Below are 144,179 nucleotides of genomic sequence, written 5' to 3'. Positions count from 1 at the left end.
CCCCTCCATTATGGAATCACCGATATCTCCCCTCCGTTATGGAATCACCATTTTTCCTCTTCCTTTATGGAATCACCAATATTTCTCCTCGATTATGGAATCACCGATATCTCTCCTGCGATTTGGAATCACCGATATCTCCCCTCCATTATGGAATCATCGATATCTCTCCTCCGTTATGGAATCACCGATATCTCCCCGGCATTATGAAATCATCAATATTTCTCCTCCATTATGGAATCACCGATAACTCCCCTCCGTTATGGAATCACCGATATCTCCTCTCCAATATGGAATCACCATTATTTGTCCTCCATTATGGAATCACCGTCATTTCTCCTCTATCATGAAATCACCGTTATCTCCTCATCATAATGGAATCACCGATATCTCCCCTCCGTTATGGAATCACCGATATCTCCCCTCCGTTATGGAATCACCGATATCTCCCCGGCCTTATGGAATCACCAATATTTCACCTCCATTATGGAATCACCGATATCTCCCCTCCGTAAGGAATCACCGATATCTCCTCTCCAATATGGAATCACCATTATTTGTCCTCCATTATGGAATCGCCGATATTTTCCCTCTATCATGGAATCCCCGTTATCTCCTCATCATAATGGAATCACCGATACTTCCCCTCCATTACGGAATCACCGATATCTCCCCGGCAGTATGGAATCACCGATACCTCAGCTCCATTATGGAATCAACAATATTTCTCCTCTATTATAGAATCACCGGTATCTCCCCTCCATTATGGAATCACTGATACCTCAGCTCCATGATTGAATCACTGTTATTTCTCCTCCATTATGGAATCACCAATATCTCTCCTGCATTATGGAATCACCGATATCTCCCCTCCGTTATGGAATCACCGATATCTCCCCGGCATCATGGTATCACCGATACCTCGGTTCCATTATGGAATCACCAATATTTCTCCTCTATTATGGAATCACCGATATCTCCCCGACCTTATGGAATCACCAATATTTCACCTCCATTATGGAATCACCGATATCTCCCCTCCATTATGGAATCACCATTATTTCTCCTGCATTATGGAATCACCGACATCTCTCCTCCATTATATAATCACCGATATCTCCCCTGTATTATGGAATCACCAATATTTCTCCTCCATTATGGAATCACCGATATCTCCCCTCCAATATGGAATCACCATTATTTCTCATTCATCATGGAATCACCATTTTTCCTCTTCCATTATGGAATCACCATTATTTCTCCTCCATTATGGAATCACCGATATCTCCCCTTCATTATGGAATCAGTGATACCTCAGCTCCATGTTGGAATCACCATTATTTCTCCTCCATTATGGAATCAACAATATCTCTCCTCCATTATGGAATCACCGATATTTCTCCTCCATTATGGAATCACCTATATCCCCCCTCGCTTATGGAATCACCGATATCTCCTCTTCCATTATGGAATCACCAATATTTCTCCTCCATTATGGAATCACCGATATCTCCCCTCCGTTATGGAATCACCGATATCTCCTCTCCAATATGTAATCACCATTATTTCTCCTCCATTATGGAATCACCGACATCTCTCCTCCATTATGGAATCACCCATATCTCCCCTCCATTATGGAATCACCAATATTTCTCCTCCATTATGGAATCACCTATATCCCCCCTCGCTTATGGAATCACCGATATCTCCTCTTCCATTATGGAATCACCAATATTTCTCCTCCATTATGGAATCACCGATATCTCCCCTCCGTTATGGAATCACCGATATCTCCTCTCCAATATGTAATCACCATTATTTCTCCTCCATTATGGAATCACCGACATCTCTCCTCCATTATGGAATCACCCATATCTCCCCTCCATTATGGAATCACCAATATTTCTCCTCCATTATGGAATCACCGATATCTCCCCTCCATTATGGAATCACGAATATTTCTCCTTCATTATGGAATCACCGTTATTTCTCCTCCATTATGGAATCACCGATATCTCCCCTCCATTATGGAATCACTGATACCTCAGCTCCATTATGGAATCTCCAATATTTCTCCTCCTTTATGGAATCACCGATATCTCTCCTGCGATTTGGAATCACAGATACCTCCCTTCCATTATGGAATCACCGATACCTCCCCTCCGTTATTGAATCACCGATATCTCCTCTCAAATATGGAATCACCATTATTTCTCCTCCATTATGGAATCACCGACATCTCTCCTCCATTATATAATCACCGATATCTCCCCTGTATTATGGAATCACCAATATTTCTCCTCCATTATGGAATCACCGATATCTCCCCTCCATTATGGAATCACCGATATCTCCCCTCCATTATGGAATCACCATTATTTCTCCTCCATTATGGAATCACCGACATCTCTCCTCCATTATATAATCACCGATATCTCCCCTGTATTATGGAATCACCAATATTTCTCCTCCATTATGGAATCACCGATATCTCCCCTCCAATATGGAATCACCATTATTTCTCATTCATCATGGAATCACCATTTTTCCTCTTCCAATATGGAATCACCATTATTTCTCCTCCATTATGGAATCACCGATATCTCCCCTTCATTATGGAATCAGTGATACCTCAGCTCCATGTTGGAATCACCATTATTTCTCCTCCATTATGGAATCACCAATATCTCTCCTCCATTATGGAATCACCGATATTTCTCCTCCATTATGGAATCACCTATATCCCCCCTCCGTTATGGAATCACCGATATCTCCTCTCCAATATGGAATCACCATTGTTTCTCATTCATCATGGAATCACCATTTTTCCTCTTCCATTATGGAATCACCAATATTTCTCCTCCATTATGGAATCACCGATATCTCCCCTCCGTTATGGAATCACCGATATCTCCTCTCCAATATGTAATCACCATTATTTCTCCTCCATTATGGAATCACCCATATCTCCCCTCCATTATGGAATCACTAATATTTCTCCTCCATTATGGAATCACCGATATCTCCCCTCCATTATGGAATCACCAATATTTCTCCTTCATTATGGAATCACCATTATTTCTCCTCCATTATGGAATCACCGATATCTCCCCTCCATTATGGAATCACCAATATTTCTCCTTCATTATGGAATCTCCAATATTTCTCCTCCATTATGGAATCACCGATATCTCCCCTCCATTACGGAATCACCGATATCTCCCCGGCAGTATGGAATCACCGATACCTCAGCTCCATTATGGAATCAACAATATTTCTCCTCTATTATAAAATCACCGATATCTCCTTTCCGTTATGGAATCACCAATATCTCCTCTCCAATATGGAATCACAATTATTTGTCCTCCATTATGGAATCACCGATATTTCTCCTTCCATTATGGAATCACCGATATCTCCCCTCCATAATGGAATCACCGATATCTCCCCGGCATTATAGAATCACCGATACCTCGGTTCCATTATGGAATCACTAATATTTCTCCTCCATTATGGAATCACCTATATCCCCCCTCCGTTATGGAATCACCGATATCTCCTCTCCAATATGGAATCACCATTATTTTGCCTCCATTATGGAATCACCGTCATTTCTCCTCTATCATGAAATCACCGTTATCTCCTCATCATAATGGAATCACCGATATCTCCCCTCCGTTACGGAATCACCGATATCTTCCCTCCGTTATGGAATCACCGATATCTCCCCGTCAGTATGGAGTCACTGATACCTCAGCTCCATTATGGTATCAACAATATTTCTCCTCCATTACGGAATCACCGATATCTCCTCTCCAATATGCAATCATCATTATTTCTCCTCCATTACGGAATCACCGACATCTCTCCTCCATTATGGAATCACCGATATCTCTCCTCCATTATGGAATCACCAATATTTCTCCTCCATTATGGAATCACCGATATCTCCCCTCCATTATGGAATCTTTGATACCTCAGCTCCATGATGGAATCACCATTATTTCTCCTCCATTATGAAATCACCAATATCTCTCCTCCATTATGGAATCACCGATATCTCCCCTCCATTATGGAATCACTGATATCTCAGCTCCATGATGGAATCTTCATTATTTCTCCTCCATTATGGAATCACCAATATCTCTCCTCCATTATGGAATTACCAATATTTCTCCTCCCTTATGGAATCACCGATATCTCCCCTCCATTATGGAATCACCAATATTATTCCTCCATTATGGAATCACTGATACCTCAGCTCCATTATGGAATCACCAATATTTCTCCTCCATTATGGAATCACCAATATTTCTCCTCCATTATGGAATCACCAATATTTCTCCTCCATTATGGAATCACCGATATCACCCCTCCGTTATGGAATCACCGATATCTCCTCTCCAATATGGAATCACAATTATTTGACCTTCATTATGGAATCTCCAATATTTCTCCTGTATTATGGAATCACCGATATCTCTCCTGCGATTTGGAATCACCGATATCTCTCCTGCGATTTGGAATCACCGATATCTCCCCTCCGTTATGGAATCACCGATATCTCCCCGGCCTTTTGGAATCACCAATATTTCTCCTCCATTATGGAATCACCGGTATCTCCCCTCCGTTATGGAATCACCGATATCTCCCCGGCAGTATGGAATCACCGATACCTCAGCTCGATTATGGAATCACCAATATTTCTCCTCCATTATGGAATCACCGATATCTCCCCTCCATTATGGAATCACCAATATTTCTCCTCCATTATGGAATCACCGATATCTCCCCTTCATTATGGAATCACTGATACCTCAGCTCCATGTTGGAATCACCATTATTTCTCCTCTATTATGGAATCACCGATATCTCCCCTCGATTATCGAATCACTGATACCCCAGCTCCATGATGGAATCACCATTATTTATCCTCCATTATGGAATCACCGATATCTCTCCTGCGATTTGGAATCACCGATATCTTCCCTCCGTTATGGAATCACCAGTATCTTCCCGGCAGTATGGAATCACCGATACCTCAGCTCCATTATGGAATCACCAATATTTCTCCTCCATTATGGAATCACCGATATCTCCCCTCCGTTATGGAATCACCGATATCTCCTCTCCAATATGGAATCACCATTATTTCTCCTCCATTATGGAATCACCGACATCTCTCCTCCATTAAGGAATCACCAATATCTCCCATCCATTATGGAATTACCAATATTTCTCCTCCATTATGGAATCACTGATATCTCCCCTCCATTATGGAATCACCAATATTTCTCCTCCATTATGGATTCACCGATATCTCCCCTTCATTATGGAATCACTGATACCTCAGCTCCATGTTGGAATCACCATTATTTCTCCTCCATTATGGAATCACTGATATCTCCCCTCCATTATAGAATCACCAATATTTCTCCTATATTATGGAATCACCGATATCTCCCCTCCATTATGGAATCACCAATATTTCTCCTCCATTATGGAATCACCGATATCTCCCCTCCGTTATGGAATCACCATTATTTCTCATTCATCATGGAATCACCATTTTTCCTCTTCCATTATGGAATCACCAATATTTCTCCTCGATTATGGAATCGCCGATATCTCTCCTGCGATTTGGAATCACCGATATCTCCCCTCCATTATGGAATCATCGATATCTCCCCGGCATTATAGAATCACCGATACCTCGGTTCCATTATGGAATCACTAATATTTCTCCTCCATTATGGAATCACTAATATTTCTCCTCCATTATGGAATCACCTATATCCCCTCTCCGTTATGGAATCACCGATATCTCCTCGCCAATATGGAATCACCATTATTTGTCCTCCATTATGGAATAACCGTCATTTCTCCTCTATCATGAAATCACCGTTATCTCCTCATCATAATGGAATCACCGATATCTCCCCTCCATTACGGAATCACCGATACCTTCCCTCCGTTATGGAATCACCGATATCTCCCCGTCAGTATGGAGTCACCGATACCTCAGCTCCATTATGGAATCAACAATATTTCTCCTCCATTATGGAATCACCGATATCTCCTCTCCAATATGCAATCACCATTATTTCTCCTCCATTATGGAATCACCGACATCTCTCCTCCATTATGGAATCACCGATATCTCCCCTCCATTATGGAATCTTTGATACCTCAGCTCCATGATGGAATCACCATTATTTCTCCTCCATTATGGAATCACCAATATCTCTCCTCCATTATGGAATCACCAATATCTCTCCTCCATTATGGAATCACCGATATCTCCCCTCCATTATGGAATTACCAATATTTCTCCTCCCTTATGGAATCACCGATATCTCCCCTCCATTATGGAATCACCAATATTATTCCTCCATTATGGAATCACCGATATCTCCCCACCATTATGGAATCACTGATACCTCAGCTCCATTATGGAATCACCAATATTTCTCCTCCATTATGGAATCACCAATATTTCTCCTCCATTATGGAATCACCAATATTTCTCCTCCATTATGGAATCACCGATATCACCCCTCCGTTATGGAATCACCGATATCTCCTCTCCAATATGGAATCACAATTATTTGTCCTCCATTATGGAATCACCGATATTTCTCCTCCATTATGTAATCACTGATACCTCAGCTCCATTGTGGAATCACCGATATCTCTCCTGCGATTTGGAATCACCGATATCTCTCCTGCGATTTGGAATCACCGATATCTCCCCTCCGTTATGGAATCACCGATATCTCCCCGGCCTTATGGAATCACCAATATTTCTCCTCCATTATGGAATCACCGATATCTGCCCTCCGTTATGGAATCACCGATATCTTCCCTCCGTTATGGAATCACCGATATCTCCCCGGCAGTATGGAATCACCGATACCTCAGCTCCATTATGGAATCACCAATATTTCTCCTCCATTATGGAATCACCGATATCTCCCCTCCATTATGGAATCACCAATATTTCTCCTCCATTATGGAATCACCATTATTTCTCCTCTATTATGGAATCACCGATATCTCCCCTCGATTATGGAATCACTGATACCTCAGCTCCATGATGGAATCACCATTATTTCTCCTCCATTATGGAATCACCGATATCTCTCCTGCGATTTGGAATCACCGATATCTTCCCTCCGTTATGGAATCACCGGTATCTCCCCGGCAGTATGGAATCACCGATACCTCAGCTCCATTATGGAATCACCAATATTTCTCCTCCATTATGGAAGCACCGATATCTCCCCTCCGTTATGGAATCACCGATATCTCCTCTCCAATATGGAATCACCATTATTTCTCCTCCATTATGGAATCACCGACATCTCTCCTCCATTAAGGAATCACCGATATCTCCCATCCATTATGGAATTACCAATATTTCTCCTCCATTGTGGAATCACCGATATCTCCCCTCCATTATGGAATCACCAATATTTCTCCTCCATTATGGATTCACCGATATCTCCCCTTCATTATGGAATCACTGATACCTCAGCTCCATGTTGGAATCACCATTATTTCTCCTCCCTTATGGAATCACTGATATCTCCCCTCCATTAGAGAAACACCAATATTTCTCCTCCATTATGGAATCACCGTTATCTCCCCTCCATTATGGAATCACCGATATCTCCCCTCCGTTATGGAATCACCATTTTTCCTCTTCCTTTATGGAATCACCAATATTTCTCCTCGATTATGGAATCACCGATATCTCTCCTGCGATTTGGAATCACCGATATCTCCCCTCCATTATGGAATCATCGATATCTCTCCTCCGTTATGGAATCACCGATATCTCCCCGGCATTATGGAATCATCAATATTTCTCCTCCATTATGGAATCACCGATAACTCCCCTCCGTTATGGAATCACCGATATCTCCTCTCCAATATGGAATCACCGTCATTTCTCCTCTATCATGAAATCACCGTTATCTCCTCATCATAATGGAATCACCGATATCTCCCCTCCGTTATGGAATCACCGATATCTCCCCTCCGTTATGGAATCACCGATATCTCCCCTCCGTTATGGAATCACCGATATCTCCCCGGCCTTATGGAATCACCAATATTTCACCTCCATTATGGAATCACCGATATCTCCCCTCCGTAAGGAATCACCGATATCTCCTCTCCAATATGGAATCACCATTATTTGTCCTCCATTATGGAATCGCCGATATTTTCCCTCTATCATGGAATCCCCGTTATCTCCTCATCATAATGGAATCACCGATACTTCCCCTCCATTACGGAATCACCGATATCTCCCCGGCAGTATGGAATCACCGATACCTCAGCTCCATTATGGAATCACCAATATTTCTCCTCCATTATGGAATCACCGATATCTCCCCTCCGTTATGGAATCACCGATATCTCCCCTCCATTACGGAATCACCAATATCTCCCATCCATTATGGAATTACCAATATTTCTCCTCCATTATGGAATCACCGAAATCTCCCCTCCATTATGGAATCACCAATATTTCTCCTCCATTATGGAATCACCGATATCTCCCCTCCGTTAAGGAATCACCATTATTTCTCATTCATCATGGAATCACCATTTTTCCTCTTCCATTATGGAATCACCAATATTTCTCCTCGATTATGGAATCACCGATATCTCTCCTGCGATTTGGAATCACCGATATCTCCCCTCCATTATGGAATCATCGATATCTCCCCGGCATTATAGAATCACCGATACCTCGGTTCCATTATGGAATCACTAATATTTCTCCTCCATTATGGAATCACTAATATTTCTCCTCCATTATGGAATCACCTATATCCCCTCTCCGTTATGGAATCACCGATATCTCCTCGCCAATATGGAATCACCATTATTTGTCCTCCATTATGGAATAACCGTCATTTCTCCTCTATTATGAAATCACCGTTATCTCCTCATCATAATGGAATCACCGATATCTCCCCTCCATTACGGAATCACCGATACCTTCCCTCCGTTATGGAATCACCGATATCTCCCCGTCAGTATGGAGTCACCGATACCTCAGCTCCATTATGGAATCAACAATATTTCTCCTCCATTATGGAATCACCGATATCTCCTCTCCAATATGCAATCACCATTATTTCTCCTCCATTATGGAATCACCGACATCTCTCCTCAATTATGGAATCACCGATATCTCTCCTCCATTATGGAATCACCAATATTTCTCCTCCATTATGGAATCACCGATATCTCCCCTCCATTATGGAATCTTTGATACCTCAGCTCCATGATGGAATCACCATTATTTCTCCTCCATTATGGAATCACCAATATCTCTCCTCCATTATGGAATCACCAATATCTCTCCTCCATTATGGAATCACCGATATCTCCCCTCCATTATGGAATCACTGATACCTCAGCTCCATTATGGAATCACCAATATTTCTCCTCCATTATGGAATCACCAATATTTCTCCTCCATTATGGAATCACCAATATTTCTCCTCTATTATGGAATCACCGATATCTCCCCGACCTTATGGAATCACCAATATTTCACCTCCATTATGGAATCACCGATATCTCCCCTCCATTATGGAATCACCATTATTTCTCCTGCATTATGGAATCACCGACATCTCTCCTCCATTATATAATCACCGATATCTCCCCTGTATTATGGAATCACCAATATTTCTCCTCCATTATGGAATCACCAATATCTCTCCTCCATTATGGAATCACCAATATTATTCCTCCATTATGGAATCACCGATATCTCCCCACCATTATGGAATCACTGATACCTCAGCTCCATTATGGAATCACCAATATTTCTCCTCCATTATGGAATCACCAATATTTCTCCTCTATTATGGAATCACCGATATCTCCCCGACCTTATGGAATCACCAATATTTCACCTCCATTATGGAATCACCGATATCTCCCCTCCATTATGGAATCACCATTATTTCTCCTGCATTATGGAATCACCGACATCTCTCCTCCATTATATAATCACCGATATCTCCCCTGTATTATGGAATCACCAATATTTCTCCTCCATTATGGAATCACCGATATCTCCCCTCCAATATGGAATCACCATTATTTCTCATTCATCATGGAATCAACATTTTTCCTCTTCCATTATGGAATCACCATTATTTCTCCTCCATTATGGAATCACCGATATCTCCCCTTCATTATGGAATCAGTGATACCTCAGCTCCATGTTGGAATCACCATTATTTCTCCTCCATTATGGAATCAACAATATCTCTCCTCCATTATGGAATCACCGATATTTCTCCTCCATTATGGAATCACCTATATCCCCCCTCGCTTATGGAATCACCGATATCTCCTCTTCCATTATGGAATCACCAATATTTCTCCTCCATTATGGAATCACCGATATCTCCCCTCCGTTATGGAATCACCGATATCTCCTCTCCAATATGTAATCACCATTATTTCTCCTCCATTATGGAATCACCGACATCTCTCCTCCATTATGGAATCACCCATATCTCCCCTCCATTATGGAATCACCAATATTTCTCCTCCATTATGGAATCACCGATATCTCCCCTCCATTATGGAATCACCAATACTTCTCCTTCATTATGGAATCACCGTTATTTCTCCTCCATTATGGAATCACCGATATCTCCCCTCCATTATGGAATCACCAATATTTCTCCTTCATTATGGAATCTCCAATATTTCTCCTCCATTATGGAATCACAGATATCTCCCCTCCATTACGGAATCACCGATATCTCCCCGGCAGTATGGAATCACCGATACCTCAGCTCCATTATGGAATCAACAATATTTCTCCTCTATTATAAAATCACCGATATCTCCTTTCCGTTATGGAATCACCGATATCTCCACTCCATTACGGAATCATCGACATCTCTCCTCCATTATGGAATCACCGATATCTCCCTTCCATTATGGAATCACGAATATTTCTCCTCCATTATCGAATCACCGATATCTCCCCTCCATTATGGAATCACTGATACCTCAGCTCCATGATGGAATCACCATTATTTCTCCTCCATTATCGAATCACCGATATCACCCCTCCGTTATGGAATCACCGATATCTCCTCTTCAATATGGAATCATCGATATCTCCCCTCCGTTAAGGAATCACCGATATCTCCCCGGCATTATGGAATCACCGATACCTCGGTTCCATTATGGAATCACCTATATCCCCCCTCCGTTATGGAATCACCGATATCTCCTCTCCAATATGGAATCATCATTATTTCTCATTCATCGTGGAATCACCATTTTTCCTCTTCCATTATGGAATCACCAATATTTCTCCTCTATTATGGAATCACCGATATCTCCCCTCTATTATGGAATCACCGATATTTCTCCTCCATTATGGAATCACTGACACCTCAGCTCCATTATGGAATCACCGATATCTCTCCTGCGATTTGGAATCACCGATATCTCCCCTCCATTATGGAATCACTGATACCTCAGCTCCATGATGGAATCACCGTTATTTCTCCTCCATTATGGAATCACCAATATCTCTCCTGCATTATGGAATCACCGATATCTCCCCTCCATTATGGAATCACTGATACCTCAGCTCCATGATGGAATCTTCATTATTTCTCCTCCATTATGAAATTACCAATATTTCTCCTCCATTATGGAATCACCGATATCTCCCCTCCATTATGGAATCACTGATGCCTCAGCTCCATTATGGAATCACCAATATTTCTCCTCCATTATGGAATCACCGATATCACCCCTCCGTTATGGAATCACCGATATCTCCTCTCCAATATGGAATCACAATTATTTGTCCTCCATTATGGAAAAACCGTATTTCTCCTCCATTATGGAATCACTGATACCTCAGCTCCATTATGGAATCTCCAATATTTCTCCTCCATTATGGAATCACCGATATCTCTCCTGCGTTTTGGAATCACCGATATCTCCCCTCCATTATGGAATCATCGATATCTCCCCTCCGTTATGGAATCACCGATATCTCCCCGGCCTTATGGAATCACCAATATTTCTCCTCCATTATGGAATCACCGATATCTCCTCTCCAATATGGAATCACCATTATTTGTCCTCCATTATGGAATCGCCGATATTTTCCCTCTATCATGGAATCACCGTTATCTCCTCATCATAATGGAATCACCGATATCTCCCCTCCATTACGGAATCACCGATATCTCCCCGGCAGTATGGAATCACCGATACCTCAGCTCCATTATGGAATCAACAATATTTCTCCTCTATTATAAAATCACCGATATCTCCTTTCCGTTATGGAATCACCGATATCTCCACTCCATTATGGAATAACCGATATCTCCCCGGCAGTATGGAATCACCGATACCTCAGCTCCATTATGGAATCACCAATATTTCTCTTCCATTATGGAATCACCGATATCTCCCCTTCGTTATGGAATCACCGATATCTCCTCTCCAATATGGAATCAACATTATTTCTCCTCCATTATGGAATCACCGACATCTCTCCTCCATTATAGAATCACCGACATCTCTCCTCCATTATGGAATCACCTATATCCCCCCTCCGTTATGGAATCACCGATATCTCCTCTCCAATATGGAATCACCATTATTTCTCATTCATCGTGGAATCACCATTTTTCCTCTTCCATTATGGAATCACCAATATTTCTCCTCTATTATGGAATCACCGATATCTCCCCTCCATTATGGAATCATCGATATTTCTCCTCCATTATGGAATCACTGACACCTCAGCTCCATTATGGAATCTCAAATATTTCTCCTCCATTATGGAATCACCGATATCTCCCCTCCGTTATGGAATCACCGATATCTCCCCGGCCTTATGGAATCACCAATATTTCACCTCCATTATGGAATCACCGATATCTCCCCTCCGTAATGGAATCACCGATATCTCCTCTCCAATATGGAATCACCATTATTTGTCCTCCATTATGGAATCGCCGATATTTTCCCTCTATCATGGAATCCCCGTTATCTCCTCATCATAATGGAATCACCGATATTTCCCCTCCATTACGGAATCACCGATATCTCCCCGAAAGTATGGAATCACCGATACCTCAGCTCCATTATGGAATCAACAATATTTCTCCTCTATTATAGAATCACCGATATCTCCCCTCCATTTTGGAATCACTGATACCTCAGCTCCATGATTGAATCACCGTTATTTCTCCTCCATTATGGAATCACCAATATCTCTCCTGCATTATGGAATCACCGATATCTCCCCTCCATTATTGAATCATCGATATCTCCCCTCCGTTATGGAATCACCGATATCTCCCCGGCATCATGGTATCACCGATACCTCGGTTCCATTATGGAATCACCGATACCTCGGTTCCATTATGGAATCACCAATATTTCTCCTCCATTATGGAATCACCTATATCCCCCCTCCCGTTATGGAATCACCGATATCTCCTCTCCAATATGGAATCACCCTTTATTTGTCCTCCATTATGGAATCACTGATACCTCAGCTCCATTATGGAATCTCCAATATTTCTCCTCCTTTATGGAATCACCGATATCTCTCCTGCGATTTGGAATCACCGATACCTCCCTTCCATTATGGAATCACCGATACCTCCCCTCCGTTATTGAATCACCGATATCTCCTCTCAAATATGGAATCACCATTATTTCTCCTCCATTATGGAATCACCGACATCTCTCCTCCATTATATAATCACCGATATCTCCCCTGTATTATGGAATCACCAATATTTCTCCTCCATTATGGAATCACCGATATCTCCCCTCCATTATGGAATCACCGATATCTCCCCTCCATTATGGAATCACCATTATTTCTCCTCCATTATGGAATCACCGACATCTCTCCTCCATTATATAATCACCGATATCTCCCCTGTATTATGGAATCAATAATATTTCTCCTCCATTATGGAATCACCGATATCTCCCCTCCAATATGGAATCACCATTATTTCTCATTCATCATGGAATCACCATTTTTCCTCTTCCAATATGGAATCACCATTATTTCTCCTCCATTATGGAATCACCGATATCTCCCCTTCATTATGGAATCAGTGATACCTCAGCTCCATGTTGGAATCACCATTATTTCTCCTCCATTATGGAATCACCAATATCTCTCCTCCATTATGGAATCACCGATATTTCTCCTCCATTATGGAATCACCTATATCCCCCCTCCGTTATGGAATCACCGATATCTCCTCTCCAATATGGAATCACCATTGTTTCTCATTCATCATGGAATCACCATTTTTCCTCTTCCATTATGGAATCACCAATATTTCTCCTCCATTATGGAATCACCGATATCTCCCCTCCGTTATGGAATCACCGATATCTCCTCTCCAATATGTAATCACCATTATTTCTCCTCCATTATGGAATCACCCATATCTCCCCTCCATTATGGAATCACTAATATTTCTCCTCCATTATGGAATCACCGATATCTCCCCTCCATTATGGAATCACCAATATTTCTCCTTCATTATGGAATCACCATTATTTCTCCTCCATTATGGAATCACCGATATCTCCCCTCCATTATGGAATCACCAATATTTCTCCTTCATTATGGAATCTCCAATATTTCTCCTCCATTATGGAATCACCGATATCTCCCCTCCATTACGGAATCACCGATATCTCCCCGGCAGTATGGAATCACCGATACCTCAGCTCCATTATGGAATCAACAATATTTCTCCTCTATTATAAAATCACCGATATCTCCTTTCCGTTATGGAATCACCGATATCTCCACTCCATTACGGAATCACCGACATCTCTCCTCTATTATGGAATCACCGATATCTCCCTTCCATTATGGAATCACGAATATTTCTCCTCCATTATCGAATCACCGATATCTCCCCTCCATTATGGAATCACTGATACCTCAGCTCCATGATGGAATCACCATTATTTCTCCTCCATTATCGAACCACCGATATCACCCCTCCGTTATGGAATCACCGATATCTCCCCTCCGTTAAGGAATCACCGATATCTCCCCGGCATTATGGAATCACCAATATTTCTCCTCCATTATTGAATCACCGATATCTCCCCTCCGTTATGGAATCACCGATATCTCCTCTCCGATATGGAATCACCATTATTTGTCCTCCATTATGGAATCACCGATATTTCTCCTCCATTACGGAATCACTGATACCTCAGCTCCATTATGGAATCACCGATATCACTCCTGCGTTTTGGAATCACCGATATCTCCCCTTCATTATGGAATCAGTGATACCTCAGCTCCATGTTGGAATCACCATTATTTCTCCTCCATTATGGAATCACCAATATCTCTCCTCCATTATGGAATCACCGATATTTCTCCTCCATTATGGAATCACCTATATCCCCCCTCCGTTATGGAATCACCGATATCTCCTCTCCAATATGGAATCACCATTGTTTCTCATTCATCATGGAATCACCATTTTTCCTCTTCCATTATGGAATCACCAATATTTCTCCTCCATTATGGAATCACCGATATCTCCCCTCCGTTATGGAATCACCGATATCTCCTCTCCAATATGTAATCACCATTATTTCTCCTCCATTATGGAATCACCCATATCTCCCCTCCATTATGGAATCACTAATATTTCTCCTCCATTATGGAATCACCGATATCTCCCCTCCATTATGGAATCACCAATATTTCTCCTTCATTATGGAATCACCATTATTTCTCCTCCATTATGGAATCACCGATATCTCCCCTCCATTATGGAATCACCAATATTTCTCCTTCATTATGGAATCTCCAATATTTCTCCTCCATTATGGAATCACCGATATCTCCCCTCCATTACGGAATCACCGATATCTCCCCGGCAGTATGGAATCACCGATACCTCAGCTCCATTATGGAATCAACAATATTTCTCCTCTATTATAAAATCACCGATATCTCCTTTCCGTTATGGAATCACCGATATCTCCACTCCATTACGGAATCACCGACATCTCTCCTCTATTATGGAATCACCGATATCTCCCTTCCATTATGGAATCACGAATATTTCTCCTCCATTATCGAATCACCGATATCTCCCCTCCATTATGGAATCACTGATACCTCAGCTCCATGATGGAATCACCATTATTTCTCCTCCATTATCGAACCACCGATATCACCCCTCCGTTATGGAATCACCGATATCTCCCCTCCGTTAAGGAATCACCGATATCTCCCCGGCATTATGGAATCACCGATACCTCGGTTCCATTATGGAATCACCTATATCCCCCCTCCGTTATGGAATCACCGATATCTCCTCTCCAATATGGAATCACCATTATTTCTCATTCATCGTGGAATCACCATTTTTCCTCTTCCATTATGGAATCACCAATATTTCTCCTCTATTATGGAATCACCGATATCTCCCCTCCATTATGGAATCACCGATATTTCTCCTCCATTATGGAATCACTGACACCTCAGCTCCATTATGGAATCACCGATATTTCTCCTCCATTATGGAATCACTGACACCTCAGCTCCATTATGGAATCACCGATATCTCTCCTGCGATTTGGAATCACCGATATCTCCTCTCCAATATGGAATCACAATTATTTGTCCTCCATTATGGAATCACCGATATTTCTCATTATGGAATCAAAGATATCTACCCTCCATTATGGAATCACCGATATCTCCCCTCCGTTATGGAATCACCGATATCTCCCCGGCATTATGGAATCACCGATATTTCTCCTCGATTATGGAATCACTGATACCTCAGCTCCATTATTGAATCTCCAATATTTCTCCTCCATTATGGAATGAAAGATATCTCCCCTCCATTATGGAATCACTGATATCTCCCCTCCGTTATGGAATCACCGATATCTCCCCGGCATTATGGAATCACCAATATTTCTCCTCCATTATGGAATCACCAATATTTCTCCTCCATTATGGAATCACCAATATTTCTCCTCCATTATGGAATCACCGATATCACCCCTCCGTTATGGAATCACCGATATCTCCTCTCCAATATGGAATCACAATTATTTGACCTTCATTATGGAATCTCCAATATTTCTCCTGTATTATGGAATCACCGATATCTCTCCTGCGATTTGGAATCACCGATATCTCTCCTGCGATTTGGAATCACCGATATCTCCCCTCCGTTATGGAATCACCGATATCTCCCCGGCCTTTTGGAATCACCAATATTTCTCCTCCATTATGGAATCACCGGTATCTCCCCTCCGTTATGGAATCACCGATATCTCCCCGGCAGTATGGAATCACCGATACCTCAGCTCCATTATGGAATCACCAATATTTCTCCTCCATTATGGAATCACCGATATCTCCCCTCCATTATGGAATCACCAATATTTCTCCTCCATTATGGAATCACCGATATCTCCCCTTCATTATGGAATCACTGATACCTCAGCTCCATGTTGGAATCACCATTATTTCTCCTCTATTATGGAATCACCGATATCTCCCCTCGATTATCGAATCACTGATACCCCAGCTCCATGATGGAATCACCATTATTTATCCTCCATTATGGAATCACCGATATCTCTCCTGCGATTTGGAATCACCGATATCTTCCCTCCGTTATGGAATCACCAGTATCTTCCCGGCAGTATGGAATCACCGATACCTCAGCTCCATTATGGAATCACCAATATTTCTCCTCCATTATGGAATCACCGATATCTCCCCTCCGTTATGGAATCACCGATATCTCCTCTCCAATATGGAATCACCATTATTTCTCCTCCATTATGGAATCACCGACATCTCTCCTCCATTAAGGAATCACCAATATCTCCCATCCATTATGGAATTACCAATATTTCTCCTCCATTATGGAATCACTGATATCTCCCCTCCATTATGGAATCACCAATATTTCTCCTCCATTATGGATTCACCGATATCTCCCCTTCATTATGGAATCACTGATACCTCAGCTCCATGTTGGAATCACCATTATTTCTCCTCCATTATGGAATCACTGATATCTCCCCTCCATTATAGAATCACCAATATTTCTCCTATATTATGGAATCACCGATATCTCCCCTCCATTATGGAATCACCAATATTTCTCCTCCATTATGGAATCACCGATATCTCCCCTCCGTTATGGAATCACCATTATTTCTCATTCATCATGGAATCACCATTTTTCCTCTTCCATTATGGAATCACCAATATTTCTCCTCGATTATGGAATCGCCGATATCTCTCCTGCGATTTGGAATCACCGATATCTCCCCTCCATTATGGAATCATCGATATCTCCCCGGCATTATAGAATCACCGATACCTCGGTTCCATTATGGAATCACTAATATTTCTCCTCCATTATGGAATCACTAATATTTCTCCTCCATTATGGAATCACCTATATCCCCTCTCCGTTATGGAATCACCGATATCTCCTCGCCAATATGGAATCACCATTATTTGTCCTCCATTATGGAATAACCGTCATTTCTCCTCTATCATGAAATCACCGTTATCTCCTCATCATAATGGAATCACCGATATCTCCCCTCCATTACGGAATCACCGATACCTTCCCTCCGTTATGGAATCACCGATATCTCCCCGTCAGTATGGAGTCACCGATACCTCAGCTCCATTATGGAATCAACAATATTTCTCCTCCATTATGGAATCACCGATATCTCCTCTCCAATATGCAATCACCATTATTTCTCCTCCATTATGGAATCACCGACATCTCTCCTCCATTATGGAATCACCGATATCTCCCCTCCATTATGGAATCTTTGATACCTCAGCTCCATGATGGAATCACCATTATTTCTCCTCCATTATGGAATCACCAATATCTCTCCTCCATTATGGAATCACCAATATCTCTCCTCCATTATGGAATCACCGATATCTCCCCTCCATTATGGAATTACCAATATTTCTCCTCCCTTATGGAATCACCGATATCTCCCCTCCATTATGGAATCACCAATATTATTCCTCCATTATGGAATCACCGATATCTCCCCACCATTATGGAATCACTGATACCTCAGCTCCATTATGGAATCACCAATATTTCTCCTCCATTATGGAATCACCAATATTTCTCCTCCATTATGGAATCACCAATATTTCTCCTCCATTATGGAATCACCGATATCACCCCTCCGTTATGGAATCACCGATATCTCCTCTCCAATATGGAATCACAATTATTTGTCCTCCATTATGGAATCACCGATATTTCTCCTCCATTATGTAATCACTGATACCTCAGCTCCATTGTGGAATCACCGATATCTCTCCTGCGATTTGGAATCACCGATATCTCTCCTGCGATTTGGAATCACCGATATCTCCCCTCCGTTATGGAATCACCGATATCTCCCCGGCCTTATGGAATCACCAATATTTCTCCTCCATTATGGAATCACCGATATCTGCCCTCCGTTATGGAATCACCGATATCTTCCCTCCGTTATGGAATCACCGATATCTCCCCGGCAGTATGGAATCACCGATACCTCAGCTCCATTATGGAATCACCAATATTTCTCCTCCATTATGGAATCACCGATATCTCCCCTCCATTATGGAATCACCAATATTTCTCCTCCATTATGGAATCACCATTATTTCTCCTCTATTATGGAATCACCGATATCTCCCCTCGATTATGGAATCACTGATACCTCAGCTCCATGATGGAATCACCATTATTTCTCCTCCATTATGGAATCACCGATATCTCTCCTGCGATTTGGAATCACCGATATCTTCCCTCCGTTATGGAATCACCGGTATCTCCCCGGCAGTATGGAATCACCGATACCTCAGCTCCATTATGGAATCACCAATATTTCTCCTCCATTATGGAAGCACCGATATCTCCCCTCCGTTATGGAATCACCGATATCTCCTCTCCAATATGGAATCACCATTATTTCTCCTCCATTATGGAATCACCGACATCTCTCCTCCATTAAGGAATCACCGATATCTCCCATCCATTATGGAATTACCAATATTTCTCCTCCATTGTGGAATCACCGATATCTCCCCTCCATTATGGAATCACCAATATTTCTCCTCCATTATGGATTCACCGATATCTCCCCTTCATTATGGAATCACTGATACCTCAGCTCCATGTTGGAATCACCATTATTTCTCCTCCCTTATGGAATCACTGATATCTCCCCTCCATTATAGAAACACCAATATTTCTCCTCCATTATGGAATCACCGATATCTTCCCTCCATTATAGAATCACCAATATTTCTCCTCCATTATGGAATCACCGTTATCTCCCCTCCATTATGGAATCACCGATATCTCCCCTCCGTTATGGAATCACCATTTTTCCTCTTCCTTTATGGAATCACCAATATTTCTCCTCGATTATGGAATCACCGATATCTCTCCTGCGATTTGGAATCACCGATATCTCCCCTCCATTATGGAATCATCGATATTTCTCCTCCATTATGGAATCACCGATAACTCCCCTCCGTTATGGAATCACCGATATCTCCTCTCCAATATGGAATCACCATTATTTGTCCTCCATTATGGAATCACCGTCATTTCTCCTCTATCATGAAATCACCGTTATCTCCTCATCATAATGGAATCACCGATATCTCCCCTCCGTTATGGAATCACCGATATCTCCCCTCCGTAAGGAATCACCGATATCTCCTCTCCAATATGGAATCACCATTATTTGTCCTCCATTATGGAATCGCCGATATTTTCCCTCTATCATGGAATCCCCGTTATCTCCTCATCATAATGGAATCACCGATACTTCCCCTCCATTACGGAATCACCGATATCTCCCCGGCAGTATGGAATCACCGATACCTCAGCTCCATTATGGAATCACCAATATTTCTCCTCCATTATGGAATCACCGATATCTCCCCTCCGTTATGGAATCACCGATATCTCCCCTCCATTACGGAATCACCAATATCTCCCATCCATTATGGAATTACCAATATTTCTCCTCCATTATGGAATCACCGAAATCTCCCCTCCATTATGGAATCACCAATATTTCTCCTCCATTATGGATTCACCGATATCTCCCCTTCATTATGGAATCACTGATACCTCAGCTCCATGTTGGAATCACCATTATTTCTCCTCCATTATGGAATCACTGATATCTCCCCTCCATTATAGAATCACCAATATTTCTCCTATATTATGGAATCACCGATATCTCCCCTCCATTATGGAATCACCAATATTTCTCCTCCATTATGGAATCACCGATATCTCCCCTCCGTTAAGGAATCACCATTATTTCTCATTCATCATGGAATCACCATTTTTCCTCTTCCATTATGGAATCACCAATATTTCTCCTCGATTATGGAATCACCGATATCTCTCCTGCGATTTGGAATCACCGATATCTCCCCTCCATTATGGAATCATCGATATCTCCCCGGCATTATAGAATCACCGATACCTCGGTTCCATTATGGAATCACTAATATTTCTCCTCCATTATGGAATCACTAATATTTCTCCTCCATTATGGAATCACCTATATCCCCTCTCCGTTATGGAATCACCGATATCTCCTCGCCAATATGGAATCACCATTATTTGTCCTCCATTATGGAATAACCGTCATTTCTCCTCTATCATGAAATCACCGTTATCTCCTCATCATAATGGAATCACCGATATCTCCCCTCCATTACGGAATCACCGATACCTTCCCTCCGTTATGGAATCACCGATATCTCCCCGTCAGTATGGAGTCACCGATACCTCAGCTCCATTATGGAATCAACAATATTTCTCCTCCATTATGGAATCACCGATATCTCCTCTCCAATATGCAATCACCATTATTTCTCCTCCATTATGGAATCACCGACATCTCTCCTCAATTATGGAATCACCGATATCTCTCCTCCATTATGGAATCACCAATATTTCTCCTCCATTATGGAATCACCGATATCTCCCCTCCATTATGGAATCTTTGATACCTCAGCTCCATGATGGAATCACCATTATTTCTCCTCCATTATGGAATCACCAATATCTCTCCTCCATTATGGAATCACCAATATCTCTCCTCCATTATGGAATCACCGATATCTCCCCTCCATTATGGAATTACCAATATTTCTCCTCCCTTATGGAATCACCGATATCTCCCCTCCATTATGGAATCACCAATATTATTCCTCCATTATGGAATCACCGATATCTCCCCACCATTATGGAATCACTGATACCTCAGCTCCATTATGGAATCACCAATATTTCTCCTCCATTATGGAATCACCAATATTTCTCCTCCATTATGGAATCACCAATATTTCTCCTCTATTATGGAATCACCGATATCTCCCCGACCTTATGGAATCACCAATATTTCACCTCCATTATGGAATCACCGATATCTCCCCTCCATTATGGAATCACCATTATTTCTCCTGCATTATGGAATCACCGACATCTCTCCTCCATTATATAATCACCGATATCTCCCCTGTATTATGGAATCACCAATATTTCTCCTCCATTATGGAATCACCGATATCTCCCCTCCAATATGGAATCACCATTATTTCTCATTCATCATGGAATCACCATTTTTCCTCTTCCATTATGGAATCACCATTATTTCTCCTCCATTATGGAATCACCGATATCTCCCCTTCATTATGGAATCAGTGATACCTCAGCTCCATGTTGGAATCACCATTATTTCTCCTCCATTATGGAATCAACAATATCTCTCCTCCATTATGGAATCACCGATATTTCTCCTCCATTATGGAATCACCTATATCCCCCCCTCGATTATGGAATCACCGATATCTCCTCTTCCATTATGGAATCACCAATATTTCTCCTCCATTATGGAATCACCGATATCTCCCCTCCGTTATGGAATCACCGATATCTCCTCTCCAATATGTAATCACCATTATTTCTCCTCCATTATGGAATCACCGACATCTCTCCTCCATTATGGAATCACCCATATCTCCCCTCCATTATGGAATCACCAATATTTCTCCTCCATTATGGAATCACCGATATCTCCCCTCCATTATGGAATCACCAATACTTCTCCTTCATTATGGAATCACCGTTATTTCTCCTCCATTATGGAATCACCGATATCTCCCCTCCATTATGGAATCACCAATATTTCTCCTTCATTATGGAATCTCCAATATTTCTCCTCCATTATGGAATCACAGATATCTCCCCTCCATTACGGAATCACCGATATCTCCCCGGCAGTATGGAATCACCGATACCTCAGCTCCATTATGGAATCAACAATATTTCTCCTCTATTATAAAATCACCGATATCTCCTTTCCGTTATGGAATCACCGATATCTCCACTCCATTACGGAATCATCGACATCTCTCCTCCATTATGGAATCACCGATATCTCCCTTCCATTATGGAATCACGAATATTTCTCCTCCATTATCGAATCACCGATATCTCCCCTCCATTATGGAATCACTGATACCTCAGCTCCATGATGGAATCACCATTATTTCTCCTCCATTATCGAATCACCGATATCACCCCTCCGTTATGGAATCACCGATATCTCCTCTTCAATATGGAATCATCGATATCTCCCCTCCGTTAAGGAATCACCGATATCTCCCCGGCATTATGGAATCACCGATACCTCGGTTCCATTATGGAATCACCTATATCCCCCCTCCGTTATGGAATCACCGATATCTCCTCTCCAATATGGAATCATCATTATTTCTCATTCATCGTGGAATCACCATTTTTCCTCTTCCATTATGGAATCACCAATATTTCTCCTCTATTATGGAATCACCGATATCTCCCCTCTATTATGGAATCACCGATATTTCTCCTCCATTATGGAATCACTGACACCTCAGCTCCATTATGGAATCACCGATATCTCTCCTGCGATTTGGAATCACCGATATCTCCCCTCCATTATGGAATCACTGATACCTCAGCTCCATGATGGAATCACCGTTATTTCTCCTCCATTATGGAATCACCAATATCTCTCCTGCATTATGGAATCACCGATATCTCCCCTCCATTATGGAATCACTGATACCTCAGCTCCATGATGGAATCTTCATTATTTCTCCTCCATTATGAAATTACCAATATTTCTCCTCCATTATGGAATCACCGATATCTCCCCTCCATTATGGAATCACTGATGCCTCAGCTCCATTATGGAATCACCAATATTTCTCCTCCATTATGGAATCACCGATATCACCCCTCCGTTATGGAATCACCGATATCTCCTCTCCAATATGGAATCACAATTATTTGTCCTCCATTATGGAAAAACCGTATTTCTCCTCCATTATGGAATCACTGATACCTCAGCTCCATTATGGAATCTCCAATATTTCTCCTCCATTATGGAATCACCGATATCTCTCCTGCGTTTTGGAATCACCGATATCTCCCCTCCATTATGGAATCATCGATATCTCCCCTCCGTTATGGAATCACCGATATCTCCCCGGCCTTATGGAATCACCAATATTTCTCCTCCATTATGGAATCACCGATATCTCCTCTCCAATATGGAATCACCATTATTTGTCCTCCATTATGGAATCGCCGATATTTTCCCTCTATCATGGAATCACCGTTATCTCCTCATCATAATGGAATCACCGATATCTCCCCTCCATTACGGAATCACCGATATCTCCCCGGCAGTATGGAATCACCGATACCTCAGCTCCATTATGGAATCAACAATATTTCTCCTCTATTATAAAATCACCGATATCTCCTTTCCGTTATGGAATCACCGATATCTCCACTCCATTATGGAATAACCGATATCTCCCCGGCAGTATGGAATCACCGATACCTCAGCTCCATTATGGAATCACCAATATTTCTCTTCCATTATGGAATCACCGATATCTCCCCTTCGTTATGGAATCACCGATATCTCCTCTCCAATATGGAATCAACATTATTTCTCCTCCATTATGGAATCACCGACATCTCTCCTCCATTATAGAATCACCGACATCTCTCCTCCATTATGGAATCACCTATATCCCCCCTCCGTTATGGAATCACCGATATCTCCTCTCCAATATGGAATCACCATTATTTCTCATTCATCGTGGAATCACCATTTTTCCTCTTCCATTATGGAATCACCAATATTTCTCCTCTATTATGGAATCACCGATATCTCCCCTCCATTATGGAATCATCGATATTTCTCCTCCATTATGGAATCACTGACACCTCAGCTCCATTATGGAATCTCAAATATTTCTCCTCCATTATGGAATCACCGATATCTCCCCTCCGTTATGGAATCACCGATATCTCCCCGGCCTTATGGAATCACCAATATTTCACCTCCATTATGGAATCACCGATATCTCCCCTCCGTAATGGAATCACCGATATCTCCTCTCCAATATGGAATCACCATTATTTGTCCTCCATTATGGAATCGCCGATATTTTCCCTCTATCATGGAATCCCCGTTATCTCCTCATCATAATGGAATCACCGATATTTCCCCTCCATTACGGAATCACCGATATCTCCCCGAAAGTATGGAATCACCGATACCTCAGCTCCATTATGGAATCAACAATATTTCTCCTCTATTATAGAATCACCGATATCTCCCCTCCATTTTGGAATCACTGATACCTCAGCTCCATGATTGAATCACCGTTATTTCTCCTCCATTATGGAATCACCAATATCTCTCCTGCATTATGGAATCACCGATATCTCCCCTCCATTATTGAATCATCGATATCTCCCCTCCGTTATGGAATCACCGATATCTCCCCGGCATCATGGTATCACCGATACCTCGGTTCCATTATGGAATCACCGATACCTCGGTTCCATTATGGAATCACCAATATTTCTCCTCCATTATGGAATCACCTATATCCCCCCTCCCGTTATGGAATCACCGATATCTCCTCTCCAATATGGAATCACCCTTTATTTGTCCTCCATTATGGAATCACTGATACCTCAGCTCCATTATGGAATCTCCAATATTTCTCCTCCTTTATGGAATCACCGATATCTCTCCTGCGATTTGGAATCACCGATACCTCCCTTCCATTATGGAATCACCGATACCTCCCCTCCGTTATTGAATCACCGATATCTCCTCTCAAATATGGAATCACCATTATTTCTCCTCCATTATGGAATCACCGACATCTCTCCTCCATTATATAATCACCGATATCTCCCCTGTATTATGGAATCACCAATATTTCTCCTCCATTATGGAATCACCGATATCTCCCCTCCATTATGGAATCACCGATATCTCCCCTCCATTATGGAATCACCATTATTTCTCCTCCATTATGGAATCACCGACATCTCTCCTCCATTATATAATCACCGATATCTCCCCTGTATTATGGAATCAATAATATTTCTCCTCCATTATGGAATCACCGATATCTCCCCTCCAATATGGAATCACCATTATTTCTCATTCATCATGGAATCACCATTTTTCCTCTTCCAATATGGAATCACCATTATTTCTCCTCCATTATGGAATCACCGATATCTCCCCTTCATTATGGAATCAGTGATTTCTCAGCTCCATGTTGGAATCACCATTATTTCTCCTCCATTATGGAATCACCAATATCTCTCCTCCATTATGGAATCACCGATATTTCTCCTCCATTATGGAATCACCTATATCCCCCCTCCGTTATGGAATCACCGATATCTCCTCTCCAATATGGAATCACCATTGTTTCTCATTCATCATGGAATCACCATTTTTCCTCTTCCATTATGGAATCACCAATATTTCTCCTCCATTATGGAATCACCGATATCTCCCCTCCGTTATGGAATCACCGATATCTCCTCTCCAATATGTAATCACCATTATTTCTCCTCCATTATGGAATCACCCATATCTCCCCTCCATTATGGAATCACTAATATTTCTCCTCCATTATGGAATCACCGATATCTCCCCTCCATTATGGAATCACCAATATTTCTCCTTCATTATGGAATCACCATTATTTCTCCTCCATTATGGAATCACCGATATCTCCCCTCCATTATGGAATCACCAATATTTCTCCTTCATTATGGAATCTCCAATATTTCTCCTCCATTATGGAATCACCGATATCTCCCCTCCATTACGGAATCACCGATATCTCCCCGGCAGTATGGAATCACCGATACCTCAGCTCCATTATGGAATCAACAATATTTCTCCTCTATTATAAAATCACCGATATCTCCTTTCCGTTATGGAATCACCGATATCTCCACTCCATTACGGAATCACCGACATCTCTCCTCTATTATGGAATCACCGATATCTCCCTTCCATTATGGAATCACGAATATTTCTCCTCCATTATCGAATCACCGATATCTCCCCTCCATTATGGAATCACTGATACCTCAGCTCCATGATGGAATCACCATTATTTCTCCTCCATTATCGAACCACCGATATCACCCCTCCGTTATGGAATCACCGATATCTCCCCTCCGTTAAGGAATCACCGATATCTCCCCGGCATTATGGAATCACCAATATTTCTCCTCCATTATGGAATCACCGATATCTCCCCTCCGTTATGGAATCACCGATATCTCCTCTCCGATATGGAATCACCATTATTTGTCCTCCATTATGGAATCACCGATATTTCTCCTCCATTACGGAATCACTGATACCTCAGCTCCATTATGGAATCACCGATATCACTCCTGCGTTTTGGAATCACCGATATCTCCCCTTCATTATGGAATCAGTGATACCTCAGCTCCATGTTGGAATCACCATTATTTCTCCTCCATTATGGAATCACCAATATCTCTCCTCCATTATGGAATCACCGATATTTCTCCTCCATTATGGAATCACCTATATCCCCCCTCCGTTATGGAATCACCGATATCTCCTCTCCAATATGGAATCACCATTGTTTCTCATTCATCATGGAATCACCATTTTTCCTCTTCCATTATGGAATCACCAATATTTCTCCTCCATTATGGAATCACCGATATCTCCCCTCCGTTATGGAATCACCGATATCTCCTCTCCAATATGTAATCACCATTATTTCTCCTCCATTATGGAATCACCCATATCTCCCCTGAATCACCCATATCTCCCCTCCATTATGGAATCACTAATATTTCTCCTCCATTATGGAATCACCGATATCTCCCCTCCATTATGGAATCACCAATATTTCTCCTTCATTATGGAATCACCATTATTTCTCCTCCATTATGGAATCACCGATATCTCCCCTCCATTATGGAATCACCAATATTTCTCCTTCATTATGGAATCTCCAATATTTCTCCTCCATTATGGAATCACCGATATCTCCCCTCCATTACGGAATCACCGATATCTCCCCGGCAGTATGGAATCACCGATACCTCAGCTCCATTATGGAATCAACAATATTTCTCCTCTATTATAAAATCACCGATATCTCCTTTCCGTTATGGAATCACCGATATCTCCACTCCATTACGGAATCACCGACATCTCTCCTCTATTATGGAATCACCGATATCTCCCTTCCATTATGGAATCACGAATATTTCTCCTCCATTATCGAATCACCGATATCTCCCCTCCATTATGGAATCACTGATACCTCAGCTCCATGATAGAATCACCATTATTTCTCCTCCATTATCGAACCACCGATATCACCCCTCCGTTATGGAATCACCGATATCTCCCCTCCGTTAAGGAATCACCGATATCTCCCCGGCATTATGGAATCACCGATACCTCGGTTCCATTATGGAATCACCTATATCCCCCCTCCGTTATGGAATCACCGATATCTCCTCTCCAATATGGAATCACCATTATTTCTCATTCATCGTGGAATCACCATTTTTCCTCTTCCATTATGGAATCACCAATATTTCTCCTCTATTATGGAATCACCGATATCTCCCCTCCATTATGGAATCACCGATATTTCTCCTCCATTATGGAATCACTGACACCTCAGCTCCATTATGGAATCACCGATATTTCTCCTCCATTATGGAATCACTGACACCTCAGCTCCATTATGGAATCACCGATATCTCTCCTGCGATTTGGAATCACCGATATCTCCTCTCCAATATGGAATCACAATTATTTGTCCTCCATTATGGAATCACCGATATTTCTCATTATGGAATCAAAGATATCTACCCTCCATTATGGAATCACCGATATCTCCCCTCCGTTATGGAATCACCGATATCTCCCCGGCATTATGGAATCACCGATATTTCTCCTCGATTATGGAATCACTGATACCTCAGCTCCATTATTGAATCTCCAATATTTCTCCTCCATTATGGAATGAAAGATATCTCCCCTCCATTATGGAATCACTGATATCTCCCCTCCGTTATGGAATCACCGATATCTCCCCGGCATTATGGAATCACCAATATTTCTCCTCCATTATGGAATCACCGATATCTCCCCTCCGTTATGGAATCACCGATATCTCCTCTCCGATATGGAATCACCATTATTTGTCCTCCATTATGGAATCACCGATATTTCTCCTCCATTACGGAATCACTGATACCTCAGCTCCATTATGGAATCACCGATATCACTCCTGCGTTTTGGAATCACCGATATCTCCCCTTCATTATGGAATCAGTGATACCTCAGCTCCATGTTGGAATCACCATTATTTCTCCTCCATTATGGAATCACCAATATCTCTCCTTCATTATGGAATCACCGATATTTCTCCTCCATTATGGAATCACCTATATCCCCCCTCCGTTATGGAATCACCGATATCTCCTCTCCAATATGGAATCACCATTGTTTCTCATTCATCATGGAATCACCATTTTTCCTCTTCCATTATGGAATCACCAATATTTCTCCTCCATTATGGAATCACCGATATCTCCCCTCCGTTATGGAATCACCGATATCTCCTCTCCAATATGTAATCACCATTATTTCTCCTCCATTATGGAATCACCCATATCTCCCCTCCATTATGGAATCACTAATATTTCTCCTCCATTATGGAATCACCGATATCTCCCCTCCATTATGGAATCACCAATATTTCTCCTTCATTATGGAATCACCATTATTTCTCCTCCATTATGGAATCACCGATATCTCCCCTCCATTATGGAATCACCAATATTTCTCCTTCATTATGGAATCTCCAATATTTCTCCTCCATTATGGAATCACCGATATCTCCCCTCCATTACGGAATCACCGATATCTCCCCGGCAGTATGGAATCACCGATACCTCAGCTCCATTATGGAATCAACAATATTTCTCCTCTATTATAAAATCACCGATATCTCCTTTCCGTTATGGAATCACCGATATCTCCACTCCATTATGGAATCACCGATATTTCTCCTCCATTATGGAATCACTGACACCTCAGCTCCATTATGGAATCACCGATATTTCTCCTCCATTATGGAATCACTGACACCTCAGCTCCATTATGGAATCACCGATATCTCTCCTGCGATTTGGAATCACCGATATCTCCTCTCCAATATGGAATCACAATTATTTGTCCTCCATTATGGAATCACCGATATTTCTCATTATGGAATCAAAGATATCTACCCTCCATTATGGAATCACCGATATCTCCCCGGCATTATGGAATCACCGATATTTCTCCTCGATTATGGAATCACTGATACCTCAGCTCCATTATTGAATCTCCAATATTTCTCCTCCATTATGGAATGAAAGATATCTCCCCTCCATTATGGAATCACTGATATCTCCCCTCCGTTATGGAATCACCGATATCTCCCCGGCATTATGGAATCACCAATATTTCTCCTCCATTATGGAATCACCGATATCTCCCCTCCGTTATGGAATCACCGATATCTCCTCTCCGATATGGAATCACCATTATTTGTCCTCCATTATGGAATCACCGATATTTCTCCTCCATTACGGAATCACTGATACCTCAGCTCCATTATGGAATCACCGATATCACTCCTGCGTTTTGGAATCACCGATATCTCCTCTCCATTATAGAATCATCGATATCTTTCCTCCGTTATGGAATCACCGATATCTCCCCGGCATTATGGATTCACCGATATTTCCTCTCGAATATAGAATCACCATTATTTCTCCTTCATCATGGAATTAACATTTTTTCTCTTCCATTATGGAATCACCAATATTTCTCCTCCATTATGGAATCATCGATATCTCCCTTCCGTTATTGAATCACCGATATCTCCTCTCCAATATGGAATCACCATTATTTGTCCTCCATTATGGAGTCACCGATATTTCACCTCCATTATGGAATCACCGATATCTCCCGTCCATTATGGAATTACCAATATTTCTCCTTCCATTATGGAATCACCGATATCTCCCCTCCATTATGGAATCACCAATATTATTCCTCCATTATAGAATCACCGATATCTCCTCACCATTATGGAATCACTGATACCTCAGCTCCATTATCGAATCACCAATATTTCTCCTCCATTATGGAATCACCGATATCACCCCTTCGTTATGGAATCACCAATATCTCCTCTCCAATACGGAATCACAATTATTTGTCCTCCATTATGGAATCACCGATATTTCTCCTTCCATTATGGAATCACCGATATCTCCCCTCCATAATGGAATCACCGATATCTCCCCGGCATTATAGAATCACTTCGGTTCCATTATGGAATCACTAATATTTCTCCTCCATTATGGAATCACCTATATCCCCCCTCCGTTATGGAATCACCGATATCTCCTCTCCAATATGGAATCACCATTATTTGTCCTCCATTATGGAATCACCGTCATTTCTCCTCTATCATGAAATCACCGTTATCTCCTCATCATAATGGAATCACCGATATCTCCCCTCCGTTACGGAATCACCGATATCTTCCCTCCGTTATGGAATCACCGATATCTCCCCGTCAGTATGGAGTCACTGATACCTCAGCTCCATTATGGTATCAACAATATTTCTCCTCCATTACGGAATCACCGATATCTCCTCCCCAATATGCAATCACCATTATTTCTCCTCCATTATGGAATCACCGACATCTCTCCTCCATTATGGAATCACCGATATCTCTCCTCCATTATGGAATCACCAATATTTCTCCTCCATTATGAAATCACCGATATCTCCCTTCCATTATGGAATCACCAATATTTCTCCTCCATTATGGAATCACCGATATCTCCCCTCCATTATGGAATCTTTGATACCTCAGCTCCATGATGGAATCACCATTATTTCTCCTCCATTATGAAATCACCAATATCTCTCCTCCATTATGGAATCACCGATATCTCCCCTCCATTATGGAATCACTGATACCTCAGCTCCATGATGGAATCTTCATTATTTCTCCTCCATTATGGAATCACCAATATCTCTCCTCCATTATGGAATTACCAATATTTCTCCTCCCTTATGGAATCACCGATATCTCCCCTCCATTATGGAATCACCAATATTATTCCTCCATTATGGAATCACTGATACCTCAGCTCCATTATGGAATCACCAATATTTCTCCTCCATTATGGAATCACCAATATTTCTCCTCCATTATGGAATCACCGATATCACCCCTCCGTTATGGAATCACCGATATCTCCTCTCCGATATGGAATCACAATTATTTGACCTTCATTATGGAATCTCCAATATTTCTCCTGTATTATGGAATCACCGATATCTCTCCTGCGATTTGGAATCACCGATATCTCTCCTGCGATTTGGAATCACCGATATCTCCCCTCCGTTATGGAATCACCGATATCTCCCCGGCCTTATGGAATCACCAATATTTCTCCTCCATTATGGAATCACCGATATCTCCCCTCCGTTATGGAATCACCGATATCTCCCCGGCAGTATGGAATCACCGATACCTCAGCTCCATTATGGAATCACCAATATTTCTCCTCCATTATGGAATCACCGATATCTCCCCTCCATTATGGAATCACCAATATTTCTCCTCCATTATGGAATCACCGATATCTCCCCTTCATTATGGAATCACTGATACCTCAGCTCCATGTTGGAATCACCATTATTTCTCCTCTATTATGGAATCACCGATATCTCCCCTCGATTATGGAATCACTGATACCTCAGCTCCATGAGGGAATCACCATTATTTATCCTCCATTATGGAATCACCGATATCTCTCCTGCGATTTGGAATCACCGATATCTTCCCTCCGTTATGGAATCACCAGTATCTTCCCGGCAGTATGGAATCACCGATACCTCAGCTCCATTATGGAATCACCAATATTTCTCCTCCATTATGGAATCACCGATATCTCCCCTCCGTTATGGAATCACCGATATCTCCTCTCCAATATGGAATCACCATTATTTCTCCTCCATTATGGAATCACCGACATCTCTCCTCCATTAAGGAATCACCAATATCTCCCATCCATTATGGAATTACCAATATTTCTCCTCCATTATGGAATCACCGATATCTCCCCTCCATTATGGAATCACCAATATTTCTCCTCCATTATGGATTCACCGATATCTCCCCTTCATTATGGAATCACTGATACCTCAGCTCCATGTTGGAATCACCATTATTTCTCCTTCATTATGGAATCACTGATATCTCCCCTCCATTATAGAATCACCAATATTTCTCCTATATTATGGAATCACCGATATCTCCCCTCCATTATGGAATCACCAATATTTCTCCTCCATTATGGAATCACCGATATCTCCCCTCCGTTATGGAATCACCATTATTTCTCATTCATCATGGAATCACCATTTTTCCTCTTCCATTATGGAATCACCAATATTTCTCCTCGATTATGGAATCACCGATATCTCTCCTGCGATTTGGAATCACCGATATCTCCACTCCATTATGGAATCATCGATATCTCCCCGGCATTATAGAATCACCGATACCTCGGTTCCATTATGGAATCACTAATATTTCTCCTCCATTATGGAATCACCTATATCCCCTCTCCGTTATGGAATCACCGATATCTCCTCTCCAATATGGAATCACCATTATTTGCCCTCCATTATGGAATCACCGTCATTTCTCCTCTATCATGAAATCACCGTTATCTCCTCATCATAATGGAATCACCGATATCTCCCCTCCATTACGGAATCACCGATACCTTCCCTCCGTTATGGAATCACCGATATCTCCCCGTCAGTATGGAGTCACCGATACCTCAGCTCCATTATGGAATCAACAATATTTCTCCTCCATTATGGAATCACCGATATCTCCCCTCCATTATGGAATCTTTGATACCTCAGCTCCATGATGGAATCACCATTATTTCTCCTCCATTATGAAATCACCAATATCTCTCCTCCATTATGGAATCACCGATATCTCCCCTCCATTATGGAATCACTGATACCTCAGCTCCATGATGGAATCTTCATTATTTCTCCTCCATTATGGAATCACCAATATCTCTCCTCCATTATGGAATTACCAATATTTCTCCTCCCTTATGGAATCACCGATATCTCCCCTCCATTATGGAATCACCAATATTATTCCTCCATTATGGAATCACTGATACCTCAGCTCCATTATGGAATCACCAATATTTCTCCTCCATTATGGAATCACCAATATTTCTCCTCCATTATGGAATCACCGATATCACCCCTCCGTTATGGAATCACCGATATCTCCTCTCCGATATGGAATCACAATTATTTGACCTTCATTATGGAATCTCCAATATTTCTCCAGTATTATGGAATCACCGATATCTCTCCTGCGATTTGGAATCACCGATATCTCTCCTGCGATTTGGAATCACCGATATCTCCCCTCCGTTATGGAATCACCGATATCTCCCCGGCCTTATGGAATCACCAATATTTCTCCTCCATTATGGAATCACCGATATCTCCCCGGCAGTATGGAATCACCGATACCTCAGCTCCATTATGGAATCACCAATATTTCTCCTCCATTATGGAATCACCGATATCTCCCCTCCATTATGGAATCACCAATATTTCTCCTCCATTATGGAATCACCGATATCTCCCCTTCATTATGGAATCACTGATACCTCAGCTCCATGTTGGAATCACCATTATTTCTCCTCTATTATGGAATCACCGATATCTCCCCTCGATTATGGAATCACTGATACCTCAGCTCCATGAGGGAATCACCATTATTTATCCTCCATTATGGAATCACCGATATCTCTCCTGCGATTTGGAATCACCGATATCTTCCCTCCGTTATGGAATCACCAGTATCTTCCCGGCAGTATGGAATCACCGATACCTCAGCTCCATTATGGAATCACCAATATTTCTCCTCCATTATGGAATCACCGATATCTCCCCTCCGTTATGGAATCACCGATATCTCCTCTCCAATATGGAATCACCATTATTTCTCCTCCATTATGGAATCACCGACATCTCTCCTCCATTAAGGAATCACCAATATCTCCCATCCATTATGGAATTACCAATATTTCTCCTCCATTATGGAATCACCGATATCTCCCCTCCATTATGGAATCACCAATATTTCTCCTCCATTATGGATTCACCGATATCTCCCCTTCATTATGGAATCACTGATACCTCAGCTCCATGTTGGAATCACCATTATTTCTCCTCCATTATGGAATCACTGATATCTCCCCTCCATTATAGAATCACCAATATTTCTCCTATATTATGGAATCACCGATATCTCCCCTCCATTATGGAATCACCAATATTTCTCCTCCATTATGGAATCACCGATATCTCCCCTCCGTTATGGAATCACCATTATTTCTCATTCATCATGGAATCACCATTTTTCCTCTTCCATTATGGAATCACCAATATTTCTCCTCGATTATGGAATCACCGATATCTCTCCTGCGATTTGGAATCACCGATATCTCCACTCCATTATGGAATCATCGATATCTCCCCGGCATTATAGAATCACCGATACCTCGGTTCCATTATGGAATCACTAATATTTCTCCTCCATTATGGAATCACCTATATCCCCTCTCCGTTATGGAATCACCGATATCTCCTCTCCAATATGGAATCACCATTATTTGCCCTCCATTATGGAATCACCGTCATTTCTCCTCTATCATGAAATCACCGTTATCTCCTCATCATAATGGAATCACCGATATCTCCCCTCCATTACGGAATCACCGATACCTTCCCTCCGTTATGGAATCACCGATATCTCCCCGTCAGTATGGAGTCACCGATACCTCAGCTCCATTATGGAATCAACAATATTTCTCCTCAATTATGGAATCACCGATATCTCCTCTCCAATATGCAATCACCATTATTTCTCCTCCATTATGGAATCACCGACATCTCTCCTCCATTATGGAATCACCGATATCTCTCCTCCATTATGGAATCACCAATATTTCTCCTCCATTATGAAATCACCGATATCTCCCTTCCATTATGGAATCACCGATATCTCCCCTCCATTATGGAATCTTTGGTACCTCAGCTCCATGATGGAATCACCATTATTTCTCCTCCATTATGGAATCACCAATATCTCTCCTCCATTATGGAATCACCGATATCTCCCCTCCATTATGGAATCACTTATACCTCAGCTCCATGATGGAATCTTCATTATTTCTCCTCCATTAAGGAATCACCAATATCTCTCCTCCATTATGGAATCACCGATATCTCCCCTCCATTATGGAATTACCAATATTTCTCCTCCCTTATGGAATCACCGATATCTCCCCTCCATTATGGAATCACCAATATTATTCCTCCATTATGGAATCACCGATATCTCCCCACCATTATGGAATCACTGATACCTCAGCTTCATTATGGAATCACCAATATTTCTCCTCCATTATGGAATCACCAATATTTCTCCTCCATTATGGAATCACCGATATCACCCCTCCGTTATGGAATCACCGATATCTCCTCTCCAATATGGAATCACAATTATTTGTCCTCCATTAAGGAATCACCGATATTTCTCCTCCATTATGTAATCACTGATACCTCAGCTCCATTGTGGAATCACCGATATCTCTCCTGCGATTTGGAATCACCGATATCTCTCCTGCGATTTGGAATCACCGATATCTCCCCTCCGTTATGGAATCACCGATATCTCCCCGGCCTTATGGAATCACCAATATTTCTCCTCCATTATGGAATCACCGATATCTGCCCTCCGTTATGGAATCACCGATATCTTCCCTCCGTTATGGAATCACCGATATCTCCCCGGCAGTATGGAATCACCGATACCTCAGCTCCATTATGGAATCACCAATATTTCTCCTCCATTATGGAATCACCGATATCTCCCCTCCATTATGGAATCACCAATATTTCTCCTCCATTATGGAATCACCATTATTTCTCCTCTATTATGGAATCACCGATATCTCCCCTCGATTATGGAATCACTGATACCTCAGCTCCATGATGGAATCACCATTATTTCTCCTCCATTATGGAATCACCGATATCTCTCCTGCGATTCGGAATCACCGATATCTTCCCTCCGTTATGGAATCACCGGTATCTCCCCGGCAGTATGGAATCACCGATACCTCAGCTCCATTATGGAATCACCAATATTTCTCCTCCATTATGGAAGCACCGATATCTCCCCTCCGTTATGGAATCACCGATATCTCCTCTCCAATATGGAATCACCATTATTTCTCCTCCATTATGGAATCACCGACATCTCTCCTCCATTAAGGAATCACCGATATCTCCCATCCATTATGGAATTACCAATATTTCTCCTCCATTGTGGAATCACCGATATCTCCCCTCCATTATGGAATCACCAATATTTCTCCTCCATTATGGATTCACCGATATCTCCCCTTCATTATGAAATCACTGATACCTCAGCTCCATGTTGGAATCACCATTATTTCTCCTCCATTATGGAATCACTGATATCTCCCCTCCATTATAGAATCACCAATATTTCTCCTCCATTATGGAATCACCGATATCTCCCCTCCATTATAGAATCACCAATATTTCTCCTCCATTATGGAATCACCGATATCTCCCCTCCATTATGGAATCACCGATATCTCCCCTCCGTTATGGAATCACCATTTTTCCTCTTCCTTTATGGAATCACCAATATTTCTCCTCGATTATGGAATCACCGATATCTCTCCTGCGATTTGGAATCACCGATATCTCCCCGGCATTATGGAATCATCAATATTTCTCCTCCATTATGGAATCACCGATAACTCCCCTCCGTTATGGAATCACCGATATCTCCTCTCCAATATGGAATCACCATTATTTGTCCTCCATTATGGAATCACCGTCATTTCTCCTCTATCATGAAATCACCGTTATCTCCTCATCATAATGGAATCACCGATATCTCCCCTCCATTACGGAATCACCGATATCTTCCCTACGTTATGGAATCACCGATATCTCCCCGTCAGTATGGAATCACCGATACCTCAGCTCCATTATGGAATCAACAATATTTCTCCTCCATTATGGAATCACCGATATCTTCCCTCCGTTATGGAATCACCGATATCTCCTCTCCAATATGCAATCACCATTATTTCTCCTCCATTATGGAATCACCGACATCTCTCCTCCATTATGGAATCACCGATATCTCTCCTCCGTTATGGAATCACCAATATTTCTCCTCCATTATGGAATCACCGATATCTCCCCTCCATTATGGAATCACCATTATTTCTCCTCCATTATGAAATCACCAATATCTCTCCTCCATTATGGAATCACCGATATCTCCCCTCCATTATGGAATCACTGATACCTCAGCTCCATGATGGAATCTTCATTATTTCTCCTTCATTATGGAATCACCAATATCTCTCCTCCATTATGGAATTACCAATATTTCTCCTCCCTTATGGAATCACCGATATCTCCCCTCCATTATGGAATCACCAATATTATTCCTCCATTATGGAATCACTGATACCTCAGCTCCATTATGGAATCACCAATATTTCTCCTCCATTATGGAATCACCAATATTTCTCCTCCATTATGGAATCACCAATATTTCTCCTCCATTATGGAATCACCGATATCACCCCTCCGTTATGGAATCACCGATATCTCCTCTCCAATATGGAATCACAATTATTTGACCTTCATTATGGAATCTCCAATATTTCTCCTGTATTATGGAATCACCGATATCTCCCCTCCGTTATGGAATCACCGATATCTCCCCGGCCTTATGGAATCACCGATATCTCCCCGGCCTTATGGAATCACCAATATTTCTCCTCCATTATGGAATCACCGATATCTCCCCTCCGTTATGGAATCACCGATATCTCCCCGGCAGTATGGAATCACCGATACCTCAGCTCCATTATGGAATCACCAATATTTCTCCTCCATTATGGAATCACCGATATCTCCCCTCCATTATGGAATCACCAATATTTCTCCTCCATTATGGAATCACCGATATCTCCCCTTCATTATGGAATCACTGATACCTCAGCTCCATGTTGGAATCACCATTATTTCTCCTCTATTATGGAATCACCGATATCTCCCCTCGATTATGGAATCACTGATACCTCAGCTCCATGATGGAATCACCATTATTTATCCTCCATTATGGAATCACCGATATCTCTCCTGCGATTTGGAATCACCGATATCTTCCCTCCGTTATGGAATCACCAGTATCTTCCCGGCAGTATGGAATCACCGATACCTCAGCTCCATTATGGAATCACCAATATTTCTCCTCCATTATGGAATCACCGATATCTCCCCTCCGTTATGGAATCACCGATATCTCCTCTCCAATATGGAATCACCATTATTTCTCCTCCATTATGGAATCACCGACATCTCTCCTCCATTAAGGAATCACCAATATCTCCCATCCATTATGGAATTACCAATATTTCTCCTCCATTATGGAATCACCGATATCTCCCCTCCATTATGGAATCACCAATATTTCTCCTCCATTATGGATTCACCGATATCTCCCCTTCATTATGGAATCACTGATACCTCAGCTCCATGTTGGAATCACCATTATTTCTCCTCCATTATGGAATCACTGATATCTCCCCTCCATTATAGAATCACCAATATTTCTCCTATATTATGGAATCACCGATATCTCCCCTCCATTATGGAATCACCAATATTTCTCCTCCATTATGGAATCACCGATATCTCCCCTCCGTTATGGAATCACCATTATTTCTCATTCATCATGGAATCACCATTTTTCCTCTTTCATTATGGAATCACCAATATTTCTCCTCGATTATGGAATCACCGATATCTCTCCTGCGATTTGGAATCACCGATATCTCCCCTCCATTATGGAATCATCGATATCTCCCCGTCATTATAGAATCACCGATACCTCGGTTCCATTATGGAATCACTAATATTTCTCCTCCATTATGGAATCACCTATATCCCCTCTCCGTTATGGAATCACCGATATCTCCTCTCCAATATGGAATCACCATTATTTGTCCTCCATTATGGAATCACCGTCATTTCTCCTCTATCATGAAATCACCGTTATCTCCTCATCATAATGGAATCACCGATATCTCCCCTCCATTACGGAATCACCGATACCTTCCCTCTGTTATGGAATCACCGATATCTCCCCGTCAGTATGGAGTCACCGATACCTCAGCTCCATTATGGAATCAACAATATTTCTCCTCCATTATGGAATCACCGATATCTCCTCTCCAATATGCAATCACCATTATTTCTCCTCCATTATGGAATCACCGACATCTCTCCTCCATTATGGAATCACCAATATTTCTCCTCCATTATGAAATCACCGATATCTCCCTTCCATTATGGAATCACCGATATCTCCCTTCCATTATGGAATCACCGATATCTCAATTCCATTATGGAATCACCGATATCTCCCCTCCATTATGGAATCTTTGATACCTCAGCTCCATGATGGAATCACCATTATTTCTCCTCCATTATGGAATCGCCAATATCTCTCCTCCATTATGGAATCACCGATATCTCCCCTCCATTATGGAATCACTGATACCTCAGCTCCATGATGGAATCTTCATTATTTCTCCTCCATTATGGAATCACCAATATCTCTCCTCCATTATGGAATCACCGATATCTCCCCTCCATTATGGAATTACCAATATTTCTCCTCCCTTATGGAATCACCGATATCTCCCCTCCATTATGGAATCACCAATATTATTCCTCCATTATGGAATCACCGATATCTCCCCACCATTATGGAATCACTGATACCTCAGCTCCATTATGGAATCACCAATATTTCTCCTCCATTATGGAATCACCAATATTTCTCCTCCATTATGGAATCACCAATATTTCTCCTCCATTATGGAATCACCGATATCACCCCTCCGTTATGGAATCACCGATATCTCCTCTCCAATATGGAATCACAATTATTTGTCCTCCATTATGGAATCACCGATATTTCTCCTCCATTATGTAATCACTGATACCTCAGCTCCATTGTGGAATCACCGATATCTCTCCTGCGATTTGGAATCACCGATATCTCTCCTGCGATTTGGAATCACCGATATCTCCCCTCCGTTATGGAATCACCGATATCTCCCCGGCCTTATGGAATCACCAATATTTCTCCTCCATTATGGAATCACCGATATCTGCCCTCCGTTATGGAATCACCGATATCTTCCCTCCGTTATGGAATCACCGATATCTCCCCAGCAGTATGGAATCACCGATACCTCAGCTCCATTATGGAATCACCAATATTTCTCCTCCATTATGGAATCACCGATATCTCCCCTCCATTATGGAATCACCAATATTTCTCATCCATTATGGAATCACCATTATTTCTCCTCTATTATGGAATCACCGATATCTCCCGTCGATTATGGAATCACTGATACCTCAGCTCCATGATGGAATCACCATTATTTCTCCTCCATTATGGAATCACCGATATCTCTCCTGCGATTTGGAATCACCGATATCTTTCCTCCGTTATGGAATCACCGGTATCTCCCCGGCAGTATGGAATCACCGATACCTCAGCTCCATTATGGAATCACCAATATTTCTCCTCCATTATGGAAGCACCGATATCTCCCCTCCGTTATGGAATCACCGATATCTCCTCTCCAATATGGAATCACCATTATTTCTCCTCCATTATGGAATCACCGACATCTCTCCTCCATTAAGGAATCACCGATATCTCCCATCCATTATGGAATTACCAATATTTCTCCTCCATTGTGGAATCACCGATATCTCCCCTCCATTATGGAATCACCAATATTTCTCCTCCTTTATGGATTCACCGATATCTCCCCTTCATTATGGAATCACTGATACCTCAGCTCCATGTTGGAATCACCATTATTTCTCCTCCATTATGGAATCACTGATATCTCCCCTCCATTATAGAATCACCAATATTTCTCCTCCATTATGGAATCACCGATATCTCCTCTCCATTATAGAATCACCAATATTTCTCCTCCATTATGGAATCACCGATATCTCACCTCCATTATGGAATCACCGATATCTCCCCTCCGTTATGGAATCGCCATTTTTCCTCTTCCTTTATGGAATCACCAATATTTCTCCTCGATTATGGAATCACCGATATCTCCCCGTCAGTATGGAATCACCGATACCTCAGCTCCATTATGGAATCACCAATATTTCTCCTCCATTATGGAAGCACCGATATCTCCCCTCCGTTATGGAATCACCGATATCTCCTCTCCAATATGGAATCACCATTATTTCTCCTCCATTATGGAATCACCGACATCTCTCCTCCATTAAGGAATCACCGATATCTCCCATCCATTATGGAATTACCAATATTTCTCCTCCATTATGGATTCACCGATATCTTCCCTCCGTTATGGAATCACCGATATCTCCTCTCCAATATGCAATCACCATTATTTCTCCTCCATTATGGAATCACCGACATCTCTCCTCCATTATGGAATCACCGATACCTCAGCTCCATTATGGAATCACCAATATTTCTCCTGCATTATGGAAGCACCGATATCTCCCCTCCGTTATGGAATCACCGATATCTCCTCTCCAATATGGAATCACCATTATTTCTCCTCCATTATGGAATCACCGACATCTCTCCTCCATTAAGGAATCACCGATATCTCCCATCCATTATGGAATTACCAATATTTCTCCTCCATTGTGGAATCACCGATATCTCCCCTCCATTATGGAATCACCAATATTTCTCCTCCTTTAGGGATTCACCGATATCTCCCCTTCATTATGGAATCACTGATACCTCAGCTCCATGTTGGAATCACCATTATTTCTCCTCCATTTTGGAATCACTGATATCTCCCCTCCATTATAGAATCACCAATATTTCTCCTCCATTATGGAATCACCGATATCTCCCCTCCATTATAGAATCACCAATATTTCTCCTCCATTATGGAATCACCGATATCTCACCTCCATTATGGAATCACCGATATCTCCCCTCCGTTATGGAATCACCATTTTTCCTCTTCCTTTATGGAATCACCAATATTTCTCCTCGATTATGGAATCACCGATATCTCTCCTGCGATTTGGAATCACCGATATCTCCCCTCCATTATGGAATCATCGATATCTCTCCTCCGTTATGGAATCACCGATATCTCCCCGGCATTATGGAATCATCAATATTTCTCCTCCATTATGGAATCACCGATAACTCCCCTCCGTTATGGAATCACCGATATCTCCTCTCCAATATGGAATCACCATTATTTGTCCTCCATTATGGAATCACCGTCATTTCTCCTCTATCATGAAATCACCGTTATCTCCTCATCATAATGGAATCACCGATATCTCCCCTCCATTACGGAATCACCGATATCTTCCCTACGTTATGGAATCACCGATATCTCCCCGTCAGTATGGAATCACCGATACCTCAGCTCCATTATGGAATCAACAATATTTCTCCTCCATTATGGAATCACCGATATCTTCCCTCCGTTATGGAATCACCGATATCTCCTCTCCAATATGCAATCACCATTATTTCTCCTCCATTATGGAATCACCGACATCTCTCCTCCATTATGGAATCACCGATATCTCTCCTCCGTTATGGAATCACCAATATTTCTCCTCCATTATGGAATCACCGATATCTCCCCTCCATTATGGAATCACCAATATTTCTCCACCATTATGGAATCACCGATATCACCCCTCCGTTATGGAATCACCGATATCTCCTCTCCAATATGGAATCACAATTATTTGACCTTCATTATGGAATCTCCAATATTTCTCCTGTATTATGGAATCACCGATATCTCTCCTGCGATTTGGAATCACCGATATCTCTCCTGCGATTTGGAATCACCGATATCTCCCCGGCCTTATGGAATCACCAATATTTCTCCTCCATTATGGAATCACCGATATCTCCCCTCCGTTATGGAATCACCGATATTTCTCCTCCATTATGGAATCACCGATATCTCCCCTCCATTATGGAATCACCAATATTTCTCCTCCATTATGGAATCACCGATATCACCCCTCCGTTATGGAATCACCGATATCTCCTCTCCAATATGGAATCACAATTATTTGACCTTCATTATGGAATCTCCAATATTTCTCCTGTATTATGGAATCACCGATATCTCTCCTGCGATTTGGAATCACCGATATCTCTCCTGCGATTTGGAATCACCGATATCTCCCCTCCGTTATGGAATCACCGATATCTCCCCGGCCTTATGGAATCACCAATATTTCTCCTCCATTATGGAATCACCGATATCTCCCCTCCGTTATGGAATCACCGATATCTCCCCGGCAGTATGGAATCACCGATACCTCAGCTCCATTATGGAATCACCAATATTTCTCCTCCATTATGGAATCACCGATATCTCCCCTCCATTATGGAATCACCAATATTTCTCCTCCATTATGGAATCACCGATATCTCCCCTTCATTATGGAATCACTGATACCTCAGCTCCATGTTGGAATCACCATTATTTCTCCTCTATTATGGAATCACCGATATCTCCCCTCGATTATGGAATCACTGATACCTCAGCTCCATGATGGAATCACCATTATTTATCCTCCATTATGGAATCACCGATATCTCTCCTGCGATTTGGAATCACCGATATCTTCCCTCCGTTATGGAATCACCAGTATCTTCCCGGCAGTATGGAATCACCGATACCTCAGCTCCATTATGGAATCACCAATATTTCTCCTCCATTATGGAATCACCGATATCTCCCCTCCGTTATGGAATCACCGATATCTCCTCTCCAATATGGAATCACCATTATTTCTCCTCCATTATGGAATCACCGACATCTCTCCTCCATTAAGGAATCACCAATATCTCCCATCCATTATGGAATTACCAATATTTCTCCTCCATTATGGAATCACCGATATCTCCCCTCCATTATGGAATCACCAATATTTCTCCTCCATTATGGATTCACCGATATCTCCCCTTCATTATGGAATCACTGATACCTCAGCTCCATGTTGGAATCACCATTATTTCTCCTCCATTATGGAATCACTGATATCTCCCCTCCATTATATGATCACCAATATTTCTCCTATATTATGGAATCACCGATATCTCCCCTCCATTATGGAATCACCAATATTTCTCCTCCATTATGGAATCACCGATATCTCCCCTCCGTTATGGAATCACCATTATTTCTCATTCATCATGGAATCACCATTTTTCCTCTTTCATTATGGAATCACCAATATTTCTCCTCGATTATGGAATCACCGATATCTCTCCTGCGATTTGGAATCACCGATATCTCCCCTCCATTATGGAATCATCGATATCTCTCCTCCGTTATGGAATCACCGATATCTCCCCGGCATTATGGAATCATCAATATTTCTCCTCCATTATGGAATCACCGATAACTCCCCTCCGTTATGGAATCACCGATATCTCCTCTCCAATATGGAATCACCATTATTTGTCCTCCATTATGGAATCACTGATATCTCCCCTCCATTATAGAATCACCAATATTTCTCCTCCATTATGGAATCACCGATATCTCCCCTCCATTATAGAATCACCAATATTTCTCCTCCATTATGGAATCACCGATATCTCCCCTCCATTATGGAATCACCGATATCTCCCCTCCGTTATGGAATCACCATTTTTCCTCTTCCTTTATGGAATCACCAATATTTCTCCTCGATTATGGAATCACCGATATCTCTCCTGCGATTTGGAATCACCGATATCTCCCCTCCATTATGGAATCATCGATATCTCTCCTCCGTTATGGAATCACCGATATCTCCCCGGCATTATGGAATCATCAATATTTCTCCTCCATTATGGAATCACCGATAACTCCCCTCCGTTATGGAATCACCGATATCTCCTCTCCAATATGGAATCACCATTATTTGTCCTCCATTATGGAATCACCGTCATTTCTCCTCTATCATGAAATCACCGTTATCTCCTCATCATAATGGAATCATCGATATCTCCCCTCCATTACGGAATCACCGATATCTTCCCTACGTTATGGAATCACCGATATCTCCCCGTCAGTATGGAATCACCGATACCTCAGCTCCATTATGGAATCAACAATATTTCTCCTCCATTAAGGAATCACCAATATCTCCCATCCATTATGGAATTACCAATATTTCTCCTCCATTATGGAATCACCGATATCTCCCCTCCATTATGGAATCACCAATATTTCTCCTCCATTATGGATTCACCGATATCTCCCCTTCATTATGGAATCACTGATACCTCAGCTCCATGTTGGAATCACCATTATTTCTCCTCCATTATGGAATCACTGATATCTCCCCTCCATTATATGATCACCAATATTTCTCCTATATTATGGAATCACCGATATCTCCCCTCCATTATGGAATCACCAATATTTCTCCTCCATTATGGAATCACCGATATCTCCCCTCCGTTATGGAATCACCATTATTTCTCATTCATCATGGAATCACCATTTTTCCTCTTTCATTATGGAATCACCAATATTTCTCCTCGATTATGGAATCACCGATATCTCTCCTGCGATTTGGAATCACCGATATCTCCCCTCCATTATGGAATCATCGATATCTCTCCTCCGTTATGGAATCACCGATATCTCCCCGGCATTATGGAATCATCAATATTTCTCCTCCATTATGGAATCACCGATAACTCCCCTCCGTTATGGAATCACCGATATCTCCTCTCCAATATGGAATCACCATTATTTGTCCTCCATTATGGAATCACTGATATCTCCCCTCCATTATAGAATCACCAATATTTCTCCTCCATTATGGAATCACCGATATCTCCCCTCCATTATAGAATCACCAATATTTCTCCTCCATTATGGAATCACCGATATCTCCCCTCCATTATGGAATCACCGATATCTCCCCTCCGTTATGGAATCACCATTTTTCCTCTTCCTTTATGGAATCACCAATATTTCTCCTCGATTATGGAATCACCGATATCTCTCCTGCGATTTGGAATCACCGATATCTCCCCTCCATTATGGAATCATCGATATCTCTCCTCCGTTATGGAATCACCGATATCTCCCCGGCATTATGGAATCATCAATATTTCTCCTCCATTATGGAATCACCGATAACTCCCCTCCGTTATGGAATCACCGATATCTCCTCTCCAATATGGAATCACCATTATTTGTCCTCCATTATGGAATCACCGTCATTTCTCCTCTATCATGAAATCACCGTTATCTCCTCATCATAATGGAATCATCGATATCTCCCCTCCATTACGGAATCACCGATATCTTCCCTACGTTATGGAATCACCGATATCTCCCCGTCAGTATGGAATCACCGATACCTCAGCTCCATTATGGAATCAACAATATTTCTCCTCCATTATGGAATCACCGATATCTTCCCTCCGTTATGGAATCACCGATATCTCCTCTCCAATATGCAATCACCATTATTTCTCCTCCATTATGGAATCACCGACATCTCTCCTCCATTATGGAATCACCGATATCTCTCCTCCGTTATGGAATCACCAATATTTCTCCTCCATTATGGAATCACCGATATCTCCCCTCCATTATGGAATCACCATTATTTCTCCTCCATTATGAAATCACCAATATCTCTCCTCCATTATGGAATCACCGATATCTCCCCTCCATTATGGAATCACTGATACCTCAGCTCCATGATGGAATCTTCATTATTTCTCCTCCATTATGGAATCACCAATATCTCTCCTCCATTATGGAATTACCAATATTTCTCCTCCCTTATGGAATCACCGATATCTCCCCTCCATTATGGAATCACCAATATTATTCCTCCATTATGGAATCACTGATACCTCAGCTCCATTATGGAATCACCAATATTTCTCCTCCATTATGGAATCACCAATATTTCTCCTCCATTATGGAATCACCAATATTTCTCCTCCATTATGGAATCACCGATATCACCCCTCCGTTATGGAATCACCGATATCTCCTCTCCAATATGGAATCACAATTATTTGACCTTCATTATGGAATCTCCAATATTTCTCCTGTATTATGGAATCACCGATATCTCTCCTGCGATTTGGAATCACCGATATCTCTCCTGCGATTTGGAATCACCGATATCTCCCCTCCGTTATGGAATCACCGATATCTCCCCGGCCTTATGGAATCACCGATATCTCCCCGGCCTTATGGAATCACCAATATTTCTCCTCCATTATGGAATCACCAATATCTCCCCTCCGTTATGGAATCACCGATATCTCCCCGGCAGTATGGAATCACCGATACCTCAGCTCCATTATGGAATCACCAATATTTCTCCTCCATTATGGAATCACCGATATCTCCCCTCCATTATGGAATCACCAATATTTCTCCTCCATTATGGAATCACCGATATCTCCCCTTCATTATGGAATCACTGATACCTCAGCTCCATGTTGGAATCACCATTATTTCTCCTCTATTATGGAATCACCTATATCTCCCCTCGATTATGGAATCACTGATACCTCAGCTCCATGATGGAATCACCATTATTTATCCTCCATTATGGAATCACCGATATCTCTCCTGCGATTTGGAATCACCGATATCTTCCCTCCGTTATGGAATCACCAGTATCTTCCCGGCAGTATGGAATCACCGATACCTCAGCTCCATTATGGAATCACCAATATTTCTCCTCCATTATGGAATCACCGATATCTCCCCTCCGTTATGGAATCACCGATATCTCCTCTCCAATATGGAATCACCATTATTTCTCCTCCATTATGGAATCACCGACATCTCTCCTCCATTAAGGAATCACCAATATCTCCCATCCATTATGGAATTACCAATATTTCTCCTCCATTATGGAATCACCGATATCTCCCCTCCATTATGGAATCACCAATATTTCTCCTCCATTATGGATTCACCGATATCTCCATTTCATTATGGAATCACCAATATTTCTCCTCCATTATGGAATCACCGATATCTCCCCTCCGTTATGGAATCACCATTATTTCTCATTCATCATGGAATCACCATTTTTCCTCTTTCATTATGGAATCACCAATATTTCTCCTCGATTATGGAATCACCGATATCTCTCCTGCGATTTGGAATCACCGATATCTCCCCTCCATTATGGAATCATCGATATCTCCCCGTCATTATAGAATCACCGATACCTCGGTTCCATTATGGAATCACTAATATTTCACCTCCATTATGGAATCACCTATATCCCCTCTCCGTTATGGAATCACCGATATCTCCTCTCCAATATGGAATCACCATTATTTGTCCTCCATTATGGAATCACCGTCATTTCTCCTCTATCATGAAATCACCGTTATCTCCTCATCATAATGGAATCACCGATATCTCCCCTCCATTACGGAATCACCGATACCTTCCCTCCGTTATGGAATCACCGATATCTCCCCGTCAGTATGGAGTCACCGATACCTCAGCTCCATTATGGAATCAACAATATTTCTCCTCCATTATGGAATCACCGATATCTCCTCTCCAATATGCAATCACCATTATTTCTCCTCCATTATGGAATCACCGACATCTCTCCTCCATTATGGAATCACCGATATCTCTCCTCCATTATGGAATCACCAATATTTCTCCTCCATTATGAAATCACCGATATCTCCCTTCCATTATGGAATCACCGATATCTGCCTTCCATTATGGAATCACCGATATCTCCCCTCCATTATGGAATCTTTGATACCTCAGCTCCATGATGGAATCACCATTATTTCTCCTCCATTATGGAATCGCCAATATCTCTCCTCCATTATGGAATCACCGATATCTCCCCTCCATTATGGAATCACTGATACCTCAGCTCCATGATGGAATCTTCATTATTTCTCATCCATTATGGAATCACCAATATCTCTCCTCCATTATGGAATCACCGATATCTCCCCTCCATTATGGAATTACCAATATTTCTCCTCCCTTATGGAATCACCGATATCTCCCCTCCATTATGGAATCACCAATATTATTCCTCCATTATGGAATCACCGATATCTCCCCACCATTATGGAATCACTGATACCTCAGCTCCATTATGGAATCACCAATATTTCTCCTCCATTATGGAATCACCAATATTTCTCCTCCATTATGGAATCACCAATATTTCTCCTCCATTATGGAATCACCAATATTTCTCCTCCATTATGGAATCACCGATATCACCCCTCCGTTATGGAATCACCGATATCTCCTCTCCAATATGGAATCACAATTATTTGTCCTCCATTATGGAATCACCGATATTTCTCCTCCATTATGTAATCACTGATACCTGCGCTCCATTGTGGAATCACTGATACCTCAGCTCCATTGTGGAATCACCGATATCTCTCCTGCGATTTGGAATCACCGATATCTCCCCTCCGTTATGGAATCACCGATATCTCCTCTCCAATATGGAATCACCATTATTTCTCCTCCATTATGGAATCACCGACATCTCTCCTCCATTAAGGAATCACCAATATTTCTCCTCCATTATGGATTCACCGATATCTCCCCTTCATTATGGAATCACTGATACCTCAGCTCCATGTTGGAATCACCATTATTTCTCCTCCATTATGGAATCACTGATATCTCCCCTCCATTATATGATCACCAATATTTCTCCTATATTATGGAATCACCGATATCTCCCCTCCATTATGGAATCACCAATATTTCTCCTCCATTATGGAATCACCGATATCTCCCCTCCGTTATGGAATCACCATTATTTCTCATTCATCATGGAATCACCATTTTTCCTCTTTCATTATGGAATCACCAATATTTCTCCTCGATTATGGAATCACCGATATCTCTCCTGCGATTTGGAATCACCGATATCTCCCCTCCATTATGGAATCATCGATATCTCCCCGTCATTATAGAATCACCGATACCTCGGTTCCATTATGGAATCACTAATATTTCTCCTCCATTATGGAATCACCTATATCCCCTCTCCGTTATGGAATCACCGATATCTCCTCTCCAATATGGAATCACCATTATTTGTCCTCCATTATGGAATCACCGTCATTTCTCCTCTATCATGAAATCACCGTTATCTCCTCATCATAATGGAATCACCGATATCTCCCCTCCATTACGGAATCACCGATACCTTCCCTCCGTTATGGAATCACCGATATCTCCCCGTCAGTATGGAGTCACCGATACCTCAGCTCCATTATGGAATCAACAATATTTCTCCTCCATTATGGAATCACCGATATCTCCTCTCCAATATGCAATCACCATTATTTCTCCTCCATTATGGAATCACCGACATCTCTCCTCCATTATGGAATCACCGATATCTCTCCTCCATTATGGAATCACCAATATTTCTCCTCCATTATGAAATCACCGATATCTCCCTTCCATTATGGAATCACCGATATCTCCCTTCCATTATGGAATCACCGATATCTCCCCTCCATTATGGAATCTTTGATGCCTCAGCTCCATGATGGAATCACCATTATTTCTCCTCCATTATGGAATCGCCAATATCTCTCCTCCATTATGGAATCACCGATATCTCCCCTCCATTATGGAATCACTGATATCTCCCCTCCATTATGGAATTACCAATATTTCTCCTCCCTTATGGAATCACCAATATTTCTCCTCCCTTATGGAATCACCGATATCTCCCCTCCATTATGGAATCACCAATATTATTCCTCCATTATGGAATCACCGATATCTCCCCACCATTATGGAATCACTGATACCTCAGCTCCATTATGGAATCACCAATATTTCTCCTCCATTATGGAATCACCAATATTTCTCCTCCATTATGGAATCACCAATATTTCTCCAAAATTATGGAATGACCAATATTTCTCCTCCATTATGGAATCACCAATATTTCTCCTCCATTATGGAATCACCGATATCTCCTCTCCAATATGGAATCACAATTATTTGTCCTCCATTATGGAATCACCGATATTTCTCCTCCATTATGTAATCACTGATACCTCAGCTCCATTGTGGAATCACCGATATCTCTCCTGCGATTTGGAATCACCGATATCTCTCCTGCGATTTGGAATCACCGATATCTCCCCTCCGTTATGGAATCACCGATATCTCCCCGGCCTTATGGAATCACCAATATTTCTCCTCCATTATGGAATCACCGATATCTGCCCTCCGTTATGGAATCACCGATATCTTCCCTCCGTTATGGAATCACCGATATCTCCCCAGCAGTATCGAATCACCGATACCTCAGCTCCATTATGGAATCACCAATATTTCTCCTCCATTATGGAATCACCGATATCTCCCCTCCATTATGGAATCACCAATATTTCTCATCCATTATGGAATCACCATTATTTCTCCTCTATTATGGAATCACCGATATCTCCCGTCGATTATGGAATCACTGATACCTCAGCTCCATGATAGAATCACCATTATTTCTCCTCCATTATGGAATCACCGATATCTCTCCTGCGATTTGGAATCACCGATATCTTTCCTCCGTTATGGAATCACCGGTATCTCCCCGGCAGTATGGAATCACCGATACCTCAGCTCCATTATGGAATCACCAATATTTCTCCTCCATTATGGAAGCACCGATATCTCCCCTCCGTTATGGAATCACCGATATCTCCTCTCCAATATGGAATCACCATTATTTCTCCTCCATTATGGAATCACCGACATCTCTCCTCCATTAAGAAATCACCGATATCTCCCATCCATTATGGAATTACCAATATTTCTCCTCCATTGTGGAATCACCGATATCTCCCCTCCATTATGGAATCACCAATATTTCTCCTCCATTATGGATTCACCGATATCTCCCCTTCATTATGGAATCACTGATACCTCAGCTCCATGTTGGAATCACCATTATTTCTCCTCCATTATGGAATCACTGATATCTCCCCTCCATTATAGAATCACCAATATTTCTCCTCCATTATGGAATCACCGATATCTCCCCTCCATTATAGAATCACCAATATTTCTCCTCCATTATGGAATCACCGATATCTCACCTCCATTATGGAATCACCGATATCTCCCCTCCGTTATGGAATCACCATTTTTCCTCTTCCTTTATGGAATCACCAATATTTCTCCTCGATTATGGAATCACCGATATCTCTCCTGCGATTTGGAATCACCGATATCTCCCCTCCATTATGGAATCATCGATATCTCTCCTCCGTTATGGAATCACCGATATCTCCCCGGCATTATGGAATCATCAATATTTCTCCTCCATTATGGAATCACCGATAACTCCCCTCCGTTATGGAATCACCGATATCTCCTCTCCAATATGGAATCACCATTATTTGTCCTCCATTATGGAATCACCGTCATTTCTCCTCTATCATGAAATCACCGTTATCTCCTCATCATAATGGAATCACCGATATCTCCCCTCCATTACGGAATCACCGATATCTTCCCTACGTTATGGAATCACCGATATCTCCCCGTCAGTATGGAATCACCGATACCTCAGCTCCATTATGGAATCAACAATATTTCTCCTCCATTATGGAATCACCGATATCTTCCCTCCGTTATGGAATCACCGATATCTCCTCTCGTATATGCAATCACCATTATTTCTCCTCCATTATGGAATCACCGACATCTCTCCTCCATTATGGAATCACCGATATCTCTCCTCCGTTATGGAATCACCAATATTTCTCCTCCATTATGGAATCACCGATATCTCCCCTCCATTATGGAATCACCAATATTTCTCCTCCATTATGGAATCACCGATATCTCCCCTCCATTATGGAATCTTTGATACCTCAGCTCCATGATGGAATCACCATTATTTCTCCTCCATTATGGAATCACCATTATTTCTCCTCCATTATGGAATCACCATTATTTGTCCTCCATTATGGAATCACCGTCATTTCTCCTCTATCATGAAATCACCGTTATCTCCTCATCATAATGGAATCACCGATATCTCCCCTCCATTACGGAATCACCGATATCTTCCCTCCGTTATGGAATCACCGATATCTCCCCGTCAGTATGGAGTCACCGATACCTCAGCTCCATTATGGAATCAACAATATTTCTCCTCCATTATGGAATCACCGATATCTCCTCTCCAATATGCAATCACCATTATTTCTCCTCCATTATGCAATCACCATTATTTCTCCTCTATCATTAAATCACCGTTATCTCCTCATCATAATGGAATCACCGATATCTCCCTTCCATTACGGAATCACCGATATCTTCCCTCCGTTATGGAATCACCGATATCTCCCCGTCAGTATGGAGTCACCGATACCTCAGCTCCATTATGGAATCAACAATATTTCTCCTCCATTATGGAATCACCGATATCTCCTCTCCAATATGCAATCACCATTATTTCTCCTCCATTATGGAATCACCGACATCTCTCCTCCATTATGGAATCACCGATACCTCAGCTCCATGATGGAATCACCATTATTTCTCCTCCATTATGGAATCACCAATATCTCTCCTCCATTATGGAATCACCGATATCTCCCCTCCATTATGGAATCACTGATACCTCAGCTCCATGATGGAATCTTCATTATTTCTCCTCCATTATGGAATCACCAATATCTCTCCTCCATTATGGAATCACCGATATCTCCCCTCCATTACGGAATCACCGATACCTTCCCTCCGTTATGGAATCACCGATATCTCCCCGTCAGTATGGAGTCACCGATACCTCAGCTCCATTATGGAATCAACAATATTTCTCCTCCATTATGGAATCACCGATATCTCCTCTCCAATATGCAATCACCATTATTTCTCCTCCATTATGGAATCACCGACATCTCTCCTCCATTATGGAATCACCGATATCTCTCCTCCATTATGGAATCACCAATATTTCTCCTCCATTTTGAAATCACCGATATCTCCCTTCCATTATGGAATCACCGATATCTCCCCTCCATTATGGAATCTTTGATACCTCAGCTCCATGATGGAATCACCATTATTTCTCCTCCATTATGGAATCACCAATATCTCTCCTCCATTATGGAATCACCGATATCTCCCCTCCATTATGGAATCACTGATACCTCAGCTCCATGATAGAATCACCAATATCTCTCCTCCATTATGGAATTACCAATATTTCTCCTCCCTTATGGAATCACCGATATCTCCCCTCCATTATGGAATCACCATTATTTCTCCTCCATTATGGAATCACCTACATCTCTCCTCCATTATGGAATCACCGATATCTCTCCTCCATTATGGAATCACCAATATTTCTCCTCCATTTTGAAATCACCGATATCTCCCTTCCATTATGGAATCACCGATATCTCCCCTCCATTATGGAATCTTTGATACCTCAGCTCCATGATGGAATCACCATTATTTCTCCTCCATTATGGAATCACCGATATCTCCTCTCCAATATGCAATCACCATTATTTCTCCTCCATTATGGAATCACCGACATCTCTCCTCCATTATGGAATCACCGATATCTCTCCTCCATTATGGAATCACCAATATTTCTCCTCCATTTTGAAATCACCGATATCTCCCTTCCATTATGGAATCACCGATATCTCCCCTCCATTATGGAATCTTTGATACCTCAGCTCCATGATGGAATCACCATTATTTCTCCTCCATTATGGAATCACCAATATCTCTCCTCCATTATGGAATCACCGATATCTCCCCTCCATTATGGAATCACTGATACCTCAGCTCCATGATAGAATCACCAATATCTCTCCTCCATTATGGAATTACCAATATTTCTCCTCCCTTATGGAATCACCGATATCTCCCCTCCATTATGGAATCACCAATATTATTCCTCCATTATGGAATCACCGATATCTCCCCTCCATTATGGAATTACCAATATTTCTCCTCCCTTATGGAATCACCGATATCTCCCCTCCATTATGGAATCACCAATATTATTCCTCCATTATGGAATCACCGATATCTCCCCACCATTATGGAATCACTGATACCTCAGCTCCATTATGGAATCACCAATATTTCTCCTCCATTATGGAATCACCAATATTTCTCCTCCATTATGGAATCACCAATATTTCTCCTCCATTATGGAATCACCAATATTTCTCCTCCATTATGGAATCACCGATATCACCCCTCCGTTATGGAATCACCGATATCTCCTCTCCAATATGGAATCACAATTATTTGTCCTCCATTATGGAATCACCGATATTTCTCCTCCATTATGTAATCACTGATACCTCAGCTCCATTGTGGAATCACCGATATCTCTCCTGCGATTTGGAATCACCGATATCTCTCCTGCGATTTGGAATCACCGATATCTCCCCTCCGTTATGGAATCACCGATATCTCCCCGGCCTTATGGAATCACCAATATTTCTCCTCCATTATGGAATCACCGATATCTGCCCTCCGTTATGGAATCACCGATATCTTCCCTCCGTTATGGAATCACCGATATCTCCCCAGCAGTATGGAATCACCGATACCTCAGCTCCATTATGGAATCACCAATATTTCTCCTCCATTATGGAATCACCGATATCTCCCCTCCATTATGGAATCACCAATATTTCTCATCCATTATGGAATCACCATTATTTCTCCTCTATTATGGAATCACCGATATCTCCCGTCGATTATGGAATCACTGATACCTCAGCTCCATGATGGAATCACCATTATTTCTCCTCCATTATGGAATCACCGATATCTCTCCTGCGATTTGGAATCACCGATATCTTTCCTCCGTTTTGGAATCACCGGTATCTCCCCGGCAGTATGGAATCACCGATACCTCAGCTCCATTATGGAATCACCAATATTTCTCCTCCATTATGGAAGCACCGATATCTCCCCTCCGTTATATGATCACCAATATTTCTCCTATATTATGGAATCACCGATATCTCCCCTCCATTATGGAATCACCAATATTTCTCCTCCATTATGGAATCACCGATATCTCCCCTCCGTTATGGAATCACCATTATTTCTCATTCATCATGGAATCACCATTTTTCCTCTTTCATTATGGAATCACCAATATTTCTCCTCGATTATGGAATCACCGATATCTCTCCTGCGATTTGGAATCACCGATATCTCCCCTCCATTATGGAATCATCGATATCTCCCCGTCATTATAGAATCACCGATACCTCGGTTCCATTATGGAATCACTAATATTTCTCCTCCATTATGGAATCACCTATATCCCCTCTCCGTTATGGAATCACCGATATCTCCTCTCCAATATGGAATCACCATTATTTGTCCTCCATTATGGAATCACCGTCATTTCTCCTCTATCATGAAATCACCGTTATCTCCTCATCATAATGGAATCACCGATATCTCCCCTCCATTACGGAATCACCGATACCTTCCCTCCGTTATGGAATCACCGATATCTCCCCGTCAGTATGGAGTCACCGATACCTCAGCTCCATTATGGAATCAACAATATTTCTCCTCCATTATGGAATCACCGATATCTCCTCTCCAATATGCAATCACCATTATTTCTCCTCCATTATGGAATCACCGATATCTCCTCTCCAATATGCAATCACCATTATTTCTCCTCCATTATGGAATCACCGACATCTCTCCTCCATTATGGAATCACCGATATCTCTCCTCCATTATGGAATCACCAATATTTCTCCTCCATTATGAAATCACCGATATCTCCCTTCCATTATGGAATCACCGATATCTCCCTTCCATTATGGAATCACCGATATCTCCCCTCCATTATGGAATCTTTGATGCCTCAGCTCCATGATGGAATCACCATTATTTCTCCTCCATTATGGAATCGCCAATATCTCTCCTCCATTATGGAATCACCGATATCTCCCCTCCATTATGGAATCACTGATATCTCCCCTCCATTATGGAATTACCAATATTTCTCCTCCCTTATGGAATCACCAATATTTCTCCTCCCTTATGGAATCACCGATATCTCCCCTCCATTATGGAATCACCAATATTATTCCTCCATTATGGAATCACCGATATCTCCCCACCATTATGGAATCACTGATACCTCAGCTCCATTATGGAATCACCAATATTTCTCCTCCATTATGGAATCACCAATATTTCTCCTCCATTATGGAATCACCAATATTTCTCCAAAATTATGGAATGACCAATATTTCTCCTCCATTATGGAATCACCAATATTTCTCCTCCATTATGGAATCACCGATATCTCCTCTCCAATATGGAATCACAATTATTTGTCCTCCATTATGGAATCACCGATATTTCTCCTCCATTATGTAATCACTGATACCTCAGCTCCATTGTGGAATCACCGATATCTCTCCTGCGATTTGGAATCACCGATATCTCTCCTGCGATTTGGAATCACCGATATCTCCCCTCCGTTATGGAATCACCGATATCTCCCCGGCCTTATGGAATCACCAATATTTCTCCTCCATTATGGAATCACCGATATCTGCCCTCCGTTATGGAATCACCGATATCTTCCCTCCGTTATGGAATCACCGATATCTCCCCAGCAGTATCGAATCACCGATACCTCAGCTCCATTATGGAATCACCAATATTTCTCCTCCATTATGGAATCACCGATATCTCCCCTCCATTATGGAATCACCAATATTTCTCATCCATTATGGAATCACCATTATTTCTCCTCTATTATGGAATCACCGATATCTCCCGTCGATTATGGAATCACTGATACCTCAGCTCCATGATAGAATCACCATTATTTCTCCTCCATTATGGAATCACCGATATCTCTCCTGCGATTTGGAATCACCGATATCTTTCCTCCGTTATGGAATCACCGGTATCTCCCCGGCAGTATGGAATCACCGATACCTCAGCTCCATTATGGAATCACCAATATTTCTCCTCCATTATGGAAGCACCGATATCTCCCCTCCGTTATGGAATCACCGATATCTCCTCTCCAATATGGAATCACCATTATTTCTCCTCCATTATGGAATCACCGACATCTCTCCTCCATTAAGAAATCACCGATATCTCCCATCCATTATGGAATTACCAATATTTCTCCTCCATTATGGATTCACCGATATCTCCCCTTCATTATGGAATCACTGATACCTCAGCTCCGTGTTGGAATCACCATTATTTCTCCTCCATTATGGAATCACTGATATCTCCCCTCCATTATAGAATCACCAATATTTCTCCTCCATTATGGAATCACCGATATCTCCCCTCCATTATAGAATCACCAATATTTCTCCTCCATTATGGAATCACCGATATCTCACCTCCATTATGGAATCACCGATATCTCCCCTCCGTTATGGAATCACCATTTTTCCTCTTCCTTTATGGAATCACCAATATTTCTCCTCGATTATGGAATCACCGATATCTCTCCTGCGATTTGGAATCACCGATATCTCCCCTCCATTATGGAATCATCGATATCTCTCCTCCGTTATGGAATCACCGATATCTCCCCGGCATTATGGAATCATCAATATTTCTCCTCCATTATGGAATCACCGATAACTCCCCTCCGTTATGGAATCACCGATATCTCCTCTCCAATATGGAATCACCATTATTTGTCCTCCATTATGGAATCACCGTCATTTCTCCTCTATCATGAAATCACCGTTATCTCCTCATCATAATGGAATCACCGATATCTCCCCTCCATTACGGAATCACCGATATCTTCCCTACGTTATGGAATCACCGATATCTCCCCGTCAGTATGGAATCACCGATACCTCAGCTCCATTATGGAATCAACAATATTTCTCCTCCATTATGGAATCACCGATATCTTCCCTCCGTTATGGAATCACCGATATCTCCTCTCGTATATGCAATCACCATTATTTCTCCTCCATTATGGAATCACCGACATCTCTCCTCCATTATGGAATCACCGATATCTCTCCTCCGTTATGGAATCACCAATATTTCTCCTCCATTATGGAATCACCGATATCTCCCCTCCATTATGGAATCACCAATATTTCTCCTCCATTATGGAATCACCGATATCTCCCCTCCATTATGGAATCTTTGATACCTCAGCTCCATGATGGAATCACCATTATTTCTCCTCCATTATGGAATCACCATTATTTCTCCTCCATTATGGAATCACCATTATTTGTCCTCCATTATGGAATCACCGTCATTTCTCCTCTATCATGAAATCACCGTTATCTCCTCATCATAATGGAATCACCGATATCTCCCCTCCATTACGGAATCACCGATATCTTCCCTCCGTTATGGAATCACCGATATCTCCCCGTCAGTATGGAGTCACCGATACCTCAGCTCCATTATGGAATCAACAATATTTCTCCTCCATTATGGAATCACCGATATCTCCTCTCCAATATGCAATCACCATTATTTCTCCTCCATTATGCAATCACCATTATTTCTCCTCTATCATTAAATCACCGTTATCTCCTCATCATAATGGAATCACCGATATCTCCCTTCCATTACGGAATCACCGATATCTTCCCTCCGTTATGGAATCACCGATATCTCCCCGTCAGTATGGAGTCACCGATACCTCAGCTCCATTATGGAATCAACAATATTTCTCCTCCATTATGGAATCACCGATATCTCCTCTCCAATATGCAATCACCATTATTTCTCCTCCATTATGGAATCACCGACATCTCTCCTCCATTATGGAATCACCGATACCTCAGCTCCATGATGGAATCACCATTATTTCTCCTCCATTATGGAATCACCAATATCTCTCCTCCATTATGGAATCACCGATATCTCCCCTCCATTATGGAATCACTGATACCTCAGCTCCATGATGGAATCTTCATTATTTCTCCTCCATTATGGAATCACCAATATCTCTCCTCCATTATGGAATCACCGATATCTCCCCTCCATTACGGAATCACCGATACCTTCCCTCCGTTATGGAATCACCGATATCTCCCCGTCAGTATGGAGTCACCGATACCTCAGCTCCATTATGGAATCAACAATATTTCTCCTCCATTATGGAATCACCGATATCTCCTCTCCAATATGCAATCACCATTATTTCTCCTCCATTATGGAATCACCGACATCTCTCCTCCATTATGGAATCACCGATATCTCTCCTCCATTATGGAATCACCAATATTTCTCCTCCATTTTGAAATCACCGATATCTCCCTTCCATTATGGAATCACCGATATCTCCCCTCCATTATGGAATCTTTGATACCTCAGCTCCATGATGGAATCACCATTATTTCTCCTCCATTATGGAATCACCAATATCTCTCCTCCATTATGGAATCACCGATATCTCCCCTCCATTATGGAATCACTGATACCTCAGCTCCATGATAGAATCACCAATATCTCTCCTCCATTATGGAATTACCAATATTTCTCCTCCCTTATGGAATCACCGATATCTCCCCTCCATTATGGAATCACCATTATTTCTCCTCCATTATGGAATCACCTACATCTCTCCTCCATTATGGAATCACCGATATCTCTCCTCCATTATGGAATCACCAATATTTCTCCTCCATTTTGAAATCACCGATATCTCCCTTCCATTATGGAATCACCGATATCTCCCCTCCATTATGGAATCTTTGATACCTCAGCTCCATGATGGAATCACCATTATTTCTCCTCCATTATGGAATCACCGATATCTCCTCTCCAATATGCAATCACCATTATTTCTCCTCCATTATGGAATCACCGACATCTCTCCTCCATTATGGAATCACCGATATCTCTCCTCCATTATGGAATCACCAATATTTCTCCTCCATTTTGAAATCACCGATATCTCCCTTCCATTATGGAATCACCGATATCTCCCCTCCATTATGGAATCTTTGATACCTCAGCTCCATGATGGAATCACCATTATTTCTCCTCCATTATGGAATCACCAATATCTCTCCTCCATTATGGAATCACCGATATCTCCCCTCCATTATGGAATCACTGATACCTCAGCTCCATGATAGAATCACCAATATCTCTCCTCCATTATGGAATTACCAATATTTCTCCTCCCTTATGGAATCACCGATATCTCCCCTCCATTATGGAATCACCAATATTATTCCTCCATTATGGAATCACCGATATCTCCCCTCCATTATGGAATTACCAATATTTCTCCTCCCTTATGGAATCACCGATATCTCCCCTCCATTATGGAATCACCAATATTATTCCTCCATTATGGAATCACCGATATCTCCCCACCATTATGGAATCACTGATACCTCAGCTCCATTATGGAATCACCAATATTTCTCCTCCATTATGGAATCACCAATATTTCTCCTCCATTATGGAATCACCAATATTTCTCCTCCATTATGGAATCACCAATATTTCTCCTCCATTATGGAATCACCGATATCACCCCTCCGTTATGGAATCACCGATATCTCCTCTCCAATATGGAATCACAATTATTTGTCCTCCATTATGGAATCACCGATATTTCTCCTCCATTATGTAATCACTGATACCTCAGCTCCATTGTGGAATCACCGATATCTCTCCTGCGATTTGGAATCACCGATATCTCTCCTGCGATTTGGAATCACCGATATCTCCCCTCCGTTATGGAATCACCGATATCTCCCCGGCCTTATGGAATCACCAATATTTCTCCTCCATTATGGAATCACCGATATCTGCCCTCCGTTATGGAATCACCGATATCTTCCCTCCGTTATGGAATCACCGATATCTCCCCAGCAGTATGGAATCACCGATACCTCAGCTCCATTATGGAATCACCAATATTTCTCCTCCATTATGGAATCACCGATATCTCCCCTCCATTATGGAATCACCAATATTTCTCATCCATTATGGAATCACCATTATTTCTCCTCTATTATGGAATCACCGATATCTCCCGTCGATTATGGAATCACTGATACCTCAGCTCCATGATGGAATCACCATTATTTCTCCTCCATTATGGAATCACCGATATCTCTCCTGCGATTTGGAATCACCGATATCTTTCCTCCGTTTTGGAATCACCGGTATCTCCCCGGCAGTATGGAATCACCGATACCTCAGCTCCATTATGGAATCACCAATATTTCTCCTCCATTATGGAAGCACCGATATCTCCCCTCCGTTATGGAATCACCGATATCTCCTCTCCAATATGGAATCACCATTATTTCTCCTCCATTATGGAATCACCGACATCTCTCCTCCATTAAGGAATCACCGATATCTCCCATCCATTATGGAATTACCAATATTTCTCCTCCATTGTGGAATCACCGATATCTCCCCTCCATTATGGAATCACCAATATTTCTCCTCCATTATGGATTCACCGATATCTCCCCTTCATTATGGAATCACTGATACCTCAGCTCCATGTTGGAATCACCATTATTTCTCCTCCATTGTGGAATCACTGATATCTCCCCTCCATTATAGAATCACCAATATTTCTCCTCCATTATGGAATCACCGATATCTCCCCTCCATTATAGAATCACCAATATTTCTCCTCCATTATGGAATCACCGATATCTCACCTCCATTATGGAATCACCGATATCTCCCCTCCGTTATGGAATCACCATTTTTCCTCTTCCTTTATGGAATCACCAATATTTCTCCTCGATTATGAAATCACCGATATCTCTCCTGCGATTTGGAATCACCGATATCTCCCCTCCATTATGGAATCATCGATATCTCTCCTCCGTTATGGAATCACCGATATCTCCCCGGCATTATGGAATCATCAATATTTCTCCTCCATTATGGAATCACCGATAACTCCCCTCCGTTATGGAATCACCGATATCTCCTCTCCAATATGGAATCACCATTATTTGTCCTCCATTATGGAATCACCGTCATTTCTCCTCTATCATGAAATCACCGTTATCTCCTCATCATAATGGAATCACCGATATCTCCCCTCCATTACGGAATCACCGATATCTTCCCTCCGTTATGGAATCACCGATATCTCCCCGTCAGTATGGAGTCACCGATACCTCAGCTCCATTATGGAATCAACAATATTTCTCCTCCATTATGGAATCACCGATATCTTCCCTCCGTTATGGAATCACCGATATCTCCTCTCCAATATGCAATCACCATTATTTCTCCTCCATTATGGAATCACCGACATCTCTCCTCCATTATGGAATCACCGATATCTCTCCTCCGTTATGGAATCACCAATATTTCTCCTCCATTATGGAATCACCGATATCTCCCCTCCATTATGGAATCACCAATATTTCTCCTCCATTATGGAATCACCGATATCTCCCCTCCATTATGGAATCTTTGATACCTCAGCTCCATGATGGAATCACCATTATTTCTCCTCCATTATGGAATCACCATTATTTGTCCTCCATTATGGAATCACCGTCATTTCTCCTCTATCATGAAATCACCGTTATCTCCTCATCATAATGGAATCACCGATATCTCCCCTCCATTACGGAATCACCGATATCTTCCCTCCGTTATGGAATCACCGATATCTCCCCGTCAGTATGGAGTCACCGATACCTCAGCTCCATTATGGAATCAACAATATTTCTCCTCCATTATGGAATCACCGATATCTCCTCTCCAATATGCAATCACCATTATTTCTCCTCCATTATGCAATCACCATTATTTCTCCTCTATCATGAAATCACCGTTATCTCCTCATCATAATGGAATCACCGATATCTCCCTTCCATTACGGAATCACCGATATCTTCCCTCCGTTATGGAATCACCGATATCTCCCCGTCAGTATGGAGTCACCGATACCTCAGCTCCATTATGGAATCAACAATATTTCTCCTCCATTATGGAATCACCGATATCTCCTCTCCAATATGCAATCACCATTATTTCTCCTCCATTATGGAATCACCGACATCTCTCCTCCATTATGGAATCACCGATACCTCAGCTCCATGATGGAATCACCATTATTTCTCCTCCATTATGGAATCACCAATATCTCTCCTCCATTATGGAATCACCGATATCTCCCCTCCATTATGGAATCACTGATACCTCAGCTCCATGATGGAATCTTCATTATTTCTCCTCCATTATGGAATCACCAATATCTCTCCTCCATTATGGAATCACCGATATCTCCCCTCCATTACGGAATCACCGATACCTTCCCTCCGTTATGGAATCACCGATATCTCCCCGTCAGTATGGAGTCACCGATACCTCAGCTCCATTATGGAATCAACAATATTTCTCCTCCATTATGGAATCACCGATATCTCCTCTCCAATATGCAATCACCATTATTTCTCCTCCATTATGGAATCACCGACATCTCTCCTCCATTATGGAATCACCGATATCTCTCCTCCATTATGGAATCACCAATATTTCTCCTCCATTTTGAAATCACCGTTATCTCCCTTCCATTATGGAATCACCGATATCTCCCCTCCATTATGGAATCTTTGATACCTCAGCTCCATGATGGAATCACCATTATTTCTCCTCCATTATGGAATCACCAATATCTCTCCTCCATTATGGAATCACCGATATCTCCCCTCCATTATGGAATCACTGATACCTCAGCTCCATGATAGAATCTTCATTATTTCTCCTCCATTATGGAATCACCAATATCTCTCCTCCATTATGGAATTACCAATATTTCTCCTCCCTTATGGAATCACCGATATCTCCCCTCCATTATGGAATCACCAATATTATTCCTCCATTATGGAATCACCGATATCTCCCCTCCATTATGGAATTACCAATATTTCTCCTCCCTTATGGAATCACCGATATCTCCCCTCCATTATGGAATCACCAATATTATTCCTCCATTATGGAATCACCGATATCTCCCCACCATTATGGAATCACTGATACCTCAGCTCCATTATGGAATCACCAATATTTCTCCTCCATTATGGAATCACCAATATTTCTCCTCCATTATGGAATCACCAATATTTCTCCTCCATTATGGAATCACCAATATTTCTCCTCCATTATGGAATCACCGATATCACCCCTCCGTTATGGAATCACCGATATCTCCTCTCCAATATGGAATCACAATTATTTGTCCTCCATTATGGAATCACCGATATTTCTCCTCCATTATGTAATCACTGATACCTCAGCTCCATTGTGGAATCACCGATATCTCTCCTGCGATTTGGAATCACCGATATCTCTCCTGCGATTTGGAATCACCGATATCTCCCCTCCGTTATGGAATCACCGATATCTCCCCGGCCTTATGGAATCACCAATATTTCTCCTCCATTATGGAATCACCGATATCTGCCCTCCGTTATGGAATCACCGATATCTTCCCTCCGTTATGGAATCACCGATATCTCCCCAGCAGTATGGAATCACCGATACCTCAGCTCCATTATGGAATCACCAATATTTCTCCTCCATTATGGAATCACCGATATCTCCCCTCCATTATGGAATCACCAATATTTCTCATCCATTATGGAATCACCATTATTTCTCCTCTATTATGGAATCACCGATATCTCCCCTCGATTATGGAATCACTGATACCTCAGCTCCATGATGGAATCACCATTATTTCTCCTCCATTATGGAATCACCGATATCTCTCCTGCGATTTGGAATCACCGATATCTTTCCTCCGTTATGGAAGCACCGGTATCTCCCCGGCAGTATGGAATCACCGATACCTCAGCTCCATTATGGAATCACCAATATTTCTCCTCCATTATGGAAGCACCGATATCTCCCCTCCGTTATGGAATCACCGATATCTCCTCTCCAATATGGAATCACCATTATTTCTCCTCCATTATGGAATCACCGACATCTCTCCTCCATTAAGGAATCACCGATATCTCCCATCCATTATGGAATCACCAATATTTCTCCTCCATTATGGATTCACCGATATTTCCCCTTCATTATAGAATCACCAATATTTCTCCTCCATTATGGAATCACCGATATCTCCCCTCCATTATAGAATCACCGATATCTCACCTCCATTATGGAATCACCGATATCTCCCCTCCGTTATGGAATCACCATTTTTCCTCTTCCTTTATGGAATCACCAATATTTCTCCTCGATTATGGAATCACCGATATCTCTCCTGCGATTTGGAATCACCGATATCTCCCCTCCATTATGGAATCATCGATATCTCTCCTCCGTTATGGAATCACCGATATCTCCCCGGCATTATGGAATCATCAATATTTCTCCTCCATTATGGAATCACCGATAACTCCCCTCCGTTATGGAATCACCGATATCTCCTCTCCAATATGGAATCACCATTATTTGTCCTCCATTATGGAATCACCGTCATTTCTCCTCTATCATGAAATCACCGTTATCTCCTCATCATAATGGAATCACCGATATCTCCCCTCCATTACGGAATCACCGATATCTTCCCTACGTTATGGAATCACCGATATCTCCCCGTTAGTATGGAATCACCGATACCTCAGCTCCATTATGGAATCAACAATATTTCTCCTCCATTATGGAATCACCGATATCTTCCCTCCGTTATGGAATCACCGATATCTCCTCTCCAATATGCAATCACCATTATTTCTCCTCCATTATGGAATCACCGACATCTCTCCTCCATTATGGAATCACCGATATCTCTCCTCCGTTATGGAATCACCAATATTTCTCCTCCATTATGGAATCACCGATATCTCCCCTCCATTATGGAATCACCAATATTTCTCCTCCATTATGGAATCACCGATATCTCCCCTCCATTATGGAATCTTTGATACCTCAGCTCCATGATGGAATCACCATTATTTCTCCTCCATTATGGAATCACCATTATTCGTCCTCCATTATGGAATCACCGTCATTTCTCCTCTATCATGAAATCACCGTTATCTCCTCATCATAATGGAATCACCGATATCTCCCCTCCATTACGGAATCACCGATATCTTCCCTCCGTTATGGAATCACCGATATCTCCCCGTCAGTATGGAGTCACCGATACCTCAGCTCCATTATGGAATCAACAATATTTCTCCTCCATTATGGAATCACCGATATCTCCTCTCCAATATGCAATCACCATTATTTCTCCTCCATTATGCAATCACCATTATTTCTCCTCTATCATGAAATCACCGTTATCTCCTCATCATAATGGAATCACCGATATCTCCCTTCCATTACGGAATCACCGATATCTTCCCTCCGTTATGGAATCACCGATATCTCCCCGTCAGTATGGAGTCACCGATACCTCAGCTCCATTATGGAATCAACAATATTTCTCCTCCATTATGGAATCACCGATATCTCCTCTCCAATATGCAATCACCATTATTTCTCCTCCATTATGGAATCACCGACATCTCTCCTCCATTATGGAATCACCAATATCTCTCCTCCATTATGGAATCACCGATATCTCCCCTCCATTATGGAATCACTGATACCTCAGCTCCATGATGGAATGTTCATTATTTCTCCTCCATTATGGAATCACCAATATCTCTCCTCCATTATGGAATCACCGATATCTCCCCTCCATTATGGAATTACCAATATTTCTCCTCCCTTATGGAATCACCGATATCTCCCCTCCATTATGGAATCACCAATATTATTCCTCCATTATGGAATCGCCGATATCTCCCCACCATTATGGAATCACTGATACCTCAGCTCCATTATGGAATCACCAATATTTCTCCTCCATTATGGAATCACCAATATTTCTCGTCCATTATGGAATCACCAATATTTCTCCTCCATTATGGAATCACCAATATTTCTCCTCCATTATGGAATCACCAATATTTCTCCTCCATTATGGAATCACCGATATCACCCCTCCGTTATGGAATCACCGATATCTCCCCGGCATTATGGAATCATCAATATTTCTCCTCCATTATGGAATCACCGATAACTCCCCTCCGTTATGGAATCACCGATATCTCCTCTCCAATATGGAATCACCATTATTTGTCCTCCATTATGGAATCACCGTCATTTCTCCTCTATCATGAAATCACCGTTATCTCCTCATCATAATGGAATCACCGATATCTTCCCTACGTTATGGAATCACCGATATCTCCCCGTCAGTATGGAATCACCGATACCTCAGCTCCATTATGGAATCAACAATATTTCTCCTCCATTATGGAATCACCGATATCTTCCCTCCGTTATGGAATCACCGATATCTCCTCTCCAATATGCAATCACCATTATTTCTCCTCCATTATGGAATCACCGACATCTCTCCTCCTTTATGGAATCACCGATATCTCCCCTCCATTATGGAATTACCAATATTTCTCCTCCCTTATGGAATCACCGATATCTCCCCTCCATTATGGAATCACCAATATTATTCCTCCATTATGGAATCACCGATATCTCCCCACCATTATGGAATCACTGATACCTCAGCTCCATTATGGAATCACCAATATTTCTCCTCCATTATGGAATCACCAATATTTCTCCTCCATTATGGAATCACCAATATTTCTCCTCCATTATGGAATCACCAATATTTCTCCTCCATTATGGAATCACCGATATCACCCCTCCGTTATGGAATCACCGATATCTCCTTTCCAATATGGAATCACAATTATTTGTCCTCCATTATGGAATCACCGATATTTCTCCTCCATTATGTAATCACTGATACCTCAGCTCCATTGTGGAATCACCGATATCTCTCCTGCGATTTGGAATCACCGATATCTCTCCTGCGATTTGGAATCTTCGATATCTCTCCTGCGATTTGGAATCACCGATATCTCCCCTCCGTTATGGAATCACCGATATCTCCCCGGCCTTATGGAATCACCAATATTTCTCCTCCATTATGGAATCACCGATATCTGCCCTCCGTTATGGAATCACCGATATCTTCCCTCCGTTATGGAATCACCGATATCTCCCCAGCAGTATGGAATCACCGATACCTCAGCTCCATTATGGAATCACCAATATTTCTCCTCCATTATGGAATCACCGATATCTCCCCTCCATTATGGAATCACCAATATTTCTCATCCATTATGGAATCACCATTATTTCTCCTCCAATATGGAATCACCGATATCTCCCCTCCGTTATGGAATCACCGGTATCTCCCCGGCAGTATGGAATCACCGATACCTCAGCTCCATTATGGAATCACCAATATTTCTCCTCCATTATGGAAGCACCGATATCTCCCCTCCGTTATGGAATCACCGATATCTCCTCTCCAATATGGAATCACCATTATTTCTCCTCCATTATGGAATCACCGACATCTCTCCTCCATTAAGGAATCACCGATATCTCCCATCCATTATGGAATTACCAATATTTCTCCTCCATTGTGGAATCACCGATATCTCCCCTCCATTATGGAATCACCAATATTTCTCCTCCATTATGGATTCACCGATATCTCCCCTTCATCATGGAATCACTGATACCTCAGCTCCATGTTGGAATCACCATTATTTCTCCTCCATTATGGAATCACTGATATCTCCCCTCCATTATAGAATCACCAATATTTCTCCTCCATTATGGAATCACCGATATCTCACCTCCATTATGGAATCACCGATATCTCCCCTCCGTTATGGAATCACCATTTTTCCTCTTCCTTTATGGAATCACCAATATTTCTCCTCGATTATGGAATCACCGATATCTCTCCTGCGATTTGGAATCACCGATATCTCCCCTCCATTATGGAATCATCGATATCTCTCCTCCGTTATGGAATCACCGATATCTCCCCGGCATTATGGAATCATCAATATTTCTCCTCCATTATGGAATCACCGATAACTCCCCTCCGTTATGGAATCACCGATATCTCCTCTCCAATATGGAATCACCATTATTTGTCCTCCATTATGGAATCACCGTCATTTCTCCTCTATCATGAAATCACCGTTATCTCCTCATCATAATGGAATCACCGATATCTCCCCTCCATTACGGAATCACCGAAATCTCCCCGTCAGTATGGAATCACCGATACCTCAGCTCCATTATGGAATCACCGATACCTCAGCTCCATTATGGAATCAACAATATTTCTCCTCCATTATGGAATCACCGATATCTTCCCTCCGTTATGGAATCACCGATATCTCCTCTCCAATATGCAATCACCATTATTTCTCCTCCATTATGGAATCACCGACATCTCTCCTCCATTATGGAATCACCGATATCTCTCCTCCGTTATGGAATCACCAATATTTCTCCTCCATTATGGAATCACCGATATCTCCCCTCCATTATGGAATCACCAATATTTCTCCTCCATTATGGAATCACCGATATCTCCCCTCCATTATGGAATCTTTGATACCTCAGCTCCATGATGGAATCACCATTATTTCTCCTCCATTATGCAATCACCATTATTTCTCCTCTATCATGAAATCACCGTTATCTCCTCATCATAATGGAATCACCGTTATCTCCTCATCATAATGGAATCACCGATATCTCCCTTCCATTACGGAATCACCGATATCTTCCCTCCGTTATGGAATCACCGATATCTCCCCGTCAGTATGGAGTCACCGATACCTCAGCTCCATTATGGAATCAACAATATTTCTCCTCCATTATGGAATCACCGATATCTCCTCTCCAATATGCAATCACCATTATTTCTCCTCCATTATGGAATCACCGACATCTCTCCTCCATTATGGAATCACCAATATCTCTCCTCCATTATGGAATCACCGATATCTCCCCTCCATTATGGAATCACTGATACCTCAGCTCCATGATGGAATCTTCATTATTTCTCCTCCATTATGGAATCACCAATATCTCTCCTCCATTATGGAATCACCGATATCTCCCCTCCATTATGGAATTACCAATATTTCTCCTCCCTTATGGAATCACCGATATCTCCCCTCCATTATGGAATCACCAATATTATTCCTCCATTATGGAATCACCGATATCTCCCCACCATTATGGAATCACTGATACCTCAGCTCCATTATGGAATCACCAATATTTCTCCTCCATTATGGAATCACCAATATTTCTCCTCCATTATGGAATCACCAATATTTCTCCTCCATTATGGAATCACCAATATTTCTCCTCCATTATGGAATCACCAATATTTCTCCTCCATTATGGAATCACCGATATCACCCCTCCGTTATGGAATCACCGATATCTCCCCGGCATTATGGAATCATCAATATTTCTCCTCCATTATGGAATCACCGATAACTCCCCTCCGTTATGGAATCACCGATATCTCCTCTCCAATATGGAATCACCATTATTTGTCCTCCATTATGGAATCACCGTCATTTCTCCTCTATCATGAAATCACCGTTATCTCCTCATCATAATGGAATCACCGATATCTTCCCTACGTTATGGAATCACCGATATCTCCCCGTCAGTATGGAATCACCGATACCTCAGCTCCATTATGGAATCAACAATATTTCTCCTCCATTATGGAATCACCAATATTTCTCCTCCATTATGGAATCACCGATATCTCCCCTCCATTATGGAATCTTTGATACCTCAGCTCCATGATGGAATCACCATTATTTCTCCTCCATTATGCAATCACCATTATTTCTCCTCTATCATGAAATCACCGTTATCTCCTCATCATAATGGAATCACCGTTATCTCCTCATCATAATGGAATCACCGATATCTCCCTTCCATTACGGAATCACCGATATCTTCCCTCCGTTATGGAATCACCGATATCTCCCCGTCAGTATGGAGTCACCGATACCTCAGCTCCATTATGGAATCAACAATATTTCTCCTCCATTATGGAATCACCGATATCTCCTCTCCAATATGCAATCACCATTATTTCTCCTCCATTATGGAATCACCGACATCTCTCCTCCATTATGGAATCACCAATATCTCTCCTCCATTATGGAATCACCGATATCTCCCCTCCATTATGGAATCACTGATACCTCAGCTCCATGATGGAATCTTCATTATTTCTCCTCCATTATGGAATCACCAATATCTCTCCTCCATTATGGAATCACCGATATCTCCCCTCCATTATGGAATTACCAATATTTCTCCTCCCTTATGGAATCACCGATATCTCCCCTCCATTATGGAATCACCAATATTATTCCTCCATTATGGAATCACCGATATCTCCCCACCATTATGGAATCACTGATACCTCAGCTCCATTATGGAATCACCAATATTTCTCCTCCATTATGGAATCACCAATATTTCTCCTCCATTATGGAATCACCAATATTTCTCCTCCATTATGGAATCACCAATATTTCTCCTCCATTATGGAATCACCAATATTTCTCCTCCATTATGGAATCACCGATATCACCCCTCCGTTATGGAATCACCGATATCTCCCCGGCATTATGGAATCATCAATATTTCTCCTCCATTATGGAATCACCGATAACTCCCCTCCGTTATGGAATCACCGATATCTCCTCTCCAATATGGAATCACCATTATTTGTCCTCCATTATGGAATCACCGTCATTTCTCCTCTATCATGAAATCACCGTTATCTCCTCATCATAATGGAATCACCGATATCTTCCCTACGTTATGGAATCACCGATATCTCCCCGTCAGTATGGAATCACCGATACCTCAGCTCCATTATGGAATCAACAATATTTCTCCTCCATTATGGAATCACCGATATCTTCCCTCCGTTATGGAATCACCGATATCTCCTCTCCAATATGCAATCACCATTATTTCTCCTCCATTATGGAATCACCGACATCTCTCCTCCTTTATGGAATCACCAATATTATTCCTCCATTATGGAATCACCGATATCTCCCCACCATTATGGAATCACTGATACCTCAGCTCCATTATGGAATCACCAATATTTCTCCTCCATTATGGAATCACCAATATTTCTCCTCCATTATGGAATCACCAATATTTCTCCTCCATTATGGAATCACCAATATTTCTCTTCCATTATGGAATCACCGATATCACCCCTCCGTTATGGAATCACCGATATCTCCTTTCCAATATGGAATCACAATTATTTGTCCTCCATTATGGAATCACCGATATTTCTCCTCCATTATGTAATCACTGATACCTCAGCTCCATTGTGGAATCACCGATATCTCTCCTGCGATTTGGAATCACCGATATCTCTCCTGCGATTTGGAATCACCGATATCTCTCCTGCGATTTGGAATCACCGATATCTCCCCTCCGTTATGGAATCACCGATATCTCCCCGGCCTTATGGAATCACCAATATTTCTCCTCCATTATGCACCGATATCTGCCCTCCGTTATGGAATCACCGATATCTTCCCTCCGTTATGGAATCACCGATATCTCCCCAGCAGTATGGAATCACCGATACCTCAGCTCCATTATGGAATCACCAATATTTCTCCTCCATTATGGAATCACCGATATCTCCCCTCCATTATGGAATCACCAATATTTCTCATCCATTATGGAATCACCATTATTTCTCCTCTATTATGGAATCACCGATATCTCCCCTCGATTGTGGAATCACTGATACCTCAGCTCCATGATGGAATCACCATTATTTCTCCTCCAATATGGAATCACCGATATCTCTCCTGCGATTTGGAATCACCGATATCTTTCCTCCGTTATGGAATCACCGGTATCTCCCCGGCAGTATGGAATCACCGATACCTCAGCTCCATTATGGAATCACCAATATTTCTCCTCCATTATGGAAGCACCGATATCTCCCCTCCGTTATGGAATCACCGATATCTCCTCTCCAATATGGAATCACCATTATTTCTCCTCCATTATGGAATCACCGACATCTCTCCTCCATTAAGGAATCACCGATATCTCCCATCCATTATGGAATTACCAATATTTCTCCTCCATTGTGGAATCACCGATATCTCCCCTCCATTATGGAATCACCAATATTTCTCCTCCATTATGGATTCACCGATATCTCCCCTTCATCATGGAATCACTGATACCTCAGCTCCATGTTGGAATCACCATTATTTCTCCTCCATTATGGAATCACTGATATCTCCCCTCCATTATAGAATCACCAATATTTCTCCTCCATTATGGAATCACCGATATCTCCCCTCCATTATAGAATCACCAATATTTCTCCTCCATTATGGAATCACCGATATCTCACCTCCATTATGGAATCACCGATATCTCCCCTCCGTTATGGAATCACCATTTTTCCTCTTCCTTTATGGAATCACCAATATTTCTCCTCGATTATGGAATCACCGATATCTCTCCTGCGATTTGGAATCACCGATATCTCCCCTCCATTATGGAATCATCGATATCTCTCCTCCGTTATGGAATCACCGATATCTCCCCGGCATTATGGAATCATCAATATTTCTCCTCCATTATGGAATCACCGATAACTCCCCTCCGTTATGGAATCACCGATATCTCCTCTCCAATATGGAATCACCATTATTTGTCCTCCATTATGGAATCACCGTCATTTCTCCTCTATCATGAAATCACCGTTATCTCCTCATCATAATGGAATCACCGATATCTCCCCTCCATTACGGAATCACCGATATCTCCCCGTCAGTATGGAATCACCGATACCTCAGCTCCATTATGGAATCACCGATACCTCAGCTCCATTATGGAATCAACAATATTTCTCCTCCATTATGGAATCACCGATATCTTCCCTCCGTTATGGAATCACCGATATCTCCTCTCCAATATGCAATCACCATTATTTCTCCTCCATTATGGAATCACCGACATCTCTCCTCCATTATGGAATCACCGATATCTCTCCTCCGTTATGGAATCACCAATATTTCTCCTCCATTATGGAATCACCGATATCTCCCCTCCATTATGGAATCACCAATATTTCTCCTCCATTATGGAATCACCGATATCTCCCCTCCATTATGGAATCTTTGATACCTCAGCTCCATGGTGGAATCACCATTATTTCTCCTCCATTATGGAATCACCATTATTTGTCCTCCATTATGGAATCACCGTCATTTCTCCTCTATCATGAAATCACCGTTATCTCCTCATCATAATGGAATCACCAATATCTCCCCTCCATTACGGAATCACCGATATCTTCCCTCCGTTATGGCATCACCGATATCTCCCCGTCAGTATGGAGTCACCGATACCTCAGCTCCATTATGGAATCAACAATATTTCTCCTCCATTATGGAATCACCGATATCTCCTCTCCAATATGCAATCACCATTATTTCTCCTCCATTATGGAATCACCGACATCTCTCCTCCATTATGGAATCACCGATACCTCAGCTCCATGATGGAATCACCATTATTTCACCTCCATTATGGAATCACCAATATCTCTCCTCCATTATGGAATCACCGATATCTCCCCTCCATTATGGAATCACTGATACCTCAGCTCCATGATGGAATCTTCATTATTTCTCCTCCATTATGGAATCACCAATATCTCTCCTCCATTATGGAATCACCGATATCTCCCCTCCATTATGGAATTACCAATATTTCTCCTCCCTTATGGAATCACCGATATCTCCCCTCAATTATGGAATCACCAATATTATTCCTCCATTATGGAATCACCGATATCTCCCCACCATTATGGAATCACTGATACCTCAGCTCCATTATGGAATCACCAATATTTCTCCTCCATTATGGAATCACCAATATTTCTCCTCCATTATGGAATCACCAATATCTCTCCTCCATTATGGAATCACCGATATCTCCCCTCCATTATGGAATTACAAATATTTCTCCTCCCTTATGGAATCACCGATATCTCCCCTCCATTATGGAATCACCAATATTATTCCTCCATTATGGAATCACCGATATCTCCCCACCATTATGGAATCACTGATACCTCAGCTCCATTATGGAATCACCAATATTTCTCCTCCATTATGGAATCACCAATATTTCTCCTCCATTATGGAATCACCGATATCACCCCTCCGTTATGGAATCACCGATATCTCCCCGGCATTATGGAATCATCAATATTTCTCCTCCATTATGGAATCACCGATAACTCCCCTCCGTTATGGAATCACCGATATCTCCTCTCCAATATGGAATCACCATTATTTGTCCTCCATTATGGAATCACCGTCATTTCTCCTCTATCATGAAATCACCGTTATCTCCTCATCATAATGGAATCACCGTTATCTCCTCATCATAATGGAATCACCGATATCTCCCCTCCATTACGGAATCACCGATATCTTCCCTACGTTATGGAATCACCGATATCTCCCCGTCAGTATGGAATCACCGATACCTCAGCTCCATTATGGAATCAACAATATTTCTCCTCCATTAAGGAATCACCGATATCTTCCCTCCGTTATGGAATCACCGATATCTCCTCTCCAATATGCAATCACCATTATTTCTCCTCCATTATGGAATCACCGACATCTCTCCTCCATTATGGAATCACCGATATCTCTCCTCCGTTATGGAATCACCGATATTTCTCCTCCATTATGGAATCACCGATATCTCCCCTCCATTATGGAATCACGAATATTTCTCCTCCATTATGGAATCACCGATATCTCCCCTCCATTATGGAATCTTTCATACCTCAGCTCCATGATGGAATCACCATTATTTCTCCTCCATTATGGAATCACCATTATTTGTCCTCCATTATGGAATCACCATTATCTGTCCTCCATTATGGAATCACCGTCATTTCTCCTCTATCATGAAATCACCGTTATCTCCTCATCATAATGGAATCACCGATATCTCCCCTCCATTACGGAATCACCGATATCTTCCCTCCGTTATGGAATCACCGATATCTCCCCGTCAGTATGGAGTCACCGATACCTCAGCTCCATTATGGAATCAACAATATTTCTCCTCCATTATGGAATCACCGATATCTCCTCTCCAATATGCAATCACCATTATTTCTCCTCCATTATGCAATCACCATTATTTCTCCTCTATCATGAAATCACCGTTATCTCCTCATCATAATGGAATCACCGATATCTCCCCCCCATTACGGAATCAGCGATATCTTCCCTCCGTTGTGGAATCACCGATATCTCCCCGTCAGTATGGAGTCACCGATACCTCAGCTCCATTATGGAATCAACAATATTTCTCCTCCAGTATGGAATCACCGATATCTCCTCTCCAATATGCAATCACCATTATTTCTCCTCCATTATGGAATCACCGACATCTCTCCTCCATTATGAAATCACCGATATCTCCCTTCCATTATGGAATCACCGATATCTCCCCTCCATTATGGAATCTTTGATACCTCAGCTCCATGATGGGATCACCATTATTTCTCCTCCATTATGGAATCACCAATATCTCTCCTCCATTATGGAATCACCGATATCTCCCCTCCATTATGGAATCACTGATACCTCAGCTCCATGATGGAATCTTCATTATTTCTCCTCCATTAAGGAATCACCAATATTTCTCCTCCATTATGGAATCACCAATATTTCTCCTCCATTATGGAATCACCGATATCTCCCCTCCATTATGGAATTACCAATATTTCTCCTCCCTTATGGAATCACCGATATCTCCCCTCCATTATGGAATCACCAATATTATTCCTCCATTATGGAATCACCGATATCTCCCCACCATTATGGAATCACTGATACCTCAGCTCCATTATGGAATCACCAATATTTCTCCTCCATTATGGAATCACCAATATTTCTCCTCCATTATGGAATCACCGATATCACCCCTCCGTTATGGAATCACCGATATCTCCCCGGCATTATGGAATCATCAATATTTCTCCTCCATTATGGAATCACCGATAACTCCCCTCCGTTATGGAATCACCGATATCTCCTCTCCAATATGGAATCACCATTATTTGTCCTCCATTATGGAATCACCGTCATTTCTCCTCTATCATGAAATCACCGTTATCTCCTCATCATAATGGAATCACCGTTATCTCCTCATCATAATGGAATCACCGATATCTCCCCTCCATTACGGAATCACCGATATCTTCCCTACGTTATGGAATCACCGATATCTCCCCGTCAGTATGGAATCACCGATACCTCAGCTCCATTATGGAATCAACAATATTTCTCCTCCATTAAGGAATCACCGATATCTTCCCTCCGTTATGGAATCACCGATATCTCCTCTCCAATATGCAATCACCATTATTTCTCCTCCATTATGGAATCACCGACATCTCTCCTCCATTATGGAATCACCGATATCTCTCCTCCGTTATGGAATCACCGATATTTCTCCTCCATTATGGAATCACCGATATCTCCCCTCCATTATGGAATCACGAATATTTCTCCTCCATTATGGAATCACCGATATCTCCCCTCCATTATGGAATCTTTCATACCTCAGCTCCATGATGGAATCACCATTATTTCTCCTCCATTATGGAATCACCATTATTTGTCCTCCATTATGGAATCACCATTATCTGTCCTCCATTATGGAATCACCGTCATTTCTCCTCTATCATGAAATCACCGTTATCTCCTCATCATAATGGAATCACCGATATCTCCCCTCCATTACGGAATCACCGATATCTTCCCTCCGTTATGGAATCACCGATATCTCCCCGTCAGTATGGAGTCACCGATACCTCAGCTCCATTATGGAATCAACAATATTTCTCCTCCATTATGGAATCACCGATATCTCCTCTCCAATATGCAATCACCATTATTTCTCCTCCATTATGCAATCACCATTATTTCTCCTCTATCATGAAATCACCGTTATCTCCTCATCATAATGGAATCACCGATATCTCCCCCCCATTACGGAATCAGCGATATCTTCCCTCCGTTGTGGAATCACCGATATCTCCCCGTCAGTATGGAGTCACCGATACCTCAGCTCCATTATGGAATCAACAATATTTCTCCTCCAGTATGGAATCACCGATATCTCCTCTCCAATATGCAATCACCATTATTTCTCCTCCATTATGGAATCACCGACATCTCTCCTCCATTATGAAATCACCGATATCTCCCTTCCATTATGGAATCACCGATATCTCCCCTCCATTATGGAATCTTTGATACCTCAGCTCCATGATGGGATCACCATTATTTCTCCTCCATTATGGAATCACCAATATTTCTCCTCCATTATGGAATCACCGATATCACCCCTCCGTTATGGAATCACCGATATCTCCCCGGCATTATGGAATCATCAATATTTCTCCTCCATTATGGAATCACCGATAACTCCCCTCCGTTATGGAATCACCGATATCTCCTCTCCAATATGGAATCACCATTATTTGTCCTCCATTATGGAATCACCGTCATTTCTCCTCTATCATGAAATCACCGTTATCTCCTCATCATAATGGAATCACCGTTATCTCCTCATCATAATGGAATCACCGATATCTCCCCTCCATTACGGAATCACCGATATCTTCCCTACGTTATGGAATCACCGATATCTCCCCGTCAGTATGGAATCACCGATACCTCAGCTCCATTATGGAATCAACAATATTTCTCCTCCATTAAGGAATCACCGATATCTTCCCTCCGTTATGGAATCACCGATATCTCCTCTCCAATATGCAATCACCATTATTTCTCCTCCATTATGGAATCACCGACATCTCTCCTCCATTATGGAATCACCGATATCTCTCCTCCGTTATGGAATCACCGATATTTCTCCTCCATTATGGAATCACCGATATCTCCCCTCCATTATGGAATCACGAATATTTCTCCTCCATTATGGAATCACCGATATCTCCCCTCCATTATGGAATCTTTCATACCTCAGCTCCATGATGGAATCACCATTATTTCTCCTCCATTATGGAATCACCATTATTTGTCCTCCATTATGGAATCACCATTATCTGTCCTCCATTATGGAATCACCGTCATTTCTCCTCTATCATGAAATCACCGTTATCTCCTCATCATAATGGAATCACCGATATCTCCCCTCCATTACGGAATCACCGATATCTTCCCTCCGTTATGGAATCACCGATATCTCCCCGTCAGTATGGAGTCACCGATACCTCAGCTCCATTATGGAATCAACAATATTTCTCCTCCATTATGGAATCACCGATATCTCCTCTCCAATATGCAATCACCATTATTTCTCCTCCATTATGCAATCACCATTATTTCTCCTCTATCATGAAATCACCGTTATCTCCTCATCATAATGGAATCACCGATATCTCCCCCCCATTACGGAATCAGCGATATCTTCCCTCCGTTGTGGAATCACCGATATCTCCCCGTCAGTATGGAGTCACCGATACCTCAGCTCCATTATGGAATCAACAATATTTCTCCTCCAGTATGGAATCACCGATATCTCCTCTCCAATATGCAATCACCATTATTTCTCCTCCATTATGGAATCACCGACATCTCTCCTCCATTATGAAATCACCGATATCTCCCTTCCATTATGGAATCACCGATATCTCCCCTCCATTATGGAATCTTTGATACCTCAGCTCCATGATGGGATCACCATTATTTCTCCTCCATTATGGAATCACCAATATCTCTCCTCCATTATGGAATCACCGATATCTCCCCTCCATTATGGAATCACTGATACCTCAGCTCCATGATGGAATCTTCATTATTTCTCCTCCATTAAGGAATCACCAATATTTCTCCTCCATTATGGAATCACCAATATTTCTCCTCCATTATGGAATCACCAATATTTCTCCTCCATTATGGAATCACCGATATCACCCCTCCGTTATGGAATCACCGATATCTCCCCGGCATTATGGAATCATCAATATTTCTCCTCCATTATGGAATCACCGATAACTCCCCTCCGTTATGGAATCACCGATATCTCCTCTCCAATATGGAATCACCATTATTTGTCCTCCATTATGGAATCACCGTCATTTCTCCTCTATCATGAAATCACCGTTATCTCCTCATCATAATGGAATCACCGATATCTCCCCTCCATTACGGAATCACCGATATCTTCCCTACGTTATGGAATCACCGATATCTCCCCGTCAGTATGGAATCACCGATACCTCAGCTCCATTATGGAATCAACAATATTTCTCCTCCATTATGGAATCACCGATATCTTCCCTCCGTTATGGAATCACCGATATCTCCTCTCCAATATGCAATCACCATTATTTCTCCTCCATTATGGAATCACCGACATCTCTCCTCCATTATGGAATCACCGAGATCTCTCCTCCGTTATGGAATCACCAATATTTCTCCTCCATTATGGAATCACCGATATCTCCCCTCCATTATGGAATCACCAATATTTCTCCTCCATTATGGAATCACCGATATCTCCCCTCCATTATAGAATCACCAATATTTCTCCTCCATTATGGAATCACCAATATCTCCCCTCCATTATAGAATCACCAATATTTCTCCTCCATTATGGAATCACCGATATCTCCCCTCCATTATGGAATCACCGATATCTCCCCTCCGTTATGGAATCACCATTTTTTCTCATTCATCATGGAATCACCATTTTTCCTCTTCCTTTATGGAATCACCAATATTTCTCCTCGATTATGGAATCACCGATATCTCTCCTGCGATTTGGAATCACCGATATCTCTCCTCCATTATGGAATCATCGATATCTCTCCTCCGTTATGGAATCACCGATATCTCCCCGGCATTATGGAATCATCAATATTTCTCCTCCTTTATGGAATCACCGATAACTCCCCTCCGTTATGGAATCACCGATATCTCCTCTCCAATATGGAATCACCATTATTTGTCCTCCATTATGGAATCACCGTCATTTCTCCTCTATCATGAAATCACCGTTATCTCCTCATCATAATGGAATCACCGATATCTCCCCTCCATTACGGAATCACCGATATCTTCCCTACGTTATGGAATCACCGATATCTCCCCGTCAGTATGGAATCACCGATACCTCAGCTCCATTATGGAATCAACAATATTTCTCCTCCATTATGGAATCACCGATATCTTCCCTCCGTTATGGAATCACCGATATCTCCTCTCCAATATGCAATCACCATTATTTCTCCTCCATTATGGAATCACCGACATCTCTCCTCCATTATGGAATCACCGATATCTCTCCTCCGTTATGGAATCACCAATATTTCTCCTCCATTATGGAATCACCGATATCTCCCCTCCATTATGGAATCACCAATATTTCTCCTCCATTATGGAATCACCGATATCTCCCCTCCATTATGGAATCTCTGATACCTCAGCTCCATGATGGAATCACCATTATTTCTCCTCCATTATGGAATCACCATTATTTGTCCTCCATTATGGAATCACCGTCATTTCTCCTCTATCATGAAATCACCGTTATCTCCTCATCATAATGGAATCACCGATATCTCCCCTCCATTACGGAATCACCGATATCTTCCCTCCGTTATGGAATCACCGATATCTCCCCGTCAGTATGGAGTCACCGATACCTCAGCTCCATTATGGAATCAACAATATTTCTCCTCCAATATGGAATCACCGATATCTCCTCTCCAATATGCAATCACCATTATTTCTCCTCCATTATGCAATCACCATTATTTCTCCTCCATTATGGAATCACCGATATCTCTCCTCCATTATGGAATCACCAATATTTCTCCTCCATTATGAAATCACCGATATCTCCCTTCCATTATGGAATCACCGATATCTCCCCTCCATTATGGAATCTTTGATACCTCAGCTCCATGATGGAATCACCATTATTTCTCCTCCATTATGGAATCACCAATGTCTCTCCTCCATTATGGAATCACCGTTATCTCCCCTCCATTATGGAATCACTGATACCTCAGCTCCATGATGGAATCTTCATTATTTCTCCTCCATTATGGAATCACCGATATCTCCCCTCCATTATGGAATTACCAATATTTCTCCTCCCTTATGATCACCGATATCTCCCCTCCATTATGGAATCACCAATATTATTCCTCCATTATGGAATCACCAATATTATTCCTCCATTATGGAATCACCGATATCTCCCCACCATTATGGAATCACTGATACCTCAGGTCCATTATGTAATCACCAATATTTCTCCTCCATTATGGAATCACCGATATTTCTCCTCCATTATGGAATCACCAATATTTCTCCTCCATTATGGAATCACCAATATTTCTCCTCCATTATGGAATCACCAATATTTCTCCTCCATTATGGAATCACCGATATCACCCCTCCGTTATGGAATCACCGATATCTCCTCTCCAATATGGAATCACAATTATTTGTCCTCCATTATTGAATCACCGATATTTCTCCTCCATTATGTAATCACTGATACCTCAGCTCCATTATGGAATCTCCAGTATTTCTCCTGTATTATGGAATCACCGATATCTCTCCTGCGATTTGGAAACACCGATATCTCTCCTGCGATTTGGAATCACCGATATCTCCCCTCTGTTATGGAATCTACGATATCTCCCCGGCCTTATGGAATCACCAATATTTCTCCTCCATTATGGAATCACCGATATCTGCCCTCCGTTATGGAATCACCGATATCTTCCCTCCGTTATGGAGTCACCGATATCTCCCCGGCAATATGGAATCACCGATACCTCAGCTCCATTATGGAATCACCAATATTTCTCCTCCATTATGGAATCACCGATATCTCCCCTCCATTATGGAATCACCAATATTTCTCCTCCATTATGGAATCACCGATATCTCCCCTTCATTATGGAATCACTGATACCTCAGCTCCATGTTGGAATCACCATTATTTCTCCTCTATTATGGAATCACCGATATCTCTCCTGCGATTTGGAATCACCGATATCTTCCCTCCGTTATGGAATCACCGGTATCTCCCCGGCAGTATGTAATCACCGATACCTCAGCTCCATTATGGAATCACCAATATTTCTCCTCCATTATGGAATCACCGATATCTCCCCTCCGTTATGGAATCACCGATATCTCCTCTCCAATATGGAATCACCATTATTTCTCCTCCATTATGGAATCACCGACATCTCTCCTCCATTAAGGAATCACCGATATCTCCCATCCATTATGGAATTACCAATATTTCTCCTCCATTATGGAATCACCGATATCTCCCCTCCATTATGGAATCACCAATATTTCTCCTCCATTATGGATTCACCGATATCTCCCCTTCATTATGGAATCACTGATACCTCAGCTCCATGTTGGAATCACCATTATTTCTCCTCCATTATGGAATCACTGATATCTCCCCTCCATTATAGAATCACCAATATTTCTCCTCCATTATGGAATCACCGATATCTCCCCTCCATTATAGAATCACCAATATTTCTCCTCCATTATGGAATCACCGATATCTCCCCTCCATTATGGAATCACCGATATCTCCCCTCCGTTATGGAATCACCATTTTTTCTCATTCATCATGGAATCACCATTTTTCCTCTTCCTTTATGGAATCACCAATATTTCTCCTCGATTATGGAATCACCGATATCTCTCCTGCGATTTGGAATCACCGATATCTCCCCTCCATTATGGAATCATCGATATCTCTCCTCCGTTATGGAATCACCGATATCTCCCCGGCATTATGGAATCACCGATATCTCCTCTCCAATATGGAATCACCATTATTTGTCCTCCATTATGGAATCACCGTCATTTCTCCTCTATCATGAAATCACCGTTATCTCCTCATCATAATGAAATCACCGATATCTCCCCTCCATTACGGAATCACCGATATCTTCCCTACGTTATGGAATCACCGATATCTCCCCGTCAGTATGGAATCACCGATACCTCAGCTCCATTATGGAATCAACAATATTTCTCCTCCATTATGGAATCACCGATATCTTCCCTCCGTTATGGAATCACCGATATCTCCTCTCCAATATGCAATCACCATTATTTCTCCTCCATTATGGAATCACCGACATCTCTCCTCCATTATGGAATCACCGATATCTCTCCTCCGTTATGGAATCACCAATATTTCTCCTCCATTATGGAATCACAGATATCTCCCCTCCATTATGGAATCACCAATATTTCTCCTCCATTATGGAATCACCGATATCTCCCCTCCATTATGGAATCTTTGATACCTCAGCTCCATGATGGAATCACCATTATTTCTCCTCCATTATGGAATCACCATTATTTGTCCTCCATTATGGAATCACCATCATTTCTCCTCTATCATGAAATCACCGTTATCTCCTCATCATAATGGAATAACCGATATCTCCCCTCCATTACGGAATCACCGATATCTTCCCTCCGTTATGGAATCACCGATATCTCCCCGTCAGTATGGAGTCACCGATACCTCAGCTCCATTATGGAATCAACAATATTTCTCCTCCATTATGGAATCACCGATATCTCCTCTCCAATATGCAATCACCATTATTTCTCCTCCATTATGCAATCACCATTATTTCTCCTCCATTATGGAATCACCGACATCTCTCCTCCATTATGGAATCACCGATATCTCTCCTCCATTATGGAATCACCAATATTTCTCCTCCATTATGAAATCACCGATATCTCCCTTCCATTATGGAATCACCGATATCTCCCCTCCATTATGGAATCTTTGATACCTCAGCTCCATGATGGAATCACCATTATTTCTCCTCCATTATGGAATCACCAATATCTCTTCTCCATTATGGAATCACCGATATCTCCCCTCCATTATGGAATTACCAATATTTCTCCTCCCTTATGGAATCACCGATATCTCCCCTCCATTATGGAATCACCAATATTGTTCCTCCATTATGGAATCACCGATATCTCCCCACCATTATGGAATCACTGATACCTCAGGTCCATTATGGTATCACCAATATTTCTCCTCCATTATGGAATCACCAATATTTCTCCTCCATTATGGAATCAGCAATATTTCTCCTCCATTATGGAATCACCAATATTTCTCCTCCATTATGGAATCATCAATATTTCTCCTCCATTATGGAATCACCGATATCTCCTCTCCAATATGGAATCACCGATATCACCCCTCCGTTATGGAATCACCGATATCTCCTCTCCAATATGGAATCACAATTATTTGTCCTCCATTATGGAATCACCGATATTTCTCCTCCATTATGTAATCACTGATAACTCAGCTCCATTATGGAATCTCCAGTATTTCTCCTGTATTATGGAATCACCGATATCTCTCCTGCGATTTGGAAACACCGATATCTCTCCTGCGATTTGGAATCACCGATATCTCCCCTCCGTTATGGAATCTACGATATCTCTCCGGCCTTATGGAATCACCAATATTTCTCCTCCATTATGGAATCACCGATATCTGCCCTCCGTTATGGAATCACCGATATCTTTCCTCCGTTATGGAGTCACCGATATCTCCCCGGCAGTATGGAATCACCGATACCTCAGCTCCATTATGGAATCACCAATATTTCTCCTCCATTATGGAATCACCGATATCTCCCCTCCATTATGGAATCACCAATATTTCTCCTCCATTATGGAATCACTGATATCTCCCCTTCATTATGGAATCACTGATACATCAGCTCCATGTTGGAATCACCATTATTTCTCCTCTATTATGCAATCACCGATATCTCCCCTCGATTATGGAATCACTGATACCTCAGCTCCATGATGGAATCACCATTATTTCTCCTCCATTATGGAATCACCGATATCTCTTCTGCGATTTGGAATCACCGATATCTTCCCTCCGTTATGGAATCACCGGTATCTCCCCGGCAGTATTGAATCACCGATACCTCAGCTCCATTATGGAATCACCAATATTTCTCCTCCATTATGGAATCACCGATATCTCCCCTCCGTTATGGAATCACCGATATCTCCTCTCCAATATGGAATCACCATTATTTCTCCTCTATTATGGAATCACCGACATCTCTCCTCCATTAAGGAATCACCGATATCTCCCATCCATTATGGAATTACCAATATTTCTCCTCCATTATGGAATCATCGATATCTCCCCTCCATTATGGAATCACCAATATTTCTCCTCCATTATGGATTCACCGATATCTCCCCTTCATTATGGAATCACTGATACCTCAGCTCCATGTTGGAATCACCGATATCTGCCCTCCGTTATGGAATCACCGATATCTTCCCTCCGTTATGGAATCACCGATATCTCCCCGGCAGTATGGAATCACCGATACCTCATCTCCATTATGGGATCACCAATATTTCTCCTCCATTATGGAATCACCGATATCTCCCCTCCATTATGGAATCACCAATATTTCTCCTCCGTTATGGAATCACCATTATTTCTCCTCTATTATGGAATCACCGATATCTCCCCTCGATTATGGAATCACTGATACCTCAGCTCGATGATGGAATCACCATTATTTCTCCTCCATTATGGAATCACCGATATCTCTCCTGCGATTTGGAATCACCGATATCTTCCCTCCGTTATGGAATCACCGATATCTCCCCGGCAGTATGTAATCACCGATACCTCAGCTCCATTATGGAATCACCAATATTTCTCCTCCATTATGGAATCACCGATATCTCCCCTCCGTTATGGAATCACCGATATCTCCTCTCCAATTTGGAATCACCATTATTTCTCCTCCATTATGGAATCACCGACATCTCTCCTCCATTAAGGAATCACCGATATCTCCCATCCATTATGGAATTACCAATATTTCTCCTCCATTATGGAATCACCGATATCTCCCCTCCATTATGGAATCACCAATATTTCTCCTCCATTATGGAATCACCAGTATTTCTCCTCCATTATGGAATCACCAATATTTCTCCTCCATTATGGAATCACCATTATTTCTCCTCCATTATGGAATCACTGATATCTCCCCTCCATTATAGAATCACCAATATTTCTCCTCCATTATGGAATCACCAATATCTCCCCTCCATTATAGAATCACCAATATTTCTCCTCCATTATGGAATCACCGATATCTCCCCTCCATTATGGAATCACCGATATCTCCCCTCCGTTATGGAATCACCATTTTTTCTCATTCATCATTTAATCCCCATTTTTCCTCTTCCTTTATGGAATCACCAATATTTCTCCTCGATTATGGAATCACCGATATCTCTCCTGCGATTTGGAATCACCGATATCTCTCCTCCATTATGGAATCATCGATATCTCTCCTCCGTTATGGAATCACCGATATCTCCCCGGCATTATGGAATCATCAATATTTCTCCTCCTTTATGGAATCACCGATAACTCCCCTCCGTTATGGAATCACCGATATCTCCTTTCCAATATGGAATCACCATTATTTGTCCTCCATTATGGAATCACCGTCATTTCTCCTCTATCATGAAATCACCGTTATCTCCTCATCATAATGGAATCACCGATATCTCCCCTCCATTACGGAATCACCGATATCTTCCCTACGTTATGGAATCACCGATATCTCCCCGTCAGTATGGAATCACCGATACCTCAGCTCCATTATGGAATCAACAATATTTCTCCTCCATTATGGAATCACCGATATCTTCCCTCCGTTATGGAATCACCGATATCTTCCCTCCGTTATGGAATCACCGATATCTCCTCTCCAATATGCAATCACCATTATTTCTCCTCCATTATGGAATCACCGACATCTCTCCTCCATTATGGAATCACCGATATCTCTCCTCCGTTATGGAATCACCAATATTTCTCCTCCATTATGGAATCACCGATATCTCCCCTCCATTATGGAATCACCAATATTTCTCCTCCATTATGGAATCACCGATATCTCCCCTCCATTATGGAATCACCGATATCTCCCCTCCATTATGGAATCTTTGATACCTCAGCTCCATGATGGAATCACCATTATTTCTCCTCCATTATGGAATCACCATTATTTGCACTCCATTATGGAATCACCGTCATTTCTCCTCTATCATGAAATCACCGTTATCTCCTCATCATAATGGAATCACCGATATCTCCCCTCCATTACGGAATCACCGATATCTTCCCTCCGTTATGGAATCACCGATATCTCCCCGTCAGTATGGAGTCACCGATACCTCAGCTCCATTATGGAATCAACAATATTTCTCCTCCAATATGGAATCACCGATATCTCCTCTCCAATATGCAATCACCATTATTTCTCCCCCATTATGGAATCACCGATATCTCTCCTCCATTATGGAATCACCAATATTTCTCCTCCATTATGAAATCACCGATATCTCCCCTCCATTATGGAATCTTTGATACCTCAGCTCCATGATGGAATCACCATTATTTCTCCTCCATTATGGAATCACCAATGTCTCTCCTCCATTATGGAATCACCGATATCTCCCCTCCATTATGGAATCACTGATACCTCAGCTCCATGATGGAATCTTCATTATTTCTCCTCCATTATGGAATCACCGATATCTCCCCTCCATTATGGAATTACCAATATTTCTCCTCCCTTATGATCACCGATATCTCCCCTCCATTATGGAATCACCAATATTATTCCTCCATTATGGAATCACCGATACCTCAGGTCCATTATGGAATCACCAATATTTCTCCTCCATTATGGAATCACCGATATTTCTCCTCCATTATGGAATCACCAATATTTCTCCTCCATTATGGAATCACCAATATTTCTCCTCCATTATGGAATCACCAATATTTCTCCTCCATTATGGAATCACCGATATCACCCCTCCGTTATGGAATCACCGATATCTCCTCTCCAATATGGAATCACAATTATTTGTCCTCCATTATTGAATCACCGATATTTCTCCTCCATTATGTAATCACTGATACCTCAGCTCCATTATGGAATCTCCAGTATTTCTCCTCCATTATGGAATCACCGATATCTCCCCTTCATTATGGAATCACTGATACCTCAGCTCCATGTTGGAATCACCATTATTTCTCCTCTATTATGGAATCACCGATATCTCTCCTGCGATTTGGAATCACCGATATCTTCCCTCCGTTATGGAATCACCGGTATCTCCCCGGCAGTATGTAATCACCGATACCTCAGCTCCATTATGGAATCACCAATATTTCTCCTCCATTATGGAATCACCGATATCTCCCCTCCGTTATGGAATCACCGATATCTCCCATCCATTATGGAATTACCAATATTTCTCCTCCATTATGGAATCACCGATATCTCCTTTCCATTATGGAATCACCAATATTTCTCCTCCATTAAGGATTCACCGATATCTCCCCTTCATTATGGAATCACTGATACCTCAGCTCCATGTTGGAATCACCATTATTTCTCCTCCATTATGGAATCACTGATATCTCCCCTCCATTATAGAATCACCAATATTTCTCCTCCATTATGGAATCATCGATATCTCTCCTCCGTTATGGAATCACCGATATCTCCCCGGCATTATGGAATCATCAATATTTCTCCTCCTTTATGGAATCACCGATAACTCCCCTCCGTTATGGAATCACCGATATCTCCTCTCCAATATGGAATCACCATTATTTGTCCTCCATTATGGAATCACCGTCATTTCTCCTCTATCATGAAATCACCGTTATCTCCTCATCATAATGGAATCACCGATATCTCCCCTCCATTACGGAATCACCGATATCTTCCCTACGTTATGGAATCACCGATATCTTCCCGTCAGTATGGAATCACCGATACCTCAGCTCCATTATGGAATCAACAATATTTCTCCTCCATTATGGAATCACCGATATCTTCCCTCCGTTATGGAATCACCGATATCTCCTCTCCAATATGCAATCACCATTATTTCTCCTCCATTATGGAATCACCGACATCTCTCCTCCATTATGGAATCACCGATATCTCTCCTCCGTTATGGAATCACCAATATTTCTCCTCCATTATGGAATCACCGATATCTCCCCTCCATTATGGAATCACCAATATTTCTCCTCCATTATGGAATCACCGATATCTCCCCTCCATTATGGAATCTTTGATACCTCAGCTCCATGATGGAATCACCATTATTTCTCCTCCATTATGGAATCACCATTATTTGTCCTCCATTATGGAATCACCGTCATTTCTCCTCTATCATGAAATCACCGTTATCTCCTCATCATAATGGAATCACCGATATCTCCCCTCCATTACGGAATCACCGATATCTTCCCTCCGTTATGGAATCACCGATATCTCCCCGTCAGTATGGAGTCACCGATACCTCAGCTCCATTATGGAATCAACAATATTTCTCCTCCAATATGGAATCACCGATATCTCCTCTCCAATATGCAATCACCATTATTTCTCCTCCATTATGCAATCACCATTATTTCTCCTCCATTATGGAATCACCGATATCTCTCCTCCATTATGGAATCACCAATATTTCTCCTCCATTATGAAATCACCGATATCTCCCTTCCATTATGGAATCACCGATATCTCCCCTCCATTATGGAATCTTTGATACCTCAGCTCCATGATGGAATCACCATTATTTCTCCTCCATTATGGAATCACCAATGTCTCTCCTCCATTATGGAATCACCGTTATCTCCCCTCCATTATGGAATCACTGATACCTCAGCTCCATGATGGAATCTTCATTATTTCTCCTCCATTATGGAATCACCGATATCTCCCCTCCATTATGGAATTACCAATATTTCTCCTCCCTTATGATCACCGATATCTCCCCTCCATTATGGAATCACCAATATTATTCCTCCATTATGGAATCACCAATATTATTCCTCCATTATGGAATCACCGATATCTCCCCACCATTATGGAATCACTGATACCTCAGGTCCATTATGTAATCACCAATATTTCTCCTCCTTTATGGAATCACCGATATTTCTCCTCCATTATGGAATCACCAATATTTCTCCTCCATTATGGAATCACCAATATTTCTCCTCCATTATGGAATCACCAATATTTCTCCTCCATTATGGAATCACCGATATCACCCCTCCGTTATGGAATCACCGATATCTCCTCTCCAATATGGAATCACAATTATTTGTCCTCCATTATTGAATCACCGATATTTCTCCTCCATTATGTAATCACTGATACCTCAGCTCCATTATGGAATCTCCAGTATTTCTCCTGTATTATGGAATCACCGATATCTCTCCTGCGATTTGGAAACACCGATATCTCTCCTGCGATTTGGAATCACCGATATCTCCCCTCCGTTATGGAATCTACGATATCTCCCCGGCCTTATGGAATCACCAATATTTCTCCTCCATTATGGAATCACCGATATCTGCCCTCCGTTATGGAATCACCGATATCTTCCCTCCGTTATGGAGTCACCGATATCTCCCCGGCAATATGGAATCACCGATACCTCAGCTCCATTATGGAATCACCAATATTTCTCCTCCATTATGGAATCACCGATATCTCCCCTCCATTATGGAATCACCAATATTTCTCCTCCATTATGGAATCACCGATATCTCCCCTTCATTATGGAATCACTGATACCTCAGCTCCATGTTGGAATCACCATTATTTCTCCTCTATTATGGAATCACCGATATCTCTCCTGCGATTTGGAATCACCGATATCTTCCCTCCGTTATGGAATCACCGGTATCTCCCCGGCAGTATGTAATCACCGATACCTCAGCTCCATTATGGAATCACCAATATTTCTCCTCCATTATGGAATCACCGATATCTCCCCTCCGTTATGGAATCACCGATATCTCCTCTCCAATATGGAATCACCATTATTTCTCCTCCATTATGGAATCACCGACATCTCTCCTCCATTAAGGAATCACCGATATCTCCCATCCATTATGGAATTACCAATATTTCTCCTCCATTATGGAATCACCGATATCTCCCCTCCATTATGGAATCACCAATATTTCTCCTCCATTATGGATTCACCGATATCTCCCCTTCATTATGGAATCACTGATACCTCAGCTCCATGTTGGAATCACCATTATTTCTCCTCCATTATGGAATCACTGATATCTCCCCTCCATTATAGAATCACCAATATTTCTCCTCCATTATGGAATCACCGATATCTCCCCTCCATTATAGAATCACCAATATTTCTCCTCCATTATGGAATCACCGATATCTCCCCTCCATTATGGAATCACCGATATCTCCCCTCCGTTATGGAATCACCATTTTTTCTCATTCATCATGGAATCACCATTTTTCCTCTTCCTTTATGGAATCACCAATATTTCTCCTCGATTATGGAATCACCGATATCTCTCCTGCGATTTGGAATCACCGATATCTCCCCTCCATTATGGAATCATCGATATCTCTCCTCCGTTATGGAATCATCGATATCTCTCCTCCGTTATGGAATCACCGATATCTCCCCGGCATTATGGAATCACCGATATCTCTTCTCCAATATGGAATCACCATTATTTGTCCTCCATTATGGAATCACCGTCATTTCTCCTCTATCATGAAATCACCGTTATCTCCTCATCATAATGAAATCACCGATATCTCCCCTCCATTACGGAATCACCGATATCTTCCCTACGTTATGGAATCACCGATATCTCCCCGTCAGTATGGAATCACCGATACCTCAGCTCCATTATGGAATCAACAATATTTCTCCTCCATTATGGAATCACCGATATCTTCCCTCCGTTATGGAATCACCGATATCTCCTCTCCAATATGCAATCACCATTATTTCTCCTCCATTATGGAATCACCGACATCTCTCCTCCATTATGGAATCACCGATATCTCTCCTCCGTTATGGAATCACCAATATTTCTCCTCCATTATGGAATCACCGATATCTCCCCTCCATTATGGAATCACCAATATTTCTCCTCCATTATGGAATCACCGATATCTCCCCTCCATTATGGAATCTTTGATACCTCAGCTCCATGATGGAATCACCATTATTTCTCCTCCATTATGGAATCACCATTATTTGTCCTCCATTATGGAATCACCATCATTTCTCCTCTATCATGAAATCACCGTTATCTCCTCATCATAATGGAATCACCGATATCTCCCCTCCATTACGGAATCACCGATATCTTCCCTCCGTTATGGAATCACCGATATCTCCCCGTCAGTATGGAGTCACCGATACCTCAGCTCCATTATGGAATCAACAATATTTCTCCTCCATTATGGAATCACCGATATCTCCTCTCCAATATGCAATCACCATTATTTCTCCTCCATTATGCAATCACCATTATTTCTCCTCCATTATGGAATCACCGACATCTCTCCTCCATTATGGAATCACCGATATCTCTCCTCCATTATGGAATCACCAATATTTCTCCTCCATTATGAAATCACCGATATCTCCCTTCCATTATGGAATCACCGATATCTCCCCTCCATTATGGAATCTTTGATACCTCAGCTCCATGATGGAATCACCATTATTTCTCCTCCATTATGGAATCACCAATATCTCTTCTCCATTATGGAATCACCGATATCTCCCCTCCATTATGGAATTACCAATATTTCTCCTCCCTTATGGAATCACCGATATCTCCCCTCCATTATGGAATCACCAATATTGTTCCTCCATTATGGAATCACCGATATCTCCCCACCATTATGGAATCACTGATACCTCAGGTCCATTATGGTATCACCAATATTTCTCCTCCATTATGGAATCACCAATATTTCTCCTCCATTATGGAATCACCAATATTTCTCCTCCATTATGGAATCACCAATATTTCTCCTCCATTATGTAATCATCAATATTTCTCCTCCATTATGGAATCACCGATATCTCCTCTCCAATATGGAATCACCGATATCACCCCTCCGTTATGGAATCACCGATATCTCCTCTCCAATATGGAATCACAATTACTTGTCCTCCATTATGGAATCACCGATATTTCTCCTCCATTATGTAATCACTGATAACTCAGCTCCATTATGGAATCTCCAGTATTTCTCCTGTATTATGGAATCACCGATATCTCTCCTGCGATTTGGAAACACCGATATCTCTCCTGCGATTTGGAATCACCGATATCTCCCCTCCGTTATGGAATCTACGATATCTCTCCGGCCTTATGGAATCACCAATATTTCTCCTCCATTATGGAATCACCGATATCTGCCCTCCGTTATGGAATCACCGATATCTTTCCTCCGTTATGGAGTCACCGATATCTCCCCGGCAGTATGGAATCACCGATACCTCAGCTCCATTATGGAATCACCAATATTTCTCCTCCATTATGGAATCACCGATATCTCCCCTCCATTATGGAATCACCAATATTTCTCCTCCATTATGGAATCACTGATATCTCCCCTTCATTATGGAATCACTGATACATCAGCTCCATGTTGGAATCACCATTATTTCTCCTCTATTATGGAATCACCGATATCTCCCCTCGATTATGGAATCACTGATACCTCAGCTCCATGATGGAATCACCATTATTTCTCCTCCATTATGGAATCACCGATATCTCTTCTGCGATTTGGAATCACCGATATCTTCCCTCCGTTATGGAATCACCGGTATCTCCCCGGCAGTATTGAATCACCGATACCTCAGCTCCATTATGGAATCACCAATATTTCTCCTCCATTATGGAATCACCGATATCTCCCCTCCGTTATGGAATCACCGATATCTCCTCTCCAATATGGAATCACCATTATTTCTCCTCTATTATGGAATCACCGACATCTCTCCTCCATTAAGGAATCACCGATATCTCCCATCCATTATGGAATTACCAATATTTCTCCTCCATTATGGAATCACCGATATCTCCCCTCCATTATGGAATCACCAATATTTCTCCTCCATTATGGATTCACCGATATCTCCCCTTCATTATGGAATCACTGATACCTCAGCTCCATGTTGGAATCACCGATATCTGCCCTCCGTTATGGAATCACCGATATCTTCCCTCCGTTATGGAATCACCGATATCTCCCCGGCAGTATGGAATCACCGATACCTCATCTCCATTATGGAATCACCAATATTTCTCCTCCATTATGGAATCACCGATATCTCCCCTCCATTATGGAATCACCAATATTTCTCCTCCGTTATGGAATCACCATTATTTCTCCTCTATTATGGAATCACCGATATCTCCCCTCGATTATGGAATCACTGATACCTCAGCTCCATGATGGAATCACCATTATTTCTCCTCCATTATGGAATCACCGATATCTCTCCTGCGATTTGGAATCACCGATATCTTCCCTCCGTTATGGAATCACCGATATCTCCCCGGCAGTATGTAATCACCGATACCTCAGCTCCATTATGGAATCACCAATATTTCTCCTCCATTAAGGAATCACCGATATCTCCCCTCCGTTATGGAATCACCGATATCTCCTCTCCAATATGGAATCACCATTATTTCTCCTCCATTATGGAATCACCGACATCTCTCCTCCATTAAGGAATCACCGATATCTCCCATCCATTATGGAATTACCAATATTTCTCCTCCATTATGGAATCACCGATATCTCCCCTCCATTATGGAATCACCAATATTTCTCCTCCATTATGGAATCACCAGTATTTCTCCTCCATTATGGAATCACCAATATTTCTCCTCCATTATGGAATCACCATTATTTCTCCTCCATTATGGAATCACTGATATCTCCCCTCCATTATAGAATCACCAATATTTCTCCTCCATTATGGAATCACCAATATCTCCCCTCCATTATAGAATCACCAATATTTCTCCTCCATTATGGAATCACCGATATCTCCCCTCCATTATGGAATCACCGATATCTCCCCTCCGTTATGGAATCACCATTTTTTCTCATTCATCATGGAATCACCATTTTTCCTCTTCCTTTATGGAATCACCAATATTTCTCCTCGATTATGGAATCACCGATATCTCTCCTGCGATTTGGAATCACCGATATCTCTCCTCCATTATGGAATCATCGATATCTCTCCTCCGTTATGGAATCACCGATATCTCCCCGGCATTATGGAATCATCAATATTTCTCCTCCTTTATGGAATCACCGATAACTCCCCTCCGTTATGGAATCACCGATATCTCCTCTCCAATATGGAATCACCATTATTTGTCCTCCATTATGGAATCACCGTCATTTCTCCTCTATCATGAAATCACCGTTATCTCCTCATCATAATGGAATCACCGATATCTCCCCTCCATTACGGAATCACCGATATCTTCCCTACGTTATGGAATCACCGATATCTCCCCGTCAGTATGGAATCACCGATACCTCAGCTCCATTATGGAATCAACAATATTTCTCCTCCATTATGGAATCACCGATATCTTCCCTCCGTTATGGAATCACCGATATCTCCTCTCCAATATGCAATCACCATTATTTCTCCTCCATTATGGAATCACCGACATCTCTCCTCCATTATGGAATCACCGATATCTCTCCTCCGTTATGGAATCACCAATATTTCTCCTCCATTATGGAATCACCGATATCTCCCCTCCATTATGGAATCACCAATATTTCTCCTCCATTATGGAATCACCGATATCTCCCCTCCATTATGGAATCTTTGATACCTCAGCTCCATGATGGAATCACCATTATTTCTCCTCCATTATGGAATCACCATTATTTGTCCTCCATTATGGAATCACCATCATTTCTCCTCTATCATGAAATCACCGTTATCTCCTCATCATAATGGAATCACCGATATCTCCCCTCCATTACGGAATCACCGATATCTTCCCTCCGTTATGGAATCACCGATATCTCCCTTCCATTATGGAATCACCGATATCTCCCCTCCATTATGGAATCTTTGATACCTCAGCTCCATGATGGAATCACCATTATTTCTCCTCCATTATGGAATCACCAATATCTCTTCTCCATTATGGAATCACCGATATCTCCCCTCCATTATGGAATTACCAATATTTCTCCTCCCTTATGGAATCACCGATATCTCCCCTCCATTATGGAATCACCAATATTGTTCCTCCATTATGGAATCACCGATATCTCCCCACCATTATGGAATCACTGATACCTCAGGTCCATTATGGTATCACCAATATTTCTCCTCCATTATGGAATCACCAATATTTCTCCTCCATTATGGAATCACCAATATTTCTCCTCCATTATGGAATCACCAATATTTCTCCTCCATTATGGAATCATCAATATTTCTCCTCCATTATGGAATCACCGATATCTCCTCTCCAATATGGAATCACCGATATCACCCCTCCGTTATGGAATCACCGATATCTCCTCTCCAATATGGAATCACAATTATTTGTCCTCCATTATGGAATCACCGATATTTCTCCTCCATTATGTAATCACTGATAACTCAGCTCCATTATGGAATCTCCAGTATTTCTCCTGTATTATGGAATCACCGATATCTCTCCTGCGATTTGGAAACACCGATATCTCTCCTGCGATTTGGAATCACCGATATCTCCCCTCCGTTATGGAATCTACGATATCTCTCCGGCCTTATGGAATCACCAATATTTCTCCTCCATTATGGAATCACCGATATCTGCCCTCCGTTATGGAATCACCGATATCTTTCCTCCGTTATGGAGTCACCGATATCTCCCCGGCAGTATGGAATCACCGATACCTCAGCTCCATTATGGAATCACCAATATTTCTCCTCCATTATGGAATCACCGATATCTCCCCTCCATTATGGAATCACCAATATTTCTCCTCCATTATGGAATCACTGATATCTCCCCTTCATTATGGAATCACTGATACATCAGCTCCATGTTGGAATCACCATTATTTCTCCTCTATTATGGAATCACCGATATCTCCCCTCGATTATGGAATCACTGATACCTCAGCTCCATGATGGAATCACCATTATTTCTCCTCCATTATGGAATCACCGATATCTCTTCTGCGATTTGGAATCACCGATATCTTCCCTCCGTTATGGAATCACCGGTATCTCCCCGGCAGTATTGAATCACCGATACCTCAGCTCCATTATGGAATCACCAATATTTCTCCTCCATTATGGAATCACCGATATCTCCCCTCCGTTATGGAATCACCGATATCTCCTCTCCAATATGGAATCACCATTATTTCTCCTCTATTATGGAATCACCGACATCTCTCCTCCATTAAGGAATCACCGATATCTCCCATCCATTATGGAATTACCAATATTTCTCCTCCATTATGGAATCACCGATATCTCCCCTCCATTATGGAATCACCAATATTTCTCCTCCATTATGGATTCACCGATATCTCCCCTTCATTATGGAATCACTGATACCTCAGCTCCATGTTGGAATCACCGATATCTGCCCTCCGTTATGGAATCACCGATATCTTCCCTCCGTTATGGAATCACTGATATCTCCCCGGCAGTATGGAATCACCGATACCTCATCTCCATTATGGAATCACCAATATTTCTCCTCCATTATGGAATCACCGATATCTCCCCTCCATTATGGAATCACCAATATTTCTCCTCCGTTATGGAATCACCATTATTTCTCCTCTATTATGGAATCACCGATATCTCCCCTCGATTATGGAATCACTGATACCTCAGCTCCATGATGGAATCACCATTATTTCTCCTCCATTATGGAATCACCGATATCTCTCCTGCGATTTGGAATCACCGATATCTTCCCTCCGTTATGGAATCACCGATATCTCCCCGGCAGTATGTAATCACCGATACCTCAGCTCCATTATGGAATCACCAATATTTCTCCTCCATTATGGAATCACCGATATCTCCCCTCCGTTATGGAATCACCGATATCTCCTCTCCAATATGGAATCACCATTATTTCTCCTCCATTATGGAATCACCGACATCTCTCCTCCATTAAGGAATCACCGATATCTCCCATCCATTATGGAATTACCAATATTTCTCCTCCATTATGGAATCACCGATATCTCCCCTCCATTAAGGAATCACCAATATTTCTCCTCCATTATGGAATCACCAGTATTTCTCCTCCATTATGGAATCACCAATATTTCTCCTCCATTATGGAATCACCATTATTTCTCCTCCATTATGGAATCACTGATATCTCCCCTCCATTATAGAATCACCAATATTTCTCCTCCATTATGGAATCACCAATATCTCCCCTCCATTATAGAATCACCAATATTTCTCCTCCATTATGGAATCACCGATATCTCCCCTCCATTATGGAATCACCGATATCTCCCCTCCGTTATGGAATCACCATTTTTTCTCATTCATCATGGAATCACCATTTTTCCTCTTCCTTTATGGAATCACCAATATTTCTCCTCGATTATGGAATCACCGATATCTCTCCTGCGATTTGGAATCACCGATATCTCTCCTCCATTATGGAATCATCGATATCTCTCCTCCGCTATGGAATCACCGATATCTCCCCGGCATTATGGAATCATCAATATTTCTCCTCCTTTATGGAATCACCGATAACTCCCCTCCGTTATGGAATCACCGATATCTCCTCTCCAATATGGAATCACCATTATTTGTCCTCCATTATGGAATCACCGTCATTTCTCCTCTATCATGAAATCACCGTTATCTCCTCATCATAATGGAATCACCGATATCTCCCCTCCATTATGGAATCACCAATATTTCTCCTCCATTATGGAATCACCGATATCTCCCCTTCATTATGGAATCACTGATACCTCAGCTCCATGTTGGAATCACCATTATTTCTCCTCTATTATGGAATCACCGATATCTCTCCTGCGATTTGGAATCACCGATATCTTCCCTCCGTTATGGAATCACCGGTATCTCCCCGGCAGTATGTAATCACCGATACCTCAGCTCCATTATGGAATCACCAATATTTCTCCTCCATTATGGAATCACCGATATCTCCCCTCCGTTATGGAATCACCGATATCTCCTCTCCAATATGGAATCACCATTATTTCTCCTCCATTATGGAATCACCGACATCTCTCCTCCATTAAGGAATCACCGATATCTCCCCTCCGTTATGGAATCACCGATATCTCCTCTCCAATATGGAATCACCATTATTTCTCCTCCATTATGGAATCACCGACATCTCTCCTCCATTAAGGAATCACCGATATCTCCCATCCATTATGGAATTACCAATATTTCTCCTCCATTATGGAATCACCGATATCTCCCCTCCATTATGGAATCACCAATATTTCTCCTCCATTATGGATTCACCGATATCTCCCCTTCATTATGGAATCACTGATACCTCAGCTCCATGTTGGAATCACCATTATTTCTCCTCCATTATGGAATCACTGATATCTCCCCTCCATTATAGAATCACCAATATTTCTCCCCCATTATGGAATCACCGATATCTCCCCTCCATTATAGAATCACCAATATTTCTCCTCCATTATGGAATCACCGATATCTCCCCTCCATTATGGAATCACCGATATCTCCCCTCCGTTATGGAATCACCATTTTTTCTCATTCATCATGGAATCACCATTTTTCCTCTTCCTTTATGGAATCACCAATATTTCTCCTCGATTATGGAATCACCGATATCTCTCCTGCGATTTGGAATCACCGATATCTCCCCTCCATTATGGAATCATCGATATCTCTCCTCCGTTATGGAATCATCGATATCTCTCCTCCGTTATGGAATCACCGATATCTCCCCGGCATTATGGAATCACCGATATCTCCTCTCCAATATGGAATCACCATTATTTGTCCTCCATTATGGAATCACCGTCATTTCTCCTCTATCATGAAATCACCGTTATCTCCTCATCATAATGAAATCACCGATATCTCCCCTCCATTACGGAATCACCGATATCTTCCCTACGTTATGGAATCACCGATATCTCCCCGTCAGTATGGAATCACCGATACCTCAGCTCCATTATGGAATCAACAATATTTCTCCTCCATTATGGAATCACCGATATCTTCCCTCCGTTATGGAATCACCGATATCTCCTCTCCAATATGCAATCACCATTATTTCTCCTCCATTATGGAATCACCGACATCTCTCCTCCATTATGGAATCACCGATATCTCTCCTCCGTTATGGAATCACCAATATTTCTCCTCCATTATGGAATCACCGATATCTCCCCTCCATTATGGAATCACCAATATTTCTCCTCCATTATGGAATCACCGATATCTCCCCTCCATTATGGAATCTTTGATACCTCAGCTCCATGATGGAATCACCATTATTTCTCCTCCATTATGGAATCACCATTATTTGTCCTCCATTATGGAATCACCATCATTTCTCCTCTATCATGAAATCACCGTTATCTCCTCATCATAATGGAATCACCGATATCTCCCCTCCATTACGGAATCACCGATATCTTCCCTCCGTTATGGAATCACCGATATCTCCCTTCCATTATGGAATCACCGATATCTCCCCTCCATTATGGAATCTTTGATACCTCAGCTCCATGATGGAATCACCATTATTTCTCCTCCATTATGGAATCACCAATATCTCTTCTCCATTATGGAATCACCGATATCTCCCCTCCATTATGGAATTACCAATATTTCTCCTCCCTTATGGAATCACCGATATCTCCCCTCCATTATGGAATCACCAATATTGTTCCTCCATTATGGAATCACCGATATCTCCCCACCATTATGGAATCACTGATACCTCAGGTCCATTATGGTATCACCAATATTTCTCCTCCATTATGGAATCACCAATATTTCTCCTCCATTATGGAATCACCAATATTTCTCCTCCATTATGGAATCACCAATATTTCTCCTCCATTATGGAATCATCAATATTTCTCCTCCATTATGGAATCACCGATATCTCCTCTCCAATATGGAATCACCGATATCACCCCTCCGTTATGGAATCACCGATATCTCCTCTCCAATATGGAATCACAATTATTTGTCCTCCATTATGGAATCACCGATATTTCTCCTCCATTATGTAATCACTGATAACTCAGCTCCATTATGGAATCTCCAGTATTTCTCCTGTATTATGGAATCACCGATATCTCTCCTGCGATTTGGAAACACCGATATCTCTCCTGCGATTTGGAATCACCGATATCTCCCCTCCGTTATGGAATCTACGATATCTCTCCGGCCTTATGGAATCACCAATATTTCTCCTCCATTATGGAATCACCGATATCTGCCCTCCGTTATGGAATCACCGATATCTTTCCTCCGTTATGGAGTCACCGATATCTCCCCGGCAGTATGGAATCACCGATACCTCAGCTCCATTATGGAATCACCAATATTTCTCCTCCATTATGGAATCACCGATATCTCCCCTCCATTATGGAATCACCAATATTTCTCCTCCATTATGGAATCACTGATATCTCCCCTTCATTATGGAATCACTGATACATCAGCTCCATGTTGGAATCACCATTATTTCTCCTCTATTATGGAATCACCGATATCTCCCCTCGATTATGGAATCACTGATACCTCAGCTCCATGATGGAATCACCATTATTTCTCCTCCATTATGGAATCACCGATATCTCTTCTGCGATTTGGAATCACCGATATCTTCCCTCCGTTATGGAATCACCGGTATCTCCCCGGCAGTATTGAATCACCGATACCTCAGCTCCATTATGGAATCACCAATATTTCTCCTCCATTATGGAATCACCGATATCTCCCCTCCGTTATGGAATCACCGATATCTCCTCTCCAATATGGAATCACCATTATTTCTCCTCTATTATGGAATCACCGACATCTCTCCTCCATTAAGGAATCACCGATATCTCCCATCCATTATGGAATTACCAATATTTCTCCTCCATTATGGAATCACCGATATCTCCCCTCCATTATGGAATCACCAATATTTCTCCTCCATTATGGATTCACCGATATCTCCCCTTCATTATGGAATCACTGATACCTCAGCTCCATGTTGGAATCACCGATATCTGCCCTCCGTTATGGAATCACCGATATCTTCCCTCCGTTATGGAATCACTGATATCTCCCCGGCAGTATGGAATCACCGATACCTCATCTCCATTATGGAATCACCAATATTTCTCCTCCATTATGGAATCACCGATATCTCCCCTCCATTATGGAATCACCAATATTTCTCCTCCGTTATGGAATCACCATTATTTCTCCTCTATTATGGAATCACCGATATCTCCCCTCGATTATGGAATCACTGATACCTCAGCTCCATGATGGAATCACCATTATTTCTCCTCCATTATGGAATCACCGATATCTCTCCTGCGATTTGGAATCACCGATATCTTCCCTCCGTTATGGAATCACCGATATCTCCCCGGCAGTATGTAATCACCGATACCTCAGCTCCATTATGGAATCACCAATATTTCTCCTCCATTATGGAATCACCGATATCTCCCCTCCGTTATGGAATCACCGATATCTCCTCTCCAATATGGAATCACCATTATTTCTCCTCCATTATGGAATCACCGACATCTCTCCTCCATTAAGGAATCACCGATATCTCCCATCCATTATGGAATTACCAATATTTCTCCTCCATTATGGAATCACCGATATCTCCCCTCCATTATGGAATCACCAATATTTCTCCTCCATTATGGAATCACCAGTATTTCTCCTCCATTATGGAATCACCAATATTTCTCCTCCATTATGGAATCACCATTATTTCTCCTCCATTATGGAATCACTGATATCTCCCCTCCATTATAGAATCACCAATATTTCTCCTCCATTATGGAATCACCAATATCTCCCCTCCATTATAGAATCACCAATATTTCTCCTCCATTATGGAATCACCGATATCTCCCCTCCATTATGGAATCACCGATATCTCCCCTCCGTTATGGAATCACCATTTTTTCTCATTCATCATGGAATCACCATTTTTCCTCTTCCTTTATGGAATCACCAATATTTCTCCTCGATTATGGAATCACCGATATCTCTCCTGCGATTTGGAATCACCGATATCTCTCCTCCATTATGGAATCATCGATATCTCTCCTCCGTTATGGAATCACCGATATCTCCCCGGCATTATGGAATCATCAATATTTCTCCTCCTTTATGGAATCACCGATAACTCCCCTCCGTTATGGAATCACCGATATCTCCTCTCCAATATGGAATCACCATTATTTGTCCTCCATTATGGAATCACCGTCATTTCTCCTCTATCATGAAATCACCGTTATCTCCTCATCATAATGGAATCACCGATATCTCCCCTCCATTATGGAATCACCAATATTTCTCCTCCATTATGGAATCACCGATATCTCCCCTTCATTATGGAATCACTGATACCTCAGCTCCATGTTGGAATCACCATTATTTCTCCTCTATTATGGAATCACCGATATCTCTCCTGCGATTTGGAATCACCGATATCTTCCCTCCGTTATGGAATCACCGGTATCTCCCCGGCAGTATGTAATCACCGATACCTCAGCTCCATTATGGAATCACCAATATTTCTCCTCCATTATGGAATCACCGATATCTCCCCTCCGTTATGGAATCACCGATATCTCCTCTCCAATATGGAATCACCATTATTTCTCCTCCATTATGGAATCACCGACATCTCTCCTCCATTAAGGAATCACCGATATCTCCCATCCATTATGGAATTACCAATATTTCTCCTCCATTATGGAATCACCGATATCTCCCCTCCATTATGGAATCACCAATATTTCTCCTCCATTATGGATTCACCGATATCTCCCCTTCATTATGGAATCACTGATACCTCAGCTCCATGTTGGAATCACCATTATTTCTCCTCCATTATGGAATCACTGATATCTCCCCTCCATTATAGAATCACCAATATTTCTCCTCCATTATGGAATCACCGATATCTCCCCTCCATTATAGAATCACCAATATTTCTCCTCCATTATGGAATCACCGATATCTCCCCTCCATTATGGAATCACCGATATCTCCCCTCCGTTATGGAATCACCATTTTTTCTCATTCATCATGGAATCACCATTTTTCCTCTTCCTTTATGGAATCACCAATATTTCTCCTCGATTATGGAATCACCGATATCTCTCCTGCGATTTGGAATCACCGATATCTCCCCTCCATTATGGAATCATCGATATCTCTCCTCCGTTATGGAATCATCGATATCTCTCCTCCGTTATGGAATCACCGATATCTCCCCGGCATTATGGAATCACCGATATCTCCTCTCCAATATGGAATCACCGTCATTTCTCCTCTATCATGAAATCACCGTTATCTCCTCATCATAATGAAATCACCGATATCTCCCCTCCATTACGGAATCACCGATATCTTCCCTACGTTATGGAATCACCGATATCTCCCCGTCAGTATGGAATCACCGATACCTCAGCTCCATTATGGAATCAACAATATTTCTCCTCCATTATGGAATCACCGATATCTTCCCTCCGTTATGGAATCACCGATATCTCCTCTCCAATATGCAATCACCATTATTTCTCCTCCATTATGGAATCACCGACATCTCTCCTCCATTATGGAATCACCGATATCTCTCCTCCGTTATGGAATCACCAATATTTCTCCTCCATTATGGAATCACCGATATCTCCCCTCCATTATGGAATCACCAATATTTCTCCTCCATTATGGAATCACCGATATCTCCCCTCCATTATGGAATCTTTGATACCTCAGCTCCATGATGGAATCACCATTATTTCTCCTCCATTATGGAATCACCATTATTTGTCCTCCATTATGGAATCACCATCATTTCTCCTCTATCATGAAATCACCGTTATCTCCTCATCATAATGGAATCACCGATATCTCCCCTCCATTACGGAATCACCGATATCTTCCCTCCGTTATGGAATCACCGATATCTCCCCGTCAGTATGGAGTCACCGATACCTCAGCTCCATTATGGAATCAACAATATTTCTCCTCCATTATGGAATCACCGATATCTCCTCTCCAATATGCAATCACCATTATTTCTCCTCCATTATGCAATCACCATTATTTCTCCTCCATTATGGAATCACCGACATCTCTCCTCCATTATGGAATCACCGATATCTCTCCTCCATTATGGAATCACCAATATTTCTCCTCCATTATGAAATCACCGATATCTCCCTTCCATTATGGAATCACCGATATCTCCCCTCCATTATGGAATCTTTGATACCTCAGCTCCATGATGGAATCACCATTATTTCTCCTCCATTATGGAATCACCAATATCTCTTCTCCATTATGGAATCACCGATATCTCCCCTCCATTATGGTATTACCAATATTTCTCCTCCATTATGGAATCACCGATATCTCCCCTCCATTATGGAATCACCAATATTTCTCCTCCATTATGGAATCACCGATATCTCCCCTCCATTATGGAATCACCGATATCTCTCCTCCATTATGGAATCACCAATATTTCTCCTCCATTATGAAATCACCGATATCTCCCTTCCATTATGGAATCACCGATATCTCCCCTCCATTATGGAATCTTTGATACCTCAGCTCCATGATGGAATCACCATTATTTCTCCTCCATTATGGAATCACCGACATCTCTCCTCCATTATGGAATCACCGATATCTCTCCTCCATTATGGAATCACCAATATTTCTCCTCCATTATGAAATCACCGATATCTCCCTTCCATTATGGAATCACCGATATCTCCCCTCCATTATGGAATCTTTGATACCTCAGCTCCATGATGGAATCACCATTATTTCTCCTCCATTATGGAATCACCGACATCTCTCCTCCATTATGGAATCACCGATATCTCTCCTCCGTTATGGAATCACCAATATTTCTCCTCCATTATGGAATCACCGATATCTCCCCTCCATTATGGAATCACCAATATTTCTCCTCCATTATGGAATCACCGATATCTCCCCTCCATTATGGAATCTTTGATACCTCAGCTCCATGATGGAATCACCATTATTTCTCCTCCATTATGGAATCACCATTATTTGTCCTCCATTATGGAATCACCATCATTTCTCCTCTATCATGAAATCACCGTTATCTCCTCATCATAATGGAATCACCGATATCTCCCCTCCATTACGGAATCACCGATATCTTCCCTCCGTTATGGAATCACCGATATCTCCCCGTCAGTATGGAGTCACCGATACCTCAGCTCCATTATGGAATCAACAATATTTCTCCTCCATTATGGAATCACCGATATCTCCTCTCCAATATGCAATCACCATTATTTCTCCTCCATTATGCAATCACCATTATTTCTCCTCCATTATGGAATCACCGACATCTCTCCTCCATTATGGAATCACCGATATCTCTCCTCCATTATGGAATCACCAATATTTCTCCTCCATTATGAAATCACCGATATCTCCCTTCCATTATGGAATCACCGATATCTCCCCTCCATTATGGAATCTTTGATACCTCAGCTCCATGATGGAATCACCATTATTTCTCCTCCATTATGGAATCACCAATATCTCTTCTCCATTATGGAATCACCGATATCTCCCCTCCATTATGGAATTACCAATATTTCTCCTCCCTTATGGAATCACCGATATCTCCCCTCCATTATGGAATCACCAATATTGTTCCTCCATTATGGAATCACCGATATCTCCCCACCATTATGGAATCACTGATACCTCAGGTCCATTATGGTATCACCAATATTTCTCCTCCATTATGGAATCACCAATATTTCTCCTCCATTATGGAATCACCAATATTTCTCCTCCATTATGGAATCACCAATATTTCTCCTCCATTATGGAATCATCAATATTTCTCCTCCATTATGGAATCACCGATATCTCCTCTCCAATATGGAATCACCGATATCACCCCTCCGTTATGGAATCACCGATATCTCCTCTCCAATATGGAATCACAATTATTTGTCCTCCATTATGGAATCACCGATATTCTCCTCCATTATGTAATCACTGATAACTCAGCTCCATTATGGAATCTCCAGTATTTCTCCTGTATTATGGAATCACCGATATCTCTCCTGCGATTTGGAAACACCGATATCTCTCCTGCGATTTGGAATCACCGATATCTCCCCTCCGTTATGGAATCTACGATATCTCTCCGGCCTTATGGAATCACCAATATTTCTCCTCCATTATGGAATCACCGATATCTGCCCTCCGTTATGGAATCACCGATATCTTTCCTCCGTTATGGAGTCACCGATATCTCCCCGGCAGTATGGAATCACCGATACCTCAGCTCCATTATGGAATCACCAATATTTCTCCTCCATTATGGAATCACCGATATCTCCCCTCCATTATGGAATCACCAATATTTCTCCTCCATTATGGAATCACTGATATCTCCCCTTCATTATGGAATCACTGATACATCAGCTCCATGTTGGAATCACCATTATTTCTCCTCTATTATGGAATCACCGATATCTCCCCTCGATTATGGAATCACTGATACCTCAGCTCCATGATGGAATCACCATTATTTCTCCTCCATTATGGAATCACCGATATCTCTTCTGCGATTTGGAATCACCGATATCTTCCCTCCGTTATGGAATCACCGGTATCTCCCCGGCAGTATTGAATCACCGATACCTCAGCTCCATTATGGAATCACCAATATTTCTCCTCCATTATGGAATCACCGATATCTCCCCTCCGTTATGGAATCACCGATATCTCCTCTCCAATATGGAATCACCATTATTTCTCCTCTATTATGGAATCACCGACATCTCTCCTCCATTAAGGAATCACCGATATCTCCCATCCATTATGGAATTACCAATATTTCTCCTCCATTATGGAATCACCGATATCTCCCCTCCATTATGGAATCACCAATATTTCTCCTCCATTATGGATTCACCGATATCTCCCCTTCATTATGGAATCACTGATACCTCTGCTCCATGTTGGAATCACCGATATCTGCCCTCCGTTATGGAATCACCGATATCTTCCCTCCGTTATGGAATCACCGATATCTCCCCGGCAGTATGGAATCACCGATACCTCATCTCCATTATGGAATCACCAATATTTCTCTTCCATTATGGAATCACCGATATCTCCCCTCCATTATGGAATCACCAATATTTCTCCTCCGTTATGGAATCACCATTATTTCTCCTCTATTATGGAATCACCGATATCTCCCCTCGATTATGGAATCACTGATACCTCAGCTCCATGATGGAATCACCATTATTTCTCCTCCATTATGGAATCACCGATATCTCTCCTGCGATTTGGAATCACCGATATCTCTCCTGCGATTTGGAATCACCGATATCTTCCCTCCGTTATGGAATCACCGATATCTCCCCGGCAGTATGTAATCACCGATATCTCCCCGGCAGTATGTAATCACCGATACCTCAGCTCCATTATGGAATCACCAATATTTCTCCTCCATTATGGAATCACCGATATCTCCCCTCCGTTATGGAATCACCGATATCTCCTCTCCAATATGGAATCACCATTATTTCTCCTCCATTATGGAATCACCGACATCTCTCCTCCATTATGGAATCACCGATATCTCCCATCCATTATGGAATTACCAATATTTCTCCTCCATTATGGAATCACCGATATCTCCCCTCCATTATGGAATCACCAATATTTCTCCTCCATTATGGAATCACCAGTATTTCTCCTCCATTATGGAATCACCAATATTTCTCCTCCATTATGGAATCACCATTATTTCTCCTCCATTATGGAATCACTGATATCTCCCCTCCATTATAGAATCACCAATATTTCTCCTCCATTATGGAATCACCAATATCTCCCCTCCATTATAGAATCACCAATATTTCTCCTCCATTATGGAATCACCGATATCTCCCCTCCATTATGGAATCACCGATATCTCCCCTCCGTTATGGAATCACCATTTTTTCTCATTCATCATGGAATCACCATTTTTCCTCTTCCTTTATGGAATCACCAATATTTCTCCTCGATTATGGAATCACCGATATCTCTCCTGCGATTTGGAATCACCGATATCTCTCCTCCATTATGGAATCATCGATATCTCTCCTCCGCTATGGAATCACCGATATCTCCCCGGCATTATGGAATCATCAATATTTCTCCTCCTTTATGGAATCACCGATAACTCCCCTCCGTTATGGAATCACCGATATCTCCTCTCCAATATGGAATCACCATTATTTGTCCTCCATTATGGAATCACCGTCATTTCTCCTCTATCATGAAATCACCGTTATCTCCTCATCATAATGGAATCACCGATATCTCCCCTCCATTATGGAATCACCAATATTTCTCCTCCATTATGGAATCACCGATATCTCCCCTTCATTATGGAATCACTGATACCTCAGCTCCATGTTGGAATCACCATTATTTCTCCTCTATTATGGAATCACCGATATCTCTCCTGCGATTTGGAATCACCGATATCTTCCCTCCGTTATGGAATCACCGGTATCTCCCCGGCAGTATGTAATCACCGATACCTCAGCTCCATTATGGAATCACCAATATTTCTCCTCCATTATGGAATCACCGATATCTCCCCTCCGTTATGGAATCACCGATATCTCCTCTCCAATATGGAATCACCATTATTTCTCCTCCATTATGGAATCACCGACATCTCTCCTCCATTAAGGAATCACCGATATCTCCCCTCCGTTATGGAATCACCGATATCTCCTCTCCAATATGGAATCACCATTATTTCTCCTCCATTATGGAATCACCGACATCTCTCCTCCATTAAGGAATCACCGATATCTCCCATCCATTATGGAATTACCAATATTTCTCCTCCATTATGGAATCACCGATATCTCCCCTCCATTATGGAATCACCAATATTTCTCCTCCATTATGGATTCACCGATATCTCCCCTTCATTATGGAATCACTGATACCTCAGCTCCATGTTGGAATCACCATTATTTCTCCTCCATTATGGAATCACTGATATCTCCCCTCCATTATAGAATCACCAATATTTCTCCCCCATTATGGAATCACCGATATCTCCCCTCCATTATAGAATCACCAATATTTCTCCTCCATTATGGAATCACCGATATCTCCCCTCCATTATGGAATCACCGATATCTCCCCTCCGTTATGGAATCACCATTTTTTCTCATTCATCATGGAATCACCATTTTTCCTCTTCCTTTATGGAATCACCAATATTTCTCCTCGATTATGGAATCACCGATATCTCTCCTGCGATTTGGAATCACCGATATCTCCCCTCCATTATGGAATCATCGATATCTCTCCTCCGTTATGGAATCATCGATATCTCTCCTCCGTTATGGAATCACCGATATCTCCCCGGCATTATGGAATCACCGATATCTCCTCTCCAATATGGAATCACCATTATTTGTCCTCCATTATGGAATCACCGTCATTTCTCCTCTATCATGAAATCACCGTTATCTCCTCATCATAATGAAATCACCGATATCTCCCCTCCATTACGGAATCACCGATATCTTCCCTACGTTATGGAATCACCGATATCTCCCCGTCAGTATGGAATCACCGATACCTCAGCTCCATTATGGAATCAACAATATTTCTCCTCCATTATGGAATCACCGATATCTTCCCTCCGTTATGGAATCACCGATATCTCCTCTCCAATATGCAATCACCATTATTTCTCCTCCATTATGGAATCACCGACATCTCTCCTCCATTATGGAATCACCGATATCTCTCCTCCGTTATGGAATCACCAATATTTCTCCTCCATTATGGAATCACCGATATCTCCCCTCCATTATGGAATCACCAATATTTCTCCTCCATTATGGAATCACCGATATCTCCCCTCCATTATGGAATCTTTGATACCTCAGCTCCATGATGGAATCACCATTATTTCTCCTCCATTATGGAATCACCATTATTTGTCCTCCATTATGGAATCACCATCATTTCTCCTCTATCATGAAATCACCGTTATCTCCTCATCATAATGGAATCACCGATATCTCCCCTCCATTACGGAATCACCGATATCTTCCCTCCGTTATGGAATCACCGATATCTCCCTTCCATTATGGAATCACCGATATCTCCCCTCCATTATGGAATCTTTGATACCTCAGCTCCATGATGGAATCACCATTATTTCTCCTCCATTATGGAATCACCAATATCTCTTCTCCATTATGGAATCACCGATATCTCCCCTCCATTATGGAATTACCAATATTTCTCCTCCCTTATGGAATCACCGATATCTCCCCTCCATTATGGAATCACCAATATTGTTCCTCCATTATGGAATCACCGATATCTCCCCACCATTATGGAATCACTGATACCTCAGGTCCATTATGGTATCACCAATATTTCTCCTCCATTATGGAATCACCAATATTTCTCCTCCATTATGGAATCACCAATATTTCTCCTCCATTATGGAATCACCAATATTTCTCCTCCATTATGGAATCATCAATATTTCTCCTCCATTATGGAATCACCGATATCTCCTCTCCAATATGGAATCACCGATATCACCCCTCCGTTATGGAATCACCGATATCTCCTCTCCAATATGGAATCACAATTATTTGTCCTCCATTATGGAATCACCGATATTTCTCCTCCATTATGTAATCACTGATAACTCAGCTCCATTATGGAATCTCCAGTATTTCTCCTGTATTATGGAATCACCGATATCTCTCCTGCGATTTGGAAACACCGATATCTCTCCTGCGATTTGGAATCACCGATATCTCCCCTCCGTTATGGAATCTACGATATCTCTCCGGCCTTATGGAATCACCAATATTTCTCCTCCATTATGGAATCACCGATATCTGCCCTCCGTTATGGAATCACCGATATCTTTCCTCCGTTATGGAGTCACCGATATCTCCCCGGCAGTATGGAATCACCGATACCTCAGCTCCATTATGGAATCACCAATATTTCTCCTCCATTATGGAATCACCGATATCTCCCCTCCATTATGGAATCACCAATATTTCTCCTCCATTATGGAATCACTGATATCTCCCCTTCATTATGGAATCACTGATACATCAGCTCCATGTTGGAATCACCATTATTTCTCCTCTATTATGGAATCACCGATATCTCCCCTCGATTATGGAATCACTGATACCTCAGCTCCATGATGGAATCACCATTATTTCTCCTCCATTATGGAATCACCGATATCTCTTCTGCGATTTGGAATCACCGATATCTTCCCTCCGTTATGGAATCACCGGTATCTCCCCGGCAGTATTGAATCACCGATACCTCAGCTCCATTATGGAATCACCAATATTTCTCCTCCATTATGGAATCACCGATATCTCCCCTCCGTTATGGAATCACCGATATCTCCTCTCCAATATGGAATCACCATTATTTCTCCTCTATTATGGAATCACCGACATCTCTCCTCCATTAAGGAATCACCGATATCTCCCATCCATTATGGAATTACCAATATTTCTCCTCCATTATGGAATCACCGATATCTCCCCTCCATTATGGAATCACCAATATTTCTCCTCCATTATGGATTCACCGATATCTCCCCTTCATTATGGAATCACTGATACCTCAGCTCCATGTTGGAATCACCGATATCTGCCCTCCGTTATGGAATCACCGATATCTTCCCTCCGTTATGGAATCACTGATATCTCCCCGGCAGTATGGAATCACCGATACCTCATCTCCATTATGGAATCACCAATATTTCTCCTCCATTATGGAATCACCGATATCTCCCCTCCATTATGGAATCACCAATATTTCTCCTCCGTTATGGAATCACCATTATTTCTCCTCTATTATGGAATCACCGATATCTCCCCTCGATTATGGAATCACTGATACCTCAGCTCCATGATGGAATCACCATTATTTCTCCTCCATTATGGAATCACCGATATCTCTCCTGCGATTTGGAATCACCGATATCTTCCCTCCGTTATGGAATCACCGATATCTCCCCGGCAGTATGTAATCACCGATACCTCAGCTCCATTATGGAATCACCAATATTTCTCCTCCATTATGGAATCACCGATATCTCCCCTCCGTTATGGAATCACCGATATCTCCTCTCCAATATGGAATCACCATTATTTCTCCTCCATTATGGAATCACCGACATCTCTCCTCCATTAAGGAATCACCGATATCTCCCATCCATTATGGAATTACCAATATTTCTCCTCCATTATGGAATCACCGATATCTCCCCTCCATTATGGAATCACCAATATTTCTCCTCCATTATGGAATCACCAGTATTTCTCCTCCATTATGGAATCACCAATATTTCTCCTCCATTATGGAATCACCATTATTTCTCCTCCATTATGGAATCACTGATATCTCCCCTCCATTATAGAATCACCAATATTTCTCCTCCATTATGGAATCACCAATATCTCCCCTCCATTATAGAATCACCAATATTTCTCCTCCATTATGGAATCACCGATATCTCCCCTCCATTATGGAATCACCGATATCTCCCCTCCGTTATGGAATCACCATTTTTTCTCATTCATCATGGAATCACCATTTTTCCTCTTCCTTTATGGAATCACCAATATTTCTCCTCGATTATGGAATCACCGATATCTCTCCTGCGATTTGGAATCACCGATATCTCTCCTCCATTATGGAATCATCGATATCTCTCCTCCGTTATGGAATCACCGATATCTCCCCGGCATTATGGAATCATCAATATTTCTCCTCCTTTATGGAATCACCGATAACTCCCCTCCGTTATGGAATCACCGATATCTCCTCTCCAATATGGAATCACCATTATTTGTCCTCCATTATGGAATCACCGTCATTTCTCCTCTATCATGAAATCACCGTTATCTCCTCATCATAATGGAATCACCGATATCTCCCCTCCATTATGGAATCACCAATATTTCTCCTCCATTATGGAATCACCGATATCTCCCCTTCATTATGGAATCACTGATACCTCAGCTCCATGTTGGAATCACCATTATTTCTCCTCTATTATGGAATCACCGATATCTCTCCTGCGATTTGGAATCACCGATATCTTCCCTCCGTTATGGAATCACCGGTATCTCCCCGGCAGTATGTAATCACCGATACCTCAGCTCCATTATGGAATCACCAATATTTCTCCTCCATTATGGAATCACCGATATCTCCCCTCCGTTATGGAATCACCGATATCTCCTCTCCAATATGGAATCACCATTATTTCTCCTCCATTATGGAATCACCGACATCTCTCCTCCATTAAGGAATCACCGATATCTCCCATCCATTATGGAATTACCAATATTTCTCCTCCATTATGGAATCACCGATATCTCCCCTCCATTATGGAATCACCAATATTTCTCCTCCATTATGGATTCACCGATATCTCCCCTTCATTATGGAATCACTGATACCTCAGCTCCATGTTGGAATCACCATTATTTCTCCTCCATTATGGAATCACTGATATCTCCCCTCCATTATAGAATCACCAATATTTCTCCTCCATTATGGAATCACCGATATCTCCCCTCCATTATAGAATCACCAATATTTCTCCTCCATTATGGAATCACCGATATCTCCCCTCCATTATGGAATCACCGATATCTCCCCTCCGTTATGGAATCACCATTTTTTCTCATTCATCATGGAATCACCATTTTTCCTCTTCCTTTATGGAATCACCATTATTTCTCCTCGATTATGGAATCACCGATATCTCTCCTGCGATTTGGAATCACCGATATCTCCCCTCCATTATGGAATCATCGATATCTCTCCTCCGTTATGGAATCATCGATATCTCTCCTCCGTTATGGAATCACCGATATCTCCCCGGCATTATGGAATCACCGATATCTCCTCTCCAATATGGAATCACCATTATTTGTCCTCCATTATGGAATCACCGTCATTTCTCCTCTATCATGAAATCACCGTTATCTCCTCATCATAATGAAATCACCGATATCTCCCCTCCATTACGGAATCACCGATATCTTCCCTACGTTATGGAATCACCGATATCTCCCCGTCAGTATGGAATCACCGATACCTCAGCTCCATTATGGAATCAACAATATTTCTCCTCCATTATGGAATCACCGATATCTTCCCTCCGTTATGGAATCACCGATATCTCCTCTCCAATATGCAATCACCATTATTTCTCCTCCATTATGGAATCACCGACATCTCTCCTCCATTATGGAATCACCGATATCTCTCCTCCGTTATGGAATCACCAATATTTCTCCTCCATTATGGAATCACCGATATCTCCCCTCCATTATGGAATCACCAATATTTCTCCTCCATTATGGAATCACCGATATCTCCCCTCCATTATGGAATCTTTGATACCTCAGCTCCATGATGGAATCACCATTATTTCTCCTCCATTATGGAATCACCATTATTTGTCCTCCATTATGGAATCACCATCATTTCTCCTCTATCATGAAATCACCGTTATCTCCTCATCATAATGGAATCACCGATATCTCCCCTCCATTACGGAATCACCGATATCTTCCCTCCGTTATGGAATCACCGATATCTCCCCGTCAGTATGGAGTCACCGATACCTCAGCTCCATTATGGAATCAACAATATTTCTCCTCCATTATGGAATCACCGATATCTCCTCTCCAATATGCAATCACCATTATTTCTCCTCCATTATGCAATCACCATTATTTCTCCTCCATTATGGAATCACCGACATCTCTCCTCCATTATGGAATCACCGATATCTCTCCTCCATTATGGAATCACCAATATTTCTCCTCCATTATGAAATCACCGATATCTCCCTTCCATTATGGAATCACCGATATCTCCCCTCCATTATGGAATCTTTGATACCTCAGCTCCATGATGGAATCACCATTATTTCTCCTCCATTATGGAATCACCAATATCTCTTCTCCATTATGGAATCACCGATATCTCCCCTCCATTATGGTATTACCAATATTTCTCCTCCATTATGGAATCACCGATATCTCCCCTCCATTATGGAATCACCAATATTTCTCCTCCATTATGGAATCACCGATATCTCCCCTCCATTATGGAATCACCGATATCTCTCCTCCATTATGGAATCACCAATATTTCTCCTCCATTATGAAATCACCGATATCTCCCTTCCATTATGGAATCACCGATATCTCCCCTCCATTATGGAATCTTTGATACCTCAGCTCCATGATGGAATCACCATTATTTCTCCTCCATTATGGAATCACCGACATCTCTCCTCCATTATGGAATCACCGATATCTCTCCTCCATTATGGAATCACCAATATTTCTCCTCCATTATGAAATCACCGATATCTCCCTTCCATTATGGAATCACCGATATCTCCCCTCCATTATGGAATCTTTGATACCTCAGCTCCATGATGGAATCACCATTATTTCTCCTCCATTATGGAATCACCGACATCTCTCCTCCATTATGGAATCACCGATATCTCTCCTCCGTTATGGAATCACCAATATTTCTCCTCCATTATGGAATCACCGATATCTCCCCTCCATTATGGAATCACCAATATTTCTCCTCCATTATGGAATCACCGATATCTCCCCTCCATTATGGAATCTTTGATACCTCAGCTCCATGATGGAATCACCATTATTTCTCCTCCATTATGGAATCACCATTATTTCTCCTCCATTATGGAATCACCATTATTTGTCCTCCATTATGGAATCACCATCATTTCTCCTCTATCATGAAATCACCGTTATCTCCTCATCATAATGGAATCACCGATATCTCCCCTCCATTACGGAATCACCGATATCTTCCCTCCGTTATGGAATCACCGATATCTCCCCGTCAGTATGGAGTCACCGATACCTCAGCTCCATTATGGAATCAACAATATTTCTCCTCCATTATGGAATCACCGATATCTCCTCTCCAATATGCAATCACCATTATTTCTCCTCCATTATGCAATCACCATTATTTCTCCTCCATTATGGAATCACCGACATCTCTCCTCCATTATGGAATCACCGATATCTCTCCTCCATTATGGAATCACCAATATTTCTCCTCCATTATGAAATCACCGATATCTCCCTTCCATTATGGAATCACCGATATCTCCCCTCCATTATGGAATCTTTGATACCTCAGCTCCATGATGGAATCACCATTATTTCTCCTCCATTATGGAATCACCAATATCTCTTCTCCATTATGGAATCACCGATATCTCCCCTCCATTATGGAATTACCAATATTTCTCCTCCCTTATGGAATCACCGATATCTCCCCTCCATTATGGAATCACCAATATTGTTCCTCCATTATGGAATCACCGATATCTCCCCACCATTATGGAATCACTGATACCTCAGGTCCATTATGGTATCACCAATATTTCTCCTCCATTATGGAATCACCAATATTTCTCCTCCATTATGGAATCACCAATATTTCTCCTCCATTATGGAATCACCAATATTTCTCCTCCATTATGGAATCATCAATATTTCTCCTCCATTATGGAATCACCGATATCTCCTCTCCAATATGGAATCACCGATATCACCCCTCCGTTATGGAATCACCGATATCTCCTCTCCAATATGGAATCACAATTATTTGTCCTCCATTATGGAATCACCGATATTCTCCTCCATTATGTAATCACTGATAACTCAGCTCCATTATGGAATCTCCAGTATTTCTCCTGTATTATGGAATCACCGATATCTCTCCTGCGATTTGGAAACACCGATATCTCTCCTGCGATTTGGAATCACCGATATCTCCCCTCCGTTATGGAATCTACGATATCTCTCCGGCCTTATGGAATCACCAATATTTCTCCTCCATTATGGAATCACCGATATCTGCCCTCCGTTATGGAATCACCGATATCTTTCCTCCGTTATGGAGTCACCGATATCTCCCCGGCAGTATGGAATCACCGATACCTCAGCTCCATTATGGAATCACCAATATTTCTCCTCCATTATGGAATCACCGATATCTCCCCTCCATTATGGAATCACCAATATTTCTCCTCCATTATGGAATCACTGATATCTCCCCTTCATTATGGAATCACTGATACATCAGCTCCATGTTGGAATCACCATTATTTCTCCTCTATTATGGAATCACCGATATCTCCCCTCGATTATGGAATCACTGATACCTCAGCTCCATGATGGAATCACCATTATTTCTCCTCCATTATGGAATCACCGATATCTCTTCTGCGATTTGGAATCACCGATATCTTCCCTCCGTTATGGAATCACCGGTATCTCCCCGGCAGTATTGAATCACCGATACCTCAGCTCCATTATGGAATCACCAATATTTCTCCTCCATTATGGAATCACCGATATCTCCCCTCCGTTATGGAATCACCGATATCTCCTCTCCAATATGGAATCACCATTATTTCTCCTCTATTATGGAATCACCGACATCTCTCCTCCATTAAGGAATCACCGATATCTCCCATCCATTATGGAATTACCAATATTTCTCCTCCATTATGGAATCACCGATATCTCCCCTCCATTATGGAATCACCAATATTTCTCCTCCATTATGGATTCACCGATATCTCCCCTTCATTATGGAATCACTGATACCTCAGCTCCATGTTGGAATCACCGATATCTGCCCTCCGTTATGGAATCACCGATATCTTCCCTCCGTTATGGAATCACCGATATCTCCCCGGCAGTATGGAATCACCGATACCTCATCTCCATTATGGAATCACCAATATTTCTCTTCCATTATGGAATCACCGATATCTCCCCTCCATTATGGAATCACCAATATTTCTCCTCCGTTATGGAATCACCATTATTTCTCCTCTATTATGGAATCACCGATATCTCCCCTCGATTATGGAATCACTGATACCTCAGCTCCATGATGGAATCACCATTATTTCTCCTCCATTATGGAATCACCGATATCTCTCCTGCGATTTGGAATCACCGATATCTCTCCTGCGATTTGGAATCACCGATATCTTCCCTCCGTTATGGAATCACCGATATCTCCCCGGCAGTATGTAATCACCGATACCTCAGCTCCATTATGGAATCACCAATATTTCTCCTCCATTATGGAATCACCGATATCTCCCCTCCGTTATGGAATCACCGATATCTCCTCTCCAATATGGAATCACCATTATTTCTCCTCCATTATGGAATCACCGACATCTCTCCTCCATTATGGAATCACCGATATCTCCCATCCATTATGGAATTACCAATATTTCTCCTCCATTATGGAATCACCGATATCTCCCCTCCATTATGGAATCACCAATATTTCTCCTCCATTATGGAATCACCAGTATTTCTCCTCCATTATGGAATCACCAATATTTCTCCTCCATTATGGAATCACCATTATTTCTCCTCCATTATGGAATCACTGATATCTCCCCTCCATTATAGAATCACCAATATTTCTCCTCCATTATGGAATCACCAATATCTCCCCTCCATTATAGAATCACCAATATTTCTCCTCCATTATGGAATCACCGATATCTCCCCTCCATTATGGAATCACCGATATCTCCCCTCCGTTATGGAATCACCATTTTTTCTCATTCATCATGGAATCACCATTTTTCCTCTTCCTTTATGGAATCACCAATATTTCTCCTCGATTATGGAATCACCGATATCTCTCCTGCGATTTGGAATCACCGATATCTCTCCTCCATTATGGAATCATCGATATCTCTCCTCCGTTATGGAATCACCGATATCTCCCCGGCATTATGGAATCATCAATATTTCTCCTCCTTTATGGAATCACCGATAGCTCCCCTCCGTTATGGAATCACCGATATCTCCTCTCCAATATGGAATCACCATTATTTGTCCTCCATTATGGAATCACCGTCATTTCTCCTCTATCATGAAATCACCGTTATCTCCTCATCATAATGGAATCACCGATATCTCCCCTCCATTACGGAATCACCGATATCTTCCCTACGTTATGGAATCACCGATATCTCCCCGTCAGTATGGAATCACCGAAACCTCAGCTCCATTATGGAATCAACAATATTTCTCCTCCATTATGGAATCACCGATATCTTCCCTCCGTTATGGAATCACCGATATCTTCCCTCCGTTATGGAATCACCGATATCTCCTCTCCAATATGCAATCACCATTATTTCTCCTCCATTATGGAATCACCGACATCTCTCCTCCATTATGGAATCACCGATATCTCTCCTCCGTTATGGAATCACCAATATTTCTCCTCCATTATGGAATCACCGATATCTCCCCTCCATTATGGAATCACCAATATTTCTCCTCCATTATGGAATCACCGATATCTCCCCTCCATTATGGAATCTTTGATACCTCAGCTCCATGATGGAATCACCATTATTTCTCCTCCATTATGGAATCACCATTATTTGCACTCCATTATGGAATCACCGTCATTTCTCCTCTATCATGAAATCACCGTTATCTCCTCATCATAATGGAATCACCGATATCTCCCCTCCATTACGGAATCACCGATATCTTCCCTCCGTTATGGAATCACCGATATCTCCCCGTCAGTATGGAGTCACCGATACCTCAGCTCCATTATGGAATCAACAATATTTCTCCTCCAATATGGAATCACCGATATCTCCTCTCCAATATGCAATCACCATTATTTCTCCCCCATTATGGAATCACCGATATCTCTCCTCCATTATGGAATCACCAATATTTCTCCTCCATTATGAAATCACCGATATCTCCCTTCCATTATGAAATCACCGATATCTCCCCTCCATTATGGAATCTTTGATACCTCAGCTCCATGATGGAATCACCATTATTTCTCCTCCATTATGGAATCACCAATGTCTCTCCTCCATTATGGAATCACCGATATCTCCCCTCCATTATGGAATCACTGATACCTCAGCTCCATGATGGAATCTTCATTATTTCTCCTCCATTATGGAATCACCGATATCTCCCCTCCATTATGGAATTACCAATATTTCTCCTCCCTTATGATCACCGATATCTTCCCTCCATTATGGAATCACCAATATTATTCCTCCATTATGGAATCACCGATATCTCCCCACCATTATGGAATCACTGATACCTCAGGTCCATTATGGAATCACCAATATTTCTCCTCCATTATGGAATCACCGATATTTCTCCTCCATTATGGAATCACCAATATTTCTCCTCCATTATGGAATCACCAATATTTCTCCTCCATTATGGAATCACCGATATCACCCCTCCGTTATGGAATCACCGATATCTCCTCTCCAATATGGAATCACAATTATTTGTCCTCCATTATTGAATCACCGATATTTCTCCTCCATTATGTAATCACTGATACCTCAGCTCCATTATGGAATCTCCAGTATTTCTCCTGTATTATGGAATCACCGATATCTCTCCTGCGATTTGGAAACACCGATATCTCTCCTGCGATTTGGAATCACCGATATCTCCCCTCCGTTATGGAATCTACGATATCTCCCCGGCCTTATGGAATCACCAATATTTCTCCTCCATTATGGAATCACCGATATCACCCCTCCGTTATGGAATCACCGATATCTCCTCTCCAATATGGAATCACAATTATTTGTCCTCCATTATTGAATCACCGATATTTCTCCTCCATTATGTAATCACTGATACCTCAGCTCCATTATGGAATCTCCAGTATTTCTCCTGTATTATGGAATCACCGATATCTCTCCTGCGATTTGGAAACACCGATATCTCTCCTGCGATTTGGAATCACCGATATCTCCCCTCCGTTATGGAATCTACGATATCTCCCCGGCCTTATGGAATCACCAATATTTCTCCTCCATTATGGAATCACCGATATCTGCCCTCCGTTATGGAATCACCGATATCTTCCCTCCGTTATGGAATCACCGATATCTCCTCTCCAATATGCAATCACCATTATTTCTCCTCCATTATGGAATCACCGACATCTCTCCTCCATTATGGAATCACCGATATCTCTCCTCCGTTATGGAATCACCAATATTTCTCCTCCATTATGGAATCACCGATATCTCCCCTCCATTATGGAATCACCAATATTTCTCCTCCATTATGGAATCACCGATATCTCCCCTCCATTATGGAATCTTTGATACCTCAGCTCCATGATGGAATCACCATTATTTCTCCTCCATTATGGAATCACCATTATTTGTCCTCCATTATGGAATCACCATCATTTCTCCTCTATCATGAAATCACCGTTATCTCCTCATCATAATGGAATCACCGATATCTCCCCTCCATTACGGAATCACCGATATCTTCCCTCCGTTATGGAATCACCGATATCTCCCCGTCAGTATGGAGTCACCGATACCTCAGCTCCATTATGGAATCAACAATATTTCTCCTCCATTATGGAATCACCGATATCTCCTCTCCAATATGCAATCACCATTATTTCTCCTCCATTATGCAATCACCATTATTTCTCCTCCATTATGGAATCACCGACATCTCTCCTCCATTATGGAATCACCGATATCTCTCCTCCATTATGGAATCACCAATATTTCTCCTCCATTATGAAATCACCGATATCTCCCTTCCATTATGGAATCACCGATATCTCCCCTCCATTATGGAATCTTTGATACCTCAGCTCCATGATGGAATCACCATTATTTCTCCTCCATTATGGAATCACCAATATCTCTTCTCCATTATGGAATCACCGATATCTCCCCTCCATTATGGAATTACCAATATTTCTCCTCCATTATGGAATCACCGATATCTCCCCTCCATTATGGAATCACCAATATTTCTCCTCCATTATGGAATCACCGATATCTCCCCTCCATTATGGAATCACCGATATCTCTCCTCCATTATGGAATCACCAATATTTCTCCTCCATTATGAAATCACCGATATCTCCCTTCCATTATGGAATCACCGATATCTCCCCTCCATTATGGAATCTTTGATACCTCAGCTCCATGATGGAATCACCATTATTTCTCCTCCATTATGGAATCACCGACATCTCTCCTCCATTATGGAATCACCGATATCTCTCCTCCATTATGGAATCACCAATATTTCTCCTCCATTATGAAATCACCGATATCTCCCTTCCATTATGGAATCACCGATATCTCCCCTCCATTATGGAATCTTTGATACCTCAGCTCCATGATGGAATCACCATTATTTCTCCTCCATTATGGAATCACCGACATCTCTCCTCCATTATGGAATCACCGATATCTCTCCTCCGTTATGGAATCACCAATATTTCTCCTCCATTATGGAATCACCGATATCTCCCCTCCATTATGGAATCACCAATATTTCTCCTCCATTATGGAATCACCGATATCTCCCCTCCATTATGGAATCTTTGATACCTCAGCTCCATGATGGAATCACCATTATTTCTCCTCCATTATGGAATCACCATTATTTGTCCTCCATTATGGAATCACCATCATTTCTCCTCTATCATGAAATCACCGTTATCTCCTCATCATAATGGAATCACCGATATCTCCCCTCCATTACGGAATCACCGATATCTTCCCTCCGTTATGGAATCACCGATATCTCCCCGTCAGTATGGAGTCACCGATACCTCAGCTCCATTATGGAATCAACAATATTTCTCCTCCATTATGGAATCACCGATATCTCCTCTCCAATATGCAATCACCATTATTTCTCCTCCATTATGCAATCACCATTATTTCTCCTCCATTATGGAATCACCGACATCTCTCCTCCATTATGGAATCACCGATATCTCTCCTCCATTATGGAATCACCAATATTTCTCCTCCATTATGAAATCACCGATATCTCCCTTCCATTATGGAATCACCGATATCTCCCCTCCATTATGGAATCTTTGATACCTCAGCTCCATGATGGAATCACCATTATTTCTCCTCCATTATGGAATCACCAATATCTCTTCTCCATTATGGAATCACCGATATCTCCCCTCCATTATGGAATTACCAATATTTCTCCTCCCTTATGGAATCACCGATATCTCCCCTCCATTATGGAATCACCAATATTGTTCCTCCATTATGGAATCACCGATATCTCCCCACCATTATGGAATCACTGATACCTCAGGTCCATTATGGTATCACCAATATTTCTCCTCCATTATGGAATCACCAATATTTCTCCTCCATTATGGAATCACCAATATTTCTCCTCCATTATGGAATCACCAATATTTCTCCTCCATTATGGAATCATCAATATTTCTCCTCCATTATGGAATCACCGATATCTCCTCTCCAATATGGAATCACCGATATCACCCCTCCGTTATGGAATCACCGATATCTCCTCTCCAATATGGAATCACAATTATTTGTCCTCCATTATGGAATCACCGATATTCTCCTCCATTATGTAATCACTGATAACTCAGCTCCATTATGGAATCTCCAGTATTTCTCCTGTATTATGGAATCACCGATATCTCTCCTGCGATTTGGAAACACCGATATCTCTCCTGCGATTTGGAATCACCGATATCTCCCCTCCGTTATGGAATCTACGATATCTCTCCGGCCTTATGGAATCACCAATATTTCTCCTCCATTATGGAATCACCGATATCTGCCCTCCGTTATGGAATCACCGATATCTTTCCTCCGTTATGGAGTCACCGATATCTCCCCGGCAGTATGGAATCACCGATACCTCAGCTCCATTATGGAATCACCAATATTTCTCCTCCATTATGGAATCACCGATATCTCCCCTCCATTATGGAATCACCAATATTTCTCCTCCATTATGGAATCACTGATATCTCCCCTTCATTATGGAATCACTGATACATCAGGTCCATGTTGGAATCACCATTATTTCTCCTCTATTATGGAATCACCGATATCTCCCCTCGATTATGGAATCACTGATACCTCAGCTCCATGATGGAATCACCATTATTTCTCCTCCATTATGGAATCACCGATATCTCTTCTGCGATTTGGAATCACCGATATCTTCCCTCCGTTATGGAATCACCGGTATCTCCCCGGCAGTATTGAATCACCGATACCTCAGCTCCATTATGGAATCACCAATATTTCTCCTCCATTATGGAATCACCGATATCTCCCCTCCGTTATGGAATCACCGATATCTCCTCTCCAATATGGAATCACCATTATTTCTCCTCTATTATGGAATCACCGACATCTCTCCTCCATTAAGGAATCACCGATATCTCCCATCCATTATGGAATTACCAATATTTCTCCTCCATTATGGAATCACCGATATCTCCCCTCCATTATGGAATCACCAATATTTCTCCTCCATTATGGATTCACCGATATCTCCCCTTCATTATGGAATCACTGATACCTCAGCTCCATGTTGGAATCACCGATATCTGCCCTCCGTTATGGAATCACCGATATCTTCCCTCCGTTATGGAATCACCGATATCTCCCCGGCAGTATGGAATCACCGATACCTCATCTCCATTATGGAATCACCAATATTTCTCTTCCATTATGGAATCACCGATATCTCCCCTCCATTATGGAATCACCAATATTTCTCCTCCGTTATGGAATCACCATTATTTCTCCTCTATTATGGAATCACCGATATCTCCCCTCGATTATGGAATCACTGATACCTCAGCTCCATGATGGAATCACCATTATTTCTCCTCCATTATGGAATCACCGATATCTCTCCTGCGATTTGGAATCACCGATATCTCTCCTGCGATTTGGAATCACCGATATCTTCCCTCCGTTATGGAATCACCGATATCTCCCCGGCAGTATGTAATCACCGATACCTCAGCTCCATTATGGAATCACCAATATTTCTCCTCCATTATGGAATCACCGATATCTCCCCTCCGTTATGGAATCACCGATATCTCCTCTCCAATATGGAATCACCATTATTTCTCCTCTATTATGGAATCACCGACATCTCTCCTCCATTATGGAATCACCGATATCTCCCATCCATTATGGAATTACCAATATTTCTCCTCCATTATGGAATCACCGATATCTCCCCTCCATTATGGAATCACCAATATTTCTCCTCCATTATGGAATCACCAGTATTTCTCCTCCATTATGGAATCACCAATATTTCTCCTCCATTATGGAATCACCATTATTTCTCCTCCATTATGGAATCACTGATATCTCCCCTCCATTATAGAATCACCAATATTTCTCCTCCATTATGGAATCACCAATATCTCCCCTCCATTATAGAATCACCAATATTTCTCCTCCATTATGGAATCACCGATATCTCCCCTCCATTATGGAATCACCGATATCTCCCCTCCGTTATGGAATCACCATTTTTTCTCATTCATCATGGAATCACCATTTTTCCTCTTCCTTTATGGAATCACCAATATTTCTCCTCGATTATGGAATCACCGATATCTCTCCTGCGATTTGGAATCACCGATATCTCTCCTCCATTATGGAATCATCGATATCTCTCCTCCGTTATGGAATCACCGATATCTCCCCGGCATTATGGAATCATCAATATTTCTCCTCCTTTATGGAATCACCGATAACTCCCCTCCGTTATGGAATCACCGATATCTCCTCTCCAATATGGAATCACCATTATTTGTCCTCCATTATGGAATCACCGTCATTTCTCCTCTATCATGAAATCACCGTTATCTCCTCATCATAATGGAATCACCGATATCTCCCCTCCATTACGGAATCACCGATATCTTCCCTACGTTATGGAATCACCGATATCTCCCCGTCAGTATGGAATCACCGATACCTCAGCTCCATTATGGAATCAACAATATTTCTCCTCCATTATGGAATCACCGATATCTTCCCTCCGTTATGGAATCACCGATATCTTCCCTCCGTTATGGAATCACCGATATCTCCTCTCCAATATGCAATCACCATTATTTCTCCTCCATTATGGAATCACCGACATCTCTCCTCCATTATGGAATCACCGATATCTCTCCTCCGTTATGGAATCACCAATATTTCTCCTCCATTATGGAATCACCGATATCTCCCCTCCATTATGGAATCACCAATATTTCTCCTCCATTATGGAATCACCGATATCTCCCCTCCATTATGGAATCTTTGATACCTCAGCTCCATGATGGAATCACCATTATTTCTCCTCCATTATGGAATCACCATTATTTGCACTCCATTATGGAATCACCGTCATTTCTCCTCTATCATGAAATCACCGTTATCTCCTCATCATAATGGAATCACCGATATCTCCCCTCCATTACGGAATCACCGATATCTTCCCTCCGTTATGGAATCACCGATATCTCCCCGTCAGTATGGAGTCACCGATACCTCAGCTCCATTATGGAATCAACAATATTTCTCCTCCAATATGGAATCACCGATATCTCCTCTCCAATATGCAATCACCATTATTTCTCCCCCATTATGGAATCACCGATATCTCTCCTCCATTATGGAATCACCAATATTTCTCCTCCATTATGAAATCACCGATATCTCCCTTCCATTATGAAATCACCGATATCTCCCCTCCATTATGGAATCTTTGATACCTCAGCTCCATGATGGAATCACCATTATTTCTCCTCCATTATGGAATCACCAATGTCTCTCCTCCATTATGGAATCACCGATATCTCCCCTCCATTATGGAATCACTGATACCTCAGCTCCATGATGGAATCTTCATTATTTCTCCTCCATTATGGAATCACCGATATCTCCCCTCCATTATGGAATTACCAATATTTCTCCTCCCTTATGATCACCGATATCTTCCCTCCATTATGGAATCACCAATATTATTCCTCCATTATGGAATCACCGATATCTCCCCTCCATTATGGAATCTTTGATACCTCAGCTCCATGATGGAATCACCATTATTTCTCCTCCATTATGGAATCACCATTATTTGCACTCCATTATGGAATCACCGTCATTTCTCCTCTATCATGAAATCACCGTTATCTCCTCATCATAATGGAATCACCGATATCTCCCCTCCATTACGGAATCACCGATATCTTCCCTCCGTTATGGAATCACCGATATCTCCCCGTCAGTATGGAGTCACCGATACCTCAGCTCCATTATGGAATCAACAATATTTCTCCTCCAATATGGAATCACCGATATCTCCTCTCCAATATGCAATCACCATTATTTCTCCCCCATTATGGAATCACCAATATTTCTCCTCCATTATGAAATCACCGATATCTCCCTTCCATTATGGAATCACCGATATCTCCCCTCCATTATGGAATCTTTGATACCTCAGCTCCATGATGGAATCACCATTATTTCTCCTCCATTATGGAATCACCAATGTCTCTCCTCCATTATGGAATCACCGATATCTCCCCTCCATTATGGAATCACTGATACCTCAGCTCCATGATGGAATCTTCATTATTTCTCCTCCATTATGGAATCACCGATATCTCCCCTCCATTATGGAATTACCAATATTTCTCCTCCCTTATGATCACCGATATCTTCCCTCCATTATGGAATCACCAATATTATTCCTCCATTATGGAATCACCGATATCTCCCCACCATTATGGAATCACTGATACCTCAGGTCCATTATGGAATCACCAATATTTCTCCTCCATTATGGAATCACCGATATTTCTCCTCCATTATGGAATCACCAATATTTCTCCTCCATTATGGAATCACCAATATTTCTCCTCCATTATGGAATCACCGATATCACCCCTCCGTTATGGAATCACCGATATCTCCTCTCCAATATGGAATCACAATTATTTGTCCTCCATTATTGAATCACCGATATTTCTCCTCCATTATGTAATCACTGATACCTCAGCTCCATTATGGAATCTCCAGTATTTCTCCTGTATTATGGAATCACCGATATCTCTCCTGCGATTTGGAAACACCGATATCTCTCCTGCGATTTGGAATCACCGATATCTCCCCTCCGTTATGGAATCTACGATATCTCCCCGGCCTTATGGAATCACCAATATTTCTCCTCCATTATGGAATCACCGATATCTGCCCTCCGTTATGGAATCACCGATATCTTTCCTCCGTTATGGAGTCACCGATATCTCCCCGGCAGTATGGAATCACCGATACCTCAGCTCCATTATGGAATCACCAATATTTCTCCTCCATTATGGAATCACCGATATCTCCCCTCCATTATGGAATCACCAATATTTCTCCTCCATTATGGAATCACCGATATCTCCCCTTCATTATGGAATCACTGATACCTCAGCTCCATGTTGGAATCACCATTATTTCTCCTCTATTATGGAATCACCGATATCTCCCCTCGATTATGGAATCACTGATACCTCAGCTCCATGATGGAATCACCATTATTTCTCCTCCATTATGGAATCACCGATATCTCTTCTGCGATTTGGAATCACCGATATCTTCCCTCCGTTATGGAATCACCGGTATCTCCCCGGCAGTATGGAATCACCGACATCTCTCCTCCATTATGGAATCGCCGATATCTCTCCTCCGTTATGGAATCACCAATATTTCTCCTCCATTATGGAATCACCGATATCTCCCCTCCATTATGGAATCACCAATATTTCTCCTCCATTATGGAATCACCGATATCTCCCCTCCATTATGGAATCTTTGATACCTCAGCTCCATGATGGAATCACCATTATTTCTCCTCCATTATGGAATCACCATTATTTGTCCTCCATTATGGAATCACCGTCATTTCTCCTCTATCATGAAATCACCGTTATCTCCTCATCATAATGGAATCACCGATATCTCCCCTCCATTACGGAATCACCGATATCTTCCCTCCGTTATGGAATCACCGATATCTCCCCGTGAGTATGGAGTCACCGATACCTCAGCTCCATTATGGAATCAACAATATTTCTCCTCCATTATGGAATCACCGATATCTCCTCTCCAATATGCAATCACCATTATTTCTCCTCCATTATGCAATCACCATTATTTCTCCTCCATTATTGAATCACCGACATCTCTCCTCCATTATGGAATCACCGATATCTCTCCTCCATTATGGAATCACCAATATTTCTCCTCCATTATGAAATCACCGATATCTCCCTTCCATTATGGAATCACCGATATCTCCCCTCCATTACGGAATCACCGATATCTTCCCTCCGTTATGGAATCACCGATATCTCCCCGTGAGTATGGAGTCACCGATACCTCAGCTCCATTATGGAATCAACAATATTTCTCCTCCATTATGGAATCACCGATATCTCCTCTCCAATATGCAATCACCATTATTTCTCCTCCATTATGCAATCACCATTATTTCTCCTCCATTATTGAATCACCGACATCTCTCCTCCATTATGGAATCACCGATATCTCTCCTCCATTATGGAATCACCATTATTTCTCCTCCATTATGGAATCACCGATATCTCCCCTCCGTTATGGAATCTACGATATCTCTCCGGCCTTATGGAATCACCAATATTTCTCCTCCATTATGGAATCACCGATATCTGCCCTCCGTTATGGAATCACCGATATCTTTCCTCCGTTATGGAGTCACCGATATCTCCCCGGCAGTATGGAATCACCGATACCTCAGCTCCATTATGGAATCACCAATATTTCTCCTCCATTATGGAATCACCGATATCTCCCCTCCATTATGGAATCACCAATATTTCTCCTCCATTATGGAATCACCGATATCTCCCCTTCATTATGGAATCACTGATACCTCAGCTCCATGTTGGAATCACCATTATTTCTCCTCTATTATGGAATCACCGATATCTCCCCTCGATTATGGAATCACTGATACCTCAGCTCCATGATGGAATCACCAATATTTCTCCTCCATTATGGGATCACCGATATCTCCCCTCCGTTATGGAATCACCGATATCTCCTCTCCAATATGGAATCACCATTATTTCTCCTCTATTATGGAATCACCGACATCTCTCCTCCATTAAGGAATCACCGATATCTCCCATCCATTATGGAATTACCAATATTTCTCCTCCATTATGGAATCACCGATATCTCCCCTCCATTATGGAATCATCAATATTTCTCCTCCATTATGGATTCACCGATATCTCCCCTTCATTATGGAATCACTGATACCTCAGCTCCATGTTGGAATCACCATTATTTCTCCTCCATTATGGAATCACTGATATCTCCCCTCCATTATAGAATCACTAATATTTCTCCTCCATTATGGAATCACCGATATCTCCCCTCCATTATAGAATCACCAATATTTCTCCTCCATTATGGAATCACCGATATCTCCCCTCCATTATGGAATCACCAATATTTCTCCTCCATTATGGAATCACCGATATCTTCCCTCCGTTATGGAATCACCATTATTTCTCATTCATCATGGAATCACCATTTTTCCTCTTCCTTTATGGAATCACCAATATTTCTCCTCGATTATGGAATCACCGATATCTCTCCTGCGATTTGGAATCACCGATATCTCCCCTCCATTATGGAATCATCGATATCTCTCCTCCGTTATGGAATCACCGATATCTCCCCGGCATTATGGAATCATCAATATTTCTCCTCCATTATGGAATCACCGATAACTCCCCTCCGTTATGGAATCACCGATATCTCCTCTCCAATATGGAATCACCATTATTTGTCCTCCATTATGGAATCACCGTCATTTCTCCTCTATCATGAAATCACCGTTATCTCCTCATCATAATGGAATCACCGATATCTCCCCTCCATTAAGGAATCACCGATATCTTCCCTACGTTATGGAATCACCGATATCTCCCCGTCAGTATGGAATCACCGATACCTCAGCTCCATTATGGAATCAACAATATTTCTCCTCCATTATGGAATCACCGATATCTTCCCTCCGTTATGGAATCACCGATATCTCCTCTCCAATATGCAATCACCATTATTTCTCCTCCATTATGGAATCACCGACATCTCTCCTCCATTATGGAATCACCGATATCTCTCCTCCGTTATGGAATCACCAATATTTCTCCCCCATTATGGAATCACCGATATCTCCCCTCCATTATGGAATCACCAATATTTCCCCTCCATTATGGAATCACCGATATCTCCCCTCCATTATGGAATCTTTGATACCTCAGCTCCATGACGGAATCACCATTATTTCTCCTCCATTATGGAATCACCATTATTTGTCCTCCATTATGGAATCACCGTCATTTCTCCTCTATCATGAAATTACCGTTATCTCCTCATCATAATGGAATCACCGATATCTCCCCTCCATTACGGAATCACCGATATCTTCCCTCCGTTATGGAATCACCGATATCTCCCCGTCAGTATGGAGTCACCGATACCTCAGCTCCATTATGGAATCAACAGTATTTCTCCTCCATTATGGAATCACCGATATCTCCTCTCCAATATGCAATCACCATTATTTCTCCTCCATTATGGAATCACCGACATCTCTCCTCCATTATGGAATCACCGATATCTCTCCTCCATTACGGAATCACCAATATTTCTCCTCCATTATGAAATCACCGATATCTCCCCTCCATTATGGAATCTTTGATACCTCAGCTCCATGATGGAATCACCATTATTTCTCCTCCATTATGGAATCACCAATATCTCTCCTCCATTATGGAATCACCGATATCTCCCCTCCATTATGGAATCACTGATACCTCAGCTCCATGATGGAATCTTCATTATTTCTCCTCCATTATGGAATCACCGACATCTCTCCTCCATTATGGAATCGCCGATATCTCTCCTCCGTTATGGAATCACCAATATTTCTCCTCCCTTATGGAATCACCGATATCTCCCCTCCATTATGGAATCACCAATATTATTCCTCCATTATGGAATCACCGATATCTCCCCACCATTATGGAATCACTGATACCTCAGCTCCATTATGGAATCACCAATATTTCTCCTCCATTATGGAATCACCAATATTTCTCCTCCATTATGGAATCACCAATATTTCTCCTCCATTATGGAATCACCAATATTTCTCCTCCATTATGGAATCACCGATATCACCCCTCCGTTATGGAATCACCGATATCTCCTCTCCAATATGGAATCACAATTATTTGTCCTCCATTATGGAATCACCGATATTTCTCCTCCATTATGTAATCACTGATACCTCAGCTCCATTATGGAATCTCCAATATTTCTCCTGTATTATGGAATCACCGATATCTCTCCTGCGATTTGGAATCACCGATATCTCTCCCGCGATTTGGAATCACCGATATCTCCCCTCCGTTATGGAATCACCGATATCTCCCCGGCCTTATGGAATCACCAATATTTCTCCTCCATTATGGAATCACCGATATCTGCTCTCCGTTATGGAATCACCGATATCTTCCCTCCGTTATGGAATCACCGATATCTCCCCGGCAGTATGGAATCACCGATACCTCAGCTCCATTATGGAATCACCAATATTTCTCCTCCATTATGGAATCACCGATATCTCCCCTCCATTATGGAATCACCAATATTTCTCCTCCATTATGGATTCACCGATATCTCCCCTTCATTATGGAATCACTGATACCTCAGCTCCATGTTGGAATCACCATTATTTCTCCTCTATTATGGAATCACCGATATCTCCCCTCGATTATGGAATCACTGATACCTCAGCTCCATGATGGAATCACCAATATTTCTCCTCCATTATGGAATCACCGATATCTCCCCTCCGTTATGGAATCACCGATATCTCCTCTCCAATATGGAATCACCATTATTTCTCCTCTATTATGGAATCACCGACATCTCTCCTCCATTAAGGAATCACCGATATCTCCCATCCATTATGGAATTACCAATATTTCTCCTCCATTATGGAATCACCGATATCTCCCCTCCATTATGGAATCATCAATATTTCTCCTCCATTATGGATTCACCGATATCTCCCCTTCATTATGGAATCACTGATACCTCAGCTCCATGTTGGAATCACCATTATTTCTCCTCCATTATGGAATCACTGATATCACCCCTCCATTATAGAATCACTAATATTTCTCCTCCATTATGGAATCACCGATATCTCCCCTCCATTATAGAATCACCAATATTTCTCCTCCATTATGGAATCACCGATATCTCCCCTCCATTAAGGAATCACCAATATTTCTCCTCCATTATGGAATCACCGATATCTTCCCTCCGTTATGGAATCACCATTATTTCTCATTCATCATGGAATCACCATTTTTCCTCTTCCTTTATGGAATCACCGATATCTCTCCTGCGATTTGGAATCACCGATATCTCCCCTCCATTATGGAATCATCGATATCTCTCCTCCGTTATGGAATCACCGATATCTCCCCGGCATTATGGAATCATCAATATTTCTCCTCCATTATGGAATCACCGATAACTCCCCTCCGTTATGGAATCACCGATATCTCCTCTCCAATATGGAATCACCATTATTTGTCCTCCATTATGGAATCGCCGTCATTTCTCCTCTATCATGAAATCACCGTTATCTCCTCATCATAATGGAATCACCGATATCTCCCCGTCAGTATGGAATCACCGATACCTCAGCTCCATTATGGAATCAACAATATTTCTCCTCCATTATGGAATCACCGATATCTTCCCTCCGTTATGGAATCACCGATATCTCCTCTCCAATATGCAATCACCATTATTTCTCCTCCATTATGGAATCACCGACATCTCTCCTCCATTATGGAATCACCGATATCTCTCCTCCGTTATGGAATCACCAATATTTCTCCTCCATTATGGAATCACCGATATCTCCCCTCCATTATGGAATCACCAATATTTCTCCTCCATTATGGAATCACCGATATCTCCCCTCCATTATGGAATCTTTGATACCTCAGCTCCATGATGGAATCACCATTATTTCTCCTCCATTATGGAATCACCATTATTTGTCCTCCATTATGGAATCACCGTCATTTCTCCTCTATCATGAAATTACCGTTATCTCCTCATCATAATGGAATCACCGATATCTCCCCTCCATTACGGAATCACCGATATCTTCCCTCCGTTATGGAATCACCGATATCTCCCCGTCAGTATGGAGTCACCGATACCTCAGCTCCATTATGGAATCAACAGTATTTCTCCTCCATTATGGAATCACCGATATCTCCTCTCCAATATGCAATCACCATTATTTCTCCTCCATTATGGAATCACCGACATCTCTCCTCCATTATGGAATCACCGATATCTCTCCTCCATTATGGAATCACCAATATTTTTCCTCCATTATGAAATCACCGATATCTCCCCTCCATTATGGAATCTTTGATACCTCAGCTCCATTATGGAATCACCAATATCTCTCCTCCATTATGGAATCACCGATATCTCCCCTCCATTATGGAATCACTGATACCTCAGCTCCATGATGGAATCTTCATTATTTCTCCTCCATTATGGAATCACCGACATCTCTCCTCCATTATGGAATCGCCGATATCTCTCCTCCGTTATGGAATCACCAATATTTCTCCTCCTTTATGGAATCACCGATATCTCCCCTCCATTATGGAATCACCAATATTATTCCTCCATTATGGAATCACCGATATCTCCCCACCATTATGGAATCACTGATACCTCAGCTCCATTATGGAATCACCAATATTTCTCCTCCATTATGGAATCACCAATATTTCTCCTCCATTATGGAATCACCAATATTTCTCCTCCATTATGGAATCACCAATATTTCTCCTCCATTATGGAATCACAATTATTTGTCCTCCATTATGGAATCACCGATATTTCTCCTCCATTATGTAATCACTGATACCTCAGCTCCATTATGGAATCTCCAATATTTCTCCTGTATTATGGAATCACCGATATCTCTCCTGCGATTTGGAATCACCGATATCTCCCCTCCGTTATGGAATCACCGATATCTTCCCTCCGTTATGGAATCACCGATATCTCCCCGGCAGTATGGAATCACCGATACCTCAGCTCCATTATGGAATCACCAATATTTCTCCTCCATTATGGAATCACCGATATCTCCCCTCCATTATGGAATCACCAATATTTCTCCTCCATTATGGAATCACCGATATCTCCCCTTCATTATGGAATCACTGATACCTCAGCTCCATGTTGGAATCACCATTATTTCTCCTCTATTATGGAATCACCGATATCTCCCCTCGATTATGGAATCACTGATACCTCAGCTCCATGATGGAATCACCATTATTTCTCCTCCATTATGGAATCACCGATATCTCTCCTGCGATTTGGAATCACCGATATCTTCCCTCCGTTATGGAATCAACGGTGTCTCCCCGGCAGTATGGAATCACCGATACCTCAGCTCCATTATGGAATCACCAATATTTCTCCTCCATTATGGAATCACCGATATCTCCCCTCCGTTATTAAATCACCGATGTCCCCTCTCCAATATGGAATCACCATTATTTCTCCTCCATTATGGAATCACCGACATCTCTCCTCCATTAAGGAATCACCGATATCTCCCATCCATTATGGAATTACCAATATTTCTCCTCCATTATGGAATCACCGATATCTCCCCTCCATTATGGAATCACCAATTATTCTCCTCCATTATGGATTCACCGATATCTCCCCTTCATTATAGAATCACCAATATTTCTCCTCCATTATGGAATCACCGATATCTCCCATGCATTATAGAATCACCAATATTTCTACTCCATTATGGAATCACCGATATCTCCCCTCCATTATGGAATCACCAATATTTCTCCTCCATTACGGAATCACCGATATCTCCCCTCCGTTATGGAATCACCATTATTTCTCATTCATCATGGAATCACCATTTTTCCTCTTCCTTTATGGAATCACCAATATTTCTCCTCGATTATGGAATCACCGATATCTCCCCTCCATTATGGAATCATCGATATCTCTCCTCCGTTATGGAATCACCGATATCTCCCCGGCATTATGGAATCATCAATATTTCTCCTCCATTATGGAATCACCGATAACTCCCCTCCGTTATGGAATCACCGATATCTCCTCTCCAATATGGAATCACCATTATTTGTCCTCCATTATGGAATCACCGTCATTTCTCCTCTATCATGAAATCACCGTTATCTCCTCATCATAATGGAATCACCGATATCTCCCCTCCATTATGGAATCACCGATATCTTCCCTACGTTATGGAATCACCGATATCTCCCCGTCAGTATGAAATCACCGATACCTCAGCTCCATTATGGAATCAACAATATTTCTCCTCCATTATGGAATCACCGATATCTTCCCTCCGTTATGGAATCAACGATATCTCCTCTCCAATATGCAATCACCATTATTTCTCCTCCATTATGGAATCACCGACATCTCTCCTCCATTATGGAATCACCGATATCTCTCCTCCGTTATGGAATCACCAATATTTCTCCTCCATTATGGAATCACCGATATCTCCCCTCCATTATGGAATCACCAATATTTCTCCTCCATTATGGAATCACCGATATCTCCCCTCCATTATGGAATCTTTGATACCTCAGCTCCATGATGGAATCACCATTATTTCTCCTCCATTATGGAATCACCATTATTTCTCCTCCATTATGGAATCACCAATATCTCTCCTCCATTATGGAATCACCGATATCTCCCCTCCATTATGGAATCACTGATACCTCAGCTCCATGATGGAATCTTCATTATTTCTCCTCCATTATGGAATCACCAATATCTCTCCTCCATTATGGAATCACCGATATCTCCCCTCCATTATAGAATTACCAATATTTCTCCTCCCTTATGGAATCACCGATATCTCCCCTCCATTATGGAATCACCAATATTATTCCTCCATTATGGAATCACCGATATCTCCCCACCATTATGGAATCACTCATACCTCAGCTCCATTATGGAATCACCAATATTTCTCCTCCATTATGGAATCACCAATATTTCTCCTCCATTAAGGAATCACCGATATCACCCCTCCGTTATGGAATCACCTATATCTCCTCTCCAATATGGAATCACAATTATTTGTCCTCCATTATGGAATCACCGATATTTCTCCTCCATTATGGAATCACTGATACCTCAGCTCCATTATTGAATCTCCAATATTTCTCCTCCATTATGGAATCAAAGATATCTCCCCTCCATTATGGAATCACCGATATCTCCCCTCCGTTATGGAATCACCGATATCTCCCCGGCATTATGGAATCACCAATATTTCTCCTCCATTATGGAATCACCGATATCTCCCCTCCGTTATGGAATCACCGGTATCTCCTCTCCGATATGGAATCACCGATATCTCCTCTCCGATATGGAATCACCGATATCTCCTCTCCGATATGGAATCACCATTATTTGTCCTCCATTATGGAATCACTGATACCTCAGCTCCATTATGAAATCTCCAATATTTCTCCTCCATTATGGAATCACCGATATCTCCTCTCCATTATGGAATCATCGATATCTTCCCTCCGTTATGGAATCACCGATATCTCCCCGGCATTATGGAATCACCAATACCCCCCTCCCTTATGGAATCACCGATATTTCCTCTCGAATATGGAATCACCATTATTTCTCCTTCATCATGGAATCACCATTTTTTCTCTTCCATTATGGAATCACCAATATTTCTCCTCCATTATGGAATCATCGATATCTCCCTTCCGTTATTGAATCATCGATATCTCCTCTCCAATATGGAATCACCATTATTTGTCCTCCAATATGGAGTCACCGATATTTCACCTCCATTATGGAATCACCGATATCTTTCCTCCATTATGGAATTACCAATATTATTCCTCCATTATGGAATCACCGATATCTCCTCACCATTATGGAATCACTGATACCTCAGCTCCATTATCGAATCTCCAATATTTCTCCTCCATTATGGAATCACCGATATCACCCCTCCGTTATGGAATCACCAATATCTCCTCTCCAATATGGAATCACAATTATTTGTCCTCCATTATGGAATCACCGATATTTCTCCTCCATTATGGAATCACTGATACCTCAGCTCCATTATGGAATCTCCAATATTTCTCCTCCATTATGGAATCACCGATATCTCCCCTTCATTATGGAATCATCGATATCTCCCCTCCATAATGGAATCACCGATATCTCGGTTCCATTATGGAATCACTAATATTTCTCCTCCATTATGGAATCACCTATATCCCCCCTCCGTTATGGAATCACCGATATCTCCTCTCCAATATGGAATCACCATTATTTGTCCTCCATTATGGAATGACCGTCATTTCTCCTCTATCATGAAATCACAGTTATCTCCTCATCATAATGGAATCACCGATATCTCCCCTCCATTACGGAATCACCGATATCTTCCCTCCGTTATGGAATCACCGATATCTCCCCGTCAGTATGGAGTCACCGATACCTCAGCTCCATTATGGAATCAACAATATTTCTCCTCCATTATGGAATCACCGATATCTCCTCTCCAATATGCAATCACCATTATTTCTCCTCCATTATGAAATCACCGATATCTCCCCTCCATTATGGAATCACCAATATTTCTCCTCCATTATGGAATCACCGATATCTCCCCTCCGTTATGGAATCTTTGATACCTCAGCTCCATGATGGAATCAATATTATTTCTCCTCCATTATGGAATCACCAATATCTCTCCTCCAATATGGAATC

This window comes from Pholcus phalangioides, unplaced genomic scaffold (assembly GCF_987345545.1).
Source record: "Pholcus phalangioides strain wild (caught in Gottingen) unplaced genomic scaffold, Ppha-v1.0 ptg000009l_1, whole genome shotgun sequence".
In the NCBI taxonomy this organism is placed as follows: domain Eukaryota; kingdom Metazoa; phylum Arthropoda; class Arachnida; order Araneae; family Pholcidae; genus Pholcus; species Pholcus phalangioides.
This window is presented reverse-complemented; position numbering follows the sequence as displayed.